At 41.8% G+C, this 142829-nt stretch overlaps 10 protein-coding genes and 1 pseudogene across 14 annotated transcripts in view; 6 read left to right on the top strand and 5 right to left on the bottom strand.

The window, feature by feature from the left end:
• Positions 1–417, bottom strand: part of numa1 (nuclear mitotic apparatus protein 1) — a 19737-nt gene extending 19320 nt beyond the window's left edge. The window contains exon 1 of the mRNA XM_049577274.1: positions 304–417. The gene's annotated coding sequence lies outside the window, so the exon portion shown is untranslated. The remainder of the gene's footprint in view (positions 1–303) is intronic.
• A 410-nt stretch (positions 418–827) lies between these two features.
• Positions 828–3235, top strand: lrrc51 (leucine rich repeat containing 51). Of its 4 annotated transcripts, XM_049577276.1 has the most exons (6): positions 828–921; positions 1015–1097; positions 1376–1454; positions 1846–2051; positions 2151–2299; positions 2999–3235. In XM_049577276.1, the coding sequence occupies exons 3-6, from the start codon at positions 1403–1405 to the stop codon at positions 3129–3131; spliced, it is 540 nt and encodes a 179-aa protein (XP_049433233.1). In that variant the 5' UTR covers positions 828–921; positions 1015–1097; positions 1376–1402; the 3' UTR covers positions 3132–3235. The 4 variants fall into 4 exon arrangements, with proteins under 4 accessions (XP_049433233.1, XP_049433232.1, XP_049433235.1 ...); XM_049577275.1 differs by having other exon boundaries at positions 873–1097; XM_049577278.1 differs by lacking the exon at positions 1015–1097 and having other exon boundaries at positions 881–942.
• A 617-nt stretch (positions 3236–3852) lies between these two features.
• Positions 3853–9142, bottom strand: lamtor1 (late endosomal/lysosomal adaptor, MAPK and MTOR activator 1). Its single transcript, XM_049577279.1, has 5 exons — positions 8899–9142; positions 7545–7690; positions 7351–7428; positions 5839–5962; positions 3853–5504 (listed from the first exon to the last, which is right to left on the bottom strand). Exons 1-5 carry the CDS (start codon positions 8938–8940, stop codon positions 5412–5414), a joined length of 483 nt encoding a protein of 160 aa, XP_049433236.1. The 5' UTR covers positions 8941–9142; the 3' UTR covers positions 3853–5411.
• Positions 9143–9454: 312 nt separating this feature from the next.
• LOC125889469 (secreted frizzled-related protein 2-like) lies at positions 9455–17120 on the top strand (annotated as a pseudogene).
• A 1863-nt stretch (positions 17121–18983) lies between these two features.
• Positions 18984–21221, top strand: tomt (transmembrane O-methyltransferase). The gene is made up of 4 exons (XM_049577205.1): positions 18984–19245; positions 19322–19518; positions 19695–19817; positions 20992–21221. The coding sequence occupies exons 1-4, from the start codon at positions 18984–18986 to the stop codon at positions 21187–21189; spliced, it is 780 nt and encodes a 259-aa protein (XP_049433162.1). The 3' UTR covers positions 21190–21221.
• Positions 21222–21829: 608 nt separating this feature from the next.
• On the bottom strand, positions 21830–24882 carry anapc15 (anaphase promoting complex subunit 15). The gene is made up of 5 exons (XM_049577206.1): positions 24807–24882; positions 24349–24470; positions 24202–24261; positions 23923–24063; positions 21830–22728 (listed from the first exon to the last, which is right to left on the bottom strand). The coding sequence occupies exons 2-5, from the start codon at positions 24466–24468 to the stop codon at positions 22681–22683; spliced, it is 369 nt and encodes a 122-aa protein (XP_049433163.1). The 5' UTR covers positions 24469–24470; positions 24807–24882; the 3' UTR covers positions 21830–22680.
• Positions 24883–26486: 1604 nt separating this feature from the next.
• On the top strand, positions 26487–32627 carry folr (folate receptor). Of its 2 annotated transcripts, none has more exons than XM_049577203.1 (5): positions 26487–26646; positions 30486–30618; positions 30777–30965; positions 31884–32019; positions 32279–32627. In XM_049577203.1, exons 2-5 carry the CDS (start codon positions 30490–30492, stop codon positions 32554–32556), a joined length of 732 nt encoding a protein of 243 aa, XP_049433160.1. In that variant the 5' UTR covers positions 26487–26646; positions 30486–30489; the 3' UTR covers positions 32557–32627. The 2 variants fall into 2 exon arrangements, with proteins under 2 accessions (XP_049433160.1, XP_049433161.1); XM_049577204.1 differs by lacking the exon at positions 26487–26646 and adding an exon at positions 29973–29987.
• Positions 32628–39640: 7013 nt separating this feature from the next.
• On the top strand, positions 39641–67578 carry inppl1a (inositol polyphosphate phosphatase-like 1a). The gene is made up of 27 exons (XM_049576523.1): positions 39641–40162; positions 46904–46967; positions 47879–48026; positions 48122–48203; positions 49943–50089; positions 50431–50521; positions 52022–52111; positions 53601–53699; positions 55024–55174; positions 56266–56372; positions 56901–57003; positions 57112–57308; positions 57528–57645; positions 57817–57913; positions 58090–58228; positions 58324–58423; positions 58625–58713; positions 58814–58895; positions 59037–59126; positions 60686–60799; positions 61143–61319; positions 61417–61572; positions 61817–61901; positions 62960–63046; positions 63170–63944; positions 64256–64389; positions 64590–67578. Exons 1-27 carry the CDS (start codon positions 39987–39989, stop codon positions 64711–64713), a joined length of 3822 nt encoding a protein of 1273 aa, XP_049432480.1. The 5' UTR covers positions 39641–39986; the 3' UTR covers positions 64714–67578.
• Positions 67579–67847: 269 nt separating this feature from the next.
• phox2a (paired like homeobox 2A) lies at positions 67848–72114 on the bottom strand. Its single transcript, XM_049576522.1, has 3 exons — positions 71892–72114; positions 70201–70388; positions 67848–70084 (listed from the first exon to the last, which is right to left on the bottom strand). Exons 1-3 carry the CDS (start codon positions 72112–72114, stop codon positions 69590–69592), a joined length of 906 nt encoding a protein of 301 aa, XP_049432479.1. The 3' UTR covers positions 67848–69589.
• A 13788-nt stretch (positions 72115–85902) lies between these two features.
• Positions 85903–130407, bottom strand: clpb (caseinolytic mitochondrial matrix peptidase chaperone subunit B). The gene is made up of 16 exons (XM_049576448.1): positions 129735–130407; positions 127796–127847; positions 122125–122211; positions 112373–112476; positions 110799–110927; positions 104357–104454; positions 101613–101727; positions 94974–95051; positions 91148–91203; positions 90814–90858; positions 90272–90433; positions 89994–90150; positions 89520–89593; positions 89256–89375; positions 87799–87903; positions 85903–86262 (listed from the first exon to the last, which is right to left on the bottom strand). The coding sequence occupies exons 1-16, from the start codon at positions 130180–130182 to the stop codon at positions 86065–86067; spliced, it is 2028 nt and encodes a 675-aa protein (XP_049432405.1). The 5' UTR covers positions 130183–130407; the 3' UTR covers positions 85903–86064.
• Positions 130408–136427: 6020 nt separating this feature from the next.
• Positions 136428–142829, top strand: part of stard10 (StAR-related lipid transfer (START) domain containing 10) — a 19087-nt gene continuing 12685 nt past the window's right edge. Inside the window, exon 1 of the mRNA XM_049577511.1 lies at positions 136428–137281. Within this exon, the coding sequence (XP_049433468.1) occupies positions 137123–137281 (159 nt within the window). The 5' untranslated portion in view covers positions 136428–137122. The remainder of the gene's footprint in view (positions 137282–142829) is intronic.

Raw genomic sequence — 142829 nt, 5'->3', positions numbered from 1 at the left:
ATCAGCTAACGTTAGCTTCATCAAGCTAACACATGAGCACGCATTAACTTAGCACTGTTTATTAATGCTGATATAGTTCATACACGAGCTGCTAAGCTAACGATGATTAAGCAGTTAAAGTTAACGATAAGACTTCCTGAATTATTGTTGCAGAATGCTAACTTACGGTCAACAAGCTAACAGTAAGATAGTTCAAACCAAACGTTGGTTAACTTAAGGTAACATTAACGCTTAACTTAGAAAGTGTTAGATAATTCTTAAAGACCGACGGTAATAAATTGTTGCTTTCAGGCAGTAACTCACCTTTAAAGGGCTTATGCCTCTTTTTTGTAGTGTTTATCCGTCCAACTCCTCCTGTAAAAACATGCAATGCTTCTACTGCTACGAACAACTGCTGCCTCTACAGCTAGGTAAAATTCAAAACGGGTAGCTGAAGATTGAACCAGCCAATCAGTCTTCACATATCGACGCGTGTGAAAATAGTCGTAGTTGATTGGTTGAAAAGCCGGAATTCGACTGAATGACGCGCTCGTTTTATGACATCGGCGTGCTCGATTTTGGGAGAGGTGGGGACGTATAAAGTTTAAAATGCAACCAGCATTCATATTGTTAAACATAACCTTGACATGTTTTTTGATTTATTTTATTTTACACGTCAAACATTCGGATTACAGCGAGTGAAATATGCTTTAACATTAGTGCTGACTACTGACTCCGCCAACCAGGATGAATTCCGGTGTGCACCGGAACACAATTCAAGCTGTTTCAAGCAAGCAAGATAAACATCCTACCGCATCCTACACGCACAGTCGTTAAACAGTTTTTAACTAATGAACTAATAATTGTCACCGTGTGTTTATCACGGCAACGAATTTTACACGCCAAAGATTTCTGGAAGTCTATGGGCAAGATGATTTCACTGTAATCCATATTAGATCATATGTAAACTCTTACTACAAGTCCCATAATATACCTGTTCGTTTCCATGGAAACATGTTGTTGTCTCTTTAATAGGTGCTTAACTACGGCGAAATACAGCTTTCTAAATAACTTAAGCTAAATAGCGTGTTGCTTTTATACTTTCCCTCAGTTAATTGGTAAGTATATTATTTAATTTGTGATAGGTCACCAGCTAAAAAAACGATATTGGCATTTTGTGCTTGTTTTGATCTACACTGTCGATTTATTTTTCAGTTCAGAAACAGGATAGCTACAAAGTGAGTTTGCGAAACCACGATATATAACGTTAATGAAAAAAAACTTATTATAACCAAGCTTTTGTGTTAAAGTGGGAAAAAAACAGTTTTATTACATTAATGGCGTTTGATGATCACTGGGTCAGTTTACTCACCGTGACGTCACTGTCCTCCCACAGGTGAGGGACTCTATTACAGGTGTGAATATGTATGGAGCTCCGGTGGATTTATCTTTCAAACAAATCAGCAGTTTGGCAGGTAGTACACTATTATATTCCTCTAAGTTTTTTTTCAGCCTCTCCTTATGGTACTGTACACTCATGTTTTATTTTCAGTATTATCATTACAATATTATTACATCTCTATTAGGGACTGACTGCATCTTTGCCTAATGGCTGCACATTACAGTGTACTGCACTATACTTAAATAAAAAACAGGATTAATACACCTCATAGAGAAATTGTCAGTATATGTTTGTTTGTGATAAATTCTACTTTACAGGCAGTGTTATTCTTCTCTGTGGTTGCACACTTAACGACTGCAATGTATGGTGTTTCAGAAACTGATCCATAGATTTAGATGCCGTTGAAACAATTCGACCAAATGTTACACAAATTAGTACTTACTTTCTTTTATTTGTGATCTCAGACGCATGGACAGAGGAACCCAGCACCGTTCTGCGGCCTTTAAAAAGAAACTCACAGATGAAGTACCTAAGCTGCTCCCTGCGTCTCAATAACAACAACATCACTCACATTCATGACCTCCACAAGACTGTTAACCACTTCCTGGCTGAGCCATCGCAGCTCGCCTGGCTGGACCTTTCCTTCAACAAAATCTCACACATAGATCAAGTAAGCTTCCTCTGTTCATTGCACGTTCACGTTTGCTTGCACAGTGGCTTTCTCTCACAGTGCACCCACAATGTGTGCATGTGTGTGCTTGTGTCACAGGTTTTGTGCGAGCTACATGAACTGCGTGTGTTATATCTGCACGGCAACAACATTTTTATTCTGTCAGAGGTGGACAGGCTGGGCGTGCTACCACATCTACACACCGTCACTCTACATGGAAATGTCATAGAAACCAACAAGGCCTACAGGTGGAGACTTTCTTTCAAATATACCCCGAACACAATCACACACACACACATCCTTCCTTTGCTGTAAAACATTTAGATGTGTGATACTTTCATGTCTCTGCCACTTTTGTGTGGTTCTTTATAAAAAATGAATGTGAATATGCATCGCAACCATAAGCATCCAGCCATAATCCACAACTGCTGGTGGTTTGCTGAGTACAGAACAGAACCACATACAAAGTCAGCACTTCATACTGTTATGCACGTCAGAGGTGCAGAGTGAGGGTTTACTGTTAGGCTACAAGAGTGCAATTACATTGTGTGTGTGTGTGTGTGTGTGTGCGTGAGACATGAATGCTTGGCAAGCATGGAGGTGCATAACTTTGTAACAGGTGCTGAAATGCAGATCAAGCTCATGTTACAGTACATATCCCAGTATCTGCGTAGCAACGCTGGTTACAAACACACACACACACACACACACACACACACACACACACACACACACACACACAGAGGGGCTGCTGGTTAAAAGCCTATTCCAGTGATCTTGTTTTGCTTCAATCAGTGATGCTTTTTGATTAAATTGTATCTTAAATTATTGCATGTGTGTAGCACCAGAAAATTGGAGATATATATTTTAAACATCCACATACATTTTCAAATACAAAATGTACCTATTTCATGTACATGCTTTAACATATGTTTCTGTGCATTTAGGAATCGTGTGATTTCTGCTCTGCCTCAGCTAAAGACGATGGACTTCAGTGCTGTGACACGCCAGGAGCGAGTCATGGCGAAGATTTGGCAAAGCAGCAACAACCGCAGAAGCTGCAAGGAGACTCTCCAGTGACTGCTGACTCGTCTCCACCAGCGTGTGTTGAAGTCATACTTTCACCAAAATGTTCTGTGCTCTACATCCACTCCTGGTAAACATCTAAAATATTAAAAAGATTCTATGTTTGAATTCAGCAGTTTTTAATGTTTGTTTTTTCCATTTTTTCCGCTGAAATGAACGGTTTATTATTTACGAGGCCACAAAGGGTTTCTGTATTGTTGCAAACATTGGTGTGGGTTGCCATATATTTGAATACTGTTTTGGAATACCTGTAATAAGAAACTGATGTCCCATTTTACTAATGTTAGTGAATTAACTACTTCCCAGATAAGAGCATGTGGATGTTAAGATTTATTTAATAAGACTTACTGAGTGTTTATGTTGAAAATCTTTAATGAATGAATTAACCCAAAAAAAAAACAACAACAAAAAAAAAAACATAAAAGACAACAACCAAAATCTTAAAACGTTTTGGTACTAGCCTAAGATATAACAAACATATTTCAGGTAGTATAACACATTTGAGTAACAAACAAAACAGAAAAAAAAAATGCCAAGAACCCATTGCAAAAAGCTCAAAATCAGTTGCGTGGTTGAAGTAATCACAGCCTTGCAGATCATCCCTTTAGAGACTCCAGAGCGGCTCACCATGCTCCCTGCACACGCGTACAGTCATGCGCTCTCCTCCGAAGAGCAAATAAACATTTAAAAACACAAATAAATAATCACAAAAAGGTCTCAGATCATTTTTATCTGCTGTGGTACATAGATTGTTAGCGCTGTCCCACACTGCTACAATGGTTAGTTTCTGATTAATATCAATAACTCAATCATATTACAATCTGCAGCGAAAAGCTTTGTTTAAAAGCTAACAAACTCAGGCCTTAAAAGTGTTCTTGTGTTTTTTTTTTCCATAAAAACATTTGTTAATCACCACAAGATCTTCAGCCAATCCTGACCAATGAACTCTCTACAAAAAGAGGAACTTCATACAATCCATCATCTGTTTTTATCATCAATCAGAAAATTCTGTACAAAGGCGGCATGAATACACATCTGTCCCTGCACCCTCCACACGCCCACCCCCTTCATCTCTGTATACCTCCACTGCTATTTAATATGCGAAATTCTGGGATTGGATTCAAAGAGTCTGCCAGCTCATTGTTTTAGTGCTAGAAAACTGCAGAGGACACATCACTGTCTGTAAACTTGAGAGCTTTTGCCCCAAGAAAGCTCCATCTTCCCCCTCTCCTGTGACATTAGTAGGCCCACCCAGCACCCCCTTGCTTGTGTTGCATCCTCACCCACCAGAGGACACCAGCCGTGGATGGGTCACTCATGATTTAGCCTCAACCAGAATAACAAAAAAACAACCAAGCCTGTTTCACTGTCGATTTTTTTAAACAATTTACAATGAAATGTTGATGAAATTTACTCAGTCAGGTTGGTTTACCAATTCATGTTTAGGTCATAATGGGACACGTTTCTTGCTGCAGTGTGACATCAGATTACTGTGAGATGCTTGATACCCAAATCTCATCCTCTAAATTATAATGACATCTTAACCTTAAGAGAAAACAACACATTTTTCTGGCTCCATTTTCTACATGTTTTCCACCAGGACAAAAGAACAGCATAAAAGACATCAAGTGCAAACTTTATGCCATGTTGCAAGTTTTTATCCTAGTAAATGGCTAAAACACTCAACCACTGCACTTGCAGCTATGGTACTGTGATAATTTTAATCTTTCCATGCCACAGATATTCCTCATTTCTCCTGTTTCTCCCAGGTGAATACACTGAACATTTTACCATGCCTTTAGATAACAGTCTGGAGTGTGGGGTGCATGCCTGAATAAACAGGCTAGGGGAAACTAACTAACTAAGGATACTGAGATGACCCTGAAACCATTTTAAAATAACTGGAGCATTTACCAAAAAAGATGAATGATGGTTTCTCCACAGCTGGTTCTGACAAAGTCTGTGATCCACACATTGCGTACAGAAGAGACTTTGTTGCTGTAAATAAGAGAGCACACCCCATGGCCCATCTACAGCAGACCATCTTCCATCTGCCCATGCTGACAATTTGTCACTGACCCATAATTAAGTACATTAAAGGACAGCCATAGGGTGCAATCCTACATTGTCTCTGTCTTTATAGCAGTTAGAGGCATAGCTAAGAAGCACAAGGACCAAGATGCTTTAATAAAGGGTAGGCTGGAGGGTGAGGATGCAGAAGTGACACAGAGAGAGTGGGATGGGAGGAACAATATGCGGGCCAGGGTCGCAGAATCAGGGGATGGCAAACTGGACCACCAGCTCTTCTTTAGCATCCACTTTGATTTGAGAGATTGCACTGTAAGCGTAAGCTGCTATCTTGGACACCTGCAGAGAAAGACAGAGTTTATGTGGAGTGTATACTAAGTGAAACAATACTAGTTTGCTGTGTGTGACCAACAGAATGTCTTTTTATTAGGTGGACAAAAACAGTAACGACAGTAAAGCATGATGTATCTTTAAGGTCTATTTTTAGCCAAGCATTTACTCGTCCCCTGCTCCCCCCACTGAAATACCACACAGCTACACATGCTGGATACTGTCTCCAAGTATCTCTCTGATGTTAAATGTAGCCAGCGAGGAAACAACGTATGACAAGAGGCAATGTGGGTGCTGGAAACACATGCCGACATATCTACCATGTGTGCTAGTGTATGATTACCTGCTGAACATCTGAGTATGGCACCAGGTCACTCGCAAGCACTTGGTGGGGCTGGCTGGTGAGGGAGGGGAGAGCGAGGGGTTTCTTCTGGGGCAGACTGTTGCTCAATACAGCCAGCTTTGTACTGAAAACAAAAAAAAAAAACCACAAGCTTAGTGGCTTTGTTACCCTATTATTACTTAAGCTGCAGTTTAGAATTGAAGTTGATAACACAGTTTGTCACCTTGACTCTTTCACCCAATTGTTATGTCCTGAGAACCTGCAGTTTAATCAGCACCTGTATTTTAGCCTAAACAAAGTCAATGTGTTTGGTAGAAATCCAGCCATGAGGTATCATTGTAACTGAGGTTTAGGTCTGAGGGAAAAAGCCTGCGCTGTTGCAATTCTTTTTTGTTGAATCACTTCCCCCTCCCGACTTCTCCACTTGTCGGGTTGGTGTTGGCATTTATAAACACTGTTTACGTTCCATTCTTCCCACATTCATCTAAGCAATCACAGGTGTCCCCACCAATAAGTACATGTCTTTGGATATGCAGCTGGCTCACTTTTTAATAGTATTTAAGTCTCTGAACATCTCTTTCCCACAAGCTATGAATTACTGAGATACAACCAGATAAAGCAACACCATAAAGCTCCATTCAGTGTACCAGGGTTCCTGCGGAAAGTCTTGAAAGGCACTAAATTCATTCATTGAGAAATAAGGCCTTAATTGGTATTAAAATGTCTAAAATCAATCTTTCAAAATGGCATGGCTATGCTTAGACATGGTCAGTTTGATTCTATGAATCTTTTTCTCTAATGCTGCATTGTAAAATGTCGTAATAATGGGTAATGGCTAATGGCTTTTTTAAATCTAATTTACTGAATGCCTCTCACATTAATATCACTCAGATGAGGATATCGGAACCAACAACACTCATATTGTGTTTCCTGGCACGATGATCAGAGCAGAGGATCCACTGTCTGCTAGCAAGCTGTCTCTGTACGCTGGACATTGATGGGGAAGTATAGATTCAACAAAAGGCGGCTATTTGACCAAGAATTCGCGGCCTGGCTGAGACCAGTACAAGGCAACACATACAAGACTCTGCGTATTTTATGCAAACACTTGAACTAACTCGGCATGATGGTGGTGGAACATGCAGACTGAGAAAAAGAACATTGCCATGAAAATGTAAAATTGGTTTAAATTTGATTCCAAGTGGCATTAAAAAGTCTTTAAAAAATTAAATCTAACTCACTTTAAGCTCTAGAAACCACATGTACATACAGTACAAACAGCACAAAGTTAAGCTCAACATTTTATTAACTAAGAACGTTATCATTATGGCTCTACCAACTGAAACACACATGCTATCTTTATGGCTTATGGGCTATCTATATGTGTGATTCAGCAGGTTAATGATAACCTTCTTAAGATAAGGCCAATATAGACCCACACCCCACGCCGTACCCAGATACAGAAAACAAAACAAACTGCAGAACAGCAACAGCCACTGCTCACCCACATACCTGTATTGCCGAGCTTTGTCCATGTATTCATGCTGCTCCATCATGACAGAGTCAGCTGCTGAGACATCAATGATGTTCCTGACAGAGTGGAAATAATGTAAGGTTTATGAAGGGAGCGCACAAATAACTGCCTTGTTACCATGAAACAAGTGTTAAATCTGACTCGTCTACGGTTGCATGAGGAAGCGTCTTACTGTGCTGTCTTGGTGAGGATGGATGACAGGAGAGCCTGTTCATCTGTCCGCGCTGAGGGGGCACTGGTAGTGATCCAGTCGGTCCCATTTGGAGGTTTGCTGACAGGGTTTGGGTGGGGGATCAGCGGTTTACGTTCATCAGGGTCCTAGAACAGCCCGATAAGTTTATGAACAAATGCTGATGAAGTTCTTAGCTCGTGACTTTTCAAGAAACCATCAGTGTTGCAATTCAGTACAGCAGAAAAAAGTCAAAAGAATGTGCCTTACCTACTATCTGTTTTATTCTGCATAACATTTGGCATGACAACAACATGAGCGAGTCTATGAGATGTAAAAATCCAGTACTTTGTGACCCATTTAAGGTGGTTTTTCTAGTACATATGTAAGGAAAGTAACAATTAGATGTAGCAACAAAAGCTTGAGGTACCAGCTCAACAACCATAGCAATGCATTTGTCAACAACACATGACGTAAAACATATCACTACACCACGTTTGCCACTCTTACACTCACAGGAAAACCTTAAGGGAAGCATAAACAAACAAGTTCCTACTGATTTGAACAAACTGGACTAACTTGATCGGGCTTATGTGCTCTGCTTTCTTACAAACAATACACAAGTTACATTTTCAGACTAATAAACACTACTTGAATGTGACACAAACAGAGAGGTTAGATATGACTTCCTATACTTCTCATTGGACGACTATAAAGATAAGATTAACCACATCAGAAGGAAGACATGCTGCATGAAGGCAGAAGTGACTTGTTTCCGTAAACTAAAAATAGCTGGGGTCATATGACACAAAATACATCAAGACCATGGCATCCAGAACAACAATCACTTGTGTGACTGGTGGAGCTGTTTATGTTGGATGTAATATTAAGTAATTTACTTATAAAGTTAAGGTGAATTGATGTATTTACAGATTGCTTTACAACAAATTGGTATCAGGAAATAGCGTTAACAAGCTAAACCTTAATGCCTAATGCTAATCTTAGCAGTGAGTGTAAATATGTTGGCATATATACGGGTTTCTTCCACGTTTCTTTGCCTTCCGATCTGTAAATATTTTCTTATCCATGATCGTTTTTCTTCTACATGCTAACTTCACAGCCTGCCTTGAGTCAGGCCTTTCCGAAGGCTTTTACTAGCGAGCTAAAGTTGCTTTTCAGGTGTCATTTCACTTTTACTACTAAAACAGGACCATTTAAGAGCCTCGTCGCACAGCACTCAAATGCATTTTATATATGTAACATCACTGATACACAAAAACCATCAAGTATTTTGTTTCTCGATAAAAAAAAATATCATATTTATCGGGTCAGTTTTAGCCGGCTAGCAGCTAACTACCTGCTCTGTGGTCTCGTTCTCGCTGCTGTAACAGCAACCCATGTCAGCGTCCGAGGGGCGAAGCTACACAACCCCGGCTTCCCTGTTCTCCGTCAGAAACGAGCCGTGTTTATGTTCTCCAGCACACATAAAACTTTTCCCCTGCTCGGATTTACTTTAGCTTCATCTGAAGGTAGGAAGCTACTGTCAACAGCAGCTCCTCGGACGAGCTATCACATGACAGCAGCTCTGGTGCAACAACACAACGGCCACTTCCGGTATATGAGAGGCAGCTGTGGCCTCCGTCACGTGACGAGAGGGATTTTCAAATTATGAGTAGCTGTGGAGCAGCTAAATAAAACCAAATAATGCATTAAATATATATATATATATATATATATATATATATATTCAAAGTCACACAGTTTAATAGTTTTGGTCATGTGAGACAGGGGCCCATTAAAAGCAGTTTATTTTGTGCTCCTGCAGTGCCTAGGCTATTTGTACATTGAATTATGTTTAATTGCACAACCACAAACTGACTGAAACGTTATTAAGAACATAACAGAATAGCATAGAAGCCCTTTATTGTCACTGTACCAGTACAATGCAATTTAAAAGCTTCAACTGTACATAGTGCAAGATAAAAGGGACAAGTGACAACCCAGAAAATACCATCATCACATCACCAATAAATAAGTATAAGTAAATAATCAATAATAAGAGGCAGATGTTATTGCTCTTAATGTATATAATGTCACCCAGGTTGGAAATGAAAATTAGGACAGTTTATAAGGCATGGGAGTTTAAAGCTCTGATGGTCCAGGAAAAGAAACTGTAAGTCTGTTGGTTTTGCTTTTAATGCTCCTGCACCGCCTGCCGGAGGGTAGTAAGGTGAACAGTGAGTGACCAGGGGGAAGGGGCCCTTTATGATTTTCCTGGAAGTGGGAGATGTCCTCCAGGGAGGGCAGACAGCAGCCAATGATTTTCTCTGTTGTGGAGATCACCCTCCGCAGCGCCTCCCTGTCTGCTGCCGTGCAGCTGGCATACCACGCTGTAATATGGTATGCCAAGACATTATTGATGGTAGATCAATAGAAAGCCATCAGCAGTTTCTTCTTCAGGGCCACCTTACAGAGCAGTCTCAAGAAGTGCAATCGCTGCTGGGACTTTTTGACCACTGTCAGAGTGTTTGCTGACCAGGACAGGTCCCCCGAGATGTCGGTCCCCAAGAACTGATCAATGATCGTCTCCTTTGTTTTATGGGTGTTGAGTGAAAGGTTGTTCCTGGGGCACCACACCGACAGCCTCTGCACCTCATCACTGCATGCAGACTCATCTCTTCCAGTTATGAGGCCAACCACAGTGGTGTCATCAGCAAACTTAATGATTGTGATTTCAGCATAGGAATACATGTAGGGCTCTAGTTCTTGGCACGTACTGACACTGCCATGTGTAATTGGCTTTGTGTGCTGTACTTAACAGAAATGTAGATGTGACAGGATACAGACCTTCATGGAACATAGTCTGGTTCAGGAGCGTAAATATAAACAGTGCAGGCAGTGCAGAGAGTGGTTGGAGGGTCCACGCTCTCCAGAGCAAAAAACGGACCCTTGCAAGTGATTCAACTTGCCCAACTTGTGCTTCAAAGAGGAACTCACCTTAAAATACTATTGCTGTCATCTGCTATATGTGCCCTTGAGAAGGCAAACCCATTTCTGTCAATGTATATTTTTGTTTTCTTCTGTGAAATAGTCAGTAGAAATCTTTAACAAAATTATATGTTCATTTTACATGAACTATATAAGCTATAAATAAACTATTTTAAAATCAATTTAAGGAATAATTCCTTATCTTATTTGGTATTTTTGTCATGCGCAGATTTGTAGTGTGAGGATGTATGTTGATGCTGTCCAACGTCAAGTCTGTATTTGATGTGACAATACCATGAAATGTGCGGTAGCTGTTTTGACACAAAATCTGGCACACGGGCCCATCATAATAGTGACTGTTTGACCTCCAAATACTTTAATAACTCTGCCAATGAGCCATTGTTGGTGTGCTATGCTGTTTGATTGCACTGCACTATACTTGAGTTTTAATTCCACAAGCTGGGCACTGCTTTTCTCTCCTTTTCCTATAACAGAGGATTGCAAATTTAGTGAGTTTGATCCGTCTATACTCATAATACCACCACTACTGCTACTGAGCTAAATCAAATAGCAGCAGCAGAGGGGAACAGGACGAGGCATGTTGGTGCACATATGGCCGTCTCCCTGGAGAGAGATGAAAGGATCTTTGACACCCTGTGGCTGAGTATGATGACAGAGTGCCTCACACAGTAATTCGCTAACACAAAACAGTTACATTTTATTTCACAATACTGACAGTTAATGTTTTTCAAAACTCTTCATCCACCAAATCAGCTTTCTATTCTTACGCTACAATAGACTGGTTGCTGCTACGTTGTTACTGGTTCTGGATTATGGTGATTTGTTGCACGTGAATGCGTCTGTTTGCACATGTTCCCTCACTCATCACTGTACACTTTATTCCAGGACTGGTTGGCCTTCTTTGACTTTTCGTAGACTCCATCACTGGTATTTGTTCATTTAAAAAGCCATACTGGGTAAACTCACGTCGTGCATTTGTACTTTGATTGAACAGACATCTGACTCTACAGTCTGAGATCTCAGGACTTAGTTTTGTTATCTGTTCCTAGTGCACGGACCGAGCTGGGAAAGAAAGCTTTTATGTGCTCTGCTCCACTTTGAATAACCTTCAAAAAAAAATTGAAACTACATGATTTGGTCTCTCTGCCTGACTTTAAACTCTTATAAGTACAAAGATGAATGAATCCACTAGGTCTTGTCATTGTGTGTAAGTGTTCTAATATTCTCCTGAGACCCTGTGTCCTCATATGAGGACATCACATTTGGTTTCCTGCACCTTATACTTCATTCTTCTTGACTTAGACCTGTTGTCCTCATTCGTGGACACTTTTTTGTGCCATCTAGTGGCAGTAAGAGCACAATACACTAATCCATGTACATACAAGATGGCAGCCATCTCTGCCAAGTCAGTCTGCAGCTGATCCTGACACAAAAGTTGACAAGGTCCAAAACCTGATCACATTTTATGGTTGAAACTTGTTTATTTATGATTAAGAATGTTTGTAGTTTGATATGGCAACAGATTTGACCAATTTTAGCAACAGCAACAAGCTAAGACTCAGTTAATTAAGAAGTACTTGTTTGAAGACATTGGGACTTAATTATCATCGACAATGTTTTGTTTTTTATACTTATCCGGTCCTACTGATCCCACATAGCTAGAGGAAATTAAAAATGCATACCAAACAAAAGTCTGGGTCTCAGGAGGATATTTTACATTACTGTGCATCTTCTGTGTTTTAAATTGTGTGGTTGTTTGGCTGTTAATTTTTGTATGCTGCTGTCTTGGCCAGGTCTCCCTTGTAAAAGAGATCGTTGATCTCAATGGGACTCACCTGGTTAAATATGGGTCAAATAAAAATGTTAATTTTCTAAATATTTGACCAACATCATAAGAACAAATGTGCAACTTCAGTGAAAGTATGTGTCATACGAATATTTCTGTCTAGTCTGTCTTTACACAGTAACTTGTGGGCATACAAGGAACAGCATCCTTACTTTGTTTGTTCTGTGTCTGCCACAAAGTGTGCTGTTTACAGCATGAATGCCAAACTAAAGAAACAGAAACAGTATGCAGTGAGGCAGGCACCCGTCTGATGGGGAGGGATGATGACTGGGAGGCGCCTGCCCTCTCATTAACCCCCCGTTTCCTCCACACCTCTTTGTTTACACCTACATGCCGGTCAAGTCCAGACAGAGAGGCAGAAGCTTTGCAGACAGTCAGTCACTCTGTTCTTACTGGAACAACAATGTGTGTCTCTATGCTCAGCTTTATTCTGCTGTTTGGGCTTTCCCATGCGTCTGACACCGCTGCTCCAGCCCAGCTCGGGCCGCCGTCGCTTGTGTTCAGCTCCTCGGTCCGTTCGGTGTGTAAACCCATCCCGAGCACCTTGTCCCTGTGCCACGGGATCGGCTACAGGAACATGCGGATCCCCAACTTGCTCGGCCATGACACGCTGAAGGAGGCCCAGCAGCAGTCGGCGGCCTGGCTGCCCCTCATCTCCAAACTGTGCCACCGGGACACCAAGAAGTTTCTGTGCTCGCTGTTCGCTCCGGTGTGTCTGCCGGAGCTCAGCGGGCCGGTGAGCCCCTGCAGGAGCCTGTGCGAGGCCGTGCGGGACGGGTGCGTGCCCGTCATGAGCGCGTTCGGGTTCCCCTGGCCGGAGATGTTCAACTGTACCCGGTTCCCGCGCGCGACCGAGCTTTGTATCCCTGTAACCGGGGAGCAGGAGGGGCGGACGGCAGAGGAGGTCAGGCACGAGGAGGCGCTGAAAGGTCAGTGGATAGTCTGTTTGGCTTCACCTTTTAAAAAACAAAAGTTGATTTATTATCACTGGTGAACTGTCAGCTACTTTTAAATCATCATTGTCACCTTCAAGTCAGTTTTATATTAATAATAACACTCAACACATGTTTCACTGTTGTATATCTACATAAACATTATTATATGTGTTAAATGCACTGGCCTTTAGATTTCTATCCCTGCTGCAGTAAGTCACACTGCCTCAAGTGCATCATTATAGCCTACTATTATCTTGGAATGTATCTTTGCACAATGCAAAAATTTGAGTCCGACCGATATCAGCATGCCCATACCACTGGCTGATATAGCTTGTTACTAATGGAGTATCAGTGCTGCTTATTTCTGTTTAAAGGTAACAAGAAAACGTATGTTAAAGAAAAGTTTGAGTTCATTTTATAAGTGTCTCTATTATAAAGTTTGTTCAGTTTTTTTTTACATAAAATGAAGCAAACTTCATGTCTTGATCAAAACTGACCTTTCTTTGACCCTTTGCGGTGGTCCGACAAACTGACAAATCAACAAAGCATATCTTTGGAAACATGAAACAGTGATTCCAGAGAGAAGCAGACAGAGGGGTCTACAGTCTGTGTTTGAAGGATATATCCAGGATGTCAAACTGACTCAGCAGCAACAACAGGTTAAAAAGACAAAGATAGTTAGAAGCTAAAGCTGAACTATAGGCTACAGATCACAGTGTAAAAGTGAACCACTACATCACTGCTGATCGCCACACAAGACAATGAATATAAAGGGAAACTTTGCTGATATTGAACCAGCTGTGTGGCATCGCAGTGTGTGCAGATGAACTGTGTTTGGCTTTGCCCCTGTGCCGCTGCCAGCACCTGGACCTCTGCCGCTGGACAGGCAGGGATCTCCAGGGGAAGTCAAACAATGTTCATCTGCACACACTGTGATGACACACAGCTGGTTCAATATCAGCAAGTTTCCCTGCTTCCCTTCACTGGTTCCTGTACAGCAGGATTGGCCTTTTTTTCACTGTTATAATCACTGAAAAGCAAAAGCAGCATGTGTATACATTCAGTAGGCTGTATCTTCAGTAGCTAGCTAGCTTTTCAGGGTTTGATTTTGGTTTTGGAACAGGGAAGACACATATATCTTTTTCCAACCTCTCCAGGTAACGAGTATCATTAATACACGACGTGCCCCAGGCACAACATTTAGCTCCAAATCCACAAAACCAGCCTGAAAATGAAGGAACTCTGAAACGATTGCATTAGAGTCAATGGGGCACAGCTGTGTTGTTGTCACACCCTGGTCTGAGCCGGCCTGGTGCTACATCTCACTACCTTTATTGAGACACTCGCAGTCATCTAATCCCCTCTCCTTTCTACCCCCAGGGAGTATTATCTGTGACGCCTGTAGTTTGGCAGCTGAAGGAGAAAATGACATCCAGGAAAACTTCTGCCACAGTCCATACGGTGAGAACAAACCGATTAAGTTAACTACAAAATCCATCCTTTTTTTCTTTTGAACATGGAGCACAACACAGGATAACCCTCTGTATTATAACTCCAGTTTAAAAAAGCAGCCAACAGAACTGATCTATCCATAGAGATAGAGATTGTTTTACAATGTGTCTGAAATGGCACCTGTTAAATAGTTTTCTCTGTCTCTGTCTCTGTCGCAGCATTAAAAATGCGTCTGGGCAGTGTGTCGATGGTGGGAGGGGACCGTCAGCTGGTGCCTACGGCCCGCAGCCGCATTCTGAGGTGGGCAGGGGGAAGTGCAGAGAGGGCAGAAGGAATAGGAGGCGCAATGGCCCACAGTGCTTTGTGGCTGCAAGAAGGAGGCACCTGTACTTGTCCCGGCTTGGACTCTGCAGAGACCAACGAAGACAGGAGGTGGTTAGAGGAGGAACAGATGGACAAGAGAGAAGCAAAAGAAGGAGGAAAGGTGGGGAAAGGGGCCCAGAGTGCATGGTACCTGGCCCTGGCTCAGGCCGAAGAGGGACGACTGGTGCTGACTCGACTGGTGAGGTGGACCAGAGGGGACAAAGAGCTGAAGAAGTTCATCAGAGTGCTCCTTAAACAGTCCTGTCCAGAGCTGTAGACTGGGAGTCATCAACCATTGCAGTCCTTGTCCATGGACGCTGCTTTGTGTGAATCACATGAGCACAGATTTGTTAGATACTATGTTAATGAGCCAGATGAGTTTGTAGAGATCTGTAAATCTGCATACTGGCCACTTTCTTGATGAATTGCTCCTGATTAACTCTGAAAAATGTGCTAAATCCCCAACACTCAATAACCAATCAACTCTCCCTTGCTAAGTACATAATACTTTGTGTCCCATCAAGTTAAGCAGTGTATTGACTTGTTACCAAATGCATCATTATACCATGATTACTTTACCATTACTCACAATTGATGTAAAAATAGAGCATCATTTTACTAAACTCACAAATTATTATTGTTTTCTTTTGTTAAGTTAGTGATTATCAGACAGAGATGGAGTCACTGGTAATAACAATGAGGTATGTAAACATCAGAGGCCTGTACTATGAAACCAGTTCAACCTACCTAGAATATCTTTTCATTATCTGACTTGACGGACCCTAACATTGGCCGTCTGGATAACTGGCACTACAAAGCTGGTTATCAACTAGTTCAGTCAACTCTGGGTTTTCATATTCAACCACAAGCGTGTTCATTGGGGAGGGGGCTGCAGTGATGGAATCAGAGTGTAAATAGCAACTGTCTGTCAATTTTGCTTCATACTACAGGCCTCTGATGTTTACATACCTCATTGTTATTACCAATGACTCCATAATTCTGGAAATGTAACGCAGGCAGCGATGGTAAAGGTCCAGACACACCAAACCGACATCAGAGACCTAGTGACGACAAAGGCCAACTGTTGCATCGCCTCACTTCAGCTGTGTCTCGGCCATAGAGTTGCACTTAAACACAACACATAGACTACAGCCAACTGTCAGCTATAACATATGTTGTGCCTGCATGAGCGGAAATAACTCTCCATACCAGCAGGCCGTGGTAGTCTATATTCCTCATTAAAAAGGGAAACCAGAGGACGAAGAGGATTCAAGATGCTAGTTAGCCAGTTAGCACAACCTGGTGTTTAAAAAGCAAAAGATGTTTACCATGAACAATGACACAATTACGAACTGTTTCCGCCAAAGAGCTCAATGGTTAACAATAATCTCACCTAACAACTTTGTTTTGATCTCACGTCCTTTTGACTTCCATTTCTCTTCTCATCCTTTGAGCTTACTTGGCAGAGGGATTTCTCTCATCAGTGGGCTCCACCAATCCAATGTGCTGAATCAGCCGACAAGTGCCAACGGTGCTGAACAAACCGCAAAAATCTAGGGCGACAGATGCTCACCGACAGCCTGGCATTGACAGCTGATTGTCGGCTTGGTGTGCCAGGGCCTAAGGCATTGTTATAATTGTTACTTCTACACATGGCATGAAAAGGTTGATGTGAGGGTGGGTATTTTGTGTATATTTGTGTATATAAGAGAAAAATATAACCCTTTAAACAGTCAGTGTTTGGTGATGATTGCAGGGGTTAGGCTGATCTCATCACGTTTTCTATTGATACAGATTTGGGTTGCAGCAGAGTAATTGTTATTCCTATTATGGTGTTTTGTTTTAATATAAATTACTATATTGCATCCTATTTTACCATTTAGTTTCACCGCAGCTTAGGTCTTAGCAGTTTCATGAGTGAAATCACGTCAGGCAGCTACAGTGTCGAGTCAAAAGAGAAGCACTGAAAAGAAAGGAAACGTGGTGTGAACAATAAATCATTAAGATCTTCATTTGGTCTCTATTTTTTTTCATTTATTACAATTATTTGTATCTAATGTGACTCTCATGTAGATTTTTTTACACAATTAATAGATTTTTTTTATTTAAACAAACTAATAAAAATGTATTTATATCATGTTGAGGTACATCAAATTATATTCCATGAATTAGGTTTTTAGGTGTGTCTGTTTCTTTCTTGACCTTTCCATCATGACTCAGTAAAGAAATTTGATTCCACACAGACACACACCTGTTGCTGTTAACTCGATATATCAAATGTCTCACGCTGCCTCTCTCTGTCTCACTGTCTTACTGTCTCTGCACCTATTCTAAATATCTGAGCAAGAGGCAATGTGTGTGTCTGATCAGAAATGACAAAGGCTGGTGTTTAGCAGTCACACAGTTAGTGACGTTACTGTCAACATCTGTTCTTTGGAAATAATTACAGGACAGATACTGTCATGCACGTGATACATGAATTATTCACATCTCCAGGTCTCTTACCTTCTCTGAGACACACACACACACACCTCTCTGTGTTTCTGTGGCTGAAGCTCCTCTTTCATCTTTATCAACGGCGCTTTCGGCAAACTTTTAAGTCACCAGGTGAGTTTGTCTGTTTTTCATGGGACAGTAAGTGAGACTTTATTTTGATTCAGATACTTTGTTATACTATCTCTTGTGTGGTGCAGAAAGCCTGTGGTTACCTGAGGCAGTAGAAACATCTAGAGAGGCACAGCACTTTCTCTCACATCTACCGCAAGAGCGAAGCATGAAAGATGGTTCCTGTAGAAATCTTGCATAACTCAAAACTAGGACAGTCTGTCTCAGATGTGTTTAATCACTTTGAAATTTGTTGTTTCAGGGAGAGATTATTAAAATAATAATATCAGCCTGTATTAACATGGTCTCATAATAATGGCCCTTTTTGGTATTCCCAAAATGTGCCTTAGAATGACGTACACTTTTCCAGCTTTATTTGCATTAAGTAAAGATCTTTTGTCAGTTGTGAGTGATTGTTCAGTAGTTTTGTCGTAATTAATTAATGGCTTTGATCATTTAACACATGGAACACTACAAAAGCACCACACTAGCTGCAGAGTCTTGATACCACAAAGAGATTTGTGGAGTCTCAAGGCCATGCCCATGAAGACTACACGTGGTAGCAATCAATTTGCCTCTAAAAATGTACTGAAATTACATATGATGTTACTGCAAAGGACTATCACTTCAGTTTTTTGCGCCTTCACTGCAGAATACTACCACTGGTATGTGCCTGACAGTCACAAAACTTCAGGCGTCAGCAAGCATCAGGAGGAAATGGCTGAAAGATCTTGCAGCACTGATGGACAGATAAAGCAGAGTTTGTTTATAGTTTGTACTTCCTCCCACTCCTTTTTGGACACGCAAATCAAATCATAATGTGTTGTTTTCAGTTTTCATGCTTCCTTTAGTATCCTGTGTTTTTTTTTAACGTCTGTCTACTACTGTATGATTATTTGGGTTATTTGCTACTTACATGGTTGAAGTAAACTGCTACTTACTTCCTTTAAACTATTAAGGATCTTACTGCACCTGAACATCTATACCAGAGGCTGAAATGGCAGTGTGATAGCTTCTTTTTGACACTACAGGGCAGCACTGTTTGATTTCAAATACAGTAGGCCAATGCAATTCTAGTCCATTGATGTACAGAGAGCAGGGAGACATCACCACCTTACCACCTCATTCAAACAAAGAATAAATACATCTATTATGTTGACATAAACAACACTGAACATAACTAGGTACGAGTGTCTGATGAATCTACTTGTGTGTTTCTTCAGATGAGCTAGGATGGTGTCTCCTGCTATTGCTCTGGCCTTCCTTCCCCTCCTGCTGACTATCATCATCAGGTGCCGCTTCTACTTCGTGCTGTTCTATCGGGCGGTCCTGGTCAGGATATGGAACGACTGTGTTACTGGCCTGAGCCGCGAGGAGCGTGCCTACCAGTACGTTCTCACTCATGCCACCCCTGGAGACCCCGACAGCATCCTGGACGCCTTCGATGTCTGGTGCAGCAAGGTGGAGTTCATCAGCAACATTGGGCCTAAGAAAGGTGAGGGGGATATTGACCTTACACAGAAATTTATCTGGTGACAGGCATGATTTTACATGATGTGTTTCATGCGAAGGGAAAATCCTGGATCGTCTGCTGATGGAGCAGAGCCCTCTGACGGTGCTGGAGCTGGGCGCCCACTGTGGGTACAGCACTGTGCGGATGGCCCGGTCTCTACCCCTGGGTGCCAGGCTCTATAGCATCGAGATGGACCAAAGAAATGCTGCTATCGCTGAGAAAATCATCCGTCTGGCAGGGTTTGACGATGACACGGTGAGAGAGCAGAAACTTAAACACTGTAGCCTATATATCCATGTGCTGAAGGCCCAATGACCTGCCTACAGAGCATCACCTTTATTTTTTTACATAAATCCCTGTTTTTCTCTGTTTCATGTATTGAATATGGAGAGTTTTATACCAATGAGACATCCATGCTGTGTGTTCCCCAGGTGGAGCTCATTGTGAATCCATCTGACGAGGTGATCCCTCGGCTGCGGTCTGACTACGGTTTGGAAAGGCTAGATTTTGTCTTCATGGACCACTGGAAGAAATGCTACCTCCCTGATCTGCAGGTGACTCAATAAATTATTAGAAAGTACATTTACATATGAATTATAGGTCTAGTGTGTAGGATTACGCACAATATATTGGCAGAAGTGAAATCTAATAAAATACGTATGTTTTCTTCTGTGTATAATCACCTGAAAATAAGAATCATCATATTTTTGTTACCTTAGCATGTGTTTATACCTACATAGGGAGCAGGCCTTGTCCGCGGATTCCAGCATGATACGGTGGCCAAGAAAGACAAACCAAACACTGGCTCTAGATAGGGACATTTATGTTTTTGCGTCAGCCACCGTAGTTAGCAGCTCCTCCACGATGAGCCAAACAGCATCGGAAAAACACTGATTTTTAACATGAAACTGCTTTATTCAGTATTTTTTACTGTTTTTAATCACCTGGTCTGTTTATTTTGGAGAGGAAGAGACCACTGTGAGTAATTCGGCTCAACACTAAGGGAATTCTAATAGAGATTTTAAACTTTACACATGGGATAATTTTCAGTTAGATGTAATCCGCACTCCTCACCGCTAGATGTCATATATACTGCTCCTTTAAAATCCTCTTTTATAGTTTATTGTCCCTCTATCAGATGGCTGGTAGGAAATAAAAATATAAAGTCTTACATAGAACTTTCAGCTGTAGGAACCCTGATATTACCTAGTGTAAGTAAACGTTGTCTATATTAGTAGAGTTATGAAGATAAATTTTAAGTTGGCTAAAGCTTTAAAAAAAAAAATAGAATCAGAAGACTAGGTTTTCACATAACAGATATTTTCTTTGATGTATTGGTGTATATTATGAACACAGCAAGAGAAAATGTAATGAAAATTAAAAGAAATTATTGCAAAAAAACAGAAAAAAATGTAAGAGGAAATTACAATAAAAATACTATTGAAAAAGTGTGCAATATAGTCCAAGCCCAGCCTGCGACCCCCTGCTGCGTGTCAGTCACCACTCTCTCTCTCTCTGTCTCCCCGTTTCACACACTGTCCTGTCCATTAAAGGCAAAAAGCCCACAAAAATAATCAAAAAAACGAATAAGCTGTGCAGTTTTTAGAAGATTATCAAGGTGTGTTAATAATATAAATGCAACTGAAATTGTTCTTAAATTAATATCTTTTAGTTACCTGGTCAACTCCCTCAGCTACATGATACTGTGTGTGTGTGTGTGTGTTACAGATGCTGGAGGGCTCTGGTCTGCTGGGAAAAGGGTCTATGATCGTTGCAGACAATGTGCTGTTCCCCGGGGCTCCAAAGTTCCTCAGACACATTCGCAAGAGTGGCCTGTACGAGTGGAAGGTCCATCGGGCCACACTTGAGTACAGCAAAGGCATCAGGGACGGGATGGCTGAGCTGGTGTACCAGGGAATCAAATAGACTACACTGTTAGACAGATACACATTTTTGGAGTAGCGAGGGATGAACTGATGATAGTAAACCTTATGTAAAAACTAATCTCAAAGAAAATGTGATGAAAAACAGTTTAAATAATTCTCTAAAAAGCTGCATTCACCTGAAAATTGCAACCCTATGTGCACAACACTTGTCTTCATATGGAAATATTATCTACCTTTTTATTCCTGTTGGGGATCCCTGTCATTATCCTCTCCCACCTGTCTTTTAAAAGCAGGAAAAAGTCTTCAAAAAATATCACAAATTCTGAGAAAAAGAGGATCAATTCATTAAATATGCAAATTACACTTAATGATGCGTATTTTTTTTATTAGTTTATTATAAATATCCTTTGTACAAGTTCAATACTGAAGAAAATATTGGCCTTTAGCCGGGAAATGTGAACATTACCTGTTCAAATCTTTCCAGATATCAAATGTTTAATGGCATGAAGTGAATTGTGGACATCAGTACCACCCCAATCAAATTTTATTACCACCAAATTCACAGATCTCTTTATCAGTACTGGGTGTATCCCAACACACCCCTTACTTCCATGTTACATTTTGTGAGTGTGTTTTTTCAATCAATAAGATACTAAAATGTAGACAACAGAAAAACACAGTTTCATCAAAATTATTTAATTTAATACAAAACATCAAGGCCTCTGTTCGTTTGAGTACAAATAAGCAAAGCCTTGGCAAGCAATCCTTTTAGATAAATATGTGAGTATCTGGATGGACACTGTTTTATGTATTTCAACTGACAGTCATCAACAGTAACGGCTGCTTTTAACTTTGACATAGTTGAAAAATAAAAAGTATCATCTTTTATTTAAATAACAACTGATGATTTGTCTGAATTATTTCGCAAGCATTTATGAAGATTTCACCACAAATGTGAAATCTGTAACAAAAGATTAGCAGCTAACACGACACTCTGAAACAGAATTGCACTATATGGTATTTGTTAGTCTCCTTCATAGGTAACAAATTATTTAGCTGACTGAACTGTTGTTGGTGCTCAGTCAGCTGTTTGGAGGCTTTCTGAGAAGTGGCACATGATTGAGATATGACAAGGTCAAAGTTTAAATGAAAGATCACTGGGCTGATGGCTACTGCTGTCATCGTGTGGGTGTGTGTCCGACTGGTTACAAAACAGCAGGACCTTGTGTGTGAGTGAATGGGTGTGTGTGTGTGTGTGTGTGTGTGTGCCAGGTGGCAATGCTCACAGCATTTTACAACTACGTCCTGGGCCTTCAAAGGCCAACTGCAACTTAAAATGAGACACTTTGTGTTGGACTCACCCAACCTCCCGCTGGAGGACATCACGATGTAAGCTCGTGACTACTTTTTCTGTATACACAAATAAAAAATATATCTGTGTCACAGATTGAAGGAGCAGCAGTTGTGTTTTATGTGGGGAGTAAAAAATCATTGCCAGACAGCTTGATGGAGACTGAAATTGTCTTTTGTCTTAAATCATCCATTGGTCTTGGTCTTGATCAGGTCCCTCCATGTCCACCTGACAGAAAGAAACAGAGCTAGATTAAAGGCTATGTTTTCACTTTTTGGCGAGAAGAAAGGAAGCTAAAAAGGGAACAACATTTTTATGTAATTAAGAGTATTTTTCAGTGTATTTTACAGATTTAGTCGTTGTGCCTTTAATTCAAAAATATCAATTAAAGGAGCAGTGTGTAGAATTTAGTGACAGCAAGCGGTGAGTACTGCAGATTGCACCCATCTGAAAAGTCTCCCATGTGCCAAGCCTGAACTTCCACTTAGGATCCCTTCAATGTTTATTGCTCTAGAGATTTTTACAAGGAGCCAAAATCTGCAGAGGTCTCTTCCTCTCCATAATAAATGAACCAGAGATCTCATTTATAAACATTGCGTATGCACAAAACAAGGCCTGAAAGAAGTGTACGCCAATTCCCACACAAAAGCTGTGATCTATGAAAGCAGACTAGATGGGAGAAACTTTGACCCATGCCTACGAACATTTTGGAGACGGGAAATTGGCGATGCATATAGTGAGGTGGAAGCCTGAGTGTAGAAACCTCACATTTTTTTGCACATTTTTGGCTACCAGTAAACACACTGAATAAAGTGTGACATACTTTATTATGTGCTCACCTCTTTTCTCTGATAACTTAAGATCAAGACGATCAGGAGGTTTTTACCAAAACCCGGATCATCCAGAGGTTACCTCCCCTCCTACACAAACGGACACGGTAATTTAAACCAATAAAGACACCAAATAAAGCAGTTTCACGTAAAAAAAACAAACAAACTGTGTTTCTGACACTGCTTGTTGCAGACGGGCTACTTACTATGGTGGGCGACGCAAAAACGTAAATGACCCTATCGAGACCCAACATTTGGTTAGTCTGTTTTGGACTGTTGGAGAAATACGGCTGTGCAACACGGTGAACTCCGTGGACGAGCATCCACTCCCTATGTAGATATAAACAACTCCTTCTCAGGTAACGAAAACACAACAATTCTTATTTTCAGGTGATTATACGCTTAAGACAACATACTTGTTATATCCCCCTAAATCCTACACACTGGTCCATTAAGTTACGTATGTTTAAACAAATTACTTTTTTCTTAACAGTGTCGAGCCATGTGAAAATAATAACACTAGTCGCTCTCAGTCATTTAACGCTGTACTGACTGCAGGGCACGGAAAATACTTCATCATAATTCAAAGCACCTCATTAATCTCGCCATCATCGGGTGACTCATTGTAGTCATTCATCTCATCCATGTCCTGCATGTCCTCTTCGTCTTCTGAATCTTCCTCACTGTCCTCTTCATCCTCATCATCCTCCTCTTCCTCTTCCTCATATGCCCCCTGCGCCACAGTAAAGCCAGATGACATATATGAAGAGAACCATGTTACTAGTACATGTCATAGTGTGGCATAGTGAAAATCAAGAGCAGCATTTTCATTTCAAATGCATCTGTTGAATAGATCTAAAGGACACATTACGTCAAAAATAGGTTTCCCAATGGGCATCAGGTTGTTGTCTTTCTCAGCAATGCTCTGCAGCTGTGGTAGAGATAGACAGAGAGCACATGTTAAGATGTGAGCATGAGGAGAGGGAGAAAGACCCTGTGTCTCAGCTGAGGTGCTTACCCATGTTTGGTGCTGCTGCTCCTGCTGATGCAGCTCCGTCTCGTCCACACAGGGTCGGTCAAGGTTGAACCAGAGGGACTCCGTTATCCGGGGGAAGAGCGAGGGGAACAGCGTGGACATGTCTGTCACAAGGGGACAACGACAAACACGGTGACAGTTAGCGACCCTGTGTGTAGCCCAGAGGTTTTAACGCTAAAAATAAAAAACAATAAAGCCCTGGTTTTCTAGAAAAAGGGGAGCCAGTGAGTGTGTGTCGATACAAACGCAATTTTAAATGACTAAGTAGTGGTGGAGGGACATGGTAACGTTCAGTTAACGCAACGTTAACACATCGCTAACGTACGATATTAAGTCGTCCTGTTTTTTGTTAACAAACAAACTCTAAAATGTAAAAGATAGCGTTAAAAATGTGGTATTATACCCGCTATTTGTTGCGTTATTGAAGATAATGTACTTACCTGCCAGGCTATCGCTCCAGCTTTCAAAAAAATTCAAAACAACCCTACCCGGAAGTCGCTGATGTTCATCACTCAATACTTCCGGAGTCCTCTAGTCCTGTGTCACTTCACAATGGTTCCGCCAGTGTGGCAGCAGTAGAGCCAGGAAAGTGAACCAAAAACACGAATAGACTTTGCTAAGTATGTTAATAGTGATGTTAATGATCTGTGTAGATAGTAATGCAAATATTATCTGATGTAGTTTGTCGAAAAAATACTGATTAATATGTCAATCAACAGTGAGGGACACCTGTTGTTAACAATATAAATGGTAATGATATGGGCATTTTCCTCCATCTGTGAACCTGAGTGTTAATTTTTCGACCAATAAATTGCATTGTAAATAAATATAAAGGAAGAAGACTGAATTTATTACATTCTTCTTTTGTTTCACACAGAGCATTTGGCAATAGGGAATGTAGGAACTAAAGTTGTTACCAAAAGTGCAGGTCCGAGTCATTGTTTTCAAGTCTGAAGTCTTTGCACTCAAATCCCAAGTCCAGTCCAAAGACAGGACAGGCAAGTGCTGATTCAAGTTCCAAGTCAAGACTAACAAGTCCCGACTCTTGTATCACATCAGAAACTTTGAGTTTCGAGTCTTAAATAAGTCGCAGTGTGCTCTTCACCACCAGATGTTGTGCCATTTTAATAACAGGTAGCCTAAATAATATATTAAAATTTACAAATATCATGAACGCTTTTCAAAATTCGATTTTTTTGTTTAAAACACATTTGTTAAAACAACTGGCTAATAATAATAAAAGTAGGGCTGACATTGCACTTTCATATAGCGCTATCCATCAGTACTACAACAGAATGAATTTTGTGTGTCTCTGTCCTGATTTCTTGCAAACTCATTTTATACTGGAAAAAATGTCCATAGATGTTCTCTTCCCAAATTTGCACAATATTTTCTGTTAGACTAGTCTTCCTTGAAAGTAATATTGTATGTTGTTGCACTCTTTATGTTTTATGTCTAAATGAAAACACCTAAAAACTACTTTAAATGCCATACTTTCTAATCTTTGCATGGGGAAAGGTGTCAAGTATTTTGATTTCAAAATGCTCAAGTTCAAGTGAAATCACGAGTCATTGGTGTTAAAGTCCAAGTCAGGCTGCAAGTCTTTCTTGTTTGACTTGAGTCCAAGTTATGTCATTGAAGTCCACGCTTATGCTAATGACAAACCATACTGGTGGATTAATCTGAATATATTAATTATTAACCTTTATTTTTGTTACTCATCAATGAAATCAAAACGTACACTGACTCTATCTTCAAGTCCAACAGTGAGAAAGCTGCTGAACCGACACTTGTACAAATTAAGCGCCCACTTCAACGTGTTTGTAGCCTAACATTAAAAGTTTTATTTGAATCACGAGATGACCAACACAGATGCAGCAGAAACTTATCTTAACTGCCCCTTTTTTTACTCCTCTTCCTGCCTTCCCAAGTCACACTAACATGTCACATCAAATGTCAAGTGTGCGTGTGTGTGTGTGTGTGTGTGTGTGTGTGTAAGAAAGAGAGAGAGAGAGAGAGAGAGAGAGAGAGCAAGGGAAGACCTTGAGATAAGACAAACAAAGATGTAATAAAATTCTGATAACCAAATACCCACCACCTCTTTCGCATTCCTTCGTTCTATCTCAAGCACCCTCACAAATGAAGCAGACTTTGGACTTTGGAAACATTCACACACATATTTGTGCGCAGATGTCGCTTATTTGGTCTTGAGAAGTGTGTAAGAGGTGACTCGAGACTCCGATTTGTAGGATCATCACTTCAGGAAGGATTCATTACAGGGTAATGTAAATCTGTTCATTATTGATTGTTGAAGTCTTCATTGGTGTCTAAATGAGATGCCACATGAAGTCATTATGAATACAAATAAATGTATTTAGGTTGTAGGGTATGTTTTAAATTCTAATAAGTGAGGGAAGAGGGCTTAAGGGGTTCTTCAGTTATTTCTGTTACATCTACAGTCTCTTTGTTTGGCTTTTTTGTGTTACATCCAGCAATGTAAATATATATATAGTTTATTTGTAAGTATCTTTGCTGTGACTTCCCAGTTTTGGATGATTTGTCACATTGAAATGAGAGCAAAACTGAATGCTACAGAGGGGAAACAAAAACCTTTACTGCAGTGAAAAACCATCAGATTCTAATTCTTAAATAAAGCTGTTGCGTTTTAATGTTACAGGTGAGTTATACACCTGTGTGTTTCACGTCAGAACCTGAATAACATGCTTGTCTCAGTAGGCCAATGTCCATCAGATATTATGTTACAGGACATTACCTCTAACACCAGTCAAAGTTTGAGCTGACGCTTGTAAATAGGTTTTGTTTGTAAGAGATTTACATCTCTCTCAGTCTGACTTACTTTGTCACATTGATCATTTGTTTAAAGGCTATTATATCACCAACTTCCTGACAGATTTTTTGTTCATTTTTGAAATGTTGTACTTCAGATTGTAATTTTTGAAAGAAAATGCACTTTACATGCCTCAGCAAAACACTACAATTTCTACAGTTCTCTCTGCTTATAGATTTTACAAAACTTAATGACAGAGTTTTGGTTGTTTTGTCCAAAGAAACTTTGTAATTATGGGAGTAACTGTGGGGAAAAAAGGAGAAAACACAAATAATCACAACAAATTTGTTTTTAAGAAGCTGTGTAAAGATAGGGGCAAAAAATGGGTATTTACGCTGCTCAACAAGTTCGCTTTATTTCTTTTCTTGAGCACATCTTGGGCAAAAACCTTTACTGTGTATAAAGATGGACGTGAGAGCTCCCCCTAGTGGCTGGCTGCAATATAGGCCAGAAACCCCGTTCCCCCTGGTGATAGCGGGAAATGGGCCACACAAAAAAAATCAAAGCAGCCTACACCTTAAGCTAATTTTTCCCAAAGATAGTTTCTGTCATTTTAGTTAGGTCTTATCATGCTGCTGTATGATCCAGTGTTATTTTGTATGAGTGGAAACTAGATACCGCAGCTCCTTCCCAATCACTACTGTGCAGACTGGCTCCAAATGACGTCACCAGCGCAGGATGCAAGTGCCCCTAGCCAGGATATTTTGGCTTCATCTTTGTATAGTAGGAGGAAGAGGAGACACGTGGTCCATCTTTATATCCAGTGTAACTGACACAAAGTAAATTGTACGCTCCCAAAAAGAAAGCTGAGAAAATAGGGTGAATGAACATCCCTTTAGGTGATGGCCCTTCGCTGTGGACAGCAGCTGTGTCCTGCTTGTGCCAACACGGTCTTCCATCTTCAGAAAATAACAGTTAACAATATAATTGATGACAGCCATTTATCTATTATGCAATGGATACATATTAAGTAGGGCCGTAACGGTACATGTATTTGTGTCGAACCGTTCGGTACGCGACTTTCGGTACCCTTTCCGACCCTGTACCGAATTACTGGGCGCAGGATAGGCTATTATTTTAGCCTATTTTATTTTGTTTTATTTTAATTCCGTTTTTGCGAGCCGAACCCTTTTAAATATCTAGTTAACCGGTAACCGAATATATTCGGCCGAATATTGCAAAAAAAACCCCACACATTCGGTATTCGGTGGAATAAGTTAAAAGCAAGGCCGAATAATAGCGGCTTGTTTTGATAATGCAATCAAACGGCGTGCCATGACGGGCGCAATAAAATGGCGGCAGTGTGGCGAACCGCCCATCACGGCACTCGCATTTGCGACTAAAAATAGTTTTGAGCGAGCAAAATAGGCTTAATGTAATCCTGTCAAATACGGCGGCCATCGGCTTACCAGGCGACGGAGAAATCGGTTCCAATAATATCCTCTTCTTGGTGTCATGACTGCCCAGAAGTACCTGAACAGCTGAGCCAGCCTAACACAGTTCTATGTGATGTGTCAGAGGAGCTGTTCACATTTCTGTCTTTGGGGCAGGTAACGGCCCACAAACCTCAACGCACTTTAGGGACTCTTCATTACTTATGAAGGGACTGTCAGGGGAGGAGGGTTGCTGGTTGATTTTTATTTTATTTATTTATTTTATTTTGACCCCCCCTATGTTAATCACTTATTGATGTTGTTTTTGAAGTATGAATAAGTCAGTTATTCCATTGAAATATCATTGATGTATTATAGAAAAGTGATTTATCTTTTCATAAATGACAAAAGGCACATCTGCCTCATTTTCGCTGTGGTATCCTGATACTACTCAGAACCATGATATCTTCATTGGTATCGCACAGTGGGTCCCAATTTGGTACCGTGACAACACTAATCTGGAGGGGGTTCATTTGCAAAAACTAATGAAAAACTAAACAATGATATTCGGTATTCGGTACTCGGTATTCGGCCAAGCGTTTAATAATATTCAGCTTCCACTTCGGCCACAAATTTTCATTTTGGTGCATCCCTACTTTGGTTTCAGGGTAAAATACGAAGATGGAAATAAACAAGTGGACAAGACAAAAGCACTGTGCTGACACTGCAGAACAGCGGTCGGGTATGTACTTGGAAACACGTCTAACATGCTAACGCATCTAAAGCGATACCACCCGAGTTTGAACGTTAACCAGCACGACTAGAAAAAGCAATCTGGTGCAAACTACGATATCGTCGTCGTTTAAAAAGAAAGAGTGTTTTCCCTGACCATTGCGCTAAAGAAATAACCAATGCCATTGGAGTTGAGTAAAATTGTTTAAGCTGCACTTTAGATATAAGCATGTTTTGTTTACTGCACTTTAACAAAGTGGGAAAGCTAAGTAAGTTCCTAGTAAAACTGAATCTGAGCAGGCTTTAAAGCTGACCAGCTGCACTATACTTTTTATTTTAATTGAGTAAAACTAACCAGGAACTTGAGCATAAAAAGAGTCTAAACTGGTTGGGATTAGTTTGTGGAACACACAGTGATTAAATAATGATATTAAAATATGTGTAATGCTCTGTTACTTTAAGGAGCTCTGCTTTAAAAAAAAAAAAAAATCTTTAAAAAAAATTGATTCAGTTGTTATTACCTGACATGCTTAGGCCTCCGTACACAATATGTGGAACGTTTGATAACCAGTTTTTGTACCCTACGTTCACCTTTGGGGGTACCCCACCTATAAAGCGGTTTCTTCCGCCTTGCCTCCTCCCTTTTGCGGTTTTGCTCCATGGGAGAGGTACGGAACATTGCTCTTGTGGTACTTCCTGTGTTTTAGTGCTGTTAAGCTGATTTTAAGTTCCTTTTATGCTTACATAATCTTGTGTCGCTTGATTTGTGAAGGGGCTGGAGTTTGTATGGTTATGTATGATGGAATTTTTTTTGTTTTCGCCACCTACTTTTGTGAGTCAGTGCTTAACTTCCATTTAGGGGAGGTGACTCACTGAGCCGTTGTCACTCATTTTGTGTAATAAACCTCTATTGGGATGCTAAAACCTGACCTTTACTACAGCAATGTCTGCCCACAATAAAACTACAGCTGAGGTATGAAGACTTTTGTCTGGTGTTCATCCATTCCAGGGGTCAACAGCATCTTTACAGTGTGTGTTTTACTCAGGTTAGAGGTTACAGGGCATGCCTTTGATAGGCATTTCAGCTTTTGACCAGTACTGTATGTTGGCTGTCATCCCATTATTTTTCCCACCAGTTAATGTATGTTAATGCCTCCCTGCTGCAGAGCCATGTGGGTCATCCTGGCCTTGCTGCTTGCCCTCTCCAGTGGCACTCTGTCTCTGGACAAACTCAACATGTGCATGGACGCCAAACACCACAAAGTAAACCCTGGCCCTGAGGGACAACTTTATCTTCAGGTGATGAACATAAATGTCTCAAGCAAATCAAATGCTGGGGAAGTGGGATGTTTTTTTCCTCATCTGAAGCTTCTGATCATGTTGTCACAGCCAATCCAGACGTGGGGCGGAGAAAAAAGCAGCATAAAATGACCCCTCTTTTGTCCTCCTCTTTCCAGTGTGCTCCGTGGAAAGACAATGCATGCTGTACTGCAAACACCAGTGAAGAAGCCCACGATGATAACTCTTACCTGTACAACTTCAACTGGAATCACTGTGGTATCATGAGCCATCAGTGCAAGAAACACTTCATACAGGACACCTGCTTCTATGAGTGTTCACCACACCTGGGACCCTGGATACAGAAAGTGTGTATTGTGCTCTCTCTCTTCTCTCTCTCTCTTCTCTCTCTCTCTCTCTTGTATCTGTGTTTAGCCAATTGCAGCACTAGATGGCAGCATAAGAAGATGAAACGACTGAGAGGCAGACCAATTAAATCCACATACAGTTTGTTGCCAGTGTCATCATAGTAATTAACCAGCAGATCAAGTTCTAAATAGAGACTTTGTAATGTGCCCCAGTTTAATTTGTGGATGCTTTTTATAACTCTCCTGACAGATCATATTGTAACTGTAAGGGCAGAGAGTTTAATTCTTGTCATACACTAATCAGCCAAAACATTAAAACCACTGTCAGGTAAACCAGGAAACCTTTAGTCCAATGACATCTCAAGACATCAACCTTCAAATTCCTGATCAAGCATTCCTGGGACGTGCCAGCACTCCAGAGGTTCCCTCAATTCACAGTGGAACCTCCTTGAATCTGACCTGGCTCTGACCTGTTGAAGCATGGACATCTGGGGGATGTCTGGCATCAGGGCATTGGTGGATCCCTTGAGCCCTATGGGTTGTGAGGTGGGGTACCGGCACGTCCTACAGTTGCCAGATTAGATTGGGATCTGGGGAATGTGGAGGCCAGGTGGATGGCAGGAGCTCTTTGTCACATTTCTTTGGCCACTCGTGAGTTGTGTTTATGTTGTGGCATTGTCCCTACTGGGGAGGCCACTGCCTTTGAGGAATGCTGTTGCTATGACGGGGTTACTTTGTCTGCAATGGGGTCAGGGGTTGGACCCAAGGTTTCCCAGCAGAACACTGGATTGTAATGACACGATCGATGTTATTCATGTCATCGGCCAGTGGTTTTAATGTTTTAGCTCATCGGTGTACATCACTTGTGTTCTGAAATTATGGATCATATAAACTAGTCAATCGTGTGTGTGTGTGTAGGTGGATCAGAGCTGGCGTAAGGAGCGTATCTTGGATGTGCCTCTGTGTAAAGAGGACTGCCACGAATGGTGGGAAGACTGCAAGAATGAGATCACCTGCAAGACTGACTGGCACAAAGGGTGGGACTGGAGCTCAGGTTGGTATATAAACACACACACACATGCGTGCACACACAAACCAGTAGGTACACACAGACCTACTCAGAATAATCATACATTTGAATCCACATTAACACACTTGTCCTACCCAAAAAACACTTTTGACTATGTGCACACAGTGCCATGCAGTGACTCACTCATAAACACATACAGAGATCTTCCATTACACTGCTTTTACTTGTTGCCAGGTAATCACTAAATTTCAATGCAAATTCCTCCCCTCTGTCTCACCTACAGGTACCAACCAATGCCCTAAGGACAGTAAATGCAGAAAGTGGACCGAAGTTTACCCCACACCCAAGTCCATGTGTGAACAAATCTGGTCCAATTCCTACCTTTATACCACTTACACCAAAACCTCAGGACGCTGCATGCAGCTGTGGTTCACTGGGGAGAACCCCAACAAGAAGGTAGCCGCGTACTACCTAAACACTGCACAGCCAGGAAAACAAAGCTTTGCCTTGACGACTCTACTCCTCCTGGCTTTTGCATCTTTCTCTGTAATGATGCACTAAAATGATATCATTGACCTACCCTGTATCAGCTTTGAGGTGCCAATAAAACTGCTTTCAAATGCTCCTCTTGTCTCCTTTTGAGTCAGTTAGTCTCCTAAGTGATGGTAAGACCCCTCTGGCTTGCTCCACCTAACTAAAATGAGATTCACTGATCACCTTACAAAATTTCTGGTAATGATTGTCTATGTTCTTTTCTTGCAGTATAGTAGTAAATAAAAAAAATACACATTTTCCTCTTACCTGCAGTGCTATTCATAAATCTAGATTGTTTAGGTTTGAGTTACAGAGTGTTGCCGACACTCTGTAACTCAAACCTAAACAGGCAGACATCTCTATGACATATATCTCCAACACTGTTGGAGATATATGTCATAGAGATGTCTGCCTTCATCTCTATGTCATAGACATCTCTATGACATATATCTCCAACACTGTTGGAGATATATGTCATAGAGATGTCTGCCTTCTTTCCAATATAATGGAACTAGATGTACAAAATACATTTGGAAAAACTCAACAGCGATGTCTCTTTCCAGAAATCATGACCCAGTTACTCACAGTAATACACAGACCATGTTAGCTAGCTTGGTGGTGCTAGGTGAGCTAGTCCCCACCTTGTATGGTGACTGAAGCCCCCACTTGCAAGTTCAACAATGTTCAACAATAAAGTAGAAGTTATGTCACTGTATAATTCATTAAATTTGATATTCATTCATTTTCTGTAACCGCTTATTCTGTTAGGGTCCTCTGACTATCACAAGGCTGACACATAGAGACAGACAACCATTTGCACTCACTTTCACGCCTACGGGCAATTTAGAGTCACCAATTAACCTGCATGTCTTTGGACTGTGGGAGAAAACCCAGAGTATAGAGAAAACCTTGCTAATATAGGGAGAGCATGCAAACTCCACACAGAAGGGCTCCCCCACCCCAGGGTTCAAACCAGGAACCCTCTCACTGTGAGGTGACAATGCTAACCACTCTACCACTGTTTGTCATAAATTTGATAACTTGGTAAAATAAAAAGATCTTTAAAGAACATCTGGAAACGGTCTGCCTTAGTACTAGAACAACAGACAGTAATGTGCAGTACATCTGATGCACATCACTACGGGGGAGGCAAATAATTTACCAGTCTTTACTCTCCCCCTGTTTTATTTTTTGTGTTTTGCAGTTCCTGGTGAATTTTTAATTTCCTTCTTACGTTATTATTTTCTTATTAATTTCCTCATAATTTCTTGTCGATCCAAACATCAAGCCTGTATCCATGGCGCTGTGATCATTTGCTACATGAACACTGGGAAATGTCCTCATGGTGTGAATGAATGGGATCAAATTCAACATGAACTGTGTTGGTTTCTCAACTGTCCTATTTGGAAACATGAAAGACAAACACAGTTTTGCTTTCTCCATCATAATAAAAAAATAGCAAAACATGAAAAACTACATAATTGTTTCCCCACTCAAACGGAAAATTAGCCGAAATAAAGGCAGGACAGCAGTTTCACGTGTTAAAAAAAAAGTATAATAGATTTGAAAATTTGTACAGATAAAGAAAATAAAACAAAATCAAATGTTTGCATCTGGACAAGGCATGAAGTGACTTGCCACATACTGTACTGCACAGCACTGGGATGATATTTCTGTGAGTGCAAACTATGGATCAGTTTAATAACCCCTTCATAACCTCAACCACCAGCGAGGAAACCGTAAAACAGACCCAGGATCTGCATTCAGGGAAAATGTTTCTCTACACCGGGCCCCAGTGATCACACCGTCACATGACCACTCTGGGCCAGCTAGTGGTTAGTGGGCTCCACTGCTTGGTAATTATGGAGTTCCAGTCCCTTGGGTGTGTGTGTGTGTGTGTGTGTGTATGTGTGTGTGTGACAGAGGGAAAGAGAGAAAGAAAAAGAGAGAAAGAGTGAGGGTGTGTTAATGTCTCACTTCCTCCCCCTATGTTTAAGTGAGTTCCTGTGTCACACAGTTTGTGTGTATGTGCTTGTGTGTGTGTGATGGGCATGAGTTTACATATGTGTGTGTCAGTGCCACGTCTTAATGTGTTCTGTCAGGTCTTTGAATAAGTCTTGTGATTGGTTGGCTGGTGTGTGTACAAGACCTGAGCTGAGAGGAGCTTGGCTGATCATCATGTTGGCTGATATATATCTAGCAGCTTTTGTGCACTCTGTACTTCTATATTCACGTTCTGAGATGATTAATATCGTACATTTAAAAAAATGAAAGATGCAGTCCACAGTATTGTTATATTTTAAAAGTGTGGCCCTACCTTGTGTCAGAGATCAGTCATGTCAAAGTGCTGCTACATTTCTGAAGCTGATAATAACATCCTTCCTGATGATACCACTGTGTAATTTCACATTGCAAGATCAGCTGTGAACCCCAGGCCAGTCTTTCCTGTCTCTTTTCTCTGCATGAACTACATGCCTAAAGCTCCTATAGACCGTTTAAAACTTGACAACATAAAAATTCTAAATTGCTCCTTTTGGTTTTTCCTGTTGAAATGTTTGTTAAGGCAGCAGCTGCAATTAAATAGCAATAGCAATTAAACAGTTTATGCAAAGAGAGGTGTGGCCTTTGTTTGTTAATGCTACGGTCATAATTTATCCACCAGCTTTATTCAAACATGAGTATGACAATGTTCCAGTATTTTCTATGTTGAACTAAAAGAATACTTATTCTAGGATTCAACAAACACTAACAATTTGTCATAATCCCCTCAATTCATGCAACACAGTTTACATTACCTTCAGCATTTTCCTGCTCTGAAGCCTTTAGACATGTAAAGACGCTAAATGCAAGTGTTACTCATAACAAGAGAAACTGAAATACTACATGAACAGTGCAATAATGCTGTTCTGGGCACAGAAGAGCAAAACTATTACATTACTGTATCTTGGATGGTGGACGTCAGCTGATGTGGGGCATCCATGGGAGTTTGCTTTTCAGATACTTGCATGTTTAGCAGATAGTATTTTAATATGTCAGATATTATGGAAGAATTGGCCATGATCAGATATCATCACTATTTTGGTTTTGATATGAACACTATTTAAAGGCCCAGTGTATGTGATTTAAGGGTATATATTGGAAGAAATTGATTATAATATAAAAAGAATGTTTTCTTTACTGTAAAATCACCTGAAAATAAGAATTGCGTTTTCGTCAATTTAGAATGAGCCGTTATATCAGTGGTTCCCAACTGGTCCAGCCACGGTGTCCACATTTTTCCATAGTCATTTAGTTTCAGGTCCACAAAGTTTACTACATTCAGCATCATACTAGCATTTGGCGATATCTGTTAAGTAGCTGTCTGTTATTTCACTCTACAACAGGAGACGACACTTCAAAATAAAAGCTTGCGCTGGAAATTCACTCTATCTAAAAATAAAGTGTGTTTTTTACAAACTGACATGTTTGTGAGTCACTTGAGGTCCAGTCAAAATGGACCTGCAACCTACTTTTGGAAGATGATCCATCATTTAGGAAACCACTGGATTCTATCTACATAGGGAGCAGCTCCTCGTCCACGGGCACCAAACACTGGCTCTAGACAGATTAGCGTTTTTGTGTTAGCCAGCATAGTTAGCAGCCACTCTGCAATGAACCAAACAATATAGGAAAAGCACAGATTTTGAGAGAGCGCAGAGTTTTCAGCAGTTTTAATCACCTGGTCCGTTTGTCATGGTGAGGAAGAGATCTCTGCGGATAATTCCACGCCTGGTAAAAAACAAACAAACTCCTGAACAATGAACACTGCAGGAATCCTAACTGGGAGGTTACGCCTGGCACATGGGAGAAGTTTCAGATGGGTGCAGTCTGCAATCCTCACCGACAGATGCCACTGAATCACACACACTGCTGCTTTAACTACTACGTGTCATAACATGCTAGAAGTTGGGCTAAACTCCTGCATTTATAGCTGAGTCTAAGGATGTAAAGTTGAACCTGGACAGCTGACTCTGAGATGTCCACACAGAATAGTGTAGCCCCTATAAAGTGGCTTAAGTGACCCTCTCATCAAGATTGGGTATGTAAAGGGAGCAGCATGGCCTGTTCTCTGGCTTGACCCTCAGGCACAACTTTACAAAAGTTGTCTATACATTATTCATCTATTTTAGAATCTGGTTTCTGGGGTTTTTAATGAGCACCACAGCTTTCACTGTGTTTTTAGTGTGGCTACAGACTTTAACTCCTGTTCCAGAGTTACCAGACAGTTACAGAAAGATGCAAAAAAAAGGGCAAAATAATTTCTTTTTAAGATGAATTGCTGACCAATTATAGTTTTATTACGATGTCACATCTTGCAGCACCCTTTTACGATCCCTGCATGCAGACAAATTGTAAAGCCACATGCTTTTACAGTCTTTTACAGTCAACACACACACACACACACACACACACACACACACACACACACACACACACACACACACACACACACAGGCATACACAGTGTGATGCCATAGTCAGAAATAGAATTGGGATGGCTGCTGTCCCTGTGGCTATTAATACTCAGCTTTTCTGAGGTCATTGGCAACACACACACACACACACACACACACACACACACACACACACACACACACACACACACCACCCCGCTCAACTCTAACCCTCTCTCCTCACTTTGACTCCAACTTTCTTTTTCCTTGTGTGTGTGTGTGTGTGTGTGTGTGTGTGTGTGTGTGTGTGTGTGTGTGTGTGTGTGTGTCTCCACCACATTTTAGGAGTCAGACTTTTTGTGGACAACTAGAGAGAAAAATACATAATGTGCAGTGTGTGTTGGGTTGACTGTTTCCTGTGTTTTTCCAGTCTGGCCTCTAGGTGGACAGTTACACCTTGCAGGGGTGTGTGTGTGTGTGTGTGTGTGTGTGTGTGTGTGTGTGTGTGTGTGGTCTGGAAAACAAAAGGATTACATAACTGGATTGAAGCTGGAGAAATTGCAGCAGGCTGGCCTCCTCGGTGGCTGCAGGTCACACTGATATTCAAATAGGAAAGCCCTCCGGTCATTTTCATATGCTTATCTGGGGCCAGGTTCAGGGGGCAGCAGGCAAAGCAAAGCTCCCCACTAACACTTTCCAGCTCCTCCTGGGGGATCCCAAGCTGTTCCCAGGCCAGATGAGATATATAGCCCCTCCAGTGTGTTCTGGGTCTGCCCCAGGGACTCTTACCTGTGGAACGTGCCCAGAACACCTCTAACGGGACATGCCCAGGAGCCATCCTATCAGATGGCCAAACCACCTCAACTGACCCCTTTCATATTATTGGACAGTTATGATATATGCATGCGTGTATGTAGCATTTCAATATTGTAGGTGGTCAAAGTGCTGGTATGTTTAACTGAATACAGCTGCATTATACTTTATTTGTTGACCACATTTTGTATGTAAAATCTGAACCTGCAAAGCCACTAGTGACTAAAGCTGTCAGATAAACATAGTGGAGTACAACGTACAATATTTCTCTTTGAATGTAGCAGAGTATAAAGCTGCATAAAATTTACTACATAACTGTCAAGAAGATAAGTAAATAGTTACTTTCCTCCACTGCTTCTCCTCTATTAGCATGAAGTCAGGTCATTTCGAACATCAGGTAAAATGGGGCAAATGAGGTGTTATATCTTGGGCTCTTTAAACACAAGCAGCTGGTCACCAAATATGTCATTGCATTGCTAATACAATTGTGCTTTACATAAAACAGTTGTTGTTATTGGTCTGAGATGACTAAGATGGGCACACCTGAGACTGAAAAATCCACTGCTCACAGAGCTTCCAAGGAAAGCCATGTGGCATGTTGATTTTCTCATGCTGGTAATAAGAGTACTGTTCCTAAATAAATAAGGGTGTAACAACAAACATGGTTTAAGGATGTTGTATTATATTATATTTTTGACTTTTAATGAAAATATTCCCACAATAGAGTTTACTTTTCATGTTGAAAGGGTTGGAATTGTCTTCCACATGAACTGCTATAACAGTGTTCTCTCTTTTAACTCATTTTTTAATTAAGAAAGAAAGAACATGAGGTCGTCATGGGTGCTACACAGTCAAATCCCAGTGCATATTTCACCTACATCCAGGCATATGGTATCACACTTTTTTCAACAGTGTTTGTACACAATCCATTTCTCCCAGTATTTTGTACATTTTCCCATCTCAAGTCTTAAAATAAAAGTAAGTCTTTCCATACAGTATATTTCGTCTATAATCCCCAGCCATTGGGCCAATGTTGGAGGATCAACTTGCAACCATTGCAACCAACAAGAGTCATGGCTTTCCTGCTACTTGCCAAAAGTATCTTTGATAAATACTTGTTTGAGAAAGTTTCAAGTATTTTTCCTAAGTATTACATGACAAATGAATAGACTAAATCCGTCCTAATTATCTTATAAATCTCAGCTGCAATCTCTCGCCAGTATGGTTGTATTTTTGGGCATGCCCAGACTCAGCTCCTTTAAAAGCAAACTAGAAACATATCTTTTTTCACAAGCTTTTGGTTAGGTTTGTATGTGTATTTTTATTTGTTTTAGGAATTAGTATTTATTGTTATTATCTCCCCTTTTTTAAGAATAATGATAATAATAGTACCTTCTTACTCTATTTGTTTTTATCGTATATTTTATGTTTGTCGTGTATGATGTATCTTAAGCACATTGAGTTTACACTTGTTAAATTAAATGTACGATATAAAAAAGTTGACTTGATGTGTTTGAAGGTCCAATATTTCTACATTATTTTACTTTTCATCATATTTTCCTCATAGAAATATTGCAGACAGCTATAACAAGTTCTTAACTTGTAAGTGTAGTCTTTAGAGTTTTAGGTAGTTTACTGTACTTGAAAGTGACCCATGTTACCTGGCCTTTACTTCTTCTCTCCATCCCTCTTTTCCTCCTCTCTTTCTCTTCATCCTTAAGAGCACTGTCAAGCTAGCTAACACATAGACATAACAGGAAACAGACTATAGTGACTTTCCCACCGAAATAAAATGTCTCAATTTAAAGTCGTCATCAACTGTTTTATTTTGAAAATCCTAACAGGAAGTTATGCATATTGAACTTATGTTTGCATTGACGCGGGTCGTCCCCGCTGTTGCTCCCCGGTCTCCAGTGTGGATTTACATACCCTGATTTCCGTGGGACTGGGAAGCGATAGAGGAGGGTGTAGAGTATTTCAGGAACTGAGGAAACAGCCGCAAACAGCGCAATTTAACAAATGTTCAACTTGTAGCCCGGTCTTCGGTTGTCTCGCGCCTCCTAACCGCCGTCGGAGTAACGTTTACGCCACTTTTCGGAGCTTGTTTCGGCTCTGTCCCTGGATTATTTTTCTCGTCTTGAGGAAGGCTGCGAGGTTTTCGGAGAAGTCTGGAAGCAGCTTGAGTTGAACCCGGTTTGAAGGGCTGTGGCCATGGCCGGGGGTGGTGGTGGTGGGGTTTCTCCGTTGGGGCCCGCGCCGCCGATGTGGTATCACCGGGACCTGAGTCGAGCGGCGGCCGAGGAGCTGCTGGCCCGGGCCGGGAGAGACGGCAGCTTCCTGGTGCGGGACAGTGAGAGTGTCAACGGGGCTTACGCTTTGTGTGTACTGTAAGTAACTATATAAAGAGAAGCTTGTGTGAACTCTAAACATGTGTGTGCGGCCTCGTTTGACTCTGTTTACCAGGAAAAGTTAGTCGCCAAAGTTCTGGTTTAAATGGTAAGTTGGTATTTAAGCTAGCACATGCCTTCAGGGAATCTTAGGTTTTGTGTTTAAGTCACTACCTTATCTGTTGTTGCTTGACCAAGCCACACCAGCTTTACTTTCCTGCATCATTTGATCAAATTGTAGTTGAAGCCTGCGTGAGCCAGTTATACAAGGCATTTGTTTACTTTCTCCTGGTAGTCAGTGAGTGCCAGAGAGAGACTGTCTGTCTGCCCAGCAGTGAAACTCCAGCATGGCACACAACTTTAGGGCTGTCCCTGTCTGTCTTGTCTCTGATGTGGTCGCCTGCAGCGCCGTTTTTACAGGGCGCTGAAACTGAATGGCGGTGGAGGTAAATATAAGCATCTATGTGGCTGTTGAAGCCTTGCTGATGTTTTAATTTAAGCCTCATATAAGAAGCTGGCTTAGTTGAGCAGTTACACATACTCCCTTCTCACACAGTATATCATAAAATGACAATAGGGGCCTGTCAATAGTCTCTGCTGGAAGAAGTGATGAAACACCCAACCTCATTTGCACAATGAAGACTTTACCACCAACCACCTCCATGTTCAGTAACATAACCGACCTCACCACCTGCTGACTTGAGTAAAAGAAACTGTGTCCGTACTCTGTGCACCTGACAAGCAGACAATCAAGATTCATTACAGACATTACAGCCACCATTGTGCAGACTTGACATTGGCAAGTCAAATAAACGTGGAAAGGGGGTGTTTAACTGACCAAAATGAGTCACACGCCCCCACCCAAGCGCCCACGCAAAGTCAAACAAATACATAGACTACTACTGACTGTGCAGATGCAGGAAGGGCCTATGCCATGTGACATGGTACTCTGACATCGACTCGACCTACATCCCCTATCTGAGAGTTTACCCCATGCTGAGTTCATTGTGCATACATGCACACCAGCAGCAGTACATACACTGTATGCATTAATTTGTGAATGACTACACCATTACAGAATACATTATTTTGCAGTCTGACCTCATTATATACTTGGCCAGTTAGACAGACTCACCCTTGTGTACATTACTCCATATAAAAACCCAGAAAAAAATAATCCCGCAACCCATTTTGGCTCATGTCTAAGTAAAATAAACACTGGCAAATACCCATTTTTCATCCTTTGCTGGATGCACTTATTCAGTAGGTCACTCTATGACCAACAACATTCCTCACATCCATGCATCATCCGTTTCCGGATGTATTCCCGCCTCCACCTCTCCCTTCCTCTCCCCTTTCACCTTTCACATCGTAGACTTTGTTTCATCTCAGAAAGTTTCCTTCATGATGCCTTAACAGGGTTTAGTCAAACTTGCTTTACAAATAATATAACTGCTTTTTACCCAGAAGATTTTTCTCCACATACAAAAAAGTAACGGTAACAAGACATGGCAAAAGTATTGTCAAACCAGTGATGATAGATCACTATGACGGAGACAAGCTGTATGCTCTCATGAATGATATATTCGAGAACTGGGATGACCGAGTATTTCGCAACAGTCGCTGACGCCGTAGATTCAAAGATGTTAAGGTCAACAACATTCAACTCTCATTCTTGTGAAGTCGTGCTGATATTACTGAGTTTAAAAAAAGCATTTCCAGGAAGTAAAATCTGAATCACCAGACGTGTGAAAAAAGTTCCAGACTACTGAATGGCACACTGCTTTTAGTCATGGCCCCCAGTGTGGTGTACCGGAGGTTCAGGACTGATGTCTTTACCAGGTCCTCTTATCGTTGAATGTCTTTTGTCTCCTATGCTTTAACTTTCTAAACAATCTAGTAAAACAAACTGCAAAATTAGCTGGTTACAAGCTTGCTCTGTGTATTGGTAAATTAGTAAGTTGTATTTCCTTTTTGCTGAACTATTCATTGTATTGTAACCATTTTGTAAGACTTTAAAGACATTTTTATAATCTTTTGAAACTAGCATATTTTAACTGCTTAAACCAGGTCCTTTGGTCCTTGCACACAAAAATGTACATGCCAAAATGTTTCTTTAAACCTGAACATGGCTACTAGACACTGCTTTTGTAACTTGCATACACAGATAATGTGTACTTCCTTTTTGAGGGACATGGAGGCACCAGTGTGTTTCGGAAGTGTTTCCAGTCTGCTGCTGTCTGAGAATAGACTGGTGCGAAGAGCGTTTCTGTTGGTGACTTTACAGAAGCTGCACAGCAGCACTTGGGACTGACTCTTCAGCCTCTTTCGGGTCTTTGCATTTCACTTCCTCTTAGTGCACATGTCTGTCTGCAGGGTCTGTGTTTTGTTTGTCTGCATGCAGACTTTTGTAAGAAGTGACCATTTCACCAGTTCACTGAGTGCGTTAAGTATGCAAGGGGTGTTTGGCATTTCTTTGCCATAGGTGGTGCAGATACAGTATCCTGAATAGTGTTTGGTATGTTAGAGCTTTGTCATTCGCTGCTACAGTGTGATTGAAATATTAAAATATTTGAAAACTTTTTTCTAGATAGGGATGTTTTTCTAATGTTTCTTGCTGCAGTGTCACTACCTTTAGATTGCAATAAGAGAGATGCCGACCATCAGGTGAAGCCACGTGTTTCATTTAAGCATGTGTGTACGCATCAGTGTGACAGCTACAGAGATATTGAACCGTTTCCTATTTTTCCTGTCAGGAAGATGTTCTGTGGTATCAGTGCAGCGCGTCTAAACATGTCGGGGTTCAGGCATGGCCCTCTGTGTTTCTGTGTGTGTTTGAAACCTAGATGTTTCTGGGAAAACATTCCTCACCAGGAAGGCGTGTGAGTGGGTGTATGTACAGTTTTATTGCCCTGTGGAGATAATGGGTCGGACATTTTTTAAATGTATACTTTATCTCCAGGTAGCCTATATGTATGTTAGTTTTGTTACAATACTGGAATTTCTAACTTCAGTGCAGTATCTTGGAAAATATCGATATTTAATACCATTTTCGATACCACAGGAAAAATTGTGATTGAGGGCATGCGATTTAAATTTTAATTAAAAGATAAATCAATCAAAGCTATAACATGACAACGATGACTTTTCATTTCTTAGTTTGTAGCAGAGAACAGCAGGATCACTGCATTAACAGTAAGAGGGAGCAAGAAAGTGCAGCTGGTATCGGTGTGATACTGAGCAAAATGAGTATTGAAAACCATTTCAGATATTAAGTAGCGACATGTATTGATAATTTTGACAACACCAGTGTATTTTTATGGCAGTTTCATACCTACAGTCAATCCTTCTCTTTTGTGATCACATATTAAAAGTGAGCAAGATTTGCGATAGTGAAGAAACTTGTAATTGATTGAATGAAATTAAGGATAATCAAGAGGGAATGGAGGCTTTTACCTGCAGTCACCTGATCAGTGTGCTTCTTGAAACGAGAAGCATGACATGACAGGCAAGAGCAGTGAGGCACAGGCTATGTTTTTATTGATAAGCAGGCTTAGAATTATATAGAACATTTTTGCTAACTATTTTAGCCCCTTGGTCGAGTGTGTTGATGCACAATACACACACAGTTTACAGTGTGGGGACTGACTGAACTGACGTGGTGTACTTGAGGTTGATGTTGGATGAGACAAAAGAGGAGGAGGTGGCACTCTAAGCCAGCAGGACAGAGGGAGTCCGTGGGGCAGTCACTGCCCTCAAGACAGACTATTGTTGACAACACACACAAACACACATAGACACGCACACACACACACACAATGCTTCGGGTCTATGTCTATCCCATAATAAACCTCTCTCTCTCTTTCTCCGTCTCCCTCCCCCTACTATAACTTTGCTGCTACTGAAACAATAGTATTTATTCCACAGACCCACAGAGAATCTCATCAGCTGCCAACAGGAAGACGCACACTCACACGCAGAATACTGTACACTTCAGTGACTTCTGTGTATGAATTCTGTGCCACTGAACCAACAATGCATTGTGTTTTATAACATGACAGGTTTAAATGTAGATGTGGCTTCAGAGGCCAGACCGACAAAAGAAACAGTTCATCTCACTGACCGTGTTTGTTTACTGCTGGGCCTTGAAAGGCGGTAGCAAATATGTTTTTAAAGTTTATACTGTTAGAGTGAGGAACTGCTGGAGGTGTAATATATGGAACTATTATTGGCAGCAATCAGATAAATGTGCTGTATATAAATCACTTCAACATGGGAACTTCTGTACCAGTGTCCTGATGGTTTAACTGGCAAGGACCCATTTTGTATAACTCTGACGCTGTGGGTTCAAATCTGTGCCAGAACCTTTTGTTGAATGTCTTCCCCTGTCTCCTCTGTGTGCAGTCAGATTAAGACAAGAATACAAAAAAAAAAGAAACCACAAAAAATTGACATCGTTTTTGGTATCTGAGCCACTATAGCAGGAATCGGTGAAAGGAAGCCTGTAAAAACATAATTGCCCTCAGTTAGGAAATAGTCCAAAGGTTAAAACACAGAGAGCAAATTTAAAACACATCATGATTTATTTCCTGATGCTCTGGAAAGTGTTTTAAATTGCCAGCCAGATGCTGCCACAGTTTTGTGGCATTTTGCATGGCTATATTTGATCATACAAGGCTGTCAATGATCTGGCAGAGGAGTTTATAACTGAGCTTCTCACACCGTACCGTCTGAAAAGGCCCCTCTGGTCTGCTAGTCTGGGTCTTTTTACTGTTCCAGAGTCCAGGTTAGAAACAAAGAGTGATCGATCCTTTTCAGTTCTCGCTCCTCGGCTTTGGAACAGCCTCCCACTGAGCATCAGATCAGCTGATTCTGTTCATGTCTTTAAATCTCATCTGAAAACGTACTTTTACAGAAAGCCTTTTCTGACAGTTGATAGACTTATTCTGTGTGTGGAAGTGTATGTATTTGTAGCCATGTGTACATGTATGCTGCATACAGGTATGTGTGTAGTGTAGATGTTGGTGTTGGTGTAGGCGTATGTACAAAGCATATTGTGCCCTCAGCTTGAAAAGTGCTCTACAAATAAAGTTATTATTATTATTATCGATACATTAACACCAAATATGGATTTTTTTTAAAGTTGTATATATTATTAGAATTGAATAGAATAATAAAATCAATTGCTTTTTCAGTCTAAAATATACATTTTGCTGCAGTAAAAATGACTGAAGTGAGATGAACAGACTGAAAACTCATCTTATTAAATAAAAACAGATATTGACAAGGTTTTCCCTCTGGGGACATAATTTGCAATTAAAAATAGGTAATAAATTGCAATGTATTGTATTATATGTTATGGCAATACTCAGCATATAGCAAAACATTTAAAATCATAATAATATTGTATCATGAGTTAGGCTAAGTATCATGCTATTATCGTACCGTGGGGCCTTTGGTGGTTCCCACGTCTACATGTAACTCCCTGTCGAATCCCAAAGAAATATTGATTTGATTTTTTTTAATGCCCACCCAATGTGCTGCTGCTGATTTTCATAACTCAGCTAATCGTCAGACTCATGTTGACCCGGTCAGGATCAAGGTTGTGAGGCCAAGTTTGATGAACGGTGTTGACCCGTTCAGACAGAAGGATACAGGTTTATTCAACGTTGCTGTGCTGGTCTGAGAAGCCGTATAAGTAACATCGCCAGCTTAAAAGTCAAGTCAAACAGAAATCAACTTAGCTTCTTATAAAGTTACATTGGTAGTATATTTTAATCCAGTTCATGTTTTGGTTGTGTGTAAGCCGTGGGACACTGACCTGGAAAGACCGGAAAAACAGCTGAGGGGTCAGGGCAGGATGAATTCCCGACATGGATTTATCCCTCCCCTCCCTTTTTATACGGTGTATACTCACATACTGTAAATAAGCACAGCATAAGCAGCAGTAAAAGCATTGCTTTAGTGTTTTGCATTGGCTGCTGTGCTTACTCCCACACATTCAAACAGATGCACAACCATAACACACACGTACAGTGTACACACCAACAGACATAAACCACAACATTTGCTTGGCAAATTGAACATTTTGTGTCCAGTCCACTGAGCAGACATGAAGTGCAGACATGAAAATCATTAAACTCCAGCTTGTGGCTGCAGGCGTGTAGCCATGGCAGTTCAGTCACAATGTCAGAGCATTGATCTGTGATCGATTTTGGGGGGGGGGGGCGCAGACTGAAGTTTGATGCATAGTTGTTGGCTAAAAGAAACACACAACAAATCTCGAGTGTTTCAAGAGAGGACAAGATAGTTTTCTTTTATCTGTACTGTATCTGGGAAAATCTTGTCTTTAATTTTGTTTTGTTTTTACTTTGCATTGATTTGTATTGTGACTGTACAATGTATAAAGGCTAGGTTCCACTCTGCTCTGCTCTACTGTATCATGCTACTGTAAGAATAAAGCCTGCTCACAACTGTGACAGACAGCAACAGGTTGAAGCTCTCCACAGTGTCTAAACCCCCCTTACTCTCACACATGCAAAAACACACCCCTAACCACTGAGGTCAAGTACAAGAGAGTATGTGAGCATGCCAGACTTGAAATGTTACTTTTTTGTTGAATCAAACAATTGTCTAAAAGTTTCTCTTCTTCTCTCACTTCTCCCTCCATCTTTTTTTCACTGTGTTTGCTCCAATTTCCTGACTGTCCTCTTTTCCTCTGTGGTGTTTCTGTCTCTGTAGGTATCAGAAGCATGTCCACACATACAGAATCCTCCCAGACGATGAAGGATTTCTGGCTGTACAGGTACAGAGAAGACACACACACTCCGCTGAGGTCAAGTGTGTGTGCATGTGTGCAGCAAAAACTGTGTTTGCTTCAGTAGCAGCTGGCAGGCAGAGATGCTTTTGTTGGCTCTGAGCTCTTTCTCTCTCACTCACACACACACACACACACAGACACACTCACACACACCAACAGCAGTCTCTTTGTGCGTTGTGCCCAACAGCTGTGAAGTCCCCACCAGCAGCCACACACACACACACACACACACACACACACACACGGCAACATGGTGCTTCAGACGATCCGTGTGGCCACATCACAGACATCTGTGTCCCTGCTGTATGATTTCTGGGGCCTTAGCTGTGACGTTGAAGAGAGTCAGAGGAACTGAATATGTTTGGGAGCAATTTTTACAGAGACAGTTCTTCCTGATTTGAGTTATATTTAGACCACTGGGTCATATTTGCTTACATAACATTAAATGTGGAACAATAGGGGCCACCAGAGATTTCAATAACATGACTACTTGTAGCCAAGGAGTTTGGATGTTATTGTTATGTTCATGCCATGTAGCAAATGACTTTCCTTCTCTTCCTCCTTCTCTTGTCGAATCTCCCCTTGAATATCCTTCTCCCTTTTGTAACTGTGCAACACTGGAGTGTTTCAACAGCAAAATTGTACAATTTGCAAAACTGACTTTAAGCCCTCGACATTATTTGTGCAGTAATAATTCAGCTCTGCAGTACACTGTGCAATACTCTTTCTTATTTCATTCTTGCCTGTTCAGTTCTTGCATTTATACTTAGCATGCTTACAGTGCGATACACATATTTGTACATATTTGTTTATTTTTTAATGAACAAAGTTCTGTGACATATCTTGATTCTCCCTGGGAATCACCAAAATATTTCTGATACCTGTTTTCCACTCAGACATCTCAGGGCGTGCAGCCTAAGCGGTTTAAGACGTTACCAGAATTGGTGTCGCTGTACCTGCAGCCCAGCCAGGGTCTTGTCACCACCCTGCTTTACCCTGTGGAAAGAGAGGAAACAGCTGTCAGCGACGACAGGGACTATTCAGGTGCCTCCTCAGCACATACCGGCACACTTGTATGCTCTATGATTGTCACCCTTTTTTTTTTTTACATTTGAACTCTCCTTTTCTGTGATTGGTAGATGGGGAGGATGAGAAGCCACCCCTTCCTCCTCGCTCTGCCTCCACCTCCACCCCCCCTGGTCCAGAGACACCCACAGAGAGGTACAAAATCTACAGTATGAGGACTCCTTTATTGTGTCATTTTAAAAATATTAATACGTAAGTGCTGATAATCAAACCACAAGTCGCAGGGCTTCCTAACCAACATGTTACCCAGAAGTGTTCACACAGTAAGATATTTTGAAAATGTATGTACAAGCACACAACCGCAACCCACACACACACACACACACAGGAAGGATGTTGCCTCAGTGTGAATGTGATTATGTCAGCTCCGCTCACAGAAATAGTAAGCAGAGGTATCAGTGATTATGTGAACAAACAAACACACAGTTCCTCATTCGCTTTCACTTTTTCTGTCACATGACATACACGCACACACATCGTAAATGAAGCATTGCTACATGTTAATTAAACATCAAACATAGCAAACAGATCATCATTAGCACACAAACACACACACACACACACATATATATTAATAACCTCCACTCTGCCTGCGTGCCCCCCTTTGTTTGCATAAAGAAAGAAAGCCGCATCCTGTTAAAACTACATAGGATCGCAGATGGTAGAGGGTATGTGTGTGCACACAGATATGCGTGTTGCTCAAATCTGTGTTTAATAATGAGCTATTAGTGCCTTCACTCAGACTATAGGGAAGTGAGTTTGGTGGCTGAATTCATCATTCTTTTATGTTGCAATTAGCAGTTACTTTAGTTTTCACAATATATAACTAACTAACAACAGGTAGAATTTTGCCAAAGAGATGAAAGAAATACCAAAATTAATGTGTTGCAGTGAACTTTGTCACAGTTTCAACTGTAGGTCAAATCCCTGAAGCAACATCCTCATTTCTGTCACAGTAGAAGTCATTAGTAAAAATGTAAAATAATCTTAAAATCAGCTGTGGGAATAAGCTGTCATACTTCCCACATATGATTCCTTAAGTTCTCCTAAATGAGTGCAAATGACATCGTACATCAGACATAGTGAGGGAACAAGACATCACTTTTTTATTTACTCTCAACGCTTTTAACAGTCTGCTGGTTTGCAGACTTTACTTAGCTTTCATGAAAGCCACGGTGTAGGCCATATGAAAGGATCGTCATCATAAAAAAGTCGTAGTTGTAGAGGTTACAGCAGAAAAAGTGTTTTGTTTGGCCATATAAAAAGTGGCGTGTGCTGTCTGAAAAAGGAAAACTCTGCAAGCTATTGAAGTTTGTATCAGCAGTGTTTCCACTAAGGAAAGAGCACTGCAGGAGGTATTGTGCAGTATTTCTGTAAAAATGAAAAGGAAGCTACTTTCTTTTTTTGACTAGACCATTTTTTGCCCAGTTTAGAAAGAACTGGCAACCTATTAAACCACATGAGTGACAGTCCATAATACAAACTCTTAAGCTAGTTGTAGAGTGTGTAGGAGGCTTAGGGGCGTTCTGCTGGCTCACGTGGTTAACTCAGAGGGAGTGTGTCTGTTTTTCTGTGTCCGTGGGTGGCAAGGTAGACACAAGTCGGCCCTCTGTGTTCGAGGAAGTGTGTGATTCTAAAAATCCTGACAGCACAGATGCAGACACACACACATGCCTTGCAGATATGGCCTCTAGGAAGTCCTTGACATCTGTGTTTTCTGATACAAGGGAGGCAATTCATCTGCAGTTTTCATACTCACTGTTTTGAGTATCAGCTGAAAGTTTAAAAATCTGTCTTACTACACTAATAACAATAAATTATCATAATCACCATGGCTCTAAATACTCATTGGACTTCATCTGAATTCATTTTAGTGCTCCAGCAGCTAACGGCCTTAGCACCATCTCCCACGAGTACCTGAAGGGCAGCTATGCTCTGGACCTAGAAGCCGTCAAACAGGGAGCCTGCTCCCTGCCTCACCTCAACAAGACACTAGTGGCCTCCTGCAAACGCCTTAATGGGTAAGAAAGACACACCAGCACATCTGTAGACACAAATATTCCAAACACACTCTTGTCTGTGCATGTTCTATACAAAGGTGTTCTTTAATGTACGGTATGTGCTCGTCACTCATTAGTAAAAATTCACAGCCTGCAGAGCTTCCCTCTTCAGCTCATCCCTTGTTTCGATTACAGTGGCACATGTTGGGCATTCAAACATTTTGATATGTCACAGAAAATAAATTTGATTTAAATAAATGTGACAAATATAACTAAATCACACGGTCATTAATCATCTGGAAGTCATTCTCCATAAATAGATCTAAATGAAGTAAGTTGTCGATTTCTGATTCCCCGAACAGGGAGGTGGATAAGGTTCTGTCTGGTCTGGAGATCCTGTCTAAAGTCTTTGATCAGCAGAGTGCTTTCATGGTCTCCAAGATGATCCAACAGGTACACATCTTTTCCTCTTTGTATCTGTGTGTGTGCGTGCATGCTTACTCACAGTGGAAGCAAGTGGAGATCTCTATGTCATCCCGCTTTCTATGTCTAACAACTGGACTGTGGTCTTTTCTGTATTCCTGCTATCCAGCATAATATGTGTGTATGTCTCTGTGACCTCGTCTGTCTCAGTCTCAGGAACGCAATGTCTCAAGAATGCCTTGAGGGAATTTCTTAAGATTTGGCATAGACGTCCACTGTGAGTCACAGATGAAGTGATTAGAAGTTGGTGGTCAAAGGTCAAAGGTCAGAGGTCACTGTGACCTAACAGTTCCTGTTTTTGGCCATGACTCAAGGATTCATATGCTTATTATGACAAAATATCACACAAATGTCTAACAGGATAAAATGATGAAGTGATGACATTTTCTACCCAAAAGGTCAAAGATCAACTTCACTGTGACATCATAATGTTATTTAAAAACACATTCCAGGCCAATACTTAAAGTCATATCTCAGGAGCAGGGGAGACATTTGGTTAGATACTGAATTAGGACACTAATCTTGGGTGCCCACCTTAAAACTGTGCTGATTGTATAGATCAGTGGTTCTCAACTGGTCTATCCTCAGTCATTTAGTCTTGACCCAAATTTTTGACACTCCACTCAAATCTATTTCATCATTGCATTGACTATTGTATGTAATATACAGACTAACATTTTGAGAATTTCTAGAAAATATTTCTAGAAAAAAAAGTTGTAAAATTACATGAACAAAGTTGCAATATTTTGCAAAAAAGTTGTAAATTTTTTTTTAGAAAAAAAGTCAAGAATTTTGAGAAAGAAATAATAAGATTTTGAGAAAAAAACAAGATTTCAAGGAAAAAATATAACATTTTGGAAAAAAGTCAAAATATTGAGAAAAAAATCATAAAATTTTGAGACAAAAAAACGTAAAACTTTAAGAAAAGGTCGTAATGTTTTTAGAAAAAAAGTTGTAGAATTTTGAGAAAAAGGTCATAGAATTTTGAGGCATGGATGCAAACTGTAAGTACAACTTGACGGGTTCGCGTAGGCATATAGCCACGAGGCGGTGATTCGAGTTTCCCTCATGCCTCAGAGGAAAACGACAAACACACTGATTTACTGATTGACAGAGGACCATGCTGAACAACAGCAAAACTATATCAAAACATCCGTCATCTGTGGCATGGCTAAATGATAAACAAATGGTCATTTTGTTTGTCATTTGTAAGACACTATTTTATTGAGAAATAGCTGTTTGTTGTGCTGCGCCATTTTTATAGTTGGAAGGCCATTTTATCATTTTAAGGGCTTCATTTCCGTGTGCAAAACCGTTATCGTAATATCCCTCCTTACATGCCATATTGTTTCATACAGGCGTATCAAAAAAATAACATCTCATCCTTTCTTGTCTTGCTTATGTCCTACTCTTCTTATCAAAATTTACACCTTATATGGGTTGTAACTGTTGTTTTTTTTCCTCCATCAGTCGGTGAATCAGGGTGGAGACCAGGAGCTGGAGAACCTTGTGACCAAGCTGGCAATCCTCAAAGACCTGCTGTCCTCCATAGAGAAGAAGGTACAAGCATTCAGTATAGTCAGTCATGTGAAGGCATGCACCCTCAGACATGATCACTCACACGGACAGCTGCTAGTTGGAGGTGGTTAGTTTAGATAACCCTCTCCATATGATGGATCATCTGTCCAGAGGCCCTGCTGGCTGCATGTGTAGCCCAGCATGACGACTCCAGGCTGGTGTGTGTGTGTGTGTTTCTGACAACGTCAGAGAGCCTTTTCACAACACATGGAACGCACACAGATAGAGACAAGTGTGTGTGTGTGTGTGGGGAGGGTGACATTTTTAGACCGAGCAGCCAGTTGTCCATTTTTGTAACAGCGATTTAAAGCATTTCGCGTAATGTGTAAAGGCCCAGGCACATCAAATAAACTTCAGAGAACTAGCGGTGTCAAAGGTGTCCTGCTTGCTTCATCACTTGACGTTGCCGTGTCTCAGTCAAAAAGTTGCACATGAACACACTGCAAAGACTGCAGCTGTCAGCAACCAGCATGTACGTTCTGCATCTGTGTGAGAGGAAATCACTTTTCACACCAGCAGGTAGCGGTAGTCTGTCATCGTCATTCAAAAAGGGAAACTGAAAGACCGTCTTGATGCTAGTTTGCTAGTTAGCACATTAACAACACACTCCAATGTTGAAGGAACAACGCATATTTACCGTGCAGCAGTGAACAATAGCAAACCATCATGAAACGTTTCTGTGGCTAAAGAAAATTATCTCACCCTGTGTAACGAGTTTGTTTTGGTTTCACTCCCTCTTGACTGTAGAAGTATGTTTACTTTCCTCTCTTCTCATGCACTGAGCTGAACAGCCAGTTGAGTGATTTCATTCACCGAAGGGCTCTGCTGTCATGGGCGCTGATTCAACATACTTAATTGGCCAAAAAAAAAGCCAACGAGGGGCTGACGACAAGCCCACACCGACTAGGGTGACAGGCGCTCACCAACAACCAACTGTTGGCTTGGTGTGTCAGGGCCTTAACACTGATGACGCCAGATGGAGAGGGTGTGCCCTGTAGGTCAGAACAGAAAAGCAATTAAAGCTAAGTTTGTTTGTTTTTTGTCATGCCCAACAGGATTTCCAGGCACAGTAAACCTCACCAGTTAGACTTTTTTTTTCTATCCCTAATATTTAAGTACAGTTTGAGCAGCTCTGCCGTGTCAAGAGGGGACACCGTTTCTACTTGGACTTTATTTGTAAGGAGCTGCCTGGGAAGGAAATGGCCTCAGTACAATCAGGCTACATGCCTTGCCTCATGTGATGTCACTGGCTCCACCTTCTCTGCTCCTGTTAGATCACATCCAGGAAATGGGAAATTGTTTCCTTGTTGACACCAACACTGATGCTGAAAACAATACAGATTATCTGTTTGTGTCCTTTTTCTTATGTGTGTGTGTGTGTGTTTGTGTCGTCTTGTTTATCTTTCCCTCTTTCATCATTTCTTTCTTTTAATTCTTGCTGCTCTCCCCTGGTCTCTCTTTGTGCCCCCAGGCTCTCAAAGCCCTCCAGGACATGAGTTTGTCCTCTCCGTGCTCCCTTCCTCCTCTCCCCATGCGTCACAGCAAAGCCATCCCTGTGCAGGCCTTCGAGGTACAACTGCACGCACTTTACACACAAACTCAGAAACACACTAATTTTATTTGTTTGTCTTTCTGCAGGGTGATATGACATCAGTATGATGGTGGTAATAATAATGCCATCTGTTTCTACCTTTTGACCTTTCCTGGAAGTGCATCAACAAAAATCTGAAACTCTTTCTCACCCTTTATTTAATGAGGGAAAGGTGACGAGAGCTGCAGTTTAGCAATTATGAGAGTGAACCCATACTTGTCACTTAAAGGTCTCAACGCCAAATTGCCTATATTGGACATTCAAACTTTTCTCCACTCTATTGCCAATTTAGGTATATTCATTTTAATCAAAATCTCACATCTTCTATATTTCCTGTTTTATGACAGGAATAGGAAGCTCAAGTAAAGATTATTTTGTGTTGACTTTAGTCTGGGGGCAAACCCTATATCTGTTATAGAATGCTGAAACTCCTGCAGATATGATTAATAAAATGCTCCTATCAAGGAATGGTGGTTTCGTTTCACAGAGGACAGACTGAGCCTGAATTACAATAAAACAGGGTGTGAAGTCATATATTCCTCCACGCACAGCAGGAAGTTTGTCAGCAGAGCTGCTGTGAGACCACAGGAATGTTTGTAATGCACTTCCTGTGGCATCATCAGTGGCCTTGTCATAGTACATGGTAGTTGTCACATTTGGTACAATAGCCTATGCACAATGAGCACGCAGCTAGCTGTGTATTACTGACATTTTGTCTACTGGTAATGAGATTATTGTAAATAGTAAGTAATTATCAGCAGGAACATGTGGGGGAAAGGGTGAGACAAAGAAGGAAGAAGAGAGGAGGGATTTGAAATATTAGCTGTCAGCCAAGTCTGCATCCTCTGTGGTGACCTCCTTTCGAGCAGCTTCCTGTTGCACAGGAACAGAAGTGTTGTTACGATGGGGAGATAGGTTTGAGATGTGGCACCTGATTCGCCCACTGACACACAAACAGATCCCATCGAGGTTAGAAATGATGTGACTCAAAGGCAGAACACATTTTTGTCAGTAGATGAGTAGTATGTGATGAACAAACATATATCAACTGTTTTCTAAAACTTCTGTCAACAGGATCAGGACATTCTGTGTGATCATCAGAATTAGATTTTACACTGTTAATAGAAGCAGCAACCTTGTTTTGTGTGTGATAACAGTAGAGTGAGAGAGTCCACTGCTTTACTTTGGAGACCCCTGGTGGTGTGAAGATTTGATATGAAAGTAGACAGCTCTGTGGACACATCACAAACACCTCCAGTTTCTATGAGTGTGTGTTTAACCCTCGCCCTGTAATCCACTTCAGGTAAAGCTAGATGTTTATCTGGCAGAGCTGACAAAGATAGGAAAGAGCCAGAAGTACACTCTGTCAGTGGACGTGGAGGGAGGACGACTGGTGGTGATGAAGAAGGTGAAGGACAGCCAGGAGGACTGGACCACCTTCACACATGACAAAAGTGAGGATTACACAAACACTCATACAACATATACAATGATCTCAGTATGTTCTAAGCTGAGATGAGTAATCAGTGTTTCCCACAGGAAATTGTTCAGCAGAAATCTGTGGAGCAGATGTAGTAAGCCACCCAGATAGTGACGAATCTTGTCTTGTGATTTGTAGACAGCTCTCTAACAACGACATTCATTAAAAGGGACCTATTATACTCCTTTTCAGGTTCATTCTTGCATTTTTTTTTTTTTTTTTTTTTACGAGAACATGTTTACATGCCTTGATATTCATAAAACATTTTAATTACCCCATACTAGCTGTGCTGGAACACCGGTATTCACTCTTTCTCTCAACATTTCATTTTGGCGCCTGTCTCTTAAAGCCTTGCTCCGGAAAAGTTCCGGTCCCAGTCTGCCCTGACTGTTCGGCATTTCATGGTCTTCTATATCTCGTGTCCCTGCACTATCATTAGTATTGATATTGTGGCACTACCGTGAAAAATCACCAGTTAAACCTTCTAAACCAAAATCATCATAACTGGACATGTTGCAGCAGGAATTTTATCAGAGCTGTGGAGAAAACGACAACATTGGCAAACAAGTTTACACGTTTCCCTGACATTAGCATGTAGCTACTATATAAAGAAATAAGTCACAAGCCGACATCACCTTGTCTTGACGGTAGAAAAAAAATGGTGGAGATGAAGTGTTCAGAAAGGTTTGAAGCCTGAGGTTTTTGCTCACAGGGATTACTTTTACATATGTTTATTTCATTATTTGGAACTGTGGTCATGATTAATATGAATATCCAACATTGTAACATCCCACTATGAAAACGGTTAAATGTCTCTAGACTCCAGGGTAAGAGATGGAATATATTTATGTGATCAAGCCTGCAAGAACACATTATACTTGATGGTAACCATTTGAGATGCAGTTGCTGTGTCCTTCTTCATGCCTTTTCATCATTCTCCTCCCTTAACTTTAACTGTCTCTAACCCACTCCATCTATTCCTTGACCCGGCTTTCCCTCCTGGTATTTCTCTCTCTCCTTATCTGTGACCTTCTCTCTGTCTGTGTTTCTGTTTGTCTGTCTCAGTCCGTCAGCTGATCAAGTCTCAGCGGGTGCAGAATAAACTGGGCATTGTTTTTGAGAAGGAGAAGGACAAGAGCCAGAGGAAAGACTTCATCTTTGCAAGTGCCAAGGTCTGCGCACACACAGACACACAGACACACAGACACACACACACACACACACACACACACACACACACACAGCCTCAAACAAAAATTTGTAGATGTCTGAAAGCACAATCTCCCACAGTTACTAAATCATTCAAATCACGTGTAAACACATACATATTCAGACCTACAAGGAAATACTCCCACATTACTCTTTGACTTGTATATCCATAATCAGACGAAGGACAGTTAACATGGCCAAGATTCCTGTCACAGACCCACACACAATTTTCATGAATGAATTCAGTTTCCACCAACACTCTTCCTGTATTGAGAATCTCAGCTCTGCATTGTTTTTTCTTCGTAGATATTTGTCTTTCAGTGAAGAAAATAGTCTAAAGTTATGTTCATTTAAAATGTTTAAAGGTTCAATGACAGCACATAAACTCACACTGATTGTTAGTCAGCTTTTGAGTGCTGCTACTTAAAAACAAGGTGCCCTTTAGTAGCAACTTCCACTCATCTATGGCTGTATGTGTCTGTGTTTCTCAGAAGCGGGAGGCATTTTGCCAGCTGCTGCAGCTGATGAAGAACAAACATTCCAACCAGGACGAACCAGACATGATTTCCATTTTCATAGGCACCTGGAATATGGGTGAGACACACACACACACATTTTTCTTTTCAACTTGCAACACACACTGACTTATCATGTAGTTTCACATGTTGCAGAACAACACAAATTCATGTATTTTGTCTGTAGGCTCAGTGCCTGCGCCTAAGTCTCAGGCCTCGTGGGTGTTGTGTCGTGGCCTCGGGAAGACGCTAGACGAGATGACAGTCACCATCCCTCATGACCTTTACGTGTTTGGAAGTCAAGAAAACTCTGTGTGTGATCGGGAGTGGGGGGAGTCACTGCGTGCTGTGTTGAAAGAACAGACAGAACTAGATTATAAAACGGTGAGGAAACAAAGATTTAATAGTTATCACATTATTTGATTACAGTGGTGCTATTTGTGCTTGTATTGATGTCATGGTGGGTGTGAAGAAAAAGTGAAAGTGATTTGTTTGAGAGAGGTGAGGCCAAACTGAAGATGAAGAAAGATTTTTTTTGTACAGTGTGACTGCAGAGACAATGACCATAGGTGCCTCACTGTCTGTTGTTGTCACTGGTTATAGATCGCAGTGCAAACTCTGTGGAACATTAAAATTGCTGTGTTGGTGAAACCTGAACACGAGAACAGGATCAGCCACGTGGGAATGTCCAGTGTCAAGACGGGAATCGCCAACACGCTGGGTAAAAACATTACTCCTTGTTCTTCCTTTACATGCTTTACTTCCTCTTTATAACCTAGAGGAAAATGTGACCAGTGGAAAAAACAGCACAATCAAACGCTGACTCAGGGGCAACTAAAGGGATTATTATGGATTTTATGTCTGCATCTTATGTGGTTCTTATTGTTTTTAGGTAATAAAGGAGCTGTGGGTGTGTCCTTTATGTTCAACGGCACATCTTTTGGCTTTGTGAACTGTCACTTGACATCAGGGAATGAGAAGATTGCCAGGTACGCACCACAGGCCTACACACACATCACTTATAGCTACTTTATTTCGGGGTCTTGGTTCTTCTATCACCTACATTGTGGTGGATATACTTTTATTAAGCGTCAGATAACATCACAAACACACAACACACATTTACCTCTTCATATCTGTGACACATGTGACTTGATTGTTACAGGAGGAACCAGAACTACCTAGATATCTTACGCCTGCTGTCTCTAGGAGACAAGCAGCTGAGCTCCTTTGACATCTCGCTGCGCTTCACACACCTCTTCTGGCTAGGAGACCTCAACTACAGGCTGGATATGGACATACAGGTGAAGCAGAATGCACACATGCACAGGGTGATGAAGTGCAGCAGATTTGGATGACACTCATGTTTTGGTGCTGTCTGTTTTGTGTCTGTGTGCAGGAGATTTTAAACTACATTAACAGGAAGGAGTTTGATCCCCTGCTGAAGGTGGACCAGCTCAATCTGGAGAGGGAGAAGAACAAAGTCTTTCTACGCTTTGGTTAGTATGCCTGCGTTTTTAACAAACTTCTGTCTTAAAGCACTGCCAGTAGAGTGTCCATCCCATGTGAGCCATGTCCTTTCCTGTCACCCTCTAGCTTCACTGTGACAAAGGCAATAAAAGCCCCAAAATGTATCTCTTAAAAAAAGTTGTAAAATGCTATGCTTTCAAACAAGTAAATGTGTGTCTTCTTGCTTGCAGCGGAAGAAGAGATCTCATTCCCACCTACCTACCGTTATGAACGTGGCTCAAGGGACACATATGTGTGGCAGAAGCAGAAGGCCACGGGGGTATGTTTACTAACTCAAACAACATCACAGATAGGCGTCCTCCCAGCCAGTTCTGGCAGCTGATAACTCTCCTGTGTCCTCCATTTTTTGTCTGTCTCAGATGAGGACGAATGTTCCATCGTGGTGTGACAGGATCTTGTGGAAGTCATACCCAGAAACACACATTGTCTGCAACTCCTATGGTGAGACCCTCAGCAGAAAATCATTCAACAAACATGTTTCATTTCAGTGTAACCGAGGTCCCTTTTTTATCAATTTAGTGGTTAATTTCACCTAAACATCAAATACAATAGTACAATAGTATTTGCGCTTTTGTTTGTCAGGCTGTACAGATGATATCGTGACCAGTGATCATTCCCCTGTGTTTGCTACCTTCGAAGTGGGTGTGACCTCCCAGTTTGTCTCCAAGAAAGGTACAAGTGGATTAACGTAAATTCTTCCAAAAACCCCCCAAACGTATTTCATGTACTGTTTTTATTTCCTCTTCCTGTCAGTCACTCTTTCCTCTGGTCTAAATGTCTCTCTTTCTTCTGTTCTTGCTCTTTCATAGGCTGCGGTTAGGCGACATCATATCAGCTGATTTTTTAAAACAGAGCTGACTCTGTGCACATTTTAGAAACTTGATGATTTGTTTGTTTTCCAGTGCAGATTGGGACAGTTTTGTAATGTTCTCCTGTGATCTGGTCAATGACTCACAGCTAGTGTCAGGAGGGTTACTTTTAAAATGTATTTCACTACAGATTACTGAATAAGTGTCATTTGTAATGTATTCTATTAGATTACTCAAACTAAGAAATGTATTTTAAATACTTTGGATTACTTCTGGAATACTAATCATCTTGCTGAGTTAATTTGTCTGGGTCTTAAATTTCCTTGCCCAAAACACACACATTGTCATGTAGCAGGTGCATTGCACACACACACTGTTTAAAAGGCTGTTACAGGGAAATGCGTGCCTCAGATGAATGTTACACTGTGTCCTAACAGCAAGTGAGCAATGCACCAGTCCACACTGAATCTATTAAATATGCACATCTGTTTTGTCATGTAAACAAACCACATAGGCTGCCTGTCAGCTGTGTGCTCAACTGGACATGTAACCAGATTGTACTTTCTATCTCTCAACATTTGGTACTGGTACTTTTGTCTCTCTTTGTTTGTACTTTTTAAACAGAAAATACATGTTTTATATTGTGATACAGGAATTACAATAAAATACAATACAGCCAGCAGCAAGTAGGTTGTTGTCAGTGATGGTCATTTACCAGAAACTTTTCCACTTCCTTCCAGCTTTAGGTTTTTGTAGCTGAATGAGGAGGTGTTGTGTAGATAATTCCTCATTTCGACTTTACAAATCAGCCGTTCCCCATCTATTGTAGAGCTTTCAAAGTGAGCAACAGGAATAAATAGGAACAGGACATCAAAAGTTCAGCTCAAAACGGCAGCAATGTGTCGCTCATGGCCAGGTAGAACATTCCTATAGAAAACAATGCAATCAAACTGACGCTCACTAATTCAGTTAGGACACAGTGTTAGACAAAATAAAACAAGAACAAAGAAGGTAATCTCTTCGTGTAATGTATTCCAATTTAAACTGTAGCTGTAATGGAATCCGGTCACTCATATTTTGTATTTCACACCATTACTCACCAACCCTGCTTACATGTGAACAGAGGCAGTAGGTTGAGCTGAACAAATTGGAAAACAAAACATCAACCTGTTACTCTGTTTTCACAAGATTTAGGGTTTACCTGCACTTAAAATGAATGTAAAGTAACTGAATACCAGTTATTAAGTGCACAATGTTTCATCTCTTTTGTCTCACTCTGTTTCTCTTCCAGTGAGCAAAACTTCACATTTACAAGTAAATTCTGTTTCAGTCCTGTATATATGCTATTCTGTGATACCTACTCAAATCTTCTCTCCCTTCTTCCACCCTCCCCATCTCTCCTGGCTACCTGTATTTGTGTAGGTCTGCCAAAGTCCTCAGAGCAGGCCTACATTGAGTTCGAGAGCATTGAGGCCATAGTGAAGACGGCGAGCAGAACCAAGTTCTTCATTGAATTCTACTCCACTTGTCTGGAAGGTGAGAGGAACCTGCCTTCACCTTTGAAGCAGCTCATTCATGAAAATCCACCAGGTGTTATAGCACAGAGAGTTTCTGTAACACCAAGTGGATTTAACAAATATTATGTGTTTCTTTTTTTTTTGTATCTTCCTCCCTCCCTCCCTCCTAATCTCAGGCAGTCAGTATACCTTTAAGCTCGAATCCATTTTTGACCCGTGCTGCATCCCCACTTCCTGTCCTCCTTGTACTGTTGAATGAAATGTTATAGCAACATTTTCCTTGTCTCCTTCCCACCTCATTCCCTTTGTCCTCTCTCCCATCCACTCTGCCCTGCATTTGTCTCTCTGTCTCTCATCATTAGAGTTTAAGAAGAGTTACGAGAACGACAGTCAGAGCAGCGACAACGTCAACTTCCTGCGTGTGGGCTGGTCCAACAAGCAGCTAACAACGCTCAAACCTCTTCTGTCAGAGATCGAGTACCTGCAGGACCAACATCTGCTGCTAACAGTGAAGTCACTGGATGGATATGAGTCCTACGGTATAAAGAGAGCATTGTTTTGTAGTGTGGCTGTTTAATTCCGTCAAAGTTGACTTTTAGTCCAACAAACAAGCATGTGTGTGTTTTTCCTTGCCAGGAGAGTGTGTGTTGGCTCTGAAGTCTATGATTGGCAGCACAGCACAGCAGTTCCACACCTACCTGTCCCACCGTGGCGAGGAAACAGGAAATATCAGGGGGTCCATGAGGGTCAGAGTCCCCGCCGAAAGGATGGGAACCAGGGAGAGACTCTACGGTAATACTGTGTATATGCAACTGTGTGCTGATTGTGTGGTTTGCTGTGCAGACAGAAAGAAAAATTAGTAGGAGACTTAAACAGACACCAATTAAAAGGGATCAGTGTTTCTAACCTGGGGAAAGGGAAGATGTAAATGAAGCAGGAGAGACAAATGAAAGGACTTTTAAGCTTTTATATGCAGATGTGAATTGTCCAAATGATGCACTTTGATGTAGGACACAGTGTTTTTATTGTGTTTCAGAGTGGATCAGTGTGGACAAGGACGAGACAGGTGGACCAAAAGGGAAATCCACTTTGGTAACCAGAGTGGGACATGAATACGTCAAGTGAGTACTCTTTTAATTCTGCTCTGCATTTACTTTTCTACTAAAATGCAACACGCAAAAACATGACAGAGCAGGTAAAAACAATCTGTAGAATATTCTACACATTAGGTTTCAGTTAGGGATAACAAAAGTATTTTTAAAGCATGCATCTATGTGTTAAAATCTGTCTCATTTGTTATGTTATTCCTTTTCTTTGATCATCATCTTTCATCAGTCTTTATACAGCAAAAATACAATTGTCATGTTGTATTTTAAAAAATAGTTATAGTATTGTAAAAGCTTTATTTCAGCAGCCATGTTCCCTGGTGAAATGTCTCTGAAAAATGCAGCACAAACATGCTGTCAGACAGAGAAATTGATATATTTGTAAGTTTCAGAGTCCAATGGAAACAGGAACCAGCATATATGTTTTAAAAATCTTTATCCATATTTTTTATTTTGTAAAGATTTAACCGGAAAGTATCTGTACACTCGATTAAAGCTCCTAAAACTTGATAGGTCTGAAATTGTCATATTGGCCATTTGCCTGATGACGACCCAGTAAGGCTGACATGTTCAGTTTTTGGAGCTTTAATGCAGTGTGTAGATACTCTCCATATCTTACTTACTTACTCCTCTTCATCCCCTATGGGACATAAGGCTTCAGTGAGCTCTGTCCACTGCATTCGATCCTTGGCATGCAGCATGCTTCCAGCTCCAGTGTCACAGCTCTGCATCAGGTTTTTTTTTTTTTTTTGTTTTTGTTTTTTTTTTGCTTGGTGGTGTCCATCTTAAGGCGACTCTCGTGATCCGGCCCCATTCCATTCTTAGCACATGGCGTAGTCATCTCAGACATCTGTGTGTGATTTCTTTGGCGATGTTCCGGTTACTTGTTTTCTTGTGCAGTTCAAGGTTGGAGTTTTTGTTTGGCCAGAAGATCTTGCTTATTTGTCTCTCCATATCTACGTTTATTGAATCTGATATCCTGCACCTTATGCCAGGGATGTGGACACAGGCAAGTCTCTGAATCCTCTATTTTGTCCAATTTACTGACTTGTTATGATGTGCTCTCGGTGCAGGCCATCTGTGGTTCGTAAACAGCTTGGAGAGCTGGGAAAGGTCAGTGAGGAGGGAGAGAGGAGCGGCAAGGAGGAAAACGCTGCGAGGTACAGACACATTTATGTAGCTTATACTCAACAGAGAGTTTTCACACAACATAAAGTGGAACCATTAAACATAAAAGAGGTCAGCTGTCATCCACCTATTCTGTTTTTGTGTCTATTGTAAAGACCTAAACAGGACGCACCAGACGGTGATTCATCCATCTGCAAGAACAGCTACAATAATCCCGCCTACTACATCCTGGAGGGTGTTCCCAACCAGTCGGCAGCTGCACTTTCACCTGAGCTTCTCCCATCTCCTACCTCTGCAAATCCCCCGGCAGCTAAAGCCCCTCCTCCATCAGCTGGAGCTCGAACCAAACCCCCTTTTGTGCCATCAGGGCCCTCTCACCCACGTAGACCCATGACAGGACACCCAGTCCGCGCTATTAGCGAGGAGGGTTCCTCAGAGGACGATGGAGGTGCCTGTGTAGCAGGGGCTCAGGGAGGTGGTGTCGCAACAACGGTTGGAAGCACACTGAATCGACCCCCTCCTGACTTCCCCCCTCCTCCTCTCCCCAAGGGAGCACTGGAGATGGTTGCAGAGGCCCCCTTCCCCAAACCTCGCCCCCTGTACCCAGACCTGACTGAGGTCAGGATCCCAGCAGCCAGCCCTGCTGCCCCGCTGGCCCTTGGAGAGGGTTTTAGACGAGGAGGAGTAGGTGGAGGAGGAGGAGGGGGAGGGGGAGGAGGAGGAGGACCAGGGGCATTGGATGATCAGTCGTGCTCTGTGCTCCAGATGGCAAAGACACTGAGTGAGAGTGAGTTTCCTGGGCAGCCTCCACGTGCTCCGTCTGCGCCGCCTCTTAGAGGGCAGCCGATGGGTTTGGGTTTGGAGGCCTGCCGCACCTTCCCACCCAGAAATGCCATCACAGAGAGTATTGCAGAGGACATGCCTGAGGAGGTGAGCAGTTTATTTATTTATTCATTTGTGGTTTACAGTTTTATTTCTTGAAATTTTCAAGGCATACATGAATTAGTGGTTTAGTGTCTAAGTTTCAAAGCCCATTCTTGTACAAGTATATATACTTAGTTAAAAGTAAAAAATCAATGAATAAAATAAAAAATATAATTATTATTATTAATACAAGCTAGCATATTGTATCTCTGACTGTGTAATGATGTTGTTGACGTACATTCTGCAGCAGCTGTGATGAGCTGCAGTGTTCCTAAAGCAGTTTTTAGTTGATCCCGTGTTTCATTTCCCCTGTGCAGGCACTTTGGGGCAGCAGTAGTTCATCTTTGTCTGTCGGGGAGTCCTCAGTGGGGGAGTGGCTTCAGAGATTGGGACTGGAGAGATATGAGCAGGGACTTCTACACAACGGCTGGGATGACCTGGAGTTCCTCAGGTACATACACTCACACTCAGACATGTTGACATTCATGCAGTGGATAAAAATGAAAGCTGTTGCTGTAGACTGAAAATAATTAACAGTAAAATGTCTAATGTAAGAGCAGCAAATTTAGTCTGTGGAATTAAAAAAATAATCTCTATTGTCATTCTTCTGCGTAAATTGTCATTGTTGAATAATAATAATTGTTTTTGCAGTGACATCACCGAGGAGGACCTGGAGGAGGCAGGAGTGCTCGACCCTGCCCACAAGCGGATACTGCTGGAGAGCCTCAGGCAGCAGCAGCAGCAGCAGCAGCAGCAGCAGCAGCAACAGAAATAAACTGTTTGAAACTGGTCTACGACTGGTCCAAACTGGCCCGGCACCACACCGTGTCCCAAGAGGCCAAATCTCAGCTGAACTGAACTGAACCGAGCTGGAACGTGCCAATTGATGCCAGACTGTGCCTTCTGAGAGAAATTGCACTTCATTTGTACTTTCAAGAAAAAAAAAACACTTGTAGAACCACCATTGTTTTTCACATGTACTGTATGTGTGTTGTTGTTGTCGTAGAGGTGGCCTTATTTAATGAGAATCATTTCAGTCCTTTTTAGCGTCACTACATAACCCTCGGCTTGACACCTAGTGAGAAGATGCAGGATGAGATAACATTATTTGTCCTGGCCAGACAGAATTGGAGATAAGACTCACGTGAAGAGCAGCTGATGCCTTCACCTCTGACCTGCAGCTTCAAGCGAGTGGTGAAGCTTGTTTTCCTTTCTTTGCCCTGAGAAACCTTAACTGAGGTGAGATAGAGTTTGAGATTCCTCAGATACGGGGAATGCAGACTGTCGAGTTTAAAGCTAACTGAGAAGAGGGCTTTTTTTGTGGGAAACCAGAGCCTGAAAAGCAGTTCAGACACTTTTAACAACAATGTGTACTTCTCTGAGTCTCAGGTTTTTCCCCCACTAATGGTCACATGTGGGGAAACAATTTGGGAATTGTTAGAGAGCACTCAAGGGTAATTTCAGCCCACAGCTCAGGCAGAGGAACGCCCTTGCTTCTGTGATGGAGGCGGAGAGGAAGTGGTGAGACAGGAGTGGAGCTAGTCCTGACTCAAGTCAGGCCAAAGTGAGATCAACTCGCATTTCTCAAATTTTGTACTTTCGTGATGATGTTTCGGCCACTGTTTTTTAAAATGGTGGCGTTTATTGTCTCAGAGTCTCTGCATGTATTTATGGTTTTATGTTTTTTGTTTTTTTTAATGATAAAGGGAATATGGAGCAAACCAACCAAACCGGTCCCAGTGGAGCTAAAAGTGCATATTTCACCGTGGCACAACATTTAATCACCACAGCACCCCTGATGTCTGATTTGTTCACACTCAACACTGAGATTTTAGATTTTTTTTTCTGACACTTGCAGATTGTGACAAGTTGATTACATTATTAGAAACTGAGAATGTTTTTTTCCCCAGAAATCTGGAAGTAATTTCAAGATATACCACACAGGATTCTCCTTGAGAACAATGTGTAGACTCATATAGAAGTAATCCCTCACAATTATCAGAAGTGTGTGGCGGTGTGTTTATCTGCCTGTGTTTTCTTATTTTCTGTGCCCAAGATGTTTATAGTCATTTACCCCTTAGTGGTCAGGTGAGGTCAGGGCTTTATGAATGTAGTGACCAGGTGCCAGACTGTAAGCAGTAGGCATCAAAGAAGCACAGCGCAGTAAAAACACATATAGCGAGGCAAAACACCAAATGAGAGTGCATCTGGGGTCAGCTTTTACTTTCATTTCTGCTGACCAGCATTTTTACTGTCCTGCGTAGTATACCTTTAAACACTGACAAGTGGCAAATGCATCATTCGGATTCTTTGCACAATCTGTGTTTGGTTCATTGGTCGAGAAAATCTACTAGATTAAGGCAGTAAAATCAGCGAACATGTGGTAATAAATGCTGTACCAAAGTGAAATGTCACCCTGAAGGTTTTACCCAGCACACATTTCTCATACTCACACTTAAATTGTCTGAGAGGAAATTTAATTTCAATTAAGAGAAGAAGGCAAATCTTATTTTAGCATCTTATGACCCAGGTTTGATGGGCTTTATGTCACATCACTCATTTCATTTTATGGTAACCAAATAGATTAACGAATGATTATCCCACTGGAGATTTACTAAGCCATCATATTGTCATTGTCTCGGAGAAACCATTTGTCACCAAAACATTTTTTTCTGTAATAGAGATTTTTCTTACATTGATTTTATTTGGTTCTTGTGTTAAATTACAAGAGACACAGTCTAGTTTTTGGATTACACATGGGAGGAAATGTCACCTGTCATGATAGATTCAACACAGAAAAGTCAGGTTCCAGCAGGACATGGTTTGGGTGATGTTGTTGTTCCCTGATGTAACCAGCAGGTGGTGCTGCTACTCCATTAACCTCATCAGTAGATGCTGATTGTGTAAACTTTGGGGAAATAAGACAAAACCAAGCCATGTCCAGTGAAAGGAATTGTTTGTTGATATGTTGTTCTTGAGCGGATAGAAGTCATAGAGTTGACTCACCTGTTAGTGTTAGACTGCCTTTGTATGTTCTTAATTTAAATCCTGCCTCCTCTTCTGCCAGCGAGACTAGAAGCCAAGCCAATAAACCAGTTTATAGTTGTTTTAAGAGATGATGTGTCCTTTAAAGTAGAACTCTAAACTCAATGTGTCGTTGCATAGTCGGGACTCAATATGTGATTGTAGCAGTTTCATTGTTTGTGTAATTTTCATCGTGACCCCAAAACATCCGTGTGTTATGTTGCTCACGTTCAACATTAGATTCAGCACTTGCCTGTGTTATGTGTTGTACAATTTGTCTAATTTTTTTAACAGCCAAACAATTGCAGAGAATGTGGATCTGCCGTTCAGACGTGTCAAATCTGATGTCTTTTTAAGCATTTTTTTGGCCTCTCAGTGTTCTCACCTGTGTGTGTGAGTGTGAGTGTGAGTGTGTGTGTGTGTGTGTGTGTGTGCGTGTGCGTGTGTGTGTTTGTATTTTTGTGCATGAGTGGAAAAATGATGCCATTTCTCTGACACACTCCATTTTATCTTGTTCCTTAATGTAGTCGCCTCTTTTTGGTTATGTTAAGTTAATGTAAGTTTGCTCATGTATTTTTTTTTTCAATTAAAATCTAATATCTTTCCTTATTTTCTACATTTGCTCATTTTCTCCCTTTTTTTGTCGTCTGCAGGGACAGCTGAGAGGATGAGGCAGTTATGGTCCATGAGCTGTAGCCGAGAAAGGGAGAGTGTACGGTAAAATGAAAAGAAGTTTTTATTAGAGCATGATTTCAGGAGCTCGTAACTTTTAGTGTTCATGAAAACAGCTTTAGTTTCTGAGGTCTGCACATTACACACAACACTCGTCACACAAGAAACCAGATCACTGAAGGCGTCATGTAGTGCTTCCATAATGTAGATTTATTAGAATATTCAGAGTAGTGCTATAACTTCTCATTCACTAGAGCTTCTGTCTTTTCATAGTTTTCATGGACGTGTTGGTCTGTGAGACAGATGCTCCGCAATGAAATAAATCTGTAAAGCAATGTGAGAGAAAAGAAACAAAGGGCTACCTAATATTTATATTACTAATTACGGAATTTACAGTCACAAAATCTCATGGAGCAGTTCAAATAAATGTGTGGGTTTCCTCACCGACATAATAAAGAATATTAATAAATACATGTTTTTTTTTTCATCCCTTTTCGAGTAGATTTCCAGAGTAAACCCTCTTCAAAAAGTCAGCTCTGAAATCAGTCTTGTTTCAGTGTTTTTGCTACAAAATGAAACAGAGGTGATACACAAGCAACTTTGCAAGGTCAGAGAAAGTACAAACGGCTGCTTCTTTTGCCTTTTTTGAAAAAAAAAAAGATGGAGGTCAACAGGAACAAAATCAGAGTATTGATGGACATACAGTTGAAAACTCCAGTAACAGCCTGCATCTCTCTCTATATTGCCAGCTTGCGTTGCATTTCTGAGAAAGATCGTCCCATATTTGTCAGCTGTGTGAGAGTTTATGAAGAAACTGATGAAAGAGTCAGAGTGGAGGATGAGTTGTAAGTCCGATAGAGTTCGTACCATCAGACTGAAGCACACAAACTCATTTGGCTCCCATCAGTCCAGCAGAAGAATCACCAAAAAGTGAGAAACCAGTTGTGGTACCAACAGTATAAGTCAGTTATACTTAGATTGACATATTTGTGGGTTACTCTCTGCTCTGCGTATATCTTCTCACCTCCCTCCACCCAAAGACCAGGGCAGGGAAGTTCTCCATCTGTGTTTCCTTGCTGACTTTTAACAAAGTGCCCACTGTTTGGTAGAGAAAGGCATGATGGGGCAGAGAGAGTGAAGGCTGGGGGGGGAGTTGAGGCGAGGGCTCACATTGAGGATGAGAGCAGGGGAGTCAGGACTGGATACAGTAAAGAAGGAGGAAGAAGGGATGAACTTGGGGAGGTGTCTGGTCTGGACCCGGAGGCTCTAATTGGATTTTGGGGTGCCCTGCTCTGCTCGGCAAAGAGACTTAGGGGGGGGACCCTGTTCTGTGTGTCAGGGGAGCTTAGAGGAAGTTGTGCTTGAGGGTAAAAGTTTGTTTTGTTTCCCCAGCAGAGACTGGAGCGTGATGTTTAGATTTCTGCTTTAAACTCGTACCTGACTGCCATGCTCATCAGAGTGCTGTGGCTCTGATGCAATGCAGCGAGTGTGGGAATGTGAGTTTAAGTTAGCAAGAAAAGACAAAGGCTGGGTATGAATGTGTGTCTGATATGTTTATCAGTCCAAGCAGATCTGATTTGGTTAAAATCCTTTTGACAGTGACGTTTAAGGGTCTGTACATGCAGAGTGTTGCATCATGAAATTGAGTTTTGTCTGAGGGAGAGTGATTTTGGGGTGAAAGTGATTCATCGCTGGAAGAAAACTGACCATGTCCAGAGTTTTGCAGGTGCAGTTGCATAATAATTTGGGGTGAGACATGGTGATCAGACCTTTGACTTTACTATCTGAGCTTTGAATCAGGTTGAGAGGATAGTTTTTTGGAGAGTAACAGAGGGCCTCTGACTGCACCGGTGAATTCACTGTTATAATGGGTAAGTCCTGACTCTCAACAAAAGCTAGAAAGTCCTCGCTGCTCCAGTCGACAGTTTGTTTCTCATTTCCTCTTCCTCTGTGCTTCAGAACAGATTCGTCTTGATGGCGGGGTTGGGTTTTCTGTGGAAGGAGGACAGGACTCCGGCAAAGGGCCCGGTCATACTGTCCGCCGGCTGCCAGGCCTTCAGAATCTCCTGAGTCTGGGCAGCGGGCTGGGCCACGGCCGGGTTGGACGGCCCCAGGCTGGACCAGCTGGGCGGCTTCAGCCCTTGGAGGACCGGAGAGCTGGAGGTGTTAACATAGCCGTTGTTGGCAGGAGCCGGGCTGGGGCTCAGGCTGGCAGGGCTGCCCAGGTTTCCATTGGCAGAGCCGGGCAGGGAGGCCGTGCTGTCAGGTGTGGGGCTGCAGGTGGATTCTTTGGACTCGTCATCATCGGATGAAGATCTCAGCTCCCCGCCCTTCTTCCCTCCAGAGCTGCTGCTGGAGCTGCTGCCTGTGGTGCCACCAGAGCTGTTGGCTTTGGCGTTGGCTGCACGCTCCTGCTTACGAAACTTGGCACGCCTGTTCTGAAACCAAACCTGGTAAACACACACACAAAGGTAAAATTAATATTTTAGATAGATAGATAGATAGATAGATAGATAGATAGATAACTCTTGCTTCAGGTAAAAGAAGAAAAGCCTGTTCCTCTCACCTGTACCCGCGCCTCGGTCAGGTCTATCTTCAGCGCCAGCTCCTCTCGGGTGTAGATGTCCGGGTAGTGCGTCTCGGCGAAGACCCGCTCCAGCTCCTTCAGCTGGGAGCTGGTGAAGGTGGTCCTGATGCGCCGCTGCTTTCTCTTCTCGTTCAGGCCGGAGGGGTCCGAGAAAAACTTGTAAGGGACTGAAAGGGAAAAATGATGTCCTTTTAGTGGTCGGGAAGCAGCATTTAAAATGGTCTGATTGGCGCTTTAAAACAACAGGCCATTGATTACCGCTGAAAACATGGAGAGGCTGTGCGTAAATGACACAGACGCGTCTGAACTCTAAGGATTTTTTTTAACAATAGAACTGTTAAAAGGCGGTATTAGGAAATATTTCATAAACAGATGTTTTTGATCGATCACTAACCGACTATATTAACACAATAGGCTGGTTGTTGTTTTGCGAAAAGCGGATTTATGTATTGATAAACTGATTGCATCGCGCTCAGTGCCAATAAGATCATATAATATGCTGGAGGCCCATAACAGGCCGATTTATAACAAATGCTGAAAAGGCAATATCGCCTTTATAAGGCTGGTTTATTCATTCTTTTTACATGTTTTATTCTATTTAGTCCGTTATGTTTTTGTTTTATAATATTGGCTCACAGTTTTTGTTAAAATATGATCAAGCCTCAAATTAATTACAGGCTTAAAACTAATTAGGCTGTTTATTCAATTTAGAAAATGTTTTACAATTATAGCCTACATTTTAATGCAGGAAGTACACTTTAATCAGTATAACCACAATGTTAGTTTGCAACTAAAAATGGATTTTGGTTATTTTGGTTATTAGGTCACGGCTAATATAGAAATTTCACAATACACACACAAAAAAAGAAAAAATTAAAATAAAGAAATAAAAAATACAAAAATGTCACTGCTTTAAATAAAAGAAAAACAAAATGAATAGTGAGTTTAAAATTATAAATGTAAAAAATTTAAAATTAAGAATTGGCCAGAATTATATCTGCATATGAATAAATTATACGCCCAGTTTGTCTGTCAGGTGGGCCTATGGCCAACACGTGTGTGTGTGTGTGTGTGTGTGTGTGTGTGTGTGTGTGTGTGGGTGGGTGTGTGATCCTTCAAGACTGATTTCGATTTTTTTAGAAAATTTATTATTATTATTATTATTATTATTTTATTTTATTTTATTTTATTTTTTATTATCATATTGTGTGTGTGTACATATATTGACACGTATATAGAAAGGCTGTTGTCCAAGTGAGTAAGGAAATACAATGTCAAAAAATTAAATAATAACATCAAAATGTAAATTATTACACTAATATAGCATGCAAATATATCTCTTCTTTTTATCAGTTATTTCATTTTAAATCAGAAATGAAGTCTAATACGATTAAATCCATGTAAACCCATTTGGGATTTAAGCTGTGGATGGTTAGGTCATCAATAACGAAAACTAGAATTGACTATTAGATATTGCCTTTTTTCTTTTTTATGTAATGTCGATGGAAACTGTGTCGCAGTTTGAGCCACATGGAGACAAAAATGCATGACTTTATAACATTTTCTTTCCTCGCTTTTTAAATGGAATTATTATCATAATGAACAGCATCCCATAACTTTTCTTTACATCCCTGCAGAGCGTCAGAGGAATAAATGAGAGGCTCCTGTACCTGAGGAGTAAGGTGTGGGCTGGTGCTCCCGCAGGGCTCCCAGGGTGCAGCTGGCCGTGCTGAGCGGGGTGCAGCCCGGGTTGGAGAAGGGTCCGCTCCGGATCGGGTTGTACTGGAAGGAGCTGGCCTGGCTGCACGAGCTGAAGTCCGCGTAGGCCGACGCTTCCATGGCCGCCATGCAGGAGTCATAGGAGTTCAGGTAGGAGTAATCCATCTTATACATGGAGATCAGCCGGTGCAAACACCGGGCTGCGAACCAAAAAAAAAAACGACGAAGTGATATCAGAGCAGAGGAGCTCGGGTGGGTCTGCAGCCGCCTTTTATTTCAGGAGATGGAGTGAATACTGTTCAGACTAGTCACAGTTGGTGTGTCTCTCCAGTATCTCCACGGACTGTTGGTTCGTCTCTCCAAAAACTTCCTGTCAGCTTTGTGGTAAACTCGCTGTCATGCGGCTGTTTTTCACGTTTCTTGGTAAATAATCCAGATGTTTTTCTCTCACAGCTCTTTATTCTCCTTCTTCTTGACTTACTCCTGCTCCCTGGTTTCTCCTCCCTTCAGTTTTCCTCCCTGGACTGCACTTCGCTCTGCACTTCGCTCTGCTCTCGCGCTCCGTTTGACAGCGCGCTGCGGCTCGCGCTGTGTTTATAATAAACTTGGCAGAGCGCAAGACAATAGCGAGGCGGTGGTCTAGTTTCCATGACAATGCCACCAGTGAGTGAGCGTGGACACTGACGCCCCCCTCCCTCTCCCTCCCTCCCACCGCTCACTGCACCGCCCACGCGCTCCACAGCACCGCGAGCTCGCAGGTGTCAGCAGAGTTAAACAGTCAGTCTAAAAAACCAACGGCTTCTTCATTTAAAACACTTATAAAGTCGGTGTTTCCTTTATCGGACGGTGCTAATTCTGGTGAGTCTAGTCTTTTCTTGGCCCAAATATGACCAAAATAAAGTGTTAGTTTCTTTAAGCTAACATATTCCCTTTAGATAAATATATAAACTGCGTCTTTTGTGACTTTAATTAGCTCTTAAACTCTCCAGGTAGAAATAAAATCCTTTCAACCAAGACAGGCACGTCTATGCTTATTGTCCCTCTGAAATGATCATATTTCCCCTCTTTTTCCACTATAGTGAAGAAATGCGTGTGCTATAATTCAAAACAAGAAAGTAGCCCGGCCTATCAGCCTCTAAAAGTGCCCTTAAACCACGTCTGGTTTGCAAAGTATATTCATTTGTGGTATTTTATTCCTTTTATCCTATATTTGCATTCAGACGGAAGATTGAGAGTGATTAAGAATTTGAGGGTTTGAACGCCAGACTATGAATGCAGTGTCTATAGGCCTGAAGAGATGAAGAAAAATAATAATAATAATAATAATAATATAAATGAGCAATCGCCCGGGTTGCAACTGAAATTTGAAAATTGTCCGATGATGGACGCACCTAAAAAAACACACACACATACAGAAATCCTTTCTGCTCTGAGAGAGTCTAATGTCTGATTATTTTTGGGATATTACAGCCTATACGATTACTTAATGCCAAAACACTTGGTAATAATAAATATATAAACATGTGACTGAAATACAGTTTATGAGCAGCTGAAGCTGCTCATAAACCATAATGTTGCCTCGCAGCCGGTCAATATTGTTTCACTGCCCCTCAAACGGCTCGTGGAAACAAGTGCAGCTCAGCCACAGAAGTCTTTATGTGGGGGAAAACGTCCAGATGTGACGGTGATTGGTGAGATTAAAAGCTTTGATTTGATTCCGATCACTTTTACGGAGATGTCACCAGAGTGAGCGTCACTTTGATGTATAGGACTAGAGAGGGAATTGGCTGCGGAGACAACTGAGCAACCACGACAGGCTAACCATAAACGCATTGACGCTTCATAAATTGGTTTAAGTTTATTGTTCGGTGTCATACAATGTGATAAGTCATATCCCACACGGCCCCCATCACACACACACACACACACACACACACACACACACACACACACACACACACACACACACACACACACACACACACACACACACACACACACAGAGGGCTTGAAACCGGCAGCAAGGCGCGCGCTCCATCCTTGTTTCCAAATCTGGTGCTATTTAGAAACACGACGGCTGCATTTCAGTCTCTGTTCACGAAATTAACAGGCTTTTTATTAGTGGATAAATGTCACCAAATAATATAACCCACAAACCAAAATTACATTTTACGTGCGTGCGAGAAATTAATTAAGTTTGTCCTGCGTGCGCGCGCGCCCCAAAGTGCGCGCTCTTATCTGGCTTGACCAGAGGCTGCATGATGATGATGCTCCTTAATGACATTAACCCGGCAAACACGGGCGCGCGCATGCGTGCCATTTGCTGCGCTGTACTCACTTAAACTACAAATAAGTATAAATAATAAGATTTGTTTAAAGCGTTTATTGTGTGGTTGGTGAGAGCTGGTGGATGTTTGGGGCGGGGCGGCACGCGGTGCTCCTGTTGATACAGTTGTTCGTCTTGCGCTGATGTTGGCTCGCAGTTCTGGTGGAACATCTCTCATGTCTGTGGCTGCGTCCGAGTCTGAGGCTCAGTAAGGCCAGACACAAGAGCTGAATACTCAGTCTCATTTTTCCTGGTAATTCAGTCTGAAAGCAAAGCTATATCCCACTGAACAGAAGTAAATGCAACATGTAAGATGTGTGCGTAATTGCGCACAACATGACATGTTCTCCAAATGGTTCAAGGCAATTTGCAGTCTGAGTTAGACTCCAGCTTTAGGTTACATGTCCTATTCTTAACTGCATATTCTGGTCTGGTGTTTAGTCACAGCGTTTCCAATAATAAAAAATAATTTATGCAAAATATTTACCCAGATTTTATGCTCCGTTTATGCGCCTCATCTGCAAAAAATGTGATTTTGTGCACCTGCCTTCCCTGAGATAAGCACTCAACCAGCTTCCTTTACTGGGATATTATTATGAAGTCTAGAAATTATATGTCTGCGGGTGTTACATATGAAAGTCTTACTGTTTTAGGTCAAGAAAAATATGCTTTATATGATACATGGCATAAAATAGGTACTTAACTCCCTCTTAGTTGTGTTATTTATTGAGTCATGTATTAGTGCCCTGTCTCTACGCAAAAAGTTCCCCTTCCCCCAACACATGCACTCATAAGAATACACACTGCAACACTGATATATCCTCAAAAATACTAGTGAGTTCAGTGTGATCCTTACTCTTTAAGCCATTTAAAATACATCTTATGAGCCCTGTGATTTTTTTCAGTCAGCTCCTATAGGCCACACCGTCTGTTGTGTGTCCTCGTCCCGTCTGGTGGGTTCAGAGGTGAGTTTACCGAGAAACTTAAACTGTTTCAAAGTTAAACTCTCCAGGGCCGTTTCTGCCTCCTCCCCAGAAAAAAAGAGCATCCAGGAGCGACCCTAGCCCTCCCGCTTTTAAGCATTTAAACTTTAATCCCTTCAAAGAGGGGAGCGGTCTCTTCCAGGCCACTAATCCGCCCTTAGTGCTCCAGCGCAGGGGGAGACTTCTCCTCCGCGGAGGCTTTAACTTTGGACTTTTACATTCATGGGGCGATTTGACGGAAACAGTAACGGGGATCTTTGGCATTCATGACGTCTGAGTCAACAGAGGGGGGACACAATGGTCCCCTAGAGGCTCCTGAGGGCCCCTGAGAGAGGAACCCCGAGACTATAGGATTATAGGCCTATGGAGGACTAGGGGGGGAATTTTATGGACGCACTTAACATAGGCTGTTTCTAATCAGGGTTATGATTGAGTTAACATTAAAGGATCAATCCTCATTTTTGAGGTTAATTAGCCAATATTAAAAAATTAGGTTGTAATGACAGGAGACAGAAATAATGTAACTAATTTAGCGATTAAGACAATTAAGCACAAGTTCTTATGCGGAAATCATGAAGGACATCATAAAGGCATATCACAACACTTTGAAAAACAATTAAGAATAGTGCGTTATTATAATAAAAATCAGATTTCTCTTTGTTTTGTCGTTATACGTGTCTTTAGAAATAAATTTAGGCTCTCTGTTCTCTGAATGATCCTGATGCATTATGAATAACTATACCTATTAACCAGGGTGTAAAGCCTGACCTTAACATCTTTTTTTCTGAGGAAATACCTGATTTTTCTGCGTTTTGTTCTCATAATTAATTATTCTAGGGCTGCACTCGGTTTTATATTCACATCCCATTAATTGTCCTGTCTGTCCTATCTTATTTCAGCCACGAAAGGGTTCACGATCTGTAGAGAAATTAAATTCCCAGTATTTGTTGCCTCTCTGCTCTCATCTTTCCTGCCACTGTAATTGTTTGTGATGGTCTTCCACCGACTGGAGATCAGAGGGGCTGCATGCAGATTTGCGAGCAGTGGAATAACTTGTGTGCGTCAGGGTGGTGATGGTGGTGGTGGTGTGGGCAGAGAGACTGGTTCCTATGATGGATGCCTGGATGGTCTTCATGGAGAGATGGAGCGGTGTATGGATAGAGACAGGGGATAAGGGATGAGTGAAAGATGGGACAGCGGCGACACCGGTTTAAAGAAAAGCCACGCGGGAGGCCCCAGCCCGGTTTCTGTCCCGTGACAGGCGGTGGTGGTCTGAAAACCAAGTGAAGCTGTCAGTCAAAGGGAGAGGCTGCCAGCTCCATCCATCATGAGAGCTCAAAGAAGAACATGTCCCGTGTGTCGAAAGCCTTTTTTTTGCTGCTTCAGAATGAGGCAGCTATTGATCCTCAGGTCCGGGTAGTCTCTCTCCTGTTTGTCGAGCTCTGCAAAACGTGTCGTTAAATCCACATATTACTATTATTCTTATATCTTATTAAGAGTTAATTGAAGCCAGTGCCACTGATATTGTAAAATCAAACAAAGTTTAATCATACTAATTTCACATTGCATGGTGCGAGCATACAGCTGATGGTTGCTGTGCAGCTGCTGCAATAAAATGCAACCAGGTGGGACCAAAAGAGAGAAAAAAGAAACAGACAGAGGCCTAAGTTGAGTAGTGTTTTGGCGAGACTGTATCCTTTGTTACGGATTAACCCTCCATGGCTGCTTGATTCCCTCTGAAATGAAATTTTAGTTAATGTGATAATTATTTATAAACTGTTAAAATAGCTGCAGCAATTGGAACACCCACATCTCTGCGCTTTAAAATGCTTTTAATTGGTTGTAATATCTTATTTTACTTATGAATTAAAATCCATTTTTAATTTAGATAATGCTATTCATTATTTTGATGATATTAACTTCATATATTAATTATCAAAAGTGAGTTATAAATCAAAAGGTGAAATTGATCGAACATTAAAATTATTGTTTCATGCGCACCTCTATGTATTTTCTCCTTTTTGGAATTTGCTGTTGTGCATCGCGTAGCCAATCGCGATGATAGGATGTGGACAGTACGTCTGTTTTCGTTGCACTGTATCAGGTTATAAATAAATCCCTTAAAGCTGATTTAATTGCCACCTGTGCGTAATTTGCTTGTGCGCAAAACACACAAAATGGCTGATTGAATTCCTTTGCTTGCTCTCAGCATGTGTCCATAATTTACCTTATATGTAATTTTTAATCTCCTGTCAATAGTTTATATCATTGAGAGTGAATTGATATTTGTAAAGACTGATTATCCTTAAAATTTAATCATTAGGGCCCATGTTTTTTTCTTTCCATTTGCTGCAACTTCATCCTCCACCGGGCCAGTGCGCTCCACACAGCCGGGCAGCTGGCTCTCCACCTGCAGTGTCACTAAAATGTGTCGTGTCATCGCCCCTCTTAAGATCCTCTTCCCTCGGAGGTGAATTTGATTGCGCATAAAATAAAATCAGAAATCACAGATCCTGCCGTTAACATCCATCGGCCCTGCGTCTTTACAGCAGCAGAGGCTGGCGGCGCATTTGATTTGCCCGGTGATGGATGACAGCCGGTGCGGGAGAGGGGGTGGATGGAGGAGGGAGGAGGGGTGGTGTGGGCCAGGGGCCGGGGGGTCCCGTCGGTGCGCCTGTCCCTGCATTTCAATCCCCAATTACCGGAATGTACCGTGACGCTTCGGCTCGAGACGACGGCGCGCATTTAACCGGGTTAGAGACAGAAGCAACAGCACCCAGTGTAAGAGTTACATTCAACTCCTCACTCAGGTGGTGTTGATGCACATGATCAAAATCAGCGTGGGGCTGTAGCCTGCTCCATAGGAGGGGAATAAAACACTGATGCAAAGATAGTTTTATATTTTCTTTAATACCTTCATTTATTTGTTTTTCAATCTTGGCCATATTGTGCCTTGTATCTGGGCCAAAGTGCATCACCTCAGAGAAGTTGTTAAAGGCTTTGTATTGCATAATAATGCAGCCTGGTGAGGCTGCACACAGGAAAACATCTCCAAAATCAAACATAAAGAAGAAAACCTTCGGATGAAATGGCTCTCTTGTGAAATCTTGTCATATTGCACCAGTTTTTCATGATCTGAATATCATCTTTGGAGCCTGTAATAGCGCCTTTAAAGAAACCACTGCGCTCACTGAAAAGCAGTAAATCTGCTGCGCACTCTGAGTTTGGCTCAACATAAGATCAGTCAAAAATCCACAAACTATTTTCAAATTCGCAAACGTGAAATGTGCAGCACAAAGGCTCGTCAGTTGTTCTGTCAGTTGCCACAAAACGTGCCCATTAATTTTAACCCATCAAATTAGCCTCGCGCTAATTTAAGTCCGCTCTAACATCAGTTCAACATGCATTCATCAGCCGGAATATGACGCAGAGCAGCTGCGGTTATTCACATGCTGCGTACATCTCTCTACTGCGGCACCAGACCTGTATTATCCTAATGGATAACGGCATGTTACTTAAAAAAGAAGCTTTTTAGGATAAAAACCAGGTCCCGGGAGACCACAGTACACACACACACGCACACCACAGCTGGAGCGGCGAGGGATGGCCGCGCGCAGGAGAGCTTCTCCAAACACGCTAATTAGATCTCGAGCTCTGGCCCCGCGCTCTGAAAGCAGCCCAGCGGCGGGGCGCGCGGAGCTGTGGAAAGTTAATTGAATTAAATTCCCTCTAAACTAATTAGGCTGCAATCTGCCACGCGAGCTGTCCCTGAGCAAGGTTCGAATTAGGCGGAATGGATTCTTTCCTTTTCTTTAAAAGAAAGGAGGGCAGACTGGTGTGTTTTTGGTGGGGTCCTTTATTTGTCTTTTATGCTAATTCTCCCAGGGGACTGTCACGTGATTGCCTTGCGGTAACCGGACGGCATCCGGTGCGTGCAACCCCCGTCAACCGGTCCATCTCCCGAACCGCAACAAAGCTTCCATATAACTCCAGGCGTTAACACCAGAGCCAAGTGTCTCATTTGAGCAAATGCATAAAACCAAAATGAAAGCCTGGTGCAGGCTGTGATAACTGTGCTGCTCCACAGCTGCATGAATGAGGAGCATCTCTAAAGCTTAGAGGACTGAGGTAATGGAGGTGAAATCGATCGCTTTCCTGGGGGAGCACAATGAGAAACGGGAAGGAGGGAGGGAGGGAGGGATGAGAGGAGTGCGGAGGGACACGGATGAAAATCCCCCGTTAAGAGCAGGGACAGATATGATAATGGGAGAGCCTCTAGTAGTCGTTCATCATTCACCACCTCCACCTGGCTGCTGCACCTCTCTGAGCTGCTGCTGCTGTCTGGGCTGCACAGCAACTGCACTGAAATCAAACACACCCAAACTTCTTTACCCATCTTTTTATTTACAGACTGTAGATTAGTATTTATGAGCAGCAGAGGACATGAGCCAGATCTCTCACATTTCTCAACATTGTCCATTTGTGCATGTAACACATTCAGATACACAAACTGGGAACCCTATCACAACAGTTAGACACAGTACCATCTTAATGTGTGTACAAAGAGCAGTATATGAAGCAATATATGAAGCAAATTTCTTTATTTTCACCAAAATGAAAGTCCTCTGATACTTAAAAGATTTCACTTTAGGAACTATATGCATTTACTAGCTTACAGTGTAGAGATGAGGGAATTGCATACAACAGAGGATCCAGTCTGGACAAAGAACTGGGGACGTTGCGGTTCATGGTAAGCACCTTGAACCCAGAGGATGCCCCAAATGTTTTCAGTAATTTGGTTAATTATAGTTTATTTAGAGAATCTGCACCACTAAAGGACAGTATCAGCTAAGACCATGAATTATTACTTAATCTTCATGGGCTGACTGAGACAACAGGGTCCCTGGGCACAGATATGCAAAAGGCCCCACCACCTCTCCTGCGCAGGGACAAGCAACACATTCTCACTCCGACCTCGTCACATACTGATGTTTGGTCATGGACTTTCCACGTCCAGATACGATGTGAAAGGTACCCTTGGTGTGTTGGTTGTTGATGTTCTGGGACACCATGTCAAGTTCTGCCTGTTACATGCATTGTCTTCTTTCAAAATACACTTCTGTTTTCACAGGAACTTCACCATTTACACACTGTCTCTTTCAAAATAAAAGCGCTACGTCAGTACAACAACGCAAATTGACGTTTTTCTACAGCAACAAACGCACCTGGTTAGGTTTAGGACAAAAGAGCAGGGACGCGAACACCACTGTCCCATGTGAAAGTTGATGTTCGTTGGACCCATCCACCACCCCTCACCGCTGAGTGTCGTTAAAATATAATGGTGCCCAGCCATGTGATGTTAAAGGACAGTTTTTTGGTCAGTGTCTGACGCTGCAAGTCACTGCCCAAGCGCCAGATTTTGACGACTTTGCCGTGAGACCGGCCTCAAGACACACAGACACTGTGGTGGTTTTGCCTCTTTTTGTTGTTTTGCATCTCTTTGTAGTCATTATACATCTTTGTGTGGTTTTGTGTCTCTGTGGTCAATTTGTGTCTCTTCACAGTTCTTATGTTTCATTTTTTTTTTTTTTTAGCTTTTTTTGTGTCTCTTCCTGGTCAGCACATGATAATTTGAGTGCCATTTTGCAGGTGTAGACCAAGAAGGCCCCCTGACACATTTTGTGGCTCTGTGTTGCAGAGGCAACTGCTACTGCTTGGGTCCTTGTCTTTGCAAGTTAAGGAAGTCATGGTAACAAATACTGAAGTCTTTTGTTTTATTATTGTACTAATGAAATGTTTTTAATTTCTCCCATCTTTCTGTTCCTCTATTTCCATCCTCCTCCCATCTTTTACCTTTACCCTCTCACTCACTTCTCTGTTTTGCTCCTCTCCTGCACCTTGAACTCTCCTTTTCTATCAGCAATAGAAGGTGGAGGAGAGCCACCGGGGCAGAGAGGGACAGAGACAGACAGACAGATGGACAGCAGAGCATAAGGGAAGGACCGAGAGGAAAAGGTGGAGGAGAGAGAGAAGCTGAGCATGAGACAGAGGGAGGATGGGTGAGCAAAATACAGCGAGATAGAGTGAGAGGGAGGTTAGGACGATGGAGGGCCAGGTTTCTGTTTCTCCATAATCTAATCAGAGAAATGGCAGCAGTCAGAAATAGCCTGACGGACAGACTAAGAGCCTCTTCTCTCTCCCCTCCTCCTCTTATTCTTGTCTTCCTCCTCAGGGAGGGTAAATGGATACACACACGTGCACGCACACACACACACACACACACACACACACACACACACACACACACACACACACTCACATATACACTAGCTCGACTTCCTAAAGCCATAAAGTGTAGATGTGTTTGAGGGTTATAAGAGATTGGGAAAAAAGCCTTGAGGTATCATAGCAAAACCTGATCTACTGTCCAGATGCAGCCACTTTAAGAGTCCCAAGTTTGAAAACATCTGCTGCTCCTTCGATCAGCTTCACAACATGTAGATAACATTTTAAAGCAAAGGGCAATTTAACAATGCAAACTATAATTAATACAACCACAGAGTGAGCTTAGGTTCATGAGTAGTTGGCAGACAAATTATAAAAAGGATACTTTCCTCTCTTCAGTTCCAAGGAATAACAACAAAATGGTCAGACCACTTTTTGAGGCTGTAACAAATTAAACAGTGGACATCAGAAATGCACAAAATATAATAATGCACACTTAAGAGGAATGTTTATAAAGTGGATCATGGTAAAAGTCACCGTCCTCTATTGATTTCCATTATTAAAACTACACCAATCATATAGGAGTTGGAAGAAAATCAGGGCTGCAACTGACTATTGTTTTCATTATTGATTCAGCTGTTATCTTTTTGATTAATCGTTTGGATACTAAAATGTCAGAAAATATTGAAATGTGCCCACTGCAAGTTCCCAAAGCTCAAACAACATCTTTAAAAAGCATTTTCTGTCAGATCAACCAACAGTCAAAAACACAAAGATAAATCAGAGTTCACACATTTTTACCAATTAATATTCAAAACTTTTTCCATAATATTCCCATCATATTTTACCCCATTTTTGTGACTTAATTTAGGTAGTTTAAAACAGGTAGGCAGATCATTGGATGCAGCAACTGATTGGTTGCATGTCGCTTGAAGTTGTTCCACAGCTAGCAGTGCTTGCCTTGCTGGTAGAAGCGGTAATGTTATCTGGCCGGGCTATGGCAGACGTAAAATATGTGCAGACACTTGCAGTCTGTTTGGCAGCCTTTTGGTTGTCTAGATACTTTTTCCCTTTAGCATGGCTGACCAGAGCTGTTCCCCCCATGTTGCCACGTGAAAGGCTTTGGTGCAGAGCCTACACCCCATGCAGTGAGGATCTGCCCCTCTCTTTGGCCACGTGTATTTGTCATTCAAAAGCCATACAGTATTAAACATGATCTTTTTGGTCATTTGCAGATAAGCAAACTGCTTGGAAGCTGCTTGAAAAGAAGATGGGATACACATGGTCACAGATAGAAAAGAAAGCCAGCGATCGGGTACTCTGGAGGTCCCTTGTCGACGGCCTATACCCCAAAAGTGGTGTAAGGCCTAAGTAAGTAAGTAAACTGCTAGCACTTTCTAACTTTACTTGCATGTTTGACGTCCCCACCATCAACTAGCTTCATGCACCAACGTGTATCACGTGATACTAGTGATGTCTCAACAGTCAGCAATGCAGCATTAGATTTTACATCAGCAATATAGGGAACATACAGTAATTTGTATAACCTTAGACATATTTTAAATAGCCCAAACAATATATATTCAAATGTTTCCAAAACATTCTATTAAATTCAAACTATTTCCAGGCCTGGAAAACATTTTTTGTTAACTCCATAACTTTCCAGGACTTTCATGACTGTGGGAACCCTGGGTAATGAATTTACAATAATAGAAAACAGTGTAAAGAAGCTGGAGCCAGAAAGTGTTTTGCTTGTTCGCTTGAAAAATGAATCGATGGCAGGTAAAGATTAAAGTAACAGAGGAAGATTTGTATTAAATATGTGAGACACAATGTACATCCACAGACTCACCAGTATGGAAGGAATTCTCCTCTTAGAATTTACTTTTTCACAACACCCAAAATAAAAAGCAGGCAGCTTGGTACACAGCAACGATGTTGGAGGCTGTGCGGGAGCACGGAAGCCGACCACACACATATTTTTCGGAGCTGTACAAATATCAGATCATAATGGGAAAATATTAATGTGGCTGTTAAAAATATTTAGAGATACAAAATCCCAAATACCTGCCTTGTGATGTATCTCAGGAGCATTAGTTAGCTGTTGTGATTAGCAAGTTTTACTTGCAGCAAGTAAGAAAGCTGGCTCAAAGTAAACCCCCCCAAAACAGAAACTCTGGCTGGAAAATGTCCAAGAAGTTTTAGTGATGGAAAAGCTGACATGTGTTTTGAGAATTTAAAAAATTACATTTAAAAAGAACTGGAAAAAATGGAACATTTATATGAGACATGACACCAACTAAAAATGCTTAACTTGAAGACACTTATTTGGTTTGTACTGTTGATGTATCTGTGAAAACACAATGAAAATATGTTAAAAAAAGAAAGAAAAATGAATCAATAATTAGAGTTTTCGGCAATTCATATTCTGGCAACTAATGGGCTGACGAATCATTTCAGCCCTACAGAAAATGATTGCTTTGTTGTACTGTAAAACAACAGGGAATGACAGCCGTGACTCTGTAGATGTGTGTGTGTGTGTGTGTGTTGGGGGGTCCAGGCGGAGCACAGTCAGAGTGAATGTGTCTTTTTCCTGCATGCTAATTCCTCCCTATAGAGAAGGCATTCCTGCAGGGTGTGTGTGATGTCTTTTACATTTCTGTGGCATTTATCGCGCTGCATTCCCTCCCAGCGTCCGACACAGACCCCCACACAGAGCAGAATTCCAAGGAAATTCCCCTGTCACGTTGTTTCACAAGGTGGACATGTATTATTGTTGCAGAATTCCCACCCAGGCACTGGTCACTCACACACTCACACACACACACACACACACACACACACATCCATCCATCCATCAGGAGTGTCAGTGTGACACAAACAGAACAAAAAACAGAGGAATTCCTTTTTTGTTGTGATGACTTTATTTACTCGGTGGAGGTTGGGATACAAGAATGAAAAATGTCGCTGGCTTACATTTGGTGCCTTGTCAGCATGCTGTTCAAACATTTATGAAACAACACTTTGAATATTATTTCTTCACGACTCTAAATTCCTCTTGATGTCAGATAGATTTTTTAAGCTAGACACACACTGTACAGTACCAGAGCCTCTGTCGTGACAGGCGAGACGTCTTTACATCAACATGCATCAACAGAAACAATTCACAAGGCAGTTATATTACCCATCATTCAAATGGGCTGCTATACATTTCTGCTTGGTGTTTCGCCACTAACACATTCTTTACTAAAATGAAATTAATAAGCAGGTTGTGTTGACTAACATTTATCAGTAGAGCTCTGCTGGTGAGGAGTTTTACATAAATGTGCATTAAAGTGAACACGATCTGAGGCAACGTCAAACTATCTTTGGTTGTTAATACCTTCCTTTCCTTCACGGCAAACTGACAAACTTAAAGTGCCTGTTATTGATCTCACTTTGGCAAAACATCCGTCATTCTTAAATCAAATTACTTGGTCTTTAAGAGATTTAAGTTTTGCTCCTTGTTAATGTTTTCCATTTGACATCTTGTCTCTTCAAAATCATGTCGGCTTCATCGGCCTCCAAACTGCCAGATATACTGCCATTAACTTAGCTTAAATATATCCTTAAAGGAAGCTGTAGAGCATATCTATGATTCAGAATCTGGGCCAGGATTGTCTGCACTTGGTTCTCAACATGTAGGTGGCTGAGCTAGCACCTAGCAGCTAACGATGCTAACAATGGCCACAGTGCTGACAGAGCTAACATGTTAACATAGGGGTGGGTGCTACACTTCCAGGATAACGCCGTCCCACCACGTGCCAGGACAGTGTTACCAGCGGTAACTGTCATATGAGCACAGTGCAGAGCGGTAATTAGCTAGCCTGTGGGATACACAAACAGGGACTCGCAAACAGACAACACACAAAGAGAGCGTGACTTCATTCTCTGCTTGGGATGCCATTACCCCATGTTCCCTTATGTTGTATAGAGCACATTTAATAAATATTAAATAATTTGGCTGTTTTCAGTGTTCCACACGATAAAGCAGACATTAATTTTAACTACGTCACAGCTACATTTATTAACAGTAGGCTACTACAGACGTAAAGCTGCTAAGCTTTTGTTTCAGCTAATACGGTGGTTTCAATCCACTGATGAGATGTCTGATGTTTGATGTTCATGACGCTGCACGCTGAAGCCTCTATGCTACGTTTACAACCTGCGACACATTCACTCACCCTGCGCTTAGATTTTATATCTAATGAGACCGTGTGCACAGCTCTTGATATCAGTCCCTGCTGATATGAGATTCTGTTGTAACATAAACTTTAACGTTCAAGTAGGCTGACTTTACTTTTTACAGCACACACTGTTGGCTGATACACTGTCATGTAAGTTGGCATGTAATTACTGCATATGTGTACTGAAACAGAGAGGCAGTGATGTGTTTATCAGAGGTACTTTTATTAGTTAAATCCATCAAGAACCATCCATCTGCCTGACACTATGATGATGATGATATTGTGTGTGTGGAAAGTGTGCATGTGTGCATATATATATACATATATATTTATCTGTATATATCTTCTGTGTTTCTGCATTGTGTTAGTGTTCAGGGCTGAGCGGTGGACGGATGTCCAGCGTTCTTGAAGAGCTGTCCTCTCCTACCACCTCAAGGCGCAGACTGGGCGTGCTCCGCTCCTCCCGGTCCTCCGACTGGACAGACAGACGCAGGGTGCAGCCTTTGGGCAGCAGCTCCTGCTCGTACGCTGCTGCTAACTGGTTGACAACCCGACGCTCAACCTGAGGGATCAGGGACGAGGTTAGTGGTGCGGCAGAGTTTAGAATATTGTATTTAAAGCAGTATAGTGCTGTTCTTGAGCTTTGCTGATCAGTCCCTAAAACAACATGATGCTGATATATTTTAACTACTGAAAAACAGCCACTGCTCTCTGCTGATAGGAGGCTCTTCCCTGATCAAATATGTGTGATAGATATATCTGTATCTCATATCTACTGACTGAAAGAGTATTTTGCAACTGACACATGAACGTTAACAATGTCAGACTTTTATATGGATTTATCTGCTTATTTTCATGGATGAGTGAAACAAACACTGCACTCTGACCTAGGAGAGCAGTGTTTGAGACCAACAAAGAGTGATACCTGTTACAGTGTTTTTTAGTGACATGCCGCTACCTTTCTGGCCATGTTTGTGTCACTTAAAGCTGAGTGTTTTTATGGTGAGGGGCAATCAGGCTGAACAAGGGTGGAGAAGGGGGTTTGCCTTTTAAATACTCCCTAGAAGAAAACTTGAGAGCAACATCCGCAGTCTTTTCCTAACCATAACCGAGTAGTTTTGTTGCCTAAAGCTAACCGCCAACCCCTTCTGTGTCAATGTACAACGCAGAGGAATGCCGGCCTGTGTCATTTTAGTAACACCCGAGGCTTCTGCCCAAGCGGCAAAACCTGACGAGTACAGATGAGATCACGATAGACAAAAACAGAAATTTTATCTTGCGGAATATGGAGGCTGCTGGTCTCCTGCTGCCTCGATCAGTTAATGTGTTTCTGTTATTGTGTGAATTTGGTTGAATCCAAACTAACATTTTAAAACACCAAAGTCACATGATAACACAAACTAGAGGCAGCGGTAGACCAGCAACTCCTGTGTTCTGCAGGGTAAAATTACTTTGTTGTCAAAGGAGTCTGGTGGCTTTGAAGGGAGCTGTGTGACGGCATGTTAAAGCAGTGAAAATATTCAAAATATCGCGTACAATTAAACGGATACTGAGTTTTTTTAGATGGGGCTTTTTTTTTTTAGGCAGCTAAAGTAAAGTTTGCTGCTGACCCCTCCACAGCTGTATATTGCTTTGCTTCTGTGTCGGTACTCCTGCTTATTTCTCCAAACTGGGAGTGGGCCAGCTGACACCTAAGTGGCCTAAGTACCTCATACATACCTCATACCCTACTCCAAAAACTCCACACTATCCGTTCAAATTTTGGCCAACAGTCCTATCAGTTAAACAACATTTTACTCAACAAAGTCATTGCTGAGATCTTGAGATGTTCTGCTACACACATCTTTACATGTCTTCACACACATGATCAGACAGGTTTTACACCAAACCACACTTAAGGCATATTATCTTAACCACTTAATTGTGAAAATGAACATTCATGTTAAATTAATTTCCCTACTATATGTCTGTAAATGTCCCTCTCTGCTTGCCCTACTGGTCTGCTGCAAAGCTCATCTAGCAGAGCTGCTGTGTCCCCAGATCTCAGTCATGAAACAAGTGAGTTAAATGTTAAGTGTGTTTTACAGCCCCTGCGTACCTCATGTTTGATGGAGCGTGCTCCGTAATGCATGTTATACCCGCCCGCTAACAGCTCCAGAACCGGGCGCTCCCACTGAAGAGTGATGTCATGGCGCTGCTTAGCCTAATGACAGGGAGAAAGGGGGTGGAAGAGAGAAAGAAGAGGTTATTATCATAAGAGGTTATTATCATAAACAGTCAAATCAAAAAGAAAGCATGGTGGATGGTGGAGACAGAGACAAATGCTCGGGCAGAGAGGAGATACTGTCAAGCAGCATGTCTGCCAGGGCTAATCAACAGGCCCTTAATGCATTTTAATCAAACACCAGTCAATAGTAGCGATCAGAACTGCTCATTTAGCTCCTGATGTTAACACTCTATTCAATAACTACCATGCCATGTTGTACTCCAGAGATATAAACACTAATATTACAACATTACAAATGCAGTATTAAAGCCAATAATGATAGCACTAAACATTTAATTTATTTAATATAAGTGAGTGACAAACAAATGGCTCATGAGGATTCTGTAGTAATGAGATTTCTGCTGTGAGCAGCGTTGCCACACACAGACAGAGACGAGTTATTACAAGACATGAGCACTCAAAACATTAAAGAAAAATAGATGCGCAAGAAAACACACACAGCAACGTTCAAAAGACAAATGCACAGTGAGAGTTGTGAGTCAGGTTCCTATCAGTTGCCTGCAGGGCCAATGTTGGCTGTCAGGACACCAGCTGTAATATTAATAATTAAATATTGATGAAGGCTCCACATGTTAAACACTGTAATCACATTATAGTGAGTAGTAGTGGCACATAATATTGATCTGTGTGTGCTTCTGCACAGCTCAGCGGCTGCAGGATGAAGAAGGTAGGGCCTTCCAGCCCGACTGGAGGACACCCATGTGTCTGGGCCGCAACCAAGATTATTTTCATTTTTGATTAATCTGCTTATTTTCTTGATTAATTAATTAGTTGTTTGGTCTATAAAATGTCAGAAAATAGTGAAAGATGTTGGTCAGTGTTTTCCAAAGCCTGAGATAATGTCCTCAAATGTCTTATTTTGTCCTTAACCCAAAGATATTCAGTTTACTGTCACAGGGAAGGAAAGAAATCAGACAATATTCACATGTAAGAAGCTGGAATCTTTTTTTCTTAAAAGAATTACTCAGACCGATTTACCCATTGTCAAAATAGCTGACGATTAATTTAACAGTTGAGAGCTTATCGATCAATCAGTTGTTGCAGCTCTGCTCTCAGATACACTTAGAGAGGATTTGTTGAACATTCCCAGTAGTTTGAAAAGTACTAGTAGTTTGTACAGTCCCACGATAGTCTCATATTTACAAACTGCAGACAGCTGATTTTATTTTTTATGAAAAGGATATAGAGGATCTTAGGAGCTGTGTGACCTATCTGAAAATATAATGTGAACACTGTGATGTGCTTTGCTTGTGCGCACTGTTACACACCTTCTTGGCCCAGAAGTTGAGCTCTTTGCTGACCAGCTGCAGCAGCTCTGAGTGACAGAACGGCAGGAAGTACACAATTTCATTGATACGACCCAGAAACTCATCCCTCCGAAAATGAGCCTGCGGAGGAACCAAAGAATTAGCAATGACAACTGAAGCATCTCAGCATTAACTACGACACTAAACTGCTGTAGTGAAGCAAATAGTTAAATAATTACAGACAAAGTAGTTTGTCTGTAATTACACCAAAAAAATGTGGGTTACCTTCAGGATCGGTCGAATCACAGATTCTTTAAACTGTCGGGAGATTGTGATGTCATCACTCTTCTGTACATCCTCTGAGGAAAAACACATCAACATTGATTTCACTTTTAATTCTATTCACCTGGCTCTACGGTATAGCACCAGATAACTACACTTTATGTAAATATCTTCCCAGTATCTAAAATGTTGATCTAAGTTATTTAGCAAAACACTGATAAGACCTGACAAAAAATCTGGATGATCTGATATTAAAAAAAAAAAAAAAAAGATTTGACCATGCTTGACATCATTTTATCATGCTGATTTTAAACTACAGTAATGGATGAAAATGGAAAATAATGTCAGACTGAGTTTAAATGGGTTCCCAAAGTGGGAACTAATAAAATCACAATGTCCAATTCATTTTGCAGCAGCAGCAAATACAAGTCAGTGCGATGTCTGCTGTGCATCATCGTGTTAGTGTGTTTCCCTCACCGAGGTTGTCGGCCAGCTTTCTGCGGCTGACCACCTCAGCTTCCTGCCGAAGCTGGAGTGCATGCTGGGCGATTTCGTCACTTGCAACGTTGGATGTCATGATGAAGATGGCGTCTTTACATTCGATGGTTTTCCCCTTGCCGTCTGTGAGGCGACCCTGAGACAGAAACAGCAGCACCCATTAATGTTCCATTTGCAAATGTTTTATCAACACGGCATGGATGTAATTTCACAAAGGTGTAATAATACTGCTCATCTGTGTGTGTTTGTATACACACTTCATCAAAGAGCTGCAACATGATAGTCAGAACATCAGGGTGGGCCTTGTCGACTTCATCAAACAGGACGACAGCGTTGGGACATGCCTTTAACAGCTTGGTCAGCTGACCCCCTTCCTCATGTCCCACATATCCCGGCGGAGAGCCAATGAACTTTGCCACCTGACAGAGGGTGCACAAAAATAAGTTCTAACAATATAACATAAAAAGTCTTTTGCAAGGATCTGTTGCTGCAAACTATGTAGAAATCCACAAAAAAGTCAACACTGGATAAAAAATACTTAACATGGTTTCTGAACATTGTAAAATAATGCAACTCTGATTCACTGATTAAACATATTCATCAACAAAGTTTCACAAAGAAGGGCAAAAACATTAATTTTGGTTTATGTGTCCATTGTGAGTACATCAACAGAATTAATCCAGCATGTCAGTGGCGTGCAAATGAATGGACATCCGTTAGAGCAACACATTTGACACAGTATGTGTAATATAGTTATTAGAAACACTTTTTGGCTACCTCCTGGTAAAAAGTGTCTTACCTCGTGTTTTTCCTGGAACTCAGACATGTCCATACGAATGAAACCCTGCAATCACACGATTGGTTAACTTCCCCAAGAGGCACAACATGCTGCTGTGTGTCTTCGTGTTGAACTTGTGCTACTAATAGTTACCATGGAAACCAACACAAATTGAATTCTCTGTCATTTCTTCCGAGGCGGGAAGAGCCCCTAAATTAAATGTCAGTTTTATATCTATGAGAGGACCTGTTTTCCACCTATTGACTGGATGTTGAAACACTGGTGTGAATGTGTGTGTGTGTGTGTGTGTGTGTGTGTGTGTGTGTGTGTGCGTGTGAGATGCCTCGTAACATACCTTCTTGATGTCCTTGTGCATGTAGCGAGCCACCTGTTTGGCCAACTCGGTCTTTCCTGTGAGACCCGCCATCAACCGGTCGGGCAAAACAGAGACATCATTTAATCATTCAGCTTAAAACAGGAACAGCTCCTTCTTCCATTTAATTATTTTGCTTCTGATATAAAAAAGAATGCCTGCTTTTTTGGAATACATCAGTATGCAGAGATTTCAGGAAAACAAGCTTACTCATTTCAGACAGAAAGACGATCTCTCTCCCTCTCTAAGTGCTGGCCTAAATCCCAGCGCCTCCCTCTACAGAGCTTTCAATCATCTCCTGCTCTCCAGAAGCACACATTATGTTTGTCGCTAAAATATTCTGCATATAATATGCTCATATATGATATTGATGTCTTGTGTTTGGTATGCATATGATGATTGTGTGTGTGGTGTGTGTGAGAGGCTGTGTGTCTTGTTGCTGTGTTTAATATTGATGTCTCATGGCCACTGTTTGTCGCTGAAGGCAACAGAGAATATGAACACCAGTGCTCCTTCATCTATCTCTGTGGCCTGTCATCTCACCATTTCCCTCTTTTTTAGCCATCTATCTGGCCCTTAATATCCCTCTGTCTCCCTCTTTCCTTCACTCTAACACACACATGCACTCCCACTTCTTCATCTCACTGCTGTTTGGGATCATTTAGGCTTTTCTCTGAACTGGAGATGTCAAGTTTTGTCCTTTAATATTGAATATCTGACTTGATCCAAAATTTAGATTTACCTACACAATGCAGCTACTTAGCCCAAAGAAGTCTCCACTTCTGATACTTTGGACACCTCAAGAAAAATAAAGCCTTCCTTTAACAGTTTCCTATAATGTTGTAGCGGTGGCATGGTGGGGCAGTGGTTAGCACGGTCGCCTTACAGAAAGAGGGTTCTGGGTTCAAACCCACTAGCCGGCTGGGGCCCCTCTACGTGGTGTTTGCATGTACTCCTTGTGTCGACATGGGGTTTCTTTGGGTACTCCAGCTTCCTCCCACAGCCCAAAGACATGCAGGTTAGGTAACTGGTGACTCTAAATTGCCGGTAGATGTGAATGTGAACGTGAATGTCTGTTTTTATGTGTCAGCCTTGTAAAAGTCTGGTGAGCTGTCCAGGGTGTACCCATCCTTTTGCCCATTGTCAGCTGGGTTATGCTCCAGACCCTCCTCCACGACCCTTTACAGGATAAGCACTTACTGATAATGAATGAATGAATTATTTTTGTGTTGCATTTTTGCCTTTATTTGGACAGTAAGTGTGACAGACAGATGTATGGACGGAGGGCTGTCGGTGGGGATCTGTTATAGCAGTAAGGTCCTGACAGAATTCAGTCGCTCTCAGTTAACCCCCAATGGGCATCTTTAATTGAAACCACTGTAGTGTTGTTCTGAGACTTGCTCACTCTCAGCGCTGTGTGTCACAAAGAGGTTCCTCCAGTGTTTTAAAGTGCAATCAGCTGCTTTTGACAGCTGGCGCACCCAGAGCTCAATCGGATACATTAAACTATGGATTAGAAATGGATGTGGCTTTATCAGGGCCTGAGCACTGGACGAAGCGAGGATGCTACTTTAATGGAAAGAATTATTATTCTCTCACATTAATTGCATTATGTTGTAAAGCTACCATTTGTCTGTAAAATATTTGTAGGTTGTGTACTACATGTACCTTAGTCCCAGCTCTGCTTAGTTAATACCAGATTCTAGCTTGGTTCAAGAACATTACCATCCTCAACAGAGATTTTGTCTAAGATTCAAGAGAGGGCTGGGCGATATGGAGAAAATCAAATATCACAATATTTTTAACCAAATGACTCATTGTCGATATTGCAACAAATATATAGGGTTGTTGCTTTCACAAAATATTTGCACTGCGATTTTTGATAAACTAGGAAAATTCAATACTTAGGTTCTTATCATGTTCAAAATCTAAGACAATATTTAGTTGCACACAGTGCTGGGCCAATGCATCGACGTCGACTACGTAAATAGATGTTTTTTGTTTGAACCGACGCGTGGCGGCATGCAGCAGCAGTGCTGTGCTATTGTGCTATGGCCTATTCAAATACTGGAATTTGTTATTTACGTGACAATGCCTGAATGCAACACAGGCTCCGCTCCATTGACTTTGTGCACAGTGCCGTGCTGCGGGTTTGGGCTGGGCTTGGTTATAATTGTCTCACCCGGGTGAGGAAAATGCAGCCCGAATCGTGCTCTAGTGTGCTCGCCTGTGTCTGTGTGTGCGCACACATGTTTGTGTGTGTTTGTGCGCGCATCGGGGCCGAACTCCGCTGTGCACGTTACAGAGAGCCGAGGAGAATTGTAAACATGCGACCATGTAGAGACAGAAATGACATAAATTAAATAACATAAGGCTGTTTAGTTTGTTTAATAAAAGGACAAGGTATAGACCTGTTCTATGGGAATGGTAACCTTAAATGACTTCTGTTCTGATCTGGCGCTATGTAGAAAATAAAATTAAATAAAATGAACTTGACCTTCAAGGGGGGGCTGGGGGTACCATTGGAGGGTAAACAATGATGTTTTAATAAATGTCGCTAGAAAAATAATTGTCTGGGACAGCCCTAGTCACACATCACAATATTTATATAAACTAGATGTTTTTCCCAGCCCTAATTCTAGATCATCTGTAGTTCACCTGGTTGGAAATTGATTGATGATTATCTTTATTATCCCACTAGGAAAACTGATTGAGAAACAAGCGAGCCAATCAGAGCCTTTGTGTACGGGACTACATCTGGTGACACTGCCAAGCTGTTCCTGAGTCAGACAGGTTGTGACATCTAACTTGTATAAAGTGGCTGTTGTTAAAAACTGCTCATGAAAATGGCATATAATCACAGAATACATTTACCAAGTTAATGATGTCATTCTTTTCCAGTCCCAAACTGCTTGTTCACTGTGATAACACAAATAACTTAAATGAGCCATACACGACTTTCAGAGGTATAGCTGCTATGTAAAGTTATAGTGAAGTAATGACGTCCTGAGGAAAGATTTAAGTCACGCTACCTCTGTGTTTGTTTTATTTCGACCTTCTCTATTTGTTGTTGCGGTAGACAGTTCAGCTACGCCTGCATGTTCGTGACTAGCCAATCTGCACTGTGCTAATACGGTACTTACAGCTGATAACACCATCCCGACCCACGGCAGCAGGACGGTATGGTTGAGGAAGCATAACGCCCACCCTCTTGTTCCCGACTAGGTTACCACTGTTAGCTCTGTTAGCATTTTTGCAGTTGTTAACGCTGTTCTTGCCGTTAGCACCGTTAGCTCCTAGCTGTTGGGAACGGGACAACATTATCTTACAGTTTAGTTTCCTAAGCCAGCTAACTTGCCAACAATAACTTTAGCCTGCCGACTTGTTACTGTGCTGGCTGTATGAGTAGTACAATCGCTAGAGTAAGGAGGAACAGTCTTTGAAAAAATTATTGTCTCAATTTTTGTCTTTATTTGCTCAAATACATTCACATACCTTCTTTTTATGTTTGAATTTAAATCTTTATAGAAATCAAGATATTGGCAGTTAATTAGTTAATTCAATAATCAGATGTGAGAAACAGTAAAAAATTCTGATTTAAATTCTTCTTTTAGTCTGTTTCTTTTGAAATCAGTCGACTGGCCAGAAGAAAATACACTCCACATGCATTCAACAAACTTCAGAAACTCAAGTGTCATGTTTAATTTGGCAGCTACTTTCAAGAAACTGAGGAGTTTTTTGTCATTACTTCTTGAGATCAAACAAGAGACACGAAGTGTTTGGTGTGAAAGATGAGAGAGTGATTTACCGATTCCTGATGAGCCGAGGAAGAGGAATACAAGAGGATGCTCTTCATCGTACCAGCCGTTCTCCTTCCTCCTGATGGCTACAGAGTGCAGGGACAGACAGAGGGAGAAAGAAAAGGAGACAATTATTTCACTCATTTGCATTTGTTGACTTTGCTTTTGCACCAAGTATTCTGAGTTTCACCCGACTGAACCGAGTTGACCCGAGGGCGACGGGTATCCCAGAAACTATGATAAAAGAGCGAGAGAGCAGGGATGAGAAAAGGGTCAAGACATTTGGTGGAGAGAAAAAAAAGAGACAGAAGAGAGAAAACAGAGCAAGAGAGCAAGATGAGAGACCTCCAGAAAGCTACCCACGCTGCCTCTCTTCCCCCCTCAGTCAGTGGGGCCATTAGCCAGCAGTAATTGTGTTAGCCTCCCTGGCGCGGCCATGGCGAAATCAGTTTAGCATGGATCGCAGCCTCACACACACACACAGACACACACGCTTGCTTAAAGAGGAGTGCCTACCCAACCCTGCCATCACCCCAGCAACCACACTCACACACATACACAAAGACAAGATGATGAGGTGGATGGGAGGGGAGTAAAGAGTGTATTTGGCCCATGGTTTCAGCCACTCGACGAAGAAGCAGACACTAGCACAAACTCATCCAAATCTGAGGCTGTTGAGAGGCCGGGGGCCAAAACCTGAGCCACAGATGAGCAGGATTCTGCCAACAGGATCAAAGCAAGGAGGTGGCACAGTGGCTTTTGGTTGCCTTGAGCAAAAAAAGCCCTGGGTTTGAATAAACTGGCAGGCTGGGGCCTTAATGTGTCCTCGCTGTGTGCCGGTGGCTTTCTTCCCACAGTCCAAACACACATTTTGGATTAATTTGAAACTTAGGTACGACTGTAAATATCTGTCTCTGTGGTAGCCTTGAGATAGACTGGCAATCTGTTCAGTGTCACAGTGTGCCCCACCTTTAGGAGCTGAGAGGCTCCAGCCCCAAAATCGTTGACCAGGTATATGACATGGGTGAATGTATCCTGATTGGGTCATTTTGTAAATCTCCTAAAGCTGACACAAAAATGATCCCAGTTCCTTTTTGAGAGCCGTGCATCCACCTCAAGACCTCTTGGGCCCATTTACAATTCGTATTAACATGATTCTTGGTTGATCGGAACACAATGGGACAGATTTATGCCTCTCTGTTCACACCTGGTATTAGAATGCATCTCCACACGAGACTTGAGTCACCACCTGTAATCAGATCTCACTTCCCCACTCTATATGGAAATAAACACGGAGATCATTTCTGTTTGCAAAGCCCAAATGTGTTGTTTTTAACTGGCAGGAAGCAGTGATACACTTTCTGTGCAAGTCTGCCAGAAATTAAAAGATGAAGAAGAAGGGGAAGTTGTTTGCAGACCTTGACGCGTGTGCAAAATCAGAAGAAGTCAGACAAGGTCTATTCCTTGGTGCAGGCAAACTAAATTGTCCAAGATGTTTGATGCACTCATAATATATCTGGTGCACTAATAAGTACCTACTCTGCCTATGCAGAGGATGTCAGCTAAGTAGGTGGTCCTACAATGTTGCCCAGGACACATTAACGAACACACTGCTGAAAGAATGTGGCCATATGCAGCCATGATCATCTCCGAATGTGGTCTGAGTGATCAGATCTCACTGTCCCTAAAGCATCCACTTGCCATCAGATCGACAAAGACGTATGTTAATACCAGGTGTGACAGGGCCTCAGTACAACTGATGCTGGCAGACTGGCTGTTGCAGAGCTGGAATCAGAATCATGATAATTTCTTTTACATGGTGTGATTGTTGTTATACAGTGCAGAGGGGATTCAACAGGATCCGGTGTAACAACAAATTTAGCTTCATTTCATTTTCAGGTAACACATGCCAGATATTACATCTCACCTTGTTGCTTGAGGTGCATCAGAGTCAGTATATTAAGGTTTAAGTTTAACATAAACCTGTATTCTATGTTTTTTCTTTTTCTCAGCAGCAGTCGCAGAGTGGATCATTTCAGTTAAAGTGCGTGGTCAGGTCAACTCTGATTGTTCTGAGTTGATCGATGGATTAGAGGTGGGTGAAAGCAAACTTTTAGACCCAGTGCTGGACTGCGGGGTGTGTGGTTTCCATGGGAACGCAGCTGGTTTCATTTGAAGTAGGTTGGAAAAGAAACAGACAACAGTAAAATGGGAGCGCTGGTCTAAAAAAATACAGCGCTCTATTTCTATATCAATTAATTTGACTGCGCCTGGTGCTCTGCTGCTCCATTTGTGCCAAGAATATGCTATGCGCTCAGAGAGTACGGTGCTCTGAATAACAGAACAATATTAGCGTTTCAAATGCTCCAACTGGTGATAATGTGTCAAGCTGCCACAAATAAATTAATGCATGGGAACCCTGGAAAGCACCAATAATCAACCCTACAGTCTTGTCGCAAAAGCTTTATGGAGGTATTGGGTCAAAAATATTGTGATATTTGATTTTCTCCATATCACCCAGCAGTAATTAATATAAGTCTGCAATTTCTAATTACAAATTTCAGTGCTTACCATTTAATACTGCCATCTCAGGCCAACTTTTCTTAGCCTATTAGAGACACAAAACATGCGACCTTGCACACTAGGCCTTTCCTTGGGTTGACTCTGACTTTACATCTGAATTGTAAATTTAAGCAGTTAAAACATAGGTTCCACATCATGAATCTCTGTCTGTTTGAATCTGACAAGTGAGAGGACAACATTGATTCAAGTCCTAACTCATAAACACTAGTGAATGTTTGGCAAGCTGGTTAATTTACGACACATCATGTTATGACCAGTTTTTATACACCTTCCACGTGCCTTCTCAATTTCCCACAACCTTTACAACATCTGGCGAACCGTCTATAACGACACAAGTTCTCAGCATAAATGTATGCAGTTAGCGACACAGTTGGAGATAACAAGCTTAAATAATGCATCTTAGAGGTGTCAATGTCTTGGCAAGTTATCGAGTGCAGCCAGAAGATGATAAGTGGCAGGAGATGGCTGTGGCCAAGTTGCTAAAGAGAAGGAACCAAAACTTTTATTCAACTTCCTGCAACAGTCAAAGTGTCCAACAACAGCTACAGATGAGACCATGAGACCTTTCCCGCTCACATATTGTAATCTAAGAGGCTCCGTGTGTGATGCAGTGAAGCTAAAATACTTCACGACAGACACCAGGCCTGAGTGTTAAACTCACTACTAATAGCTGATAATCATAAAGAACAGATGCTTGGCAGGAGCAGAGGAGGAGAGGTAGAGAGATGACATGGTAGAGAAGGAAGCAGCAGGAGGAGGAGGAGGAGTGAAGATAAGGAGAGGAAAGAGGAGTAAGGATGTAGAAGGAGATAAAGAGAGGAAAGAGAGAGGAGTGATGGAGATAAGGAGACAGAGAAACAAACGAGTGTGTCAGAGATGGACACAGAGATGAATAGTGACAAGAGGGGCTCCAAAGCTCTGTCTGCTTTATCAATGGCTGTGTGAATGACAGCGTAACCTTCTGTGTGTGTTTGTGTGTGTTTTAGCTGATTGAGACCGACTTTGACAGAAGGGCACATTGACATTTCTCAGAGGACCCTGACAACAACAAGGAAAGGAAGGAGACACAAAACAAATGAAAGCTTGCGCTCTCTCTCTTACACACACATACACACCAACACACACACACACACACACACACACACACACACACACACACACACACACACACACACACACACACTCAGGGCAGTGTGTATTGGGCAGGTCTGGTTGGCTCTAACATGATTACAGAGGGATGATTCTCCTCAATAACTCTTAGCCCTGAGAGCTAAACCTGGATCAATCTAACCTCCTTCCTGTGTGTGTGTGTGTGTGTGTGTGTGTGTAGTTAGTGTATTTGTACCTTGTTTGCGTGTGTGGTTGTGTATCTTGCTGCAGGCCAGCTGTTCGTCATGAGGAGTTCATGCGGAAACAGCCATTTTGGAGACATGACAACACACCAAATGCAACCTATGTATGTATATGTGTGAATGTGTGTGTATATGTTGCATTTTTAAAACCAAGAAAAAGCAAATTTCTTAACTTCTGGTCTGCAAAATAAATATATATAAACTTTATAAATGGAGATAACCAATGTTGAAACAATTTGTTTTTTAATCAATGGAAAATTGTTTTTGTTCTCTGGTTTATATCATTGTAAACTGAATAAAATCAAAATATTTTCTGGTTTCTTTACTCCTCTGTGACAGAAAACTGAATATCTTTGGGATGTGGACAAAACAAGACATGTGAGGACATCATTCGGGCTCTGAGGAACACCTATCGACATTTTTGTACACCATTTTCTGACATTTATATATGAGGAGACGTCAAGGTTTCAAAATGTCATCTTTGTCTCTGGGAAACTCTCATGGGCGATAAGGAGAAAAAAAGAAGATGTAACATGTGACAAAGGTTTCTTCCCCTGCCACGGACATTTTTAATCACTCCAAGAACTCATGATATAAAGTAAAATATATTATTGTGTGTGGTGCTTCTGCGATTACATAATCTGGTCGTGTGCAGCTCCCTCCTCTCTCTTTATCTGTACATCCCTTTCTCATTTGTTGGCTCTTTATCTCCAGTGTATCCCTTCCGCTCTTTCCTGGTCCATCTCCTCATCTCTACATCTCTACCTCCTCCTCTCTGACTCAGCTAGAGGTTGGATCACTCCTGCTCTGAACATCTTTGATAAAACTGGCAAAATGACATACACATGGTTAGTTTATCCATCGGTTAGTTGTATGGTCGATAAATAATCAGAAAAATGGTGAAAAATGTCGATCGGCGTTTCCTAAAGCCCAAGATGACGTCCTTAAATGTCTTGTGTTGTCCACAACCCCTCAAATATATGGTTAACTGTCAGAGAAGTAAAGACACTAGAAAATAGCGACATTTAAGACGCTGGAATCAGAGAATTTTACCTCTTATTCCCCTCAAAATGACTCAAATTAATTAAATTATAATCTAATTAGTTAGGGGTGAATTTAATAATTGCAGCTCTACACAACACACAACACTTTGAAGGTAGATCCTCTGTCTGCCTCTTGGCCTCTTTTAGGCATCCCACATGTTATGCTGCTTGCTTTCAGTGTGTGTGTGTGTGTGTGTGTGTGTGTGTGTGATATATTCACTGTAATACTTCTCAGAGATCAATAAGCTGTTCCTTTATCACTGTGGCGACGTCTTCTATGGCTTTCAGGACAATTTGCCATGATAACAACAATCATTCATCACCTTGCCAAAGACTACAAGTCCCAAGATTCTCTCTTGCTTCACCGACTCCCAGCAAAACCTACACTACCTGACACTTGTAACCATTGCTCACATTGCATCACTGTTTGTATGCTGCCTTATAGTCACCTATAGTTTGTATTTTCACAACTGTAGTTAGGTCTAGTTTTTTTTAGGGTCTGGAGGCAAAAATCCAAGTTGTTCTCCTGTTGATTATAAACTCTGCAGTATTTGCTCTCACGAAAAAATTACAGATTATAATATCCGCTTCTAGCTTTGGGAGTGAGTTGATTATTTTCACAAATCTGTCCAAGATCATAAAAATAACACACAGCCTCTTTCTCCGCTGCAGAACCATTTCTGAACACACACACACACACACACACACACACACACACACTCTCTCTCTCTCTCTCTCTCTCTCTCTCTCTCTCTCTCTCTCTCTCTCATCTGCGGATCAATACATGGCCTCCATGGATGCCTGGTGTAATATCAGCTCTTTACTGTCTGCTGTGTTATTGTGCTCTAACTCATCCTCCCTCCTCTTCTCTATGCATTGCACTCGCTCTCTTTGTCTTTCTGTCAATGCTCCGAGCTTTCTGCTTCTCAGCCACCTCTCTGCTATCTCCTCCCATCAGCGTTCACGTCTCTTTTTTGTCTCCCATTGCCTCCGTTTGTTTTACCCCTGTCTCATCTGTTTGTCTCATCCAGTCTCCATCACTTTGCCGTTCGCCTGTCCATCCCTGACTCTGTGTGTTTTGAGGAAGGGAGACGGACGGCACGGCGCGGAGGAAAGAGGATGGAAACATGCAGAAGGCGGAGGCCACAAAGTGGAAGCAGGGAAGGATAGAGAGGTGAAGGAGAAAGAGTGGGTGTGATGAAGAGGGGGTAAAGAGAGGAGAGATGGAGGGAGACACTGAGGAGAGAAAGGGAGGAGAGACAGAGAGAGGGAAAGAAAAGAGGATGAAGGGTGGGGGGTGGGGGGGGTCTGTAGTATGTCTCCTCTCTCTGTAATCGTGTTAACTGGCGGCTCCAAGCCTGGCCTCTTCAGCTGTCACACACACAAACACACACACATGCACACAGCACCTGTGTATGCCTGACAGACAGCTCATTCATCACAATTAACCAATTACAGCCTCCGCCGGTCTGTCTGAACCCGCCTACTGTGGGAGGGAAGGGAGGAGAGCATGAGAGAGAGGAAAACAGGAACATGGTGGAAAGAAAGAAAGAGAAACTGTGTGGAAACAAGAGTTTGGCTTTGAATCATGTATTTACGTGCACCTGTTATTTATGTGGTGTGTCTTTGTGTGTTAGCCGCATATATCACAATTCATGTGTGTGTTTACCTGAGGCCACGGTATTGATGGCCCCCTCCTGTCCGATGATGTGCTCCTTCAGCCTCCTCTCCAGGGGGAACCTCCTCCTCTCCTCCGCCTCCCGCCGAGCCTGCGCCTCCTGGAACTAGACGGAGGTAAAGAGGATGGACATGCAGAAAACAGATGAGACAGTCAATGAATCAGGACAAGAAGGGAGACAGGTGAGAAATCAGCTCTCGAGGGAAAAACAGGGGGGCACTGAAGAGTCTGTCTGCAAGTCTATTCCTCTTTACTGTCATCTTTACTTCTTTACCAATAGGGCTGCACAATATTTTAATTTTTATCGCCAATGCCATGTCAACTTGCGCAAAAAACACATCGCAAAAGACGGCAATATAGCAACCGCATTTTTGGGTAAGCTAAAACAGTATCAGTCAAAGACAGCACATTAAATTGTAACAACAGGGTGTCTACAGATATAACCAAGTTAAACTAAAGACCTTTTTAATACCACCTTACATAAAATTTAAGACCAAACCTGTAATGGAAATACACATTATATATATGTGTTTGTGTGTGTGAGGGTGTGACACACACGTATAAGTACTCCTTCTAACTAAACACACTTATGTCAGCTCAAAATGAGCAGTAAGGAAAAATGACAACAATTAGGTGAGTTTAGGTGTTTAATGTGTTAAATGCTATTTATGTTGCAAATCTTCGTCTGTCCAGTGACTGTAAACTGTCATTGGGTCTGTCAGGCTGGAGAAAGGCTTAGGCCTTATATTGAGAAAACTTAATTTAAGACATTTTAAGACTTTTTAAGGATCTGTAGACACCCTGAACAATCACTTTTTTGTAGTGGTGCCTTTGTGTGCGGGTCACTTTGTTGAATAAAATAATGTTGGAAGTAATTTCCTTTTATTGTTTTTAATTCAACAAGCAATTTGTTGTGTTTTAGCAGCTTACTGGAAGCAGCAGAAAGGCAGAACAGAGTACACTTTAATACCTGTTTTTTTTTATGGCGAGTAATGACAATACTTAACAGCATTATCACATATTTTCCACATATTGTGCAGCCCCATTTACCACCCGTACAAACTTCGCAGCTCATCCCTAGAAAAAAGAGACAACAAACATGCCAAAAACACACCAAGAAGCAGCAAAGTGCGGCCTGCAGCTAGCTGCCATGCAAAGACTATGGAAAGCTGTGCACCTGTTTAATTCTGCTGGGAAGTGCAGACAAACAGAAAGTTTGGGATAGTTTAACTTTTAGCAGCGAATTACAGCCAGAGAATACCCGTAGGCAATCAGTGAAGTCCTGTGACTCCTGTGACTTATGTTGGAAGGAATTTCTTTCCCATCTGAAACACATGGACACGCCTCCCAAACGCAGTAGAATTAATTATTTTATTTATTTATTTTTATGAATTTATCCTTCATTTAACCAGGAAGTCTCATTGAGTTTGAAAATCTTTTTTACAAGAGACCTGGCCAAGGTAGCAGCCAATCAAAACACATTCAAAATCCAACAAATACAACATGTAATACAAAAATCCACAATAAAACAACAACTATTCAAACATAGCGGCCTCTCAAGAAAAACAAGCACATGTCTCTGTCACCACATTCTTTATGATGCCCTTAAATTCATCAGTGGATATAAGCATCTCTAATCTTTGTTTACTGCTGCACACCGAACACTTTGCTGCTACTTGGTGTGTTTTCAGTGTTATATTGTTGTGCAAAGCTGACTGAAAAAATCCATTCTAGATGCAACAATAAAGCTGTTTCTCCCTTTTTTCATATTAAAGGGTTGTGGTGTCTCTGCTACTCCCTTCACCTCCTCCCTCCAACTCCCACCTCTTTAACACACTATCTCTGTCTGCCTTTGCCTTCAGTTCTCTTACACGCATTCCCTCTTTTATGCTGATCTGATCTATTTTTCCACCTCTTTCTCTGCCCAAATCTTTTCTCTACCTTTATTTTCACAGTTTCTCTCCTTCTTTCTTTCTCACAGCCACCCAACGCCTCATTCATCCTTTCCTCTTTGTCCTCTCAGACTACAGGTTTTCGCCCCGCAGTGGAGGCTGGCTGTTTATTCTCTCTCTCTTCATCTTGCTTAGCTCTGGCCCGCTGTCAAGCTGGGAGATAACTATGGGTAACTCGAGTTTTATTTAAGAAAACAGCTGACCTCACCTCTACTACTATACACCAGTGAAAATACCGAGAGATGAGCGGAGAGGGGTCCCTGCAGTCAGCTGATGCTACACTATCGCTCAGATACAAGATAACCAAGCTTCGAGATCAACCTCAATCAAAGTTCACAGTTTAAACCTGATGTTAACAATCGGGAAAAAATACCAACTATCAGAAAAAATACTGCACAAAAAAGAACTATTTTTTAATATGTTTTATATAGAGCCCCATAGAACAATATCTATATACGGTTCATATATAATCCAACTTGTTCAGCATGTTTTTAACCCCAGTTAACCTCGACCAGCTTTCACATCTCTAATACTCAATAGCACCTGTCACTCAGTCAGCAGAGTGACACAGACCTCCTGAGGAGTGTGTGTCTGTGTGCGTGAAGGCAAGTGAATGACACAGATGTCCGCTGAGTGAATAGCGCTGAGTCATTCAGATCAGGCCACAGGAAACTACTGCAGCATCAAAACATTAGTGTGCATGGAAACTAATGTTGTTTTAAATTTGCTTGTACATTCTGCACAGTCTGTACAGGAGTGTGTGTCTGTGTATGAGTGTCATACCTTGCCCTCAAACTCCTGCAGCACTTTGCTCACATCTCCCTCCTTAGCGTAGGCCCGTGCTGTGTGTCCCAAAGCATTGGTCTGCAGGGGGTTGGCACCTGAATGCAAGCATGCAACATACAAACGTACAAGTCATACGTTAGATACACAAATCCAGTTATTTGTAGCCACTTATAAAATGGTAGAAACTAACAACAGACAGCAACATTTCTTTTTTTTTTTTTTTTGCTACACACTCCACCTCAGCAGGAGGCTCAAAACGTCGATGGAGGAAGTGAGCTTAGGGGTGAGAGGTCACATGGGCTCAGGGGTCACCGAGACTAACTGAAGTGAAGCAATAGGGTAATGCAATGACCCTGTAGGGGGTTTCATATCTGCAACGTGTGCCAATAACACACACTTTGACCCCGACACCCGCACACCAACACCCTGGGTTATTATACAATCCATACACAGCACAGGTTGTTGCAGGTTGGGGGCCATTGAGGCACACAGGCACACGCACATCACACAGCAGGAGGGGTCAAACGGAGGAAAAATTTTTACTAAACGGATCTTTAAGGCGTCGGAGTATGAATGAGGAAAAGAACCATAATGTCACAGCGTGCGTGAAGTGTGCCAGGAGTTGTCAGTGAGGGTGGTTAGCGGTGCCTTCTGCCCTGACCTGTGCCACCACGCTCAACCCACACATACGTGCCTCCACATGAACAGGTGAATGTTTCCACTGCATCGGCTATAAGCAAGACAAAATGAAATGCTATAAATAATGTAAGGAACTTTGTTTTTGTTGCAAAATCAGCTTCACATTTGGAAAAGACTCTTTTTGTAAGAAAACAAAGTGACACTACACAAACACACAAAGGTGTAGCTTTGGTCTCTAGTATACTCGACAACTAAGACGTGCCATCCTCCAGGCTTTGGCTACTGTACGACTACAACTTGCGATTATTTTCATTATTGATTAATCTGCCCATTTAATCAAGTAATAGTTTCTTGATAAATTGTCAGAAAATAATGAAACATGCCCAGTTTCATTTCGCAAAGCCCAGTGTGACGTTTTCAAATGGTATCCGCCCAACAGTTTAAAAATCCAAAGCTGTTCATTTTATTATTATGATGACGAAGAAAAGCATCAAATCCTCACATTTAAGAAGCATGAAACCAGCAAATGTTTGGCTTTTAAGCTTGAAAAAAAAATACTTAAAGAGGTGATACACAGACTTCAACAATCTATACTCAAAATCTCAAAGATGATTCTTGTAATAGATGCAAAAGTTCCCTTGCAATACTTGCTCATACATTCTGGTCTTGCCTACATCGCTTAATTTATTGGTTCTCCACTTTTAAAGCCCTTTCCAAAATCCCTGAAACAACAATTGATCCAGATCCTCTTACAGCATTTTTTGGTATTCAGTGTGAAAACCTTTCTTCTTTCAGGTACAGTCAAATTGCATTGCTTATGTCACCCTTTTAACCAGAGGACTTATATTACTTAAATGGAGGCAGGTGACGTAAAGATTTTTGATTGTCAAAATAGCTGACAATTAATTTTCTGTTGATAGACTAATCGATCAATTGGTAGCAAAAGGCATCCATAGCACAAACTACCAAAAACTCTCACATACTGAAACTGAAGTCCAAAAACAAGAGGGAAAATGCAAGGCACTGTGGTTCTTCAGTAAATTAAGAAGCCTTTAATGTTTAATCGCTGACACCAACACATTTCTTCTTAAAGCCTTTGTCGGAGTGAAAGTAGTTTGAATGCAGTTTGAATGCTTGATCATCATTACTTACTTACTCTTTGATCGGACAGTGTCTGATCTGCTAGTTTTGGGCCTTAATATAATTTAACAAACTTTAAATTTGCTGACACACGAGAGGAAGTGCAGGGAGTGACATAAAATGTGTCACTTAATGATTAGTCAGCAGGGAATACAATGAAATCTCTATGTTATGAGGATATAGTGTGATTAAAATGAATCACTGACACATTATAAGTGACAATACACCTTTAAGATATTTTTAATCATCATCTATCTATTCAGGTCTCTGCTGTACCTGCTCAGCTGATGAGCGGATATTTGTACCAAATCTCAACTACACTAAGTTGTCCTCTAAGTTTTTCTGAGTGAGCTACACTCAGGAAAACTCTTCACAGTGCCTGTAATCATTACAGGTGCTGGTTGTTCCTCTCGCTCTGAGCACCGACCGCAGAGACTAATAATCACTGTGATCATTATCGATAAACCCCTAAATTTTGTGACCTGCTCACGAAGCTATCGATCCCACCGTACACCACTAATCCCTCCACCCACCAAAAACATGAGGGAGGAAAGCAATAAAGCACCCCCCACCCTACACACACACACTGGACATAATAAATAGCATCATTTAGGGCTTTAATATCAGGCCAACCCTCTGGGCCATAGCACTTTATAACAGGATCAACACTAACGACACTCACACAAACAGGCCCCCCCCCATCTGAACGCTCACACTCACACTCACACACACACACACACACACACACACACACACACACACGCATACACAGGATCCCTTCATTAGGAGTGCTTTAGTTATGCCTATTAGGAGTCCCCTCCTCTTTCCTATTTCCTCCTCCCTCTCTTTCACTGCAGCTGGTGGGAGAGAGCCCCTGCTGGTCTTTGTGCATGTGTGTCCTTGTATCTGTATTGTGTGTGTCTGCGAGCATGTGTGTCTCCTCTGGCCTCCTACCACCTACGGAGCCGTCCATTACTGAGCGCCTGTGGCCACGGGCCTGATGTGGAGCCTGGGGAGAAGCTAGAGAGCCTCCGCAGGTAGGGCGAGGGACTGAGGGGCAAGGAGAGGCCCGAGGGTGGGCCTGGAGACTGTGATGGATGGAGATGCGAGTCGAGGGCCGGCTAAGGCCAAAAGAGCAAACCCACGGCTGGCGGAGTAACATGGACTCACACAAACACAAGGGAAATAAGACGGTAAAGGAGACACACAACTCCACACAGATCCGCACGCATTGTGCACATCCATGAAAGGAAGGTGATGCACAATCAGACGACACACACACATCCAAATCCACATAGATGTCCTGAAGCTGTGCAGTTTATAAGATTTTTCATGATGATGTAAAAAAAGATGGATAGGAGGCGACAAAGAGGAAATGGATTCAAGAAAAAAAGGGAGTAGCAATAACACACGCTTTGTCAACAATAATCAAACGCATTAAAAACTAATATAAAAGTCCTTAATTACACAGAATCGCACACACACATGGGCAGCAATGTGTCGGCGATTGACAGTGTGTGATGTCATGATTGTTATTGGCCACGATGGTGGCGCCAAACCAGCAACGACCCAGTCGGGTGCGCAAAAGCCCACCCTGTCTTTAATCAGATTGACTTAAAACAAATGTCTCTGCTTTGTGAAATTTCTTACCTTTTTAATTCAAAAATGCGTCTGCAGAACATTTGATCAAGTTAGACCGAGTGATTTGTTTAAGCGTACAGAGTGCTGCTCACTGACGCAGGAGTGAGACGGGAGGGGCGGCAGGCAGACAGAGCTTTGGATGCACCATCCATCATAAACATAAACAAGACATTAATACTAGCTTGTGTGTGTTTGTGTGTGTGTGTTCACTGATGGTGGTTGGGGTGTTTGATCCAAAAAATGGAAAAATCTTTTTAGATTAAAAACATATCAGCCTAAAAAGCAACGACTACAAATGTCCCCCCAAGTTAGATTCAGAAAGGCGTGTACGTACTTAAACATATCAAAAAAGCCTACATGAATATATGAATAATTTCATGCACAAGCACACACATGCGCACACAAAGACATATATTCATACATATACACACTCACAAAGACACACGCATCCTGTGATTGTGGAGTTACCCCAAGGGCATGTTCTGTGCGGAGGTCACAGTTCAACTAGGCCTCGCTTGTTTAAGAGCTGCTCGCCTGGAAACTGAGGGGGATATTCTGCCCCGAGGGTCTTTGAGTGTGTGTGTCGGTGTGTGTGTGTCGGTGTGTGTGTGTCGGTGGAGCTGAGTCAACGACAGGTGCAGGAGTGTAATGGGGGTGAGTAGAGAGGGGGTATGAACAAGTGATCAATTTCAAATGAGCTTTGTAATACTGTTTATATTACTCGGGGGTGGGAGCGTTAAGATGATGATACATGGAAAGCTTCTTAAAGCTGAGGTGATGCTGCCTTCAGCTCTGAGGACAAAATGAGCACCATTTAGTTTGTATAGCAAAGGCTAAGGTGAGGAGCCTGACATGTGTCTTGAATTAACAATTTGTTTCCTCGCATTAATAAACTGCTCCTTAGAATAAATATTTTTTGGCTTTTAACAACACAGAAACAATCTTCTCCCAAAACAAAACCTCCACAGTATTACATGAGCAAAGTAACTGTCAATTGAATACAGCCTGAGCTTTATCCAGCCTAACAACAGATAAAGACATTCTGTTGAATCACTGGGACTTTTCCCTTCAGGTTGACAATATAATTGAGTTCTGTCAGTTTGTTTTAGCTGAGACTGACAGAGTCCAGGTGACAGCTGCATTTTTTTGCAGTTTTTCCTCACGAGGGACGGACTGGATTTTTTAAAGATTGTTTTTGGGGGGCTTTTTTGCCTTCAATGAAAGGACAGTTTAAAGTGTGAAGGCGGGGAGACAGAGAGGGGACGACATGTAGCAAGGGGCCGTGGGCTGGAATTGAGCCCGCAGCTGCTGCAGCAAGGAAACTGCATTTGCACATGGGGCACACGCCTTACCTACTTAACTACTGGGAGCCCCAGGACTCGAATCATCTAGGCAGTAGTGGCAAAAATCCTCATCCGTCGTCTTCCTCCCTTTCTCTGAAGACTAAACACCAAAATACTATAAATGTAAATGGGGAGCATAAACGTGAGTCATGACAAATTCAAGAACCCCCTATTGTCATAACCTCGCTTAAGATTTTCACTGTTTAGGTTGACATACTAAAAAAGAAGGAGATTCTTGGTCCACGTTTAAGAATCATACTACCATGAAATTAAACTGCAGACTATGTGTAGATATTTAGACCCTCAGAGATCCCTCATGGACTCTGAAGTTGAGTTAGGGATGCTTGGGTTGGGCAATAACAGTAGAAATGTGTCCACCGGTAGAGATTTGGCAATACAGTTTCAATCGCAGAAGCTATTCGGGGCAGGCTATGCATCAAATTGGGACTGGAGTCTCACGTGATCATGTGAATCCAGCATCGCAGGGTAGCATGTTTTGGGCAGACATGGAGGAGGAGAGACAAGTTGTAGATGTAGAAACCTTTTAAATTAAATTAAAATTATTTCTCAGGAACCTTAAACCTTTCTTTTTTGTTGTCTCGTGTGGGGCAGTTTTTTTGCTTGTATTAAAGCTCCAAATAAAAGAAGAAAATAATCAAATGTGATGAAGTAAGCAAACTGTTCCTTAACTGAACATTCAGAACAATTACTGTATTATAATATATATTGTTAGCCTGGTAGGACCATCCTGGTGAGATGAGCTCAACATTCTGTTTCACTCTCTGTATCAGTCTGGCCCCACTGCCGCCCAAAACACTTTCAGTGGGCAAGAGTGCTCGCCTTGACAGACGAACTTAAACAAAACACCGTGGAACATCTTCTTCACCAGTGGAGCCAGTTAATAAATCAAGCTTTTGCCAAATCCAGTTGGAAGACCAGCGTAAAACGTCTTTTCTTCAGAAGAAGAATGAGAACTACAAGCTACAGACAATATTATATTAAGTACTACAAGAACTACAAGAGTTCTAATGAGAACCACAAGCAGTTCAAATGACGTTTTTCCAAATAGCTTTTTATGTCAGAGCTTCATGACACTTGGACGAGCAGTATGGAGACATTTTGTGGTTTCAATTCTGTGTTCTTGGACTTTTTAATCTGGGGCGCCATCAGCCATTAGGTGTGCAGTCGTGCTGCTACCCACTCCCCCCCTCGGATCTCTGTAAGTGTTGTGAGGACTCTAAAACTTCACCAGAGCCTCCACTCAGCATGAGGGTGAGTAGATAATGGCTGAATTTTCATTTTTGGGTGACTATCCCTTTAAATGTTGTTCTGTATTCCATTTCTGCAATAACTTAACTTGTTGTGTTTACTCTACTAGGGAGCAGGAGCCACCACTACGGTTCTGCAAGCTGCCACCTGCATTTATGTCATCAACTACAACACAGTCCTGATTGGCTGCTCATGTTGTCAACTACAGTGCGGATCCCTGATTGGGTTTTAATTTTTCTTTTTCTCAGTGTTTGGTGTGGCAGTGGGGTCAGACTGACACAGAAAGCTCACATTATCAGGATGGTCTCACCAGGCTAATATATTGTTACCATGATATAAAAGTAAATATAACATGCTAAAAGATTTTGGCGATATCGCCCACCCCTCATGGGTGGGGTTCAACGTACCAGCCTCCAGCAGCATGCGGACGGTGCGTGGGTCATCAGCCAGCGTGGCGTAATGAAGCGCTGTGCAACCCCGGAAGCCTGCCCTGCTGCTGAGCCTGCTGCTGAATTCATCCTCTCTGGACACAAGGACTGTAGGGAGGGACCGAGAGCGACACAGAGACAAGAAAGATTAGAACAAGTGCTTCCTTTTGCAGAATGTGCATTGGTCGACAGAAAAAAAGGCACAAAACACACACTATTTCCGGCACCAATGTAAGATGCAACCTGTAAACCCTGTGGAGCTAAGAAGATGAGTATGATGAATTAACAAGCACCTTTAACTGGAAATGTCAGAGCCTTGAGAGCCTGAATAGCGTTTTTTAATCTATTCACAGTCATGGTAAGGCTCCAAAAGTGTGACAATGATAACACTGCAGACTACAAAATTGTCTTTGCTGTTTCCAGCGTTGGAAGAGTTGTTCATTTTCACAGATTGAAGCTTGACTGTCCAACACGATAGGAATAATGTGAGCTGTTTTTAAGGGTCTCCTCTGCTGTGCTCCTCACTAATAATAGAGACAGTCTATCATTCTCTCCTTACTTCTCTTTTTCATAAGAGCACTCATCTCGTGCCACTCCTCTATCATCCATTTTTATTTTTTCCGCCTCCTTCCTCTCCTCCTCCGTATCCATCAATTCCTTTCATCGCTTGCACCCTCGTCCTCCCTCCCCGCTCCCTCTATCCCAATAACTTTGTCTCATCCATTTCCTGACTTCCTCGCCTCTCCCTCCCTCATCATCCCACCCATTTCCTCCAATCCCTCCCTCCCTCTATCACCCCAAACGTCTTCTTCCTTCTCCTCCATCTTTAACCTCCCTCGCTCCATCGCTGCTCCCTAGCTTCTTCCCTTGCCCCCTTCACTGCCTTCCTCCTGTCATGTTTCCTTCCTTCATCAGTCTTTCCCTTCATCTATCCGTCCCACTCTTTTTCTCTATCTCTCCGACAGTCTCTCTATGCAGCGTGTGTGTGTGTGTGTGTGTGTGTGTGTGTGTGTGTGAGAGAGACAGGGCGGGATAATCATAGCTAACCCAATAAAGCGTCGCACAGGCCCCCCTAGCCCATCCATCAGCGTGCGTCTGGGAAACGCTTCCCCACGCTACGCTGGCCCCACGTGGACCCAAACCTGACAGCCATATAAATGTCTGCAATATACATATCCCATATAAATATGTCTGCAGAAACCCAACACAGACTAGGGGGGGTAAAATGTGTGTGTATGTGTGTGTGTGTGTGTGTGTGCCAGTGCCATCTTCTCCGTGTTGTGTGTGCAGCTCGGAAGAAAAAACAAATAAAACACACACCACTTGTCACAGAACATATAAAATAAATAACAGGGAAGAAATGAAACATGTACATATATGCAAATCTTTATGCAAATTATAATGTCTCATAATATCTGGTTCAACACTTTGGATTCATACATGTAATATACCAACCACACACACACACACACACACACACACACACACACACACAAACACATGCATGATGGATGCACACACAATCACAAAGTGGGGTTTTTCTTCGCTTTCACCTTCCAATGAGTGGATGCCTTTCTCCCGCGAGGTGTCGTAAACGTTGTTGAAGTCGTCTCCGGCGTTTGGGTCGGCACCGGCTTCAAGCAGAACCTTTACCACACTGGAAAACAACAAAAGACACACGCACACATTTAAATCCATGTAATAATCCTGCCTGGAACTCATATTATATTAACACACACGTGCACACAGACCAAGTCTTTCCACAGCAGTAATTCTGTATTTGCAGCCAACACTGCTCAAAGATACAATTGAGTCTTTGGGGCATTCATATATTTATATTGTTACATCAACATATATATCATGATATATTAAGAAAATGAAGTATCTGAGGGTCTCCGAATTTTGGTAAATCCAGTGAATTAAAAAAAACAGATGATGTTCTTCATCATACTAATGCTAAAGTACTGTAAATCTATTATTGTCATAAAGCAGCAGTGCCCTCAATAGCCTAATACAACCAAAGATATTAAAGAGACAGCTACCTGCTAAAACATCTAAACTCCCACAGCATGTATAGTCAAATTGCCCAACCCTAATCAAGCTGTTTATGTTTACATCCACAAACATTAGAGCCCTTATTTAAAAAAGACAACATTCCTACTAAGCTGTTTACATGGCAAATAAAAATTAGTATTCCACTTATACTCCAGTTTACATGCAGCTGCGCATATTCTGATAAACATGCCCTAACATGCCGTTTATCATGACATGCCAGGATTTTGTCAGAGTTCTTGTTCAACCGTGTGAACACAGCCTTCCTTTTTCATTCCTTCAACCATCTTCTTGAAAAGGTCAATGTTGCAATATTTGCACGTTTAAAATATAAAAGAAACGCACACCAAAAATTATACTGAGGTGCTGATCACGGACAATAGACTTCATTTATTTGGATGACGTTTTGGCCTTTGGACCTTCTTCGAGTTCAACAAGCATGTTGCATGTTTTCTGCAATATCTGCACCTATCAAAAAATGGATGACGAAGTCTTTCATGGTGTTTAAAGTGGCTGTGTGTCTTCTTTCAACCAAAAACGTGGGCTTTTATTTTGGGCATGCATTTCTACACCAGCCTTGAAAACTGTTGGATAGTTGGTTTGTGTACAACAAATTTATGACAACATACAGTGCCGACCGTAAATAGGCAAAAGCTGTGTGCCGAGAAGTGTGGTAAAAATCCCAATTGAGAAGTATGTTCTAAATATGCTGTAAACATGTCCAAAAAATGTTACAAAGCCCGAATAATTTCAGTATATTCCATGTTTTAATCAGAAAAAGTTTCATTCAGAGAAGTAGCTAAATGCTGTTTACATGACCCATATCAATCCTAGAATATTGTCATGTTTGAAATAACAGTGAAATATTAGTGTGCATGTAAATGTACCCACTGTTCCCAAAAAGACACAAGCAAGCATGTGTCACAGCACCTGACAATGTAGCCATGTTACAGGAAGTAAGATGCAGACTGGATTTAAGACTTGGAAGAGACTTGCTTCCTTTGTGAGTGTAACCTTGACCCTTTAACAAAGTTTCTCTCATCCTCACAGCTTGAAAACAAACACGCCGCACAGATGTTAATTCCTCAATTGACCACGACTCTTCCACCTGATTTACTTCCATTTCTAGTCTGCTCCGTTATGGTGGATACACTCCAGTGGCTGCTCCCCTCCCTCAATACATAGTAGTCTGCTTTGTAACATGTACATATGTGTACATTGAAGGGGCAAGGGTCGGGCCTGTTTCCGGCACCGTTGGCGAAGGGAGGGGGGTCTGTGTGTTTGTGTGTAGCCCTTCATTGGAGCGTACCGCCTTATAGAACAAACACGAGTACCTCGGCAACACCACTCACTGTGACCCAACGGACATTCCAGGTACCGTCTCTCTGTCTACAGAACACGCTCGCTCGCACGTTTTACATTTGCCACTGTGAATGTGAGCACTGGCTTTGACATTGAGACGCAGACATGCACATGAACACACACAAAAACTAGTCAGCTAGTGTGTGCCCACTGAGAGAGAGGACGGGGGCGATGGCCGAAACATGAACCCTGCCAGTACGCTGCTGGCTGCCATTAAATCTGCGACTGTGTAATTCAGCCTGGGAGGGAGTGATGGATCATTTTCAGCTAAATGGTTATGGCAGGAGGCCTCAGAGGGCTTAAATGGAGCAAAATGATTATTCATAGAAGGATGAGGCGGACCCCTTTTTTAGAGCAACTGTGCTTGACCACGTAACAGACTACAGCTTCTCTTTAGGAGGACCTGTGCTCTTAAAACGAGTACTGGGAGGAGATACGACCTCAGAAAGGATGGAGAGACTTCACAAGTCACTTCTGATATAACACCACACAGTCACTTTATAGGTGAGGTGTGAAATTAAAGTAAGAGTAACACACAGTGAAGTACTGTTTTAAAAAGGAAAATAAGATATTTTGACAGGACAAAAATGTCTTAAAAATAAAACACATTTGACAACAGACATTTAGAGAATGTAACAATAAATGGATGCAACCAACATTTTTACTTTCACTAAAGATGACTCTGCAAGTAATTTCTCTATGAAATGTTTATCAGAAAATAACGACAAATGCTGGTTGTAATTTCCCAGAGCCTTACATCTCGAAATCAAATGGCTTCTTTCACACAACCAATGATGGCTGCCTCTGTTAGGTTGTGCACGTCCTCAGAAATTAATGCAATGTGTCCTCAAGATGCAACACATACATGAATGGTGGGTGCAGGTGCAGTAGGCTGCAACTAACCATTAATTTCATTATCATTTAAGTCTGCTGGTTACTTTTTTAAAATAATCAATTAAGCGTTTTTTATCAGTCTATAAAATGTCAGAATATAGTGACAAATGTCCATCCCAGTATCTCACAGTCCAACGTGATGTCTTCAAATGTCTTGTTTAGTCTTTCCAAAACCCAATGACATTCAGTTTAATATAATATAAAACAGAGAAACACAGAAAATCTTCATATTCAAGAGGCTGAAAACAGCACTATCTGCCATTTGTGCATGAAAAATTACTTTAACATTCATTCAGTTACCAAAATAGTTGACAATTATTTATCTGTCTGTTGATTAATAAGTCAGTTGACAAATCGTTACAGCTCTACGTCACACTAGAGCTCTGATTCTCTGTTTGACTCCGACTGGGCCCGACCAGACCCGCCAGGTTCGCGCCAGGCCGTAATTTCTCATTATTGAACCGGGGCTTGAATCACGTTTGGTTTCTGCTTTTTTTTTTTTTTTTATAAATGAAACCAGCAGTTTCTGTGCGTAAATGGCAAAAGTTTACATAGACTACATTAAGGGGGAAAGCGAGAGAAAGATGGGGGGAGTGCAATAGAGAGGGAAAGTGACAGAACGACGGAGTAAAATACGGACAGAAAATGAGAGAAAGAGAGGGGGCTGCAAGGTGACTTGGTTGGCAGTGTTTCCTTCTGCCTTCCCAGCAGTCAGAGAAATGAATGCTACACACAAGGAAGAGTGGTGATCATCATCTGTGCATCACATGGCCATAGATCACCACGTGCACTAGATGCACTCTGCCGAACCTGCCAGGCATGAGACGATAGACTACTGAAATTAGGAAGAGACGAGGGAGAAGTGATGCAAGAAAACATGAGCCCTTTGCTTGTAGCGTTTTTAAAGTGGAAATGTGTGTGTTTCCTCGGGCTCTGGCCCGAAACTGCTGCCGTGGGTCAGACATATGTCGCATTTGGATAGTAGTGGTGTAGCTTTGTGTAGGGTCAGGGTAGCCTCATTGTTGCTTTTTCTGCTTTGATTTAGTGATTTTGGAATTAACAATTTAGTAACCTCCTCCGGTGTCTCCATGTTTAGGTCTGTATGGTTCTAGTGGAATCCTTCAGTACGCATGGTACATAGGCCAGTATACATCACAGTACACACAGTACAGTGTACCATCCAAATAAATGGCTCCAGTATGTCAGTAAAACTAAAAAAACAGCATAAAAAACATAATTAAAATCAGAGCAGACTTGTAGTAGTTTGTGTTGCACTCCAGAACATTCCTGTGGGAGAGCGATGCTGAGAACAGCTTGGCCAGGTCTTTGTGTCTGACCTTGCTGAGGGAGTATAAAGGACTATTGGGGGGTCCCCTTTTGTTACTGTATCACTGTGGCTGGGGGCGGCAGGGGGGCCTTGACCCACGGAGGGCTCTCCTCTCACCCTTGCAAGCACTTCTACAAACACATCGATGCATCCTCCGAGACACATACAGACGCACACAAACTACGGTTGGTCACACGAGGCTGGGCAGGGCTGTGTGAAGAAACGAGATGGTCTGAAAAGGGTTAATGGCATCAGGAAGGTAAACACGACAGGGATAAAGAGAGGAAAACTGTGGAGAGGAGGAGGAGGAGTGGATGAAAGGAGGAAAGTGCAGCTAAAAAGATGAAAGAGGGAGATTTAATTATCCAGGATAGTGCTAAAACTAATGAGCTTTTGAAAACAGTTGATAGTTTTGCTAATCAACTGATGATCAAGTGGCTAACTTTATTTGGGACATTAAGGAGGAGAGTTGCAGCACTAATTTGACGCCAAACTGAAGGCATGCAGAGGTTAATTAGGTTAAATTCCCATTTTAAAGGAGTGGGCCAAAGTTAAAATTGCAGACTTCCTAATAAAATTTTATAAGTATCAAAACAATGTTATCTGTAAATTACAACATTATTTTACCTTCATAGCTAAACCGAGACAAAATGTGCATGTAATATTGTGATAAGAGTTTCTTTTAAGGAGCAAAGCATCGCCCCTGGAGCTGAGAGGGAGTTCACATCTTCCTTGAGAACACTTCAACAGATGCTTGGACCAGATAAAGGAAGTTCTCCCTGCTGAACAACCACCCAGCTCTTGTATCGAAAGCTTGAATTAATGACCACTATTCACTGGTAGATTTAACCCTCCAGCTTGTGCCGAGGTTCGCCAGCAGGTGACCGGTGTTACGGCTCGAGGCTGGTGTTAGTTTCTTATCTTGCCCTGGAGGGAAGACAGGAAATGGACACTTCCGTCGGCCCTGTGCTATAATAGACACCTGAGCCGAACTGACCATCCATGTCTCTGACCACCTGGCCCAGACGTTGGACCTCACTTGACCTCATCTCACCTGGCACACACCTGGGGTCAGATAGATGCCAGGAAGACAGCTTCACTGCTTTGTTTTTTTTTTTTCAGCCAAATAACCACATTGGTAAAAATGCTGTATTATTCAGCTAAAATCTTCTAAGTATTTTCTTTATATAATTATTTTCTTCTAAAGGATCCCTCCTCTGTTGCTCTTGCTGAGGTTCGTTCCATTTTTTCCCTGTTAGGTGTTTTTTTTCTTTATCTGAATCGATAGGCCACTCCAGGCTGACTCTACAGTTTAGTCACTCCCCATAGACCTCCATGTTAAAATGCCTAATATTACAGTAGAAATAAACATGTTTATAGCCTGGTACAATAACTGTCACATTCATGACAACTGCAGGGGGTTGAACTTTTAATGTAACTCACCTGTTAAAATTTCTATGAAGGCTTGAAGCTATGCATATTTTAAGGTGGGCCACTTTGACTGACTCTGAGTCAGATCCACCCTCCAATATGGTCACTTCTAGCCCCAAAAAAACAAGATGGCAGTGGTCTAAATGCCAAACTCGAGGCTTTAAAACGAGAGTCAGCAAACCAATGGGTTTCCTATCAAAGAAAGTCATAATATACTGTATATAACAGGTGCCCATCATGGGATTATGACAATGAAGTAATCCATACAACATTAGTAGGTACATTTCTTTGTCTTTAACAGTGGTTCTTAAATGTTGTGCTGTGATGCCAAATCAGGTGTGCCGTGGGATTCTGTGATATTCACACATTATTACTGCAATACTGAACGGGGCCTATAGAAAAAGTTATGAATGGGTTTTTAATTAACTGTACCAGTATATTGTGCGCACCCATTTCCTAGCAGAGAGGCAAATTCCACCTAAAAAATGTAATTACATTTAGTTTAATTTAATTTAAAAGACTTACACAGGGAAACTATTTGTCGCCATACGTAAGTGGGAATTATGTGTGACACAGTGACACATCAAAAACCCTGATTGGCAGTCAGTGTGAGGGATGATAACATTTAAAAGGAGAAAAGTACAATAGATAGCTTTATTGTACAGAGCAGATTACAACAGAGAACCAGCAAAGACCTATCACCAAAAGAAAAGAGAAAAAAACTGTCAGTAGACAATACCACAAAAACTACCTGTCTCATTTTTTCTCATTTTTATTGTCTTATGTCGTAATAAGTGATAACACGTTACAAAAGTTTTTGTGCACAGATATATATACAGGTGTGCCTTTTTTTTTTTTAAAACTTTATTTTTCAAATTTTTGTGCAAATTCTGTACAGTAAGCACTGCTTACTGTACAGGTAACTTATAATGGAGTTACATGAGATACTTTGTTAGTCAACAGCAATTTGCATGAAAATAATTTTAAAAAAAAATAAGAAGGAGAACAAACGAACAGGGGCACGAGTTGGTTGTTAAAGACTATGACGGTACTCTTGTTATATGCACTAATCAGAGTATTTCAGATGCATGTCAAGTTGCCACCTCTTTATGTGAAGTATGAGTCCCACTTTCTCCAAAAAGTGTCACCTTTGTCCTTTTGCAGTCTTAGACTGAAAGTCATTCGTTCTATACACTTAATGTCATTGATTACGGTAATCCATTCGTTGATAGTGGGGGGGTTCCCCCACGAAGCCATTGCCGTGTTATGGCCTTTTTACTTGCCGCCATGAAGATTTTCAAAAGATATCTGTCCTTTTCAAGTATTTCTAAGTCCATGTTCCCCAGGTAGAAGGATAGACAGGTGAATTCAATGTCATAGCATAGGACTTCCCTGATAGTGTTGTGGAATACAGGTGTGTCTTGAGGTTTCGGTTGCCCTTTGGTGTTTAAAAAACCACTGGTCTACAGGTTCAAGTGTGAAATGTAGCCAACAGAACAACAACAGCCTGTATAATATAATTACCTAAATAATATAAGAGCTTAATTATTAAGGATAAATGGTAAGGAAAGCACTCCAAAATGTAAGAAAAAAATGTATCAACAAGGATGAAAATATTAAAAGGCCGTTGTTGTAAGTGGTCCTCTTACATGTTGGAGTGCCTACCTGTTTATCCTGTTAACCTGATTCATATTTTTGATTTAGGTTTGATTATACAGAGCACCCAGTCATCTTTTTCCTTACCTAATTATTAACTTTAACTCACTTAAACACTCTCCCTGTTTTCCTGTTATACTGGCTGTGCAAAGTGGTGAAGTTCATGTCCAACTTTCAACAGCTATACTCTCCTAATCACTGCATGGTTGCTGCATAGCTGTGAAATTAAATAAGACAGCAATGCCTTATATCCAGCGCTGTACTCTTATGAAAATTTCTACTTTGAATGAAAAGTGAGCAATGTACACGCGTTGAAAAATTAAATGAAAACTCAATAATGTGGTTTTAATGTGACACAGAGAAGAATATCCTTGAAGTTTATATATGTTTTATCGGGCCCACCTCAGAGAATACTGTTTCAGTGTACAGGAAGTGTACATGTTAGAAACAATGATATATGGTAACTGACTCTGTCACTAAACCAGGCTGCCTACCATCATCGTCATGTTGTATCGTGACCAAATGATGAGAATATGTTACTGGGAGCTGTGCTGGTGATTTCTCACCTCTATTCAGTAGAGCTAATCCCGTTCCCAAACCCATAATCCCTCTCCACATCACTTTCGCTCCACATCTAGACTATTCTGTCCTCTCTTCCCCAACGAGCCACTCATCCTCTCGTTCCATCATCCCTCCGCTTTCCCCTCCCTCACATCGAGTAACTCGGCCGACAGGTCGGAACGGTCAACAGGCGTTACACTCGGCTGAGCGCTCATTGTGCACGTGAATGCAGCGAGGGAGGGACGGAGGGAGAGAAAGAGAGATGGAGATGGGCATTGTGTGTTAAAGAGTGCAAATAGAGGGCCAGGCCCTGCGCCTCCCTGATTTAGCCCCACATCAAAGCTAAGCAAACACACGCCCCCCGATGTCTCACCCTTAATTCTTACACACACCCTGCTACTCCGCCCCTGATTCTCTCCAACAGCCGCACCTCGTCCCTGCCTGGTAGACGCTACACCTCGACAGAGTCAGAGGACTCGACAGCTTCCTCTGAAATAGCGCTGTGGTTAAATCTTGTGTCTCTTGAAACACAGTTATCACTTCTGGTCCAGGAAAATATAAATACAGTGTAAGGGAGGGGTGAAGTTATTCAACAATAAGATCCATGCTGACACTGTAGCTACAGGCTAGACCTTGTTCCTGAGTAATGCTCCCTGTGTTTTCACTTAACGGCTGCAAATAAAGTTGTGTGTGACTGAGTAATAGGTAGTTGGCCTGTAAGATATTTGGTATAAACTCCCCTTGTATGTGTGTGTTTGTGCACACACTCACACATGCATCCTCACTGTGTGTGTGTGTGTATGTGTGTGAGAGAGAGAGAGACATGGGTGACTGATGTGTGTGAACCGATGTTCTGTCTTCCCTGCAGCAGTGACGGCTCACTGGGGGGTTGGAAGACGGGATTAAACACAGAGGAGTGTCACTGGCTCGCTGAGTTATAGCACTCATAACACACACACACACACACACACACACACACACACAAGACAGTGCAGTGACACACACAAACACACATACAACCAAATATGTATCCTGGTTACAGACCAGGCTGTGAGTAGAACAATTATTGATTGATTTTTGTCAAAAAAATGGGAGAAAATTTTGAATAATGCTCATCAAAATGTCTGGCTGTCCAATGTGACATCAAAAAATCACTTATTTTGTCCAAAATCCAAAGACATCCAATTCACAAATCAAGTAGAAGCAGCAAATTGTCACATTTGAGAAGCTGGAAACAGCTTACATTTGGCATTTTTCCTAAAAATGACAAACTGTTTACCGATTACCTAAATTATTAAAACCAACTACTAGATTAAACGCTTCTTCAGTTTATTAACTTCATGGAAAAGTTTATTAGAACACATTTATAAGTAATACAGAAAATAAAAATCTAAACTTTCAAATTAACACAAATTATTCGCTCCAATTCCGAAACATTGCAGAACGAAAAATCATTTGTTCCGACAAACTTCAATTCGTCTCACATTTCCATTTTAGCAGCGTTAAATTCAAACTTACGAACTCGAGGAGGGGCCACTGTAACACTGACATCTAAAGTAAGCTCATTTTCAGCTATTTTCATATTCAAATTTCACATTATGCTTCTCACGGGCACATGAGGCCCTTAAACAATAAAAAGTGACCAAACAGTCCTGATAGAGGGGGGGAAAAAAAAAAAAAAAAAAAAAAAGCGCTGTAAATTGGATTTAGCCCGGCCTTAACCTCGGCCCCTCTCTGTGCTGTGTGTGTTCTGGGGGCCAGGAGGCTAATTTAATTTGTTGGACAGAGAGATGGGGGAACGGGTAAAGACCGTCTGTCAGTCTCAAAGTCGCACTTTGCACTTCTGAAGACCTACTGTAACAACTAGAGCGGGGACACGGACGACATATGCTCACACACTAACTCATGCAGACAGCTGTGTGAACCCAAAACACTACATCACTGTTACATTTGTTCATCAGGGAGGGCAGAACTTTGAAACACACGACTTATTCAGTGGGTTTAGTTGAAACACACACAGACCTGTGCTGTCGGTTCATGGCCGCCACCATGAGAGGGGTCCATCCTAGACGGTGGCGGTAATTTGGGTCGACCCCCTCTTTTACCAGCCTGATAGGGAAAAGAAAAGTGGTTAGCATTTAACATCACCATTATTATCATCATGTAGTGGAGGGCATCTGAAACAACTGTCCATATTGCAGGGCTCCACACTAACTTTTTGAAGCCGTTGCCAGGCTGGCACCAGGCCTTAGCTTTTGGTTGCTGTAACTGAAAATATGGGCGCCATTTTAAGTCACTTATATTTGGATTAATTAAAAAACTATGCAGCATTAAGTCAACTTAATAATGAATATGTGACATATAAATGTTTTACTACATTGAATGAACAAAATTCTGTTAGTGTTTTATCTGACACTGTTACAGACTTTGAATCTGAAGTGTCATCAGTAATGTTTCCACCCTAAACTTCTGGTGTACAAAATATTTTGTCTAAACCTGTGGGTCTGTGGGGTGTGCTACCTTGAACTAGTGAACTTGATTTATCAGTTGATGCGTTTTGGATGAATTTGCACATTTGTATGGGACTTTTCACCCCACAGTGAAACAGCTCAATTTGCTTTGACACTGCCTCTAAAATAGATGCCTGTGCACATGCGAGTAACTAATGCACCAACGCACATGCAGCATTGTCTGCTGCCAGTTCTGAATATCACTAATTAAACAAATATTTAAAAAATATTAATTTAGGTTGCACATTTTGCTGTTTAGTGTCCCTTGAAATGTTAAATAGTGGCTGCCACTGATAACAACCAAAGGCCAATAACTGGTTGCGAACTTCTCAAAATGGTTGCCAATGGTAACCTGGCAACCATTGCTGTCGAGCCAATAGTAGTGGTACCAATATGGTAGTAGCAGAGCTGCAACAATTAATCAATTAATTCTCAAATATTAAATTAATGACCTACAAATTTGATAATCGATTAATCAGTTTGAGTAAATTTTTGAGAAAATAAGTCAAAATTCTGGTTCTTACTTTCACAATTTCCTGTTTTCTTTAACTCCTCTGTAACATTAAACTGAATATGCTTAGGTTGTAGACGAGCCAAGATGTTGAGAAAGCCATCTTGGGCACTGATCAACATCTTTCACCATTTTTGGACATTTTATAAACAATCAATAATCGCGGAAATAACTGACAGATTGATCACCAATGAAAGTAATCGTTAGTTGCAGCTATAGTGAGTAGGGGTATTTGTTAATATCCTTATACATGCTGAGACATAATGGTACGAGAGTGAAGATTTGTTCACATGTAAAAGGGGAAATAACGCACATGAAATATGCAAAAATGTGAAAATGACCACTGGCTGAACAGCTGCTTGTGTGACTGTACCAAAGGCCTGCCTTGTTAGACACACCAGCATGAAACCAGCCCGTTATATCTTTGTCTCTATCTAACACACACACACTTGCTCCTTGACCAGTTAATGTGTCTGTGTGTGTAGCCCAGGTGTTTGCTGAGTTTCCTGCCCGAGGGTATGACATCAGGTACTGGAGTGGCACAGGCTTTATAAGTGTGTGTGTGTGCGTGTAAGTGATCCGTCTGTCGTCTCATGTGCTGAGCAGGCAGACAGTGTGTGTGTTTACAGTCAACACAGTGGCCTCTGTCTGCTTTGCACTCAGCTCTGTTGCTCTCCGGCTCCGTTTTCACTGCCCGGTCTGCATGCAGAATGAGAGAAAATGGCTCATCACTGCAGCTATATCTGAGCTCTTCAGGGTGCAGTGCTTGTTTTGGTTCATTCAAACTGAGCGGCTATGAGTACATTAGTTTTACAGAAAGGTTGATTTAATTTAGGGACACTGTGGGAAGTCGGAGCTTTTGTATTTCACAAATACATGGCAGAATTAGATGGAAAAGCAGGGCAGGTAAACTGTGGTCCATGACAATTAAAATGATTTAAATCAAATGAGTCAAACAACTACATGACAGGGTCACAGGATTGTCAGAATCTCCACAAACTGGGGTGACACTCTGCTTAAAGTGACATTTTTGGTTAAATTATCTGTATATTTCAAGTGTCTGGCTAATGTATCTGGCAAACCTGGCCTTTAATGAAACCTGGATATTGTTCAGTCAATGTCACTTTCAAATGTGGCAGAGAAAGACAACAGAGCGTCAAGGATATCTGTAAATCCCGCAATGAAACCACCTGAAAAAGCCTCGAGTGTGAGTTTTGCTGTGAGTTATAGGGTCACAGAAACCCCTTTCACACTTGCACCACAACCCTGAACTTATCTAGACGTTACCCAGAGGAGCCGTACGTATGTGAGAATGCAAGTGCCTGAATCAGCTGACAATCGAATAGATTTTATCCTGCCAGCTCTCTAGTACAAAGTCCATGCAATTACCGACTGGCCCATCTGTTAATAGAGCAGATAATTGTCCTGAGAATTCACAGCGAATAAGTGGGCTTGTTGATGGTGTTTCTCGAACACAAGTGGTGCGAAGCTGGAAGAATACAAACATCCGAGGGCAAAGAAGGATGGTACGTGTCCACAGGGGCATTTTTTGACACTAGGGGTCGCATTGCTTCCTGGCATTGGACCCTTGATGGGCATGCCACTAAATAAATAGGCAAATGGTTTCTAGACATTGGACCACTCAAAGCACTTTTTACACTATGAGTCACCCATTCACACACTGGTGGCCGAGGCTACCGAGCAGGGTGCCACCTGCTACTCCGTTTTTAACGCTGACGGGGTTCAGAAACTTGCTCAAGGACACTATGACATGCAGACTGGAGGAGCCAGGGATCGAAGTGGACGATCGCTCAGCCACCCCTAGAACATAGGCTGTTCTTGGATTTCAAAATAGACCGACATGGCGGCTCAGTTGGAAACATCTCTTGTATTAAGAAAACAGTTCACCGAAATGTGTTTCTGAAAACATCTGAGGCGAGAAACAAGCTGTGAAGTTGCTGAATCTGTCTTCATTTCAGAATGAAAATGATTCGTTTTTCAGGAATCTCCAGAGGCGGCGAGTTGCACTGGACGCCCCTGATATGCATCAAGTAGCATAGATTCAACTTTATGCAAATGAGGAGCAAAACACAACGCGGTGCTACCAGAATGCATCGCACAGAGATACACAGACAATGAATGGGAGATGTGGAAATGACGAAACCTGTGGACACAAACCACAAGGGCCATTTACACAACGACACCAACAAAACTGTCTCGAAATCTTCAGAGTAATTAAGGGAACGGAAAGAGACTGGCTACATAAATGAAACACTGTGTTTTCCGCACCACTTTTTGCATCATGTTCTGCCTCCTGCATGCTCTAGCCTGGAAACACCCCTGAGGTGGGAAATAAGCCAGGAAATAAGCCGTGTTCTAGGAGACGACACGTCTGACACAGATAATCTCCTGTTGTCACATGTAAAAGGGCAACTCCGGACAATGTCCCAACCTGATTCTCCATTCAGTTCAAATGAGTAACAGCAGAAGATGACATGTGGTTTCACATGCTAGGCTGCAATAAAACTAGAAGGGGGACATTTTCAAATTTATAAATACTAAAGACAAGCATAAGATAGAAAATGACAGCAGTTTTCATTCCAAAAACTTCAGCATCGTTATCTGTGGAAGCTGCATCTCATTATGCATGACAGCACATCAACTTCATACACATCTTCCAGTGTTACAATGCTATTTCAGTATTACAGTGATTCAGCTTTTATAAAATCTGTGTAAAAAACGAGACCTCCATCCTCTCCAGTCTCTCTGCAGGCACACCCTGACACTCTACCACTTGTATAACCTAAACCAAAGCACTTAACACATCTGTGATCTGCTGACTATCTCTCTGCACTCTCACCTGCGCCATCTGGCATCTGGGGACAGGTAACTCTAGCCGCCACATGGAGACACACGTGGATAAACACATGTACGCTCGCTCGTATACACTGATACAAATACCCGATGACGCACTGTACACACACAAGCGCTGATTGTTGACATGATTTTTGCCCAAAAGCAGCATGACTGACAGGGAATCCGACAATCCACCAATATGAACAGCAACGTGTTTGTTTATGTAACCAAAGGTACTAATACATCACACATGGCACATTGTAGGCTCTTCAGTATTGAACTTCCACACCAAATTTTAGGATTATGATCTTGTGTCTACAGTGGCTCAATTTGGTCTGTTTTCATAGTTATTCAAGATTTGTATTACAATATTATCAGCAGTACAGATGGGACCAAGAGGCACTACAGGACCTGACATGCTCTTTTTTGGGTGGCTCTGGTTGACTGTCTCTGAGTGTGAAGTGAGATTCTAAGAGACTCGAGAATAAGGGAGCATTTTAATTTGTAAGGTAGATAAGATAAATAAAAGTACTGCAAGTGTGAGGAAAAATATCTTTAAAACAAACTTCAAATATGAGGGAGGGAAACAAATCAAGGCACACTATTTGAACACTAGAGCTCTGAGTGTGAAATCCATCCTGCTAACACACACAGGTGGTCCTCTTATTCCACCTGGTGGTTATTGGTGGGACTACAGGTGATAGAGCTGTGGTTTCATACCTGCAGCTGTTCTAAGTGGCTTCAGCATATATCTGTGGTTTGTACAAGGATAGGAACGAGACTAAAGAGCAAATGATAATCGATAATTCACAAGAGCAGAGTGGAGAAAAAAAGTCTAAAGCTCTTAAAGGAAAAAACAATGCTTTCTACTTTCCAGAGCCCATTCTACTTTCCAGAGCCCATTCTACTTTCCAGAGCCCATTACAGGTTGACAGTGACATTGTACTGCAAAGATCACTTTAGATGGAACCACTCACTGTTTCTGTAGCATGTAAATGGAGTTAAATGTAGTCCAGGCTGAGATAGATGAAATTAAGCATCACATTATTTCTGCTTCAATGTCCTGATACATAAGGAATTATAATTACTTGCAGTGGATATGATCTCTGACAAAACAATCACTGACAGCCAAATAAGTCATTTAATTTAGCACAGCCTCTGAAAACTGTAGAATTTACACATTACAATAACTAAACTCCCAAGTCATATGATGTCATATAAATATCGCAAACCTCTGCTGATTCCCAACTGAGTTTAACTAAAGGAATAAAAGCAGAGATCGCAGGACATACTGTATCTTTGTACTTTTGAGCTAATGAGAACAAGGCCCCTCTGGTAGTTTCTCCTCTCCTCTTACACAAGAACAGCATGAGGACTATGGCTTCACTTCAGCCATTCATTTCAGAAAAGAAATCAACATTTATCACACCTGATGGAAGTGTGCAGAAATTGAGTTTCATCAAAAGCATATGTATAGGTTCAATTCAAAATTGTTGGCAATTATTTTCATCCTCATACATCCTACTGCCATCATGACGGGTTGCTGTTCTCTGGCACTATGACTGACTATCAAAATGTCAAAACATACAAATGTAACATGTCACATATTTTATTTGGCATCTACAACACCCTGCAACACCTCCTTGAATCATGTGGTTAAGAATGGAGAGAGCCAAGAATGTGTCTCCATGTTATGGGGCTGGGAAGCGAATGTGCAAGGTGTCTGTGACATATGCAGTGAACAGTGCGCACTAAACACATTTTTGTGATTTTCTGTGACTGTGTGTGTGTGTGTGTGTGTGTGTGTGTGCGCTACCTGGCCACATCTTGAGAGTTACAAGTCCTTGCTGCCTCAAGAAGAGCATCACCTTGATATTGCAAAAAGAGAGCAGAAAACATTACACAAGACTAATAAAGAGAACTCGAGCAAATATGAGAACATTAAGGATGTGCCAAGAAGGGAAGAGCAGGGTCAGTTGAGAGACGGTGGGACGGTACCTCTCTGGAAAGTTGAAAGCAAGTATATCTTTGCCATATACCTGGTTACATTTTTTTTTTTTTTTAATTAGACAAAAACTTATCCTAATTGAATAAGACCCACTGAGCATATTTAACTTTTAATTTTTTGATAAATCTCAAGTTGTTCTTGACATTTTTGTTTTGCAAAATACAACAAACTCAATAGTCTATATAAATCTATGGGCTATATGTAACTGAATAACCACATCAAGCTCATATGTGCTGCTGAAATTAATAGTCGGAAACAGCTTTATTTCATATCTCAGTAAAGTATGAAATTATAATAATTTTACAAATGTTTTTCCAGATCTCAAAGAAATGTGTGAACAAGTGACAGTCAATTTAAGGTAAATTACTTTTTTGTTCAGTTTAAAAGATATCTTTTTTTTTAGTCTGGAACAAGGTGTCCCAACTAACCCTACCCATTTCCCCAACTGTCCCGAGAAGGCAGAATTTTGGGAAATACACTCCTTGTACAATTCATAATACTGTTCCTTTCACATTTGGGTTAACCTTTAAAAAACTTGATATATTGTTAGAACAGACAACTCTGTCAGGTCAGGAATAAAATTATGGGTGCGTTCCAAATCGCATACTTTTTCTTTTACTTTTAGCAGGTATTGCAGCTGTCCTTAAAAAGTACGCAGCATGCACACAATGGGGACATACTACTTTTTCATAACATTACGCCCTGAACTTTGACCCTCTTTGTGATATATCAAATACCTTGGAGATAAAACTAAACACCTGAGAGCTGTGATGTTGTTATTTTGCAATTAGTAATGACTGTATACATTATACACGGGGGAGGCCTTCTGTGCAGAGTTTGCATGTTCTCTCCGTGTCAGAGTGGGTTTTCTCCAGGTGCTCCAGCTTCCTCCCACAGTCCAAAGACATGCAGGTTAACTGGTGACTCTAAATTGTCCGTAGGTGTGAATGACAGTGTGAATGGTTGTCTGTCTCTATGTGTCAGCCCTGTGATAGTCTGGTGACCTGTACAGGGTGTACCTGGCCTCTCACCCAGTGTCAGCTGCAACCCTCAAGAGGATAAGCGGTTACGGAAAATGAATGAATGAATGAATGAATACATTGTAGATTCTAACATAATATATTCACAAAAGTAAAATTACACAGGCTATGCGTTTGTTTGCTATCCTTACTTAACACTTATGCCCTTTTGTTGTGGTTATATTTATATTTATTCTGTTTATTTAACTAGTGGTTCTTGATTTAAACAATTAGTCCTAATTTTCGACTGGTCAGCAGTTACATAAATGCCCGGTCATCTGTCGCTGCAGCTTCTGACAGATTTCAGTGAGCTGTCGAGCTGTCATCTGATGTGATAAATCTTCCCCTGCGCAAAGGATTGTGGGTCAGAATAGCCAGAGAAGCATGCTGGCTTGTACACTGCAAAATCTGACCTGATACATAACATCCTGGTATTTTGACATACTAAATCTTTATCTGGCGCACTACATTGTATGGTAATGTATTTTTATTATTCTTCAAGCAGTCTGTGAGAAATGGAAGGTTATTCCATGTTGATACACAAATGTCCCAACCAACTCTGCTCTCCACTGCTGTTTTTTTTAAGCCAAATCCAATTCATCAATATCTTATAAACTCAACTGACCACAATCATACTTTAAAATATTTTCTAAATATAGTGACCCATCACTAATAGATAAAACAATTATACTTAGTCAGAAAACACAGTGAGAGCTGATAAAGTGCACCTTTGTTATCAGAGTCTTTCTTCAGGCAGAAGGCCACGGCTGCAGCAGACAGCACACCGGCAGAGGCCACTCCTGCCCGGCTGGCTCGTCCACCTGTCCCCTGGCCCTCACCCCCGCTGCTCTCCTCCCAGTACTGGTTGTTGTTGCGCCCCCTGCTGGCCAGAGCCGCCCAGGAGCTGCGGCGGTTCTCCAGGCTGGACAGCCATCTAGGGGCGAGGTGGTGGAACTGCACCGACGGGTTCACACTGGTACCTGCCGTCTCCTCCGCCAAAATCCCCCTCCTGGAGACCCGGGAGGTGGACACGATGGGGTTGCGGTTGATCTCCGCCGGTGTCTCGCGGATGCTCTGGCAAGTGGCGCCACCTGCGCTGGTCTGGAGCACGCGGCTGCACGGTGACAGGCTGCGCGACCTTCGCGCAATAAGCCTGGTGGGAATGGATGATAACATGGCGATAAACTCACCGAAAACGAGACGGAGGGTGAAAGCCTTGGTCTGGCGATAATTCCAGAGGGAAACGGAAACCCTACAGGCCCGGGACACCGCGTTAATTCCGGTAATAACAGCCGTTACACCTCAATTTCAAGGCAGCTACTTACAACCACCTAGACGAAAACAACCGCTTCACCTCATCGTAGCGTGATGTCACCAGAAGGCGCGGTGCATTCTGGGAAATGGTGTTTTACTGGAAACTTCTATATCAGATGCTTATGACGATGTAAGATAAGTATCTGTTATGTACTTCCGTGTTCGCTTAAATCATTTAAACTGCAGTGAGGCATATTATTAGTGATTTTAAAACAGGTTGCAGTTGATCCTGTTTTGCGCATGCGTGATGTCACCAACTGTCACTTCTGGATTTAATTGACCAAAATACCCACTGTATTTACAGCATAGTTGTCCTGTATTTCATCACCCTACAATACGAAACAGGTGTTTCCCTTAATAAGAAATGATGTCACAATTAACCTTCAGTTTTAACAGCGCGTGCATCATTTTACTTCATCGCACAGGAGCTGTTTGGGATTTCTGGTGCTTTCCTACACATACTGTACATTGTATTCTGCAAGAAAGCACATGAGAATAACAGAGCACTCACAATAATATACATGTGATGACACAAGCACTTGTTTTGTCGCTGCACACGTCCTTTGGTTGTTGATCATGGCCGCCAGATGGCATCAAAGTACAGTGTTGTTGTGTAGTGGGCTACACAGGGTGTTACAGGCAAGTGTCATCATCTTCATCCAAAGTCTTCAGTTTCGGACACAATATTGAGAATGGCTGGAAAATTATATTTTAATTTCATCAGTCGGACACAGATTGGTGAAATGTAATGTGAAGGCTCTTTCACACTTTCACTACAATAACAAACCACCTCATCACTCTTTAATCCATTCTACTTTTTCTGTCTCTGGTGTGACTCCATCCCTTATCTAATTTAAATAGGCCTGTCCCTCTCCTCTCTCATTTGTTCACTTTTGTTGAGGTCTGTTTATGTATGTTGAGTGAAAGAAAAGATGATGAATGCCTGCCAGGTATCACATTTGTGACAATAGGATTTCCTGTATCAGACAGTATTGATGCACCTTCTCCTCAGCGTGAACCCACTTATCTCAGCATGTGGGTTTTTGTTTGTCCATGATCTGCGTTATTGTGACGACAAAAGAGAGAACAGAGATTGAAAAGATTAGTTATTGCTGAAAACCTGATGGACTTAAAATTAAATGCATCAGTATTAGGAAAAACAAAAGTTGTACACACACGTATGCCCATACAAAAGCAGCTCAAACCTGAGAGGAAGCATTGCATTCATTTATTGCTTCCTGCACAACAAACCTAGCACAATTTTCCTGATAATAATTGTCTTTAACATCACAATGAAACCGCATTTTGAGAGCATCTTGCTTTCTTCGCTTTCTGTAAATTGTCATGTTGAAGTGTGATGCTGCAGCAGACAATGCAGACAGGTATCGTTCAAAGTTTTAAAGCAATTGTGTATCAGTAAGTGAAAGAAATAAGCAGCAAGCGGAGGACAGTTTATTCAGATATCTGATGGCTGACATTTCCATCTACACCGACTACGTGCATATGATGAGGTTACCACTAAAGATACTGTGCATTCCAAGAAAAATAGTAGCAATATGTTGTTGAAAATACAATTTTCTTGTGACTAAAATACAACCTGAGCCAACCTAATTTGACATATACAGGAGTGGGCTGCAATTTATTAGATGGGTGTGTTGTGTGCTGGCAATGAGCTTACTGGCTCATATGAATCATAGAGGGCATCATGCTCCACCATCATAAATCCACTGGCACCTTTACCAGCAATCCTCTCTAAATGTCAGTGTGGGTTTGGTTTTGTAGACACCTGATAATACATCTATTCGCTCCAACAAATGCAGCTGAAGTCACCCACACCAAGATGTCAATATGTCTCTAGAGTAGATTTAAAACTCACTATCAGTATATCTGATGTGATGGCTGAGATCTGTATCTTGAGACGGCCAGCTGCACCGCTGCAGGGTCCAGACTGGATTGGCAAATGCAGGTGAAACTAATTTAGTTAACGATGGCTTGATTCTAGTGAGTCTCCCTGAGTGCCTTTTCATCAGCCTGTGAATAAACTGGATAAACGAGTCACAAAAGCAGCCAACTCCAATTGTATTGAAATAATGACACAACAAAATGCACATTTATCTTGCTGTATTGATAGCTCACTTGAAAGCAACATAGGCTTCCTCATATTTTGTATTTGACTGACAGTTTTTCCTTTCTGCTCTGTCATAAATCTGTCCATCTTGCACTTCGGGCATTGTTTTGCTTTCTGAATAAATCTTAGTAACCTGAATCATCAGAGGACTCTTATTTCTGTGTTGTATAATATAATAACTATTTTTACTTTAGTGTGTGATCACCTGAAAATAAGAAAAGCTGTGTTTTCATTACCTTTGAATGAACCGTTCTCTACATAGAGAGCGAGTCCTTGTCTACGGTTGCACTGCCATGTTTCTACAGTAGCACAGAATAGACAAACCAAACACTGGCTCCAGATAGAGCCATTTGCATTTTCTCATTTTGCAGCCTCTCCACGACGAGCAGCGCCACACAAACATAGATTTTTTTTAAATGTAAAACTGCTCTGTTCTGCATTTTTTTCTGGTTTGAATCACCTGGTCCATTTGTTTTGCAGAGAAGGAGACCTCGGTGGAAGGTAAAAACCTCCTGAACATCTGGGGCCGCATTCACAAAGCTTCCTAGAGTTGCTCCTCGTGACAAAATTCTAAGAAAATAGAGGACAGGGAGGAGGACTTTTAAGAGGTTTAAGAGTTTCTTAATCAGAGGAGAAATGGCAGAAAGACAAAGAGGTCGGAGAAATATTCTCCAAATCCTGGATGTTAGTGAGTAAATGAAATGCCACAGATTAGATCATGCAGGGATAATATTTCTGGTCGATCTTATCAGGGATACACACACAAATCCCAGCTTATGCTAAAAGTCTAGAAATAAAATTAACAGGATACTAAGATATTTGAAAAAACTGAAAAGATGCAATCAGTCTCATCCTTCCATAAGTAGAGTGATCACACTAACAATAACAACACTTTCATAGTCAGCAGTTCATTTAATTTCCACTGGGTGTCCACACCATGCAGGCTCAAAAGGGGGCGCGTCTATGACAACCAATCACACCTGTTAAAAAAAAGGCCTCATGCCTGGCAACAGGGTCAAACACCCCCCCTCACTTAGATAAAAGTTTCTATCCCTTCCATGCTCAGAGTTGCTCTGAGACCTTTCTTAAATCACTCCTAGGCTATGACTCCTCACTAAAAACGTTTAGGCTAAAATAGGAGCTCTCTGAGAATATTCTTAGAGTGTTTGTGAATATGGCTCCTGGATCTCAAGTTATCAGAAAAAAAAGGTGAGCACACATTAGCAGGTGCTGCGCTAGCGACCCGTCTGCAACAAGCCAAACACACTTTCCTTTAAAGGAACAGTGTGTAAGATTAAGGGGAGGATTTAGTGCCATCTAGTGGTGAGGATTGCAGATTGCAACCAGCTGAAACTTCTCTTGATTTGAATTCCTTTCGCGTTTATTATTCAGGAGGTTTTTACATGGAAAAAATTATCCATTGAGGTCTCTTCCTCTCCAAAACAAACAGAGGTGATTCAAAAAAACAATAGAGCCACTGTTTGATTTGTCCATTCTGGGCTACTGTGGAAACATAGCAGTGCAACATGGCAGATTCTGTAGATGAGGCCCCACTCCCAGTTTAGATATAAACGGCTCACTCTAAGGTAACAAAAACACAACAACTCTTATTTTTAGGTGATTATACACTAAAGAAAACTGCCAATGGACCTTTACGTTAGTAATGGAAAACTTGGAGCTGTTACAGGGTTTGTTTATTCACTAGAAATATCAGTCAGCAGCAAAAAAGCTGCATTGCTGTGGTGCAAAGCAAGACAGTAAAGTTCATGCTTGCAGAAAGTGATCACACCCAAATGACGAAGTTCCTCTGTGATGTGTGTACAACACTCTGGCTACACTACAGTACCTGTCAATCACCAAAATGAAACATTACAGCACATTAAAAAAACTTGCATGACTTATTTTTGATTTGTATTTTTACACAAACACATGTGTGATTCTAAGAAGGTGCTCTTTAGATTATTTGGGCTTCAAGATGTCGTGAGAACACCCACGGTTTAAACTGAATGAAGGAGGCCAATAATGGGTTTACACACTCCAAGATGAAAGGAGGGAGAGTGATGGAACAGAAAGTGACACGACAGACTGAGTGAAAAATAGATGGGCACAAGCAAGCAGAGTGAGGGAACAAAAGAGATTAACAGTGACACTTACAAACATATTTCATTGTAGGAATTAAAATGTTTATTGTTCTCAACATGTGAGTTCACATCTTGTTTAACTGACAAATCCAGCCATGAGGAGGTATGGCAGAAAGACAGGTTAGATAGTTTCCACGTCAGCCAACAGGAGCCAGGCGCGCCCCCGCTGCTCCGTGAACTAACAAGTTTACAAAAAGGTGCGCGTGTGTGGTGTGATAGCGCTCGGTGCGTTCATGTACAATCGGGAATATGAGAACCATAAGCAAAAAGTGCAACCATACAGGAGTTAACTGCATGTTTAAACTGCAGAAAAAAGCACGCAGCTTCCTGTTATAGAATCATTCATAAAGGGACGCTTGACAAATGAGCTTAAAGTGGCTGTGTGTTGTTCATTGTACTTGGCAACTCACACTACTTAGGCCTTATCTCCCTTGACTGCCGACCTGCAATTTCTAGGTCAGCAGGTCATTTTTTGACAATTAAAAATGTTCCAAACATGAGCCTGATGCTGAACTTTTAATACAGATCTGCTTCCAAAGTTTATGCTACACCTTCATGTGGCTAGTTTCATCTTTCTATATAAGATTGACATACAGCATACAGTCGGCAGTTGTATAACATTAATTTGATGGGTTGCATATACCGCTGTCACAATGCTGTTGGTGTAATGTTTCTCAAAGCAAGACAGGCTTAGCAAACTTTGAATAATGGCTAAGATCCCAAAATGTTATGATACAATATGATATACTTTATTTATACTTAATTGAAATTTGTCTTGGACTCAGGAGCTGCACAAGTACTGCTGCCAGGTGAAAAGCACACATCATAAAAAAAAAAACATAAAACCACATACACTGGTATACATGTTGTCGACAACATCTGTGGTTTCACATAAATTAATTAATTCATTCAGTCATTTTCCGTAACTGCTTATCCTGTTGGGGGTTACGGGGACCTGGAGCCTATCCGAGCTGACACTGGGCGAGAGGCGGGGTACACCCTGGACAGGTCACCAGACTATTACGGGGCTGACGTAGAGACAGACAACCATTCACACTCACATTCACACCTACAGACAATTTAGAGTCACCAATTAACCTGCATGTCTTTGGACTGTGGGAGGAAGCTGGAGTACCTGGAGAGAACCCACGCTGACACGGGGAGAACATGCAAACTCCACATAGAAGGGCTCCCCCACAATAAATCAACAGCTGTAGCTTACTTGGTGTGTGCCATAGACTCATTGATGTGTACTGCTGCAAAAATGTAGATAAAGGTCTATAACTGGATATTCTAATGTAACCATCTGTTTGTGGTTTATGTTAACTGGTTTAAGAGTTAAAGCTAAAATATTGCTTCATAGGTTTTTAATGGTTAAAAACTTATTTGAGGAGATGACTAGTAAAGTGTATTCATAAGGTGGGTCCCACTAACATTGTGAAGTACTTTAAATCGTTCTGTGCATTACAAGCAACAGTTCTGACCAGTGGAAAATGCGGCTGATAGCAAAGCCAATAATTACAAGTTAAACCAGATGAAGCAGTTGATGGCTTTCTTGTAATGGCCAGCTGTTTACAGTATATTTCAGCTCTTGTGTCTTTTAAATGTTAATGTTAATGTTAAACAAAATGCATCAAATAGACTTAAATTTAATCATAGGCAGCACTTCTTATTGAAAGCCTTCACTTCACAGATCAAACTAAGAACAAAATATCTTTAACGCAGAGCTGGGAGCTTTACGAGGAGCACCTGAAGGCAGCACAGGGAGGCGTTTCCATTGTAGCCGTCCCTGCGTTGCCTGCCTGTTCAGCGCTGGTTCCTCCTCCTCCTCCTCCTCCTCCTCCTCTCCCCCATCCTCCTCCTCCACCTGCACCTCTTCCTCTTATTTCTCACCGCAGACTCCTCCACCACCTGCCACAGCAGCGACGCGGCGATGTAGAGCCACTGCAAATGATAATAAGCTCACGGAAGACCACAATTGACAGAGGGAGACAGAGAAGGACACACAGAGGGGAGGACAGACCCAGAGAAAGACAGACAGAAACGGAGAGAGACGAGCGGAAACAGAAACATATGGTTTGTCTGAAGAGCGGCTGTTAGTGAGGACTGCTGAACCCGGACTGAAACTTATTCAACCACCGTCATCAGATAAAACCCACATTTGATTCGTGCATCTCATTTCCTGACACTTGTTTGCCTTATTCCTGTGCGCTCTCACCTGCGCGTAAATACACCTCTGTTTGATTAGTTTGTGCGGGCTGGATTGCGGTTGTTGTACCTCCCCTGAACGCGCGCACACACACACGCACACTGATCATCACAAGACGCGGTGCAGCCCACAAAAGCTTCTTGCAAGGAGGAAATTGAATTAGACAAGTTATTCTCACACAAGAGGAGGACAAGAGTGGCTGGCTCTCTGCTTTGCCTTCATTCCCCCGCCTCACCGTGTGTCCTCCGGGCCCGACAGGAGTCTCTCAGACCCCCTCCTCCTCCTCTCTCTTCTCCCAGCTCCCCCCCTCTCCGATAACAAGCCATGTCTGGGCAGACTGTGACCATCCCGGACGACCGGGCGTTCGCCAGCTTCAAGGCGGAGTGTCTGTGCGAGGAAGGCTGGAATGTGAGCCACAACAAGGGGGGCATCACGGTGTGGATCCAGGCTCTGGAGGAGGGGAAGTCCATCCACAAAATTAAGGTGAGACTGCATCCAGGTGAGAAACAGGAAGCAGTGCAAATCCCATATGGAATATAATTAAAATATAACAAAGTATAACTCAGATATGTGCTTCCACTTTCTACTTGGCAGGGAGGTGCTTTTATTTCTCAACTCCCATATGATTCAAACTGCTGACTTGCTTCAACTGCTTCTTCCCCCCCTGCATGGTAGTTGCAGAGGCAACAAACTAACAGTGTATTGCATTTCAAATGTATTTAGATGACACAGCATACTATCTAAGTGCATAAACAAATGGGCTTCACAAATAGTCCCAATGTGCTGCTAAAAGTGCTACTTCTTTGTATCACTGTTTAGTGAACGCATCCTGTGTTAGATTCATCTATTTATAAATGTGTACAGTGGTTGGGTTGTGAATTCATGCCTCTCCCACACAACTGTATGAGAAATCCCCAGTGCTGTAGAAAAGTGAGTCTCAAACGGCAGGTTTAATTCTCCGGGGACACCTTTAACCTCTGTCAGTGACACAGTTTTCAACTCTGTACCCAAAAGCATATTGAGCATGGTGCGACAGCTCACCTTGACTTCTGTGGTGTTGGTTTTGCATACAGTTTGTCATTTAAGCACGGGGAAGTTAACAAAAGCTGAAATGGTGTCAGAGACGACAGAGCTGACTAAAGTTTTGTACTCAGAGGTTATAGCTTCATGTTTCATGTCATTCTAACTAGAATATCTTTGGGCTTAATGACAAAATTTGCAGGGTAAATGTATTACTTTGATATCCTGTGATGTTTTTTTGTTAGTATTTGCAAGTATTTTCTTAACTAAATGATTAACCAGGCCCAGAACTGCACTGGTGCACAGTTTGGCATTAATACAGTAATACAGTAACACAGGGTGCAGCAGGTGGAGAAAAAAAAATGCAATATATCCTGATCATTGTTCAGGTGAGGTAATGATGTGACGGGCATGTGAAAGTACTCGATGTGCAAACTTTATTATCTAGTCAAACAGCAGTCGTGGCAGTTTGCCTCAAAAGGGAATGTTTGTCTTGGGAGTTGATGTGGAGGCGTCATTGGGACAGCGGGTGTCACTTTAAGCCACCTAACACATTGGGTTTGACCACAGTCATTAATAGGGCTTTAGTGTTCCAGGGACAGAGACCCTGAGGAAACAAAATACTTGGCAAATTTGTGGCAAAAAGAGAAGAGGAATTGATTATTAAAATTGTTTGCATGCATGTTAAGTTAAAAAATGATAGTTTAATACAAGTTTCAGCTCATTTTGAAATTTTATTTTTAAGAAAGTAATTTACGGGGCGTCAGTGGCTTAGTGGTAGAGCAGGCGCCCCATGTACAAGGCTGTTGCCGCAGCGACCCAGGTTTGACTCCAGACTGTGGCCCTTTGCTGCATGTCACTCCCCCTCTCTCTCCCCTGTCCACACTTGTCTGTTCTATCAATTAAAGGCTAAAAATGCCCCAAAAAAATCTTTAAAAAAAAAAAAAAGTAATTTAGTAGTGGTTTAGTTTGTCTGTGCAGGTGATCTGTCTCACTCTGGACTGCCTGAAGTGGCCCCTTAGTATATAAAATGTATGGATCCTTATGGTTTATGCCTGTACTAGAGAAACCTTTTATCCAAACAGTCTGGACATTGCGATTTGTTCTACATTGAGCCATTAAACCTAGCAGCAATCCAGATCTAGATCCCCCTGGAATTTCTTTAATTAAAATATATATGTTATTGTATCCCTGTTATACTTGCAGTTCACTTTGCCAGTGCACACTACAGTCTCCACTTGGCCTCAGACCTGACTGACTGGCAGTTTAGTGCTTAACTGGCTCAAAATCTCTTTAGTGTTGTCACTTTCACTTCAAGACAGATTTTGCTTCACAGCTGACCCTTTTTGGGGAGGTTGCTATTCCTTTATAGCCCTTACAGTACTCTGATAAGACCTGACATAAAAATCTGATTACTGTAATTTACACTGCACATTGTCCCCCCACATGTAGAGATAGAAGTTAAAATACATTTTCCTCCGTGTAAATGTGTGCATGTGCTTTCCTGCTGGCATATCCGGGTGTGAGCAAGCAACCAGGTGTTTACTTTGTTGAATAAAGTTGTGTGTGTGCATGGGTGTGTGTGTGTGTGTGTGTGTGTGTGTGTGTGTGTGTGTGTGTGTGTGTGTGAAAAGGGGTGTGCAGGGGCCACAACAGTAGAGGGGTTTTCCCAACCCCCCTGAATATACTGTATCTATACTTGTGAGGCAGGATCTTAGTGTGTCTGTGTTGGTGTGAAGTGAACGGGCCAATCAGGATGGCGTAAAATGGCCTCATTTGCCTGTGTGATTCCTTGGGGTATATCCTGTGTGTGCAGAGGGTGTATCATGGCAGAATCAGCTGTGTATAAAGTGTGTGTGTGTTTGGTTTTGTACTTGTGAGGACCAAACATACTTTTTAATCATCCGAATGAGGGCATTCGGTCGGTATTCATTTCTTCAAAGGCCTGTATAAGCGTTAAGACTTGGCTTTTAGGTTACGGTTTAAGAATTAGATGGTTAAGGTCAAGGTAAGGGACGAGGGAATGCATTATGTCACCGAGGGTCCTCACAAAAATAGAATTGCAGGGATGTTTGTGTGTGTGTGCTTGTGTGCAGAGTGTATGGACAGGTGTGTTTCCTCAGGACAGCTCTGCAAACAGAGGGAAGTAGAAGGTGCACACAGACTCACACACGTATAGTTTGAGTAGGGCTCCTATCTATACCCGGCATGTTATCTTTATGTAAATATGACAGTCACAGGAGCTTTACTTTGCATGGTATATCATTCTCCATCTCTCGTATTCTTTTAGTCTCACACAGTCAATCTGCCACTCATTTCAAACTCTGACATGGCACGTGCGTATTATTCCTCTTCACAAAATGATGACATTAAAGGAGCAGTGTGTAGGATTTAGCGGAATATAGCTAGAACTTCTCCCATGTGCCACGCATGAGCTCCTGGTTAGGATTCCTTCAGTGTTTATTGTTCAGGAGGTTTTTATCAGTAGCCGAATTATCTGCAGAGGTTTCTTCCTCTCCAGAACAAACTAACCCAGTGATTTAATCTGGTAAAAACACTGAATAAAGTTGTTTTATGTTACAAATCAGTGTTTCGCCAATGCTGTTTGGTTCATTGCTGACTGGCGCTGGCCCAGCACCTGCTAACGATAACGTAAGATCCAGACATTCAGGAGGCATTTACTGGGAGCCGAATCATCCGCAGAGGTCTCTTCCTCTACTAAATAAATGGACCCGGTGATTTAAACTGGTAAAAACACTAAATAAAGTAGTTAAATGTTAAAATTAGTGTTTTTCCAATGATGTCTGGTACCAAAGTATGGCGCCTGACACAAAACCGTGAATGGCCCTATCTAGGGCCAGTGTTTGGTTTGACTATTCTGGGCTACTGTGGAAACACGGAGGTGCAACATAGCGGACTGTGTGGACAAGGACCTGCTCCCTATGTAGATATAAACTGCTCACTCTAAGATAATGAAAACAAAGATCATTCATCAACAATTCTGCCATATATCTCCCTAAATCCTAGACACTTGACGTTTTAGTGTAGCTGTGTGAAAATACACTGGATGGTGTGTATGGATCATGCTCATAGGTGTGTGCAGTGTGTGTGAGGGTAGGGGCTTTCAGCGATGCCACAGATACAACTTTTCTATTTATAGACGAAAATAAGGCATGCGTCTTTGCTGATGCATGTCAGACGATTAATGTTAGCGTTGAGTGTCTTCCTGTTTCCCGCTCCACTCCGCAGTATTAATAGCATAAAGAAAAAGTGATGAATCCAGATCAGAGATTGAGAAAGAGAGCAGATTGGCAATCATCATTATCATTAGCAGCCTAATTACCATGAGCCCCATTGTCGTCATCATCATTGCCACTGCCATATTCATCAATAGTGACTTTTGTATCACAGTGTAATCACAGCTGTAACCATCATCGTCGTCGTCGCCAGATCAGTTGTCAGCACATGACTCCACGTACAACGTGCAATGCATGGGTTTGTGTTAGTGTGTAGGTGGTCTGTGTTTACTCTTAATAAGTTGACAATCTGTCAGACCGCCTCTCTGCCATGCCCACACACGCTCACACACACAAGCACGGGAGACTCCTGGGTTTCAAGCTCCCCTGCTGACACACAGGGAAGCCCAGCTCTAAATCACCCACGCACTCCTCCATTTTTTTTGTTCAAAATTGTCTTCTGCAATCATGTATCAGCGCCCAGAGGAGCAAATGATGAGAGCTGACAGGTCGCAGGGACCAAGCAAATAAAAGAAGAGAGGAGAAGAAGAGTGGGTGAGACAGGGAACAAGGGAGAGAATAAGTAGTGGGTGGAGTGGGTTGGATGTGCAGGGGTCAGAGGTCACAGGGTGTTCTGAGTGGGCAGTGGGCACAGTGTGGACTCGGACCAGGCATGAAGAAAAGACTCACCAAACCACGCACACACATTGTTTGTGTACCTACGCGTCTGCCTTTTGTCTCCCTTTGTCTCTGCTTTATCTCTCTGAACTCTCTTTCACCCGCCTCTCTGTATCTCCGTCTCCTTGCTTCATCTGTTGACTTCACCGAATTAGTGTATAATAGAATTACGCACACGTGTACTTAGCTGGCTGTACGTCTTCATTGTGTACTGGATGTCTTTTGCTCCCTGCAGTTCCTTTCCTGTTGCCTTTTGCCTTTTTTATTTGGGTTTCCTTCTTCCTTGTACTCCTGTCTCAGTTTGCGTCTGGATACAATACATCTATTATTGTCCCTGGTGTTTTCTGACCTGCGAGTCCTCCGCCAGTCTGTCTACACATGCACAAACACGCACGGATATCAAATATGAGACCTTACTGATAGTGGCACTAGGGCTGTCGCGGTGAAGGAACTTCCCCTGCAGCGAATAAAGATGGCTCAACAGCTGATATGCGGTATTACCGCCATTTTTGTTGTTTTTGCAAATTACCTTGTATCCAGATTTAAGTGCTTTGTAATTAAGCTTTATTGTTGCTTTTTAAATGACAAAGATGACATAGATTTTAGAACAAATACCTGTGCATTGTTAAATGCCAAAAACAGAGGGGCACTGAGGCACAATAAGAGGTTTGGCGTTTTGCATCTGGTTGCCATGATACAGAATATTCGCAAAGTAAAAATGTCGGCACAAGGTAGAGTACCTGCTCTGGATGATGGTAAGACTGGCCAACATAGGGGAAAAACAACAGACCCGCTGTTCTGTGTGGGTTCAGTATTAGTTTCTTCTCCATTGTTGTTGTTCAGTGACATGATGGTTGGTCCTTGTGGGCTATTTGCCCCACCCCTACTCCACTGTGATTGGACGATTGGGTAAAAAGTGACAAAGATGAGCAGCTGCAGCATTTTTTACCCAAAGTTGAATATTTTTTAACTCAATGCAACCAGAAAAGCAGTTTGTAAATATGCATAAAGAAAGAGGCAGAGCTATGAAGGACGCGATGCTGGCTTCTAAAATTAGTTTATAAAAGGCAATATGCCACGTTGCTCACAGTTTTGCA

The sequence above is a fragment of the Epinephelus fuscoguttatus genome, linkage group LG5 (genome assembly GCF_011397635.1).
Source record: "Epinephelus fuscoguttatus linkage group LG5, E.fuscoguttatus.final_Chr_v1".
NCBI lineage: Eukaryota > Metazoa > Chordata > Actinopteri > Perciformes > Serranidae > Epinephelus > Epinephelus fuscoguttatus.
Note: the sequence above shows the minus strand (reverse complement) of the source record. Positions and strands in the feature narration are given on the sequence as shown.

Excerpts from the sequence above, each read along its gene's own strand:
- lamtor1 (XM_049577279.1), bottom strand. The coding sequence starts at position 8,940 with ATGGGTTGCTGTTACAGCAGCGAGAACGAGACCACAGAGCAG. Across the intron at positions 7,429-7,544 it reads ATCCTCACCAAGACAGCACA|GAACATCATTGATGTCTCAG; the intron begins GTAAGACGCTTC and ends CCACTCTGTCAG. Across the intron at positions 5,505-5,838 it reads CATACTCAGATGTTCAGCAG|GTGTCCAAGATAGCAGCTTA; the intron begins GTAATCATACAC and ends CTTTCTCTGCAG.
- clpb (XM_049576448.1), bottom strand. The coding sequence starts at position 130,182 with ATGTTATCATCCATTCCCACCAGGCTTATTGCGCGAAGGTCGCGCAGC. Across the intron at positions 91,204-94,973 it reads CCTCGGCTCATCAGGAATCG|GAAAGACCGAGTTGGCCAAA; the intron begins GTAAATCACTCT and ends CGGGTCTCACAG. Across the intron at positions 87,904-89,255 it reads TCAACTTCTGGGCCAAGAAG|GCTAAGCAGCGCCATGACAT; the intron begins GTGTGTAACAGT and ends CCCTGTCATTAG.
- anapc15 (XM_049577206.1), bottom strand. The coding sequence starts at position 24,468 with ATGTCCACGCTGTTCCCCTCGCTCTTCCCCCGGATAACGGAGTCCCTC. Across the intron at positions 24,064-24,201 it reads TTGGGAAACCTATTTTTGAC|GGGGCATATGAGGAAGAGGA; the intron begins GTAATGTGTCCT and ends ACTGTGGCGCAG. Across the intron at positions 22,729-23,922 it reads ATGATGGCGAGATTAATGAG|GTGGACATGGAGGGACCTGA; the intron begins GTGCTTTGAATT and ends TCTTTCTGTCAG.
- phox2a (XM_049576522.1), bottom strand. The coding sequence starts at position 72,114 with ATGTATAAGATGGATTACTCCTACCTGAACTCCTATGACTCCTGCATG. Across the intron at positions 70,389-71,891 it reads GCCCACACCTTACTCCTCAG|TCCCTTACAAGTTTTTCTCG; the intron begins GTACAGGAGCCT and ends TTTCCCTTTCAG. Across the intron at positions 70,085-70,200 it reads TGACCGAGGCGCGGGTACAG|GTTTGGTTTCAGAACAGGCG; the intron begins GTGAGAGGAACA and ends TGTGTTTACCAG.
- inppl1a (XM_049576523.1), top strand. The coding sequence starts at position 39,987 with ATGGCCGGGGGTGGTGGTGGTGGGGTTTCTCCGTTGGGGCCCGCGCCG. Across the intron at positions 46,968-47,878 it reads AAGGATTTCTGGCTGTACAG|ACATCTCAGGGCGTGCAGCC; the intron begins GTACAGAGAAGA and ends TTTTCCACTCAG. Across the intron at positions 57,646-57,816 it reads GGGAATCGCCAACACGCTGG|GTAATAAAGGAGCTGTGGGT; the intron begins GTAAAAACATTA and ends TATTGTTTTTAG.
- folr (XM_049577203.1), top strand. The coding sequence starts at position 30,490 with ATGTGGGTCATCCTGGCCTTGCTGCTTGCCCTCTCCAGTGGCACTCTG. Across the intron at positions 30,619-30,776 it reads AGGGACAACTTTATCTTCAG|TGTGCTCCGTGGAAAGACAA; the intron begins GTGATGAACATA and ends TCCTCTTTCCAG. Across the intron at positions 32,020-32,278 it reads AGGGTGGGACTGGAGCTCAG|GTACCAACCAATGCCCTAAG; the intron begins GTTGGTATATAA and ends TCTCACCTACAG.
- lrrc51 (XM_049577276.1), top strand. The coding sequence starts at position 1,403 with ATGTATGGAGCTCCGGTGGATTTATCTTTCAAACAAATCAGCAGTTTG. Across the intron at positions 1,455-1,845 it reads ACAAATCAGCAGTTTGGCAG|ACGCATGGACAGAGGAACCC; the intron begins GTAGTACACTAT and ends TTGTGATCTCAG. Across the intron at positions 2,052-2,150 it reads AAATCTCACACATAGATCAA|GTTTTGTGCGAGCTACATGA; the intron begins GTAAGCTTCCTC and ends CTTGTGTCACAG.
- tomt (XM_049577205.1), top strand. The coding sequence starts at position 18,984 with ATGGTGTCTCCTGCTATTGCTCTGGCCTTCCTTCCCCTCCTGCTGACT. Across the intron at positions 19,246-19,321 it reads CAACATTGGGCCTAAGAAAG|GGAAAATCCTGGATCGTCTG; the intron begins GTGAGGGGGATA and ends TTTCATGCGAAG. Across the intron at positions 19,519-19,694 it reads CAGGGTTTGACGATGACACG|GTGGAGCTCATTGTGAATCC; the intron begins GTGAGAGAGCAG and ends TGTGTTCCCCAG.